The sequence below is a fragment of the Mytilus galloprovincialis genome, chromosome 5 (assembly GCF_965363235.1).
Source record: "Mytilus galloprovincialis chromosome 5, xbMytGall1.hap1.1, whole genome shotgun sequence".
Taxonomy (NCBI): domain Eukaryota; kingdom Metazoa; phylum Mollusca; class Bivalvia; order Mytilida; family Mytilidae; genus Mytilus; species Mytilus galloprovincialis.
Window position 1 is genome coordinate 23,524,119 of NC_134842.1, and position 144,179 is coordinate 23,668,297.

The following is a 144,179-nucleotide window of genomic DNA, read 5'->3' on the forward strand; positions in this document are numbered from 1 at the left end:
CACATTTGTTTCTTTACAACATACAGGTTATGTTGCCATTACACGTTTGTTTCTTTACAACATACAGGTTAAGTTGCCATTACACATTTGTTTCTTTACAACATACAGGTTATGTTGCCATTATACATTTGTTTCTTTACAACATACAGGTTATGTTGCCATTGCACGTTTGTTTCTTTACAACATACAGGTTATGTTGCCATTATACATTTGTTTCTTTACAACATACAGGTTATGTTGCCATTGCAGGTTTGTTTCTTTACAACATACAGGTTATGTTGCCATTGCACATTTGTTTCTTTACAACATACAGGTTATGTTGCCATTACACGTTTGTTTCTTTACAACATACAGGTTAAGTTGCCATTACACATTTGTTTCTTTACAACATACAGGTTATGTTGCCATTATACATTTGTTTCTTTACAACATACAGGTTATGTTGCCATTGCACATTTGTTTCTTTACAACATACAGGTTATGTTGCCATTGCACGTTTGTTTCTTTACAACATACAGGTTATGTTGCCATTATACATTTGTTTCTTAACAACATACAGGTTATGTTGTCATTGCACATTTGTTTCTTTACAACATACAGGTTATGTTGCCATTATACATTTGTTTCTTTACAACATACAGATTATCCATTATACATCTGTTTCTTTACAACATACAGGTTATGTTGCCATTATACATTTGTTTCTTTACAACATACAGGTTATGTTGCCATTGCAGGTTTGTTTCTTTACAACATACAGGTTATGTTGCCATTGCACATTTGTTTCTTTACAACATACAGGTTATGTTGCCATTACACGTTTGTTTCTTTACAACATACAGGTTAAGTTGCCATTACACATTTGTTTCTTTACAACATACAGGTTATGTTGCCATTACACGTTTGTTTCTTTACAACATACAGGTTATGTTGCCATTATACATTTGTTTCTTTACAACATACAGGTTATGTTTCCATTACACGTTTGTTTCTTTACAACATACAGGTTATGTTGCCATTGCATGTTTGTTTCTTTACAACATACAAGTTATGTTGCCATTACACGTTTGTTTCTTTACAAGATACAGGTTATGTTGACATTGCACAATTTGTTTCTTTACAACATACAGGTTATGTTGCCATTGCACGTTTGTTTCTTTACAACATACAGATTATGTTGCCATTGCACGTTTGTTTCTTAACAACCTACAGGTGCATATTTTACATAATCAAAACTGTATGAAATTTATAGGTTTTTACAAGGCCTTTCAAAAAAATCTTGTTTCAGGGTACGGTCTCCTGCTCCAAAAAGAGCTACAGTGGCTGCAAATAAGTTTTCATTTTTCACTGCCTAAAAAACAGGATGTTTATAGTGTTGTCTCCCCTCAAATCATGTATATTTAATATATTTTTTTTAAAATTATTTCAATCGTTCAACCTGTTTTAATTGAAAGCTAATTATTTTTTACAATCAAATACAAAAAACATGATACTTTTTCACCAATAAAGTAAATAAACAGGGGTTTCCCTCCATGATTATTTTTAGTCGGGGAATAAGTTTTTTTGATATAAAACTATTTATAGCACCCTTATGTTGCCATTTCACATTTGTTTCTTTACAACATACAGGTTATGTTGCCAATGAACGTTTGTTTTTTTTACAACATACAGGTTACGTTGCCATTGCACGTGTGTTTCTTTACAACATACAGGTTATGTTGCCATTACACGTTTGTTTCTTTACAACATACAGGTTATGTTGCCATTATACATTTGTTTCTTTACAACATACAGGTTATGTTGCCATTGCAGGTTTGTTTCTTTACAACATACAAGTTATGTTGCCATTACACATTTGTTTCTTTACAACATACAGGTTATGTTGCCATTATACATTTGTTTCTTTACAACATACAGGTTATGTTGCCATTGCACGTTTGTTTCTTTACAACATACAGGTTATGTTGCCATTATACATTTGTTTCTTTACAACATACAGGTTATGTTGCCATTGCAGGTTTGTTTCTTTACAACATACAGGTTATGTTGCCATTGCACATTTGTTTCTTTACAACATACAGGTTATGTTGCCATTACACGTTTGTTTCTTTACAACATACAGGTTAAGTTGCCATTACACATTTGTTTCTTTACAACATACAGGTTATGTTGCCATTATACATTTGTTTCTTTACAACATACAGGTTATGTTGCCATTGCACATTTGTTTCTTTACAACATACAGGTTATGTTGCCATTGCACGTTTGTTTCTTTACAACATACAGGTTATGTTGCCATTATACATTTGTTTCTTAACAACATACAGGTTATGTTGTCATTGCACATTTGTTTCTTTACAACATACAGGTTATGTTGCCATTATACATTTGTTTCTTTACAACATACAGATTATCCATTATACATCTGTTTCTTTACAACATACAGGTTATGTTGCCATTATACATTTGTTTCTTTACAACATACAGGTTATGTTGCCATTGCAGGTTTGTTTCTTTACAACATACAGGTTATGTTGCCATTGCACATTTGTTTCTTTACAACATACAGGTTATGTTGCCATTACACGTTTGTTTCTTTACAACATACAGGTTAAGTTGCCATTACACATTTGTTTCTTTACAACATACAGGTTATGTTGCCATTACACGTTTGTTTCTTTACAACATACAGGTTATGTTGCCATTATACATTTGTTTCTTTACAACATACAGGTTATGTTTCCATTACACGTTTGTTTCTTTACAACATACAGGTTATGTTGCCATTGCATGTTTGTTTCTTTACAACATACAAGTTATGTTGCCATTACACGTTTGTTTCTTTACAAGATACAGGTTATGTTGACATTGCACAATTTGTTTCTTTACAACATACAGGTTATGTTGCCATTGCACGTTTGTTTCTTTACAACATACAGATTATGTTGCCATTGCACGTTTGTTTCTTAACAACCTACAGGTGCATATTTTACATAATCAAAACTGTATGAAATTTATAGGTTTTTACAAGGCCTTTCAAAAAAATCTTGTTTCAGGGTACGGTCTCCTGCTCCAAAAAGAGCTACAGTGGCTGCAAATAAGTTTTCATTTTTCACTGCCTAAAAAACAGGATGTTTATAGTGTTGTCTCCCCTCAAATCATGTATATTTAATATATTTTTTTTAAAATTATTTCAATCGTTCAACCTGTTTTAATTGAAAGCTAATTATTTTTTACAATCAAATACAAAAAACATGATACTTTTTCACCAATAAAGTAAATAAACAGGGGTTTCCCTCCATGATTATTTTTAGTCGGGGAATAAGTTTTTTTGATATAAAACTATTTATAGCACCCTTATGTTGCCATTTCACATTTGTTTCTTTACAACATACAGGTTATGTTGCCAATGAACGTTTGTTTTTTTTACAACATACAGGTTACGTTGCCATTGCACGTGTGTTTCTTTACAACATACAGGTTATGTTGCCATTACACGTTTGTTTCTTTACAACATACAGGTTATGTTGCCATTATACATTTGTTTCTTTACAACATACAGGTTATGTTGCCATTGCAGGTTTGTTTCTTTACAACATACAGGTTATGTTGCCATTGCACATTTGTTTCTTTACAACATACAGGTTATGTTGCCATTACACGTTTGTTTCTTTACAACATACAGGTTAAGTTGCCATTACACATTTGTTTCTTTACAACATACAGGTTATGTTGCCATTATACATTTGTTTCTTTACAACATACAGGTTATGTTGCCATTGCACATTTGTTTCTTTACAACATACAGGTTATGTTGCCATTGCACGTTTGTTTCTTTACAACATACAGGTTATGTTGCCATTATACATTTGTTTCTTTACAACATACAGGTTATGTTGTCATTGCACATTTGTTTCTTTACAACATACAGGTTATGTTGCCATTATACATTTGTTTCTTTACAACATACAGGTTATCCATTATACATCTGTTTCTTTACAACATACAGGTTATGTTGCCATTATACATTTGTTTCTTTACAACATACAGGTTATGTTGCCATTGCAGGTTTGTTTCTTTACAACATACAGGTTATGTTGCCATTGCACATTTGTTTCTTTACAACATACAGGTTATGTTGCCATTACACGTTTGTTTCTTTACAACATACAGGTTAAGTTGCCATTACACATTTGTTTCTTTACAACATACAGGTTATGTTGCCATTACACGTTTGTTTCTTTACAACATACAGGTTATGTTGCCATTATACATTTGTTTCTTTACAACATACAGGTTATGTTTCCATTGCAGGTTTGTTTCTTTACAACATACAGGTTATGTTGCCATTGCACATTTGTTTCTTTACAACATACAGGTTATGTTGCCATTACACGTTTGTTTCTTTACAACATACAGGTTAAGTTGCCATTACACATTTGTTTCTTTACAACATACAGGTTATGTTGCCATTACACGTTTGTTTCTTTACAACATACAGGTTATGTTGCCATTATACATTTGTTTCTTTACAACATACAGGTTATGTTTCCATTACACGTTTGTTTCTTTACAACATACAGGTTATGTTGCCATTGCATGTTTGTTTCTTTACAACATACAAGTTATGTTGCCATTACACGTTTGTTTCTTTACAAGATACAGGTTATGTTGACATTGCACAATTTGTTTCTTTACAACATACAGGTTATGTTGCCATTGCACGTTTGTTTCTTTACAACATACAGATTATGTTGCCATTGCACGTTTGTTTCTTAACAACCTACAGGTGCATGTTTTACATAATCAAAACTGTATGAAATTTATAGGTTTTTACAAGGCCTTTCAAAAAAATCTTGTTTAAGGGTACGGTCTCCTGCTCCAAAAAGAGCTACAGTGGCTGCAAATAAGTTTTCATTTTTCACTGCCTAAAAAACAGGATGTTTATAGTGTTGTCTCCCCTCAAATCATGTATATTTAATATATTTTTTTTAAAATTATTTCAATCGTTCAACCTGTTTTAATTGAAAGCTAATTATTTTTTACAATCAAATACAAAAAACATGATACTTTTTCACCAATAAAGTAAATAAACAGGGGTTTCCCTCCATGATTATTTTTAGTCGGGGAATAAGTTTTTTTGATATGAAACTATTTATAGCACCCTTATGTTGCCATTTCACATTTGTTTCTTTACAACATACAGGTTATGTTGCCAATGAACGTTTGTTTTTTTTACAACATACAGGTTACGTTGCCATTGCACGTGTGTTTCTTTACAACATACAGGTTATGTTGCCATTACACGTTTGTTTCTTTACAACATACAGGTTATGTTGCCATTGCTGGTTTGTTTCTTTACAACATACAGGTTATGTTGCCATTGCACGTTTGTTTCTTTACAACATACAGGTTATGTTGCCATTGCACGTTTGTTTCTTTACAACCTACAGGTTATGTTGCCATTATACATTTGTTTCTTTACAACATACAGGTTATGTTGCCATTGCACATTTGTTTCTTTACAAGATACAGGTTATGTTGCCATTGCATGTTTGTTTCTTTACAACATACAGGTTATGTTGCCATTATACATTTGTTTCTTTACAACATACAGGTTATGTTGCCATTGCACGTTTGTTTCTTTACAACCTACAGGTTATGTTGCCATTGCTCATTTGTTTCTTTACAACCTACAGATTATGTTTCCATTGCACATTTGTATCTTTACCTCCTACAAGTAATGTTACCATTGAACGTTTGTATCTTTTTTGCATACAAGTGACGTTGATAAAATACGTTTGTTTCTTTGCTACCTACAGTTAATGTTGTCATTTGGCGTTCAAAAGGTTTCAGATGGTGGCATCTGGATAGCAGTAAGTGCTTCGATACTGACATCACTGATACTCTTGCTGGTAAGTGTTACCGCCCAATTTTGTCACCTAACTAGTGCTTTAATACTGATATCAGCGTTGTTGGATGTTAGTACTCAAAAGGGACACGAACAGCAGTTAGTGCTTCGACATTGATATTTGGATATAAACTGGATGTAACTTTCCAAATGTCCTCATAACCATAGTTATAAAGGTTATAATATATCTCCCAACCCGTAGTCTGTGCTTCATCGGCGACATGGTATATTTTACAGAGTATTATTAGTTGAAAAACTTGTGTTATTTGTATTAAACTATAACCTTATATATCTTTATGATATATTACAAGTCATAAGGTTGCGTGGTCATTCATTTCAATACTCTCAATTTTGGGGGGATTAAAGTGGTTTGAAACCATGAATACTTGAGGGGTTATAAGACCAACAATAAATACCGTAATTTTTTCCGACAGTCCTCTTTGACCTCTTTTGTAAACAAAGTATTTTCAAATTTCAATAAAACATGAGGTACACGTAGTTGACGCCAAATTCAAATTTAAAACCATTAAAGACATCAGACTATTCATTAAAATTGATAAAATTATTGTTTGCCAAATCCAGTATAGCCAATATAACATTTTCGGATAATTTTACCTTCAAACTATAATAGTAGAAATTTCAGACAAAATAATATTGTGCTGCACACTAGATTTCTTTTTTTTTTTATTTTGCGTTTTTGGGTGGCAGTGGTATTGACGTGTTTCAGGCATTTTATATATTCCCGTAAATAAAACATTGTAATGAAGTATACGATATAATTATGTACACATTTGTATCTTAGGAGCATATTTCAAAATTTATTAAAAATAATATTTAAATGTTCCCGATTTGAACACTGTAGAAGGGTCTAAATATACCATTATGGTAGTAAAAAACCTGGCTGAAAACTTTCATGTTTTCAGTTGTTGTTTTTGGGAAGGGGATTTTTCTTAAAATTAACATTATAAAGGAGCATAATCTTTCCCGCAAATTTGTATATCAGTTACTCTTAAATGATGAAGGCATGTATTACGACATTACAAAACAAATTCGCCACCAATTATAACCTATATCCCATCAGGTGGAAATGATAATTATGTGTAAATGATTTTTTTTTTACATGAGTACGCATTTCCCGAATAGCGCGCAACTCTCAGCTAATTATTATTATTATTTGCTCAAGAATGATGCATAAATGTAGAAGGATAGATTTTGATCTACATTGTAAACACATTTTTATGCTATAGGGCTTTCCAAAAATGTCGGAAAGTTGTTATATAGTGGGTTTTTTTTTTGGGGGGGGTAGAATTTCAACTTACTGAATCATCAAAAAGAAGTCTTCGATTTCCCACAAATTTGTATTTGTTAAATAAATAGGTGCATGATACGATTCCCTGCAAATATGTATATCTGCTTATAAATGTATGATGACCAGTAAAAAAAGCATGCACCAAAAACCTTCCGGTCCAGGACTTATATAGCACCTGTTGTCTCCTTTTTATGAACTTATAAACTTTAAAGACACACGTAGTGCTAGAATAGTATACGAATAACAATAATGGGCAACATGGACAAAGTCCTCAATGACAGCAAGAAGATCAATATACACATGAATGAAGACTTGTGAATTCAACATCTTAATTTTTTTAATTTGAATTGTATTGATGGCTTTCTGACCACAAAATCATTTTACCCAGTATAGTTTTTTTTTAGGGGGGGGGGGGGGGTCAGTAAATATTTATTTACACGAACGTCAGGCGTAGTCTTTGCTATTCAAAATAAAGATATAAGGGCAAATAATTTTTAATTTGAACCTTTTTTATTTTTTTTATATTTTTTTCAGTATTAAAGATATAGATTGACATTCTTTTAATTGGAATTCATGATACAGATTTTCCCATTTAAAACGAAACATCTTCACTCTATAGTAAATAAACACTATTCTGTAATGCTTTACTTTGTGATAAACTAACAGATGCAACGGAAAGTCATTTTATCATGTAATATATTTAATACATATCTGTTTTATACAAAACCTTGAAATATTTTAATTGCATGTGAAATGGGAGATAATAAATTTACCCGCGTTAATTATGACCTTCACCTTATAAACTTCCGCTGTTCGGATACCACCAAATGCGCAAACGCATTGAAGAAATCCAGACTTATACGCATGCGTATTATTAATGGCCGACATATTGCGCCAAGAAGACGGCTACAGGCTAGCGAATTTGAAATGAAGACGAATTTCTGCTAAGGGTTTAAGTTTGCAATCAAAAACTGAGAAGCAACCACCAACTGTGGAATTAAGCTTCATAATGAATGTATTTTTATGAAAAAACATCACTCCTTTATATGTTAATCTTCAATTTTTCGCATGGCAACCGAAGTTAACTTTTTCCCGTTTCTTTGGGACATAATGGAAATAATTGGTTTTTGATGACATTAAGATAAATTTACAGATAATTGTTTTAGTATTCATTCATTATTGTAAAATGGCAGCTGTTGAATACGATCTGGACACATCTGGTGGACTGATGGAGGTTTGTTACTGCTAGAAATATCATCAAAAATATTACAAAATTAGTATTAAAGCTGGAAATTCATCATGGCTGCCAGATGCAAACATGGCCGACACTAATTTAATAATTCCATATTAGTTTTTACCTTCAAAGTAAACTAAACAATAAGTGACATTGTTTTTTTTTAATATATATATATATATATATACACAGATCTGCTGTCTTTACTTGAACATGTTAAATATGCAAAGGCTGTATACACAAATATTGTAGTTTTGTACACATGTAAATTATATGATGTATGCAAGCACCTAGCAAATATCTTCCTCTCATGTGTTTTCGTTCTATTAAGAATGCATTATGGCGTCAAATTATCTTTGAAAAAGCATGCATAGTACAAATTCATATGACTCAAGAAAAAAAATGATCTGACCATGCATATAGCCTCTTCATGACATGTGTAAATTCTGTTTTGTTTCATTTTGCTATATAAAGGCAAGTATTGTGCATTTTAAAACTGAGTTTAATTGGTTTACAATTTGTCACATTGGAGCCTATATAATAAATTGTAGGGGTGCACAACTCATTTTCAACAAAAATGTGCCCTATTTTAGTATTTATACCAAGCTGGTCACATTTCTTTTAAATATGGGGATCAGTTTTTGTTTTAAATTGTGTGTGCATGTTCCTGTCTTCAAATCCCATCAGATGTTTTCATGCGCAACAACATTTTATACATTATTTACAGTGACAACTCACTGGCACTCCATACTTGTGTGCACTGCTTTTCAGTTACTAAGTTAGATATGGTCATGGATGCCTTAATACTGGACATAAAAAAAAGTTGTGGAAAAGGAACTAGACCATTGTTAAGATTCTTGCTTAGATTTTAAGATCACACTTATCATGCTTATTCGAAATTGTTAAGATATTATCTCAAGTTTGCAATGTATTTTTTCTATTTTTATTAGTTTTCAGAAAAAGTAACATATCTTTTGATATTTTGCAACCAATATCTGAAGTATAGGTTATATTTATCTATATTTTTAATGAACAAACATTTTCACCAACACAATTCTAAATGTCTAAAAGAAAGGGGTGTAACTCTTAACTATCCAATTATAAATAAGAAATATTATTAAAAAAAAATCGATTTTTTTTAGAAACTTGGGGAAATCATTGACTTTGCAAAATGGTCATATATTATTGAAAAAAATGTATGCAGTAGTTTGTCTAACTTCCACTAGTACTTGTTTCTTGAAAGCTAATACAATGAACATAAAAACGTTCTGATTTTTCGGCAAAACAATATTTTTTGTTCTTTTAAGAATTGAATGCCTCTTTATGTAAATTTATTGGGGTGTTAAAATGTTGACCAAAGTAGACAAAAGGAACATTTGTCATTTTTACAACCCTGTAAAGTTATTAATAAGCAGCATTCAATACTTATATACATGTGTAATTACATTATCTCTAGGATCATGCACATATCTATCAAATTTTTCTTTTATTTATCTGTTCACTTTGTTGTGGAAACTTGTGTCATCATAAATGTTTCATTTTGAAATGAAGGTTAATTTAAATTTTAATTTAAAATAATGCAAGATTATCAAATTCAAAAAATAAAATTGCATATACATTTCATTATATATTTTATTTTTTGAATATGATAATTGCCTTTAATTAATGTTGTTTCCCTTTACTTGTCAAAGAGTGTTTATTTTTTGTAAATTTACTTTAATCAGCCATTGAAATTGTATGCTATAAAGGATCAGAGCTGAAGCTAACATTAAAAATATCTTTGTTTCCCCTCCCCGACTGATGTTATCAAGGTATCGGTAGGTAGGTAGGCAAATTATTTTATTTTATTTCTTGAAATAATTTTTCTATATTGAATTTTTACAAAATTCAACAGGTAATTGGATAAGTCAAGAAAAGTGGAGTATTCCCTGTTTTCTGGTGTTAAAAACAGTATACAGGGACCTCCTTTTTTCCTATTCATTTTATGGTATGAAAAGCACACATTCTTCATGTGATAACAATGTTTAATGAAAGCAAGTGTTTAATTAGTTAAAAATCAAGCTTATTTCAAGTCTAATTTGATGCATAACTCACAACAAAACAATTCTTGTGTTCATCAATTCATACCTTGATCATCAATTATGAGATGACAAAAAGATATGTTAACCCTTTCAACGCTATACACGGCATATGGCGCGATGACATATGCTGTCCGCCTCTGCTATTATATGCCGTGATGACAATGGATTTTTCATCAGGACTCTCAACCCTTTCGTTTTTTCTTCGTATGAATCGAGGATATACAAGGTCTCATTTGCGTTTGAAATCCCCGCAATTTTTATAGTAAAATCATGCAGTAGAAGGAAAATAAAAACAAATATTTTGACAAATGCAAATGGCGGAAATTGGACATGAAGATGTAAATATTTCAGCATTTCTATGGAGAAACTGACAACGAGGATTAGTTTAAAGGTTTCTTGTTATCTCAATGTGTTTGTTACATTTAACCCGTGTGGGAAATATAATTTGATCGATCATTACGAGACGTAAAAAGGGGGAAAACGGAGGTTGACTTAAAATTTTGAGGACGGAGCCACTTATTTGTGCCACGATTACATAATTCATTGTGTATGGTGCAATACACTATGGAATGGAGCAACTGGTGTCCTTTTTATTATATGGCAGATAAAACAAATAAATAAATGAAGACTAAAAGTAGTTTTTATTCAAAATTCAACACAAATGTAATAAATTACACCTTTTACCTGTTAATTACCTGAAAATGCAGGTAACCTGATAAATACATTTCTGAAGTAATTGCATAACATTACAGTTCATGTTCTTCTGAGCATTTTTCATACAATAACTTTTTCTGTATCTCTTATAATAAAAAAGATACAACAGTCTGAAAAGGAATATACTGTTCTAATGAATGAACACAAAAAATGCAGCAGCAGCAGCCATTTTTTAATTTTTTGTGTAGCGTTGTAAGGGTTATTCAATGAATAAAATTTTTCAATAGAAATGAACTTAATTCAGTTATGTTCAGTTACACCTGGATCATGCAGCTTGGTCAATTAATTTCTAAACAAAAGATTTGTATGTTTTTTTGGAGTACTAGAAAAAACAAGGCTTCACTTATTCATCATAATGTTTTGTTGTTCCTAAAATACTTTAAGTATTTACAAATTCAACTGCTGCAGTTATGACATAAAACGTGCCCTTTTATAAATTTCATGCCATAAATTGAAAAATAAAAACACATTCAAACTGGTCTTGTTTACACCAGAAATCAGGGAGGTTCCCTGAAAGCAGGGAATTCACGTATCCAACATTTTCTGACTTGTGCCCAACCAAGTCGAAGTCAAAGTAGATTGATTTCAAAGCATGATTCAGACCATTTTTACTCAAAGATTTTATCCTTTAAACAGGAACAGAGGTAAAAGACAAAAAGACAAAGCCAATCAAGGTGCACTCAGTGGGTTGAAAGATGCTTCAGATTTTTTATTTTCAAATATCAACCTTGCACAAAACACAAATCGTGTGGCAAGGCATTATGTTTGTTTTTCTTGATTCCAAATCATATAGACACTTAAATGCAAAAATGCCTTGATTTAAAACACTTGTTGACTACAGCATCGGAAAGATATCACCAAAAACCAACATAGCAAAAAAAATTGGACAAGAATGGCCAATAAAATTTTTCGAGTTGCAGCGATTTTACCTGGTCGTTCGGGGGAGGGGAAACAAACAATATTTTATTTTTGGCCTGACCAATAATGACAGAAGAATTCACGCTTGTGTGGAGTTGCTCATGCTGACTATGTAGTGTTCTGAGCTTTAAAGTATTCAGGTCACCATCGTAGATTTTGCATACTCTTTTACTATCTTTGCAAAAGGTATGCAAGTGCAATCAATTAATGAGATACACATATATATTGTATATCTTTCTATTTTTTGGCAAAATGATTTGAAATTACACATCTAAAATGATACTTCTGGACTTTTTATCAGTCATGTCAGTGTTTTTCCCCTCATAAATTAATATTGTGTTCATAAAATATTGACCTCCTAGTACCTAAAAAAAATGCTGGATCAAAGCACTGATGATGCTTTGATTTAGAATTTAGACTGTTAAGGAATGTCTCCATTGTTCAAAACATGAAAATGTGATCACAGGAAATACCAATTTATATTGATCATAGTTATTACTGATCATAATTGTCTCCCCTGTGAGATTTATTTGACTTGTACATGTATGTGAAGCCCTGTTCACATTCTTTTCCATTGCTTAATACTTGAATCAAGTTGAACTTATCATGGTTTCAACCACATCAAAACATTCTTTCTCACAACAGCATGATTGCTTGCAGGGAAATAACAATAGAAAGTTACAACTCAGAGATCGCGAAAAGTGGTTGTCCTCGGGATTTTACCACCAAAATTTTGCATGTACATGTAGGACTGACACAATTTGAGCATTTTTCAATAGAATTAATAGTGAGGACCAGCAGATTTTCTTCAAGGACCACCAGGGGAAAAATGATTTCATGACAACTTAGTATTACACATACATTTAAATGATTTGATGTTGCCTGGAACATTATTCAGAGATTTCTAAAGAAAAAAAACTTTGTGCAGTCTTGAAATTGTATAAGGGTTCTACATGACCAGTTTTATGATGGCGCGCCCCCATGGTTAAAATATCTTCTGCCATAGTCGAATGATCCCAGCAACCGTTAAATTATCTTCCGTCATCTTCAAATGATCCCGGCCATTGTCAAAATTTGTTTTTCGTTTCTCTAGCCGCAGCTCATTTTGTTATCAATTATAATCAATTGCATAACCCTTATTGTATTATAAATCCTAGCTATATATAGGGTCCTCCTGATATAAGTTTTAAAGTCCTGAGGTATTACTTGATTTATTTCACTTGACTGGGCGGAGTTAAAATGGTTCACTCATCATGGACATCTACTGATAGGTGTTTTGGGATAAACTCATCAATGAAGTGTCCAGTTATGGTCATTGTTAATTCGTTTGGTGACACTGAAATGTTCAAATCAGTGATAATTATAATGGCAATCATCTTTATCAAACACATCTTCAAATAGACTGTCCTTATGTTAATTAAAACGTAAGCTCCGCCCGATCAGTTGAAATAGAATTGGTAATATATCTGGCTAAAGATTGCAAATCACTTGTACAGGAAGATTGACACACCTGACAGGAGAACACTTGATGAAGATAGACAGTTGATTGCATTTTTAAAAAAGTTTCAGCAAATGCTAATGAAAATTTAGTTGAAAAAATCTATTTTAAACCCAGTTACAAAGAAAAAGTTTTAACAAGAAGAACACATGCTTTTATATTGACTTACGCAATCAGCATCCCACTTTTTAAAAGAGTACAAAATAAGACGTAAAACAGAATATAATTTCATGCCAAATAACATGTGTAATATTGAATACAAGTTTAGAAAATACATGAAGTTAACTTGATAATCTGTAGAAATTTTGTATTGTAATTCTGAATTCATTTCATAGTTTACAATCAAATTAATATATGAGCTGCGTCGGATAGAAATCGACCTTATGCAAACGAAAATCAATACCTCTGAAAATAATTTCTACGAAAAGTCTGTAATTGTTCCAAAAGTAGGTTTGCTTAAGAAAACGGCCCTTTTAAACGGACCAAAAATGCAGCTTTTATATCTTGGTTATTCCAATATCAATCAGAGTCTTAGATATGTACAGTATATGTGTACATGCACTTGCATAAGGTTGATTTCTATCCGACGCAGCTCATATATCTGGTTTACATTCAGAATTGAAAGATGCATGTTGCATAGTCTATTACTATGAAATTTGCAATTTAAAGTCATTAAAACTATTTTAAGTTGTAAACGTGTGCCCTCCAGATCTATATTCATTGTTTACAAACTGGTTTGAAACTTCTTGTTGATGCTGCAAATCGTCGATACTGGTTATTTTATAATGAAATAAATACAGTGAAACTTCTCTAAACCGGTCCCTCTTAATACCGGTTCTCCCTTCATACCGACCAAATCAACAAGTCCTGGCCGACGTGTATGTAAATAAACGGTCAGGTAACCTTATAAAACCGGCCACCCCTTTAAACCGGATACCGGCCGATATTTGTGTAATCAAAATCAATAAAATATCACCTCATAAAACCGGCCTTGTCATTTGTAATCATTAGTCCATATAAAATAATGTTATATAAACAAACAAGTTAATCCGGTCAATTAGGACACCTGCATGGCCACTGAGTAGTGTTTACCTGTCAATGTCGAATCAATACCCGAATAAATTATCGGTTGAGAGATTATGATCTTCACCCACGCTAATCAATGATGATAATTAATTTTTTATTAAATGTTTTAGCTTGGCTACTTTATTTGATCATTTGAAAAAAAAAATTTAGGCAAATTACAGAAATTAATCACTTTGATCTTTCAAAATAAATCGTAAATAGATAGTGCTCATACTTAATTGGAAAATGTAATGTTTTATAAGTATAAAATTAAATCTTAGTGCCTATAAAATAAATCATTTATATGTATTTATGAGCATGTCTACGTAGCGCTGTAATGTTTGAGTACTGCTTCTATATTATTATCACCGTATGGTACCGATGATGAATGTGTGATTAATGATTTGAATAACATAATATATCGATATTAAAACTGTTTTGTTATATAGTTGCATTTTATTTGTTATTCCTGCAAAATAAAAAATAATAAAGATACAAATGATGTTTTAATATTTATTTCATAATAAATTAAGAATACGAAGCTAAATTTACACAACAAAACAAACTTTATGATTGATACATGGTCAAAAATACAAATGCACAAATATTGAAGGGAAGTAACTCTTGTTAATTTGAAATTCAACAAACCGGCCACCCCTGAAAACCGGCCGAATCCCGTGGTCCGACGGGCGGCCGGTTTTGAGAAGTTTCACTGTATAAGCAATATATATATCAATCTGTTTACCATTCCTTACATAGAATTTGAGGAATGAAAACACTGTTAAAAGTCAGAATAACCCTCCCTTAGACTCAATGAAAAAAAAAACCTACGACTACGTACAATTTCTACCTACCCTATTTTTCAAAAAGATGCAATAGGAAACAGATTATTTATTTTTTTTGCCTTACACATTCATTGTACCTTGTGAAATTTTGATCTTAGTGAGTGTTTATAAACATGTACTATAGTGTCACTGAACTTGACCCATGCATTTTTTTTAGGAGATTCAGAAGCTAGTATCTCCTCCAGTAAGTGAAGAAACTTTACGACGCCAAAGACGTGAGGAAAGAGAGTATCGTAGACCAGGACGTGCAGTCAACCATGACTCTTGTGACAGCTGTAAAGAAGGAGGTGATCTTCTCTGTTGTGACAAATGTCCAGCATCTTTCCATCTTCAATGTCAGTAAGTACAAATGAAATATAGAAACAGGAAAAATTGTATGGAACTGGACAGAAATGTTGATTTCAGTGAGTGTTTATATACATGTTACGATGTACAATAGTGTCACTGAACTTGACCCATTGATTTTTTAGCTCACCTGGCCCAAAGGGCCAAGTGAGCTTTTCTCAGCACTTGGCGTCCGGCGTCCGTCGTCTGTCGTCCGTCGTCTGTCGTCCGTCGTCGTCTGGCGTCGTTAACTTTTACAAAAATCTTCTCCTCTGAAACTACTGGGCCAAATTTAACCAAACTTGGCCACAATCATCATTGGGGTATCTAGTTTAAAAAATGTGTCTGGTGACCCGGTCAACCAACCAAGATGGCCGCCATGGCTAAAAATAGAACATAGGGGTAAAATGCAGTTTTTGGCTTATAACTCAAAAACCAAAGCATTTAGAGCAAATCTGACATGGGGTAAAATTGTTCATCAGGTCAAGATCTATCTGCCCTGAAATTTTCAGATGAATCGGACAACCCGTTGTTGGGTTGCTGCCCCTGAATTGGTAATTTTAAGGAAATTTTACTGTTTTTGGTTATTATCTTGAATATTATTATAGATAGAGATAAACTGTAAACAGCAATAATGTTCAGCAAAGTAAGATTTACAAATAAGTCAACCTGACCCAAATGGTCAGTTGACCCCTTTAGGAGTTATTGCCCTTTATAGTCAATTTTTAACCATTTTTCGTAAATCTTAGTTATCTTTTAGAAAAATCTTCTCCTCTGAAACTACTGGGCCAAATTAAACCAAACTTGGCCACAATCATCATTGGGGTATCTAGTTTAAAAAATGTGTCCGGTGACCCGGCCAACTAACCAAGATGGCCACCACGGCTAAAAATAGAACATAGGGGTAAAATGCAGTTTTTGGCTTATAACTCAAAAACTAAAGCATTTAGAGCAAATCTGACTGGGTATAAATTGTTTATAGGGTCAAGATCTATCTGCCCTGAAATTTTCAGATGAATCGGACAACCCGATGTTGGGTTGCTGCCCCTGAATTGGTAATTTTAAGGAAATTTTACTGTTTTTGGTTATTATCTTGAATATTATTATAGATAGAGATAAACTGTAAACAGCAATAATGTTCAGCAAAGTAAGATTTACAAATAAGTCAACCTGACCCAAATGGTCAGTTGACCCCTTTAGGAGTTATTGCCCTTTATAGTCAATTTTTAACCATTTTTCGTAAATCTTAGTTATCTTTTAGAAAAATCTTCTCCTCTGAAACTACTGGGCCAAATTAAACCAAACTTGGCCACAATCATCATTGGGGTATCTAGTTTAAAAAATTGTGTCCGGTGACCCGGCCAACTAACCAAGATGGCCACCACGGCTAAAAATAGAACATAGGGGTAAAATGCAGTTTTTGGCTTATAACTCAAAAACTAAAGCATTAAGAGCAAATCTGACAGGAAGTGAAATTGTTGATCAGGTCACAATCTATCTGCCCTGGAATTTTCAGATGAATCGGATAATCGGTTGTTAGGTTGCTGCCCCTGAATTGGTAATTTTGAGGAAATTTTGCTGTTTTTTTGTTATTATCTTGAATATTATTATAGATAGAGATAAACTGTAAACAGCAATAATGTACAGCAAAGTAAGAACTAAAAATAAGTCAGCATGACCAAAATAGTCAATTGACCCCCTAAGGAGTTATTGCCCTTCATAGTCAATTTTTAACAATTTTCTTAAAATTTGATGATTTTCAATTACATTTTCCACAGAAAGTACTGTTATAGATAGAGGTAATTGTAAGCAGCAAGAATGTTTAGTAAAGTAAGATCTACAAACACATCACCATTACTAAAACACAATTTTGTCACGAATCCATCTGTGTCCATTGTTTAATATTCACATAGACCAAGGTGAGCGACACAGGCTCTTTAGAGCCTCTAGTTTTAGATTATTTTCTTGTTTGATTTTGTTACTGTTTTAGACCTCTTTTAATTACAAAAGAAATTGTCACAAAATTTTCCACCTTTACAGTGTATATAGCATGCACCTCTTATAAATATAACCAGTTATTATAACTTGAAAAATAGAAATGGAATATTGTATTTGGTTGCATTGGGCATCATGATCACTGCTGTCCATGTTGAAAAGAATTTTAAAAACAAGCAAAAGATACTTATTTATTTTCTTGAGTAAATGAACACCTAAGGGTATATAAGTGTTTGTAATAACTACGTACATATACATATTCAGTTCTATTTGAAATTAAGTTGTTTGTGAAAATTAAGATGTAAAAATAAACCCAACTACACATTTTGAGGATTTAAGGGTGCTTCTCAGTTTCAAAATAATTAACTTTTCAAAACACTAGTTTGTATTGAATGGGGATTAATAAAGGAATCGAAAGAGCAAAAAAATATATAGGTCAATGTGCTTGTTTTCGAGATATTAGCCATTGAAATTTTGGCATCAAAATATTCTCTCTTGACTTTTAATAGCTTTATCATTGACATGTTTAAGTTCTCAAAAACTATGAAAAACTATTTAAAATTGTATAAGACTTTTAAAGATGGCTTATCATTATACATATAAAAGATTTATAAAAAGAAAAATGGGGATCAATTGGCTAATATTTTAAAGGCATTCAAATGGATAAAACCAGAGGATTCTAAAAATCTGACAAATCCCAAAACATGACAAGCGAACTTCCTTAAAGGAAAATCAGCACTTCAGTTGAAAACTACTTTCATTGGAGGAGATTTGTTAGTATATAACAATTCACAGTAGTAATTAGCTCTAAAATGACATGAAGAAGGCTTATTCATTTTTGTTTTGTCTTTATCTCAGCTGCTTATTTTAAGTTTAGCCCATTCACGTTCAGATTCTTGTTTGATATGCAATGATTATGAATTTTGAATAGGTTAAGAAAACTGTTAAAGTTTCATACATGTACACTATTAGCACACATATAAAGAGAATTGGCAACCTTCCAAACTGGAAATTTTAATATTGAATTATATAATAATATAGATTGACAGAGACTTGTATGTAGACTGTATCAGACTTGCAAACTAATTAATATATTTTTTTAAACATTATCTAATGTACAAGTTCAAGGACAAACATTACCAAGCGTAGCAATTTTAAAAATCCTCATACAATACAGACCAGGCAAACATTAATCATAATTTTGTCTTGAGAACTGGTACTATATACATTGTAATCATGAAGATATACATTTAGATTTAAGTTCAGAAATAAGTTCAAAGGTTATGAATAATGAAAGTTTAATCATCACTTCTTTGTTAATTTGCATGTTATCTATTGGTTGGATAATTTAATGTGAACATTGTGAAAAGAATTGATTGATAGAGACATAAAAAATGTAGAAATATATATCATTATATTTTTTGATTTAACACAACAGCTTGAAGGCCAGGAAAGTAATGGATCTTAATTTATTATAACCTTACACCACATCTTCCTATATCTATGAAAATTTGAGTCCCAGGGAACATTAGGTACACATGAAACCTTTATTACTATTTGAAAAACTTAAGGGGTGTTGGGGTTGGAGGTTTAGTAAACACTCCATTCTCTCCACTAGAAACTCAAAAGAAGGTATCTGGGTAACGCTTTGCCTAGATGATACTTTTTTTTTAACATTATTCAAAATTTTCTCAGTGATTGTATACATGATAACACTTTATTCCTGTATTTTGTCTTATTTGAATTGTTGATATCTATTGACATAATTAGATCCTTTTCAATTTGTATTAAATTTTAGATTTTACATTTCTGAATTTTCTAGTTTTCTGAAAGTATTACTCAAAATGCTTTCAACAGTTTTCCTGAAACTTTTCATTTCAAATGTTTTAGACTGGTTTAAGCATAATTGTTCCAAAATGACAAGTAAATCTTTTGTATTGGGACTAGTAATTAATGTAGGTACCATTAGCAGAAACAGGTATTTTTTTTCAAGGTCTTATGTTTCTCAAGTATTGAATGGGTATTTAATGGTGGTTTTCTACATGTGCTAGTCCTCAAATAGAATCAATGTTTTCAGACATTTAGTTAACATCTGTGAATTATGCATCATTAGTAATAATTGGCTATTAATTCACTACTATATTCATGAATTTTGATTGGTTACATGTACATGTATGACAAAGATAGTTCCTGGGTGATCTGTTGTCAATCGAGTATACTATTAATCATTTTGATTTTGATGAATTAATCGAAGGACGAAATAAAGTAGCAGTTTGTTTAATATGATAGAGTGTGGAAATTGTGTAAGGATGCAGGTAAAATCCAATTTTTCAGATGATCGTCTCTCCTTTCCAAAATAACAAGCATTTTAAAAGATTGTTTTAAATTGATGCATATCTTTGTTTTTGACATTTAATCAAATGAAAAAAATAAGGGAAAATAATCTCTCTAGAATTTTCTTTCATTTAGCATTGGGACTTTTTTTTCATTCACACCAAAAACTATGGAAAAAAAAACAAGGATTTTATGAAAAACTATTTTAGACAATATGTTGTCATGGTTATAATTATGAAAAGAAAAGTAGGGTTACCATGGAATTTTTTTCGGTCACTAAATTGATAAAACTAGAGGATTCCAAATATCTGACATGGAAAAGCAGTTTTTCAAATAACCTTAAATTATATAATATATTTACATACAAATGTTAGATATATTTGTACTACTTAGTTAAATGATGAATTGTCCCAGGCATAAATATACCGGTTTAAATTAATCAATTGATACAGACATGACATGTAATATATTGAAAGTAATCCCACAGTATGTTGATAAAAGAACTAAAAATGGTGGGAAGTAATTTTCTCTAGATTTTTCATACATTTAACTATTGACACTAATAATGGCACCATTTTGTTTCCAATATTGGCAAAAACAACGAAAAAGTAACAAGGATTTTATAAGATTTATGTAGTGCTATTAAAGATGTTTTCCTGATAAATTAAGTACATATAGTTTAAAAAGCCATTTTATCTAAATGTAGTTAATTTATCAGGCACACATTTTTAATGGCACTACATGGATAAAACCAGAGGAATCCGAAAATCTGGCAAAAATTCAAAAACGAGGAGCAAACATCCTTAACAAAAAATTTCACTGTTGTTATTATGGTGTTATTATGTTTATTATATAAAAACTGACATGCTCTGGTCATCATCAATGAAACTACCTTTCATTTCTTCATACAATTTGTACTTTATTTGCTTCCCTCAAATCATGCTCATGTTGTTATAATTCCGTAGTATTGTAATACAATTTGTATTATGGAGAGCCTAAATAGAGTAAATAGAATATGTTTAAACTAAACAACTGGGGTGTTGATTACTTTGATCAAACACTTACGTTTAGACATTGATTTGTAAATCTATATAAAAAAAGCCAATTAAACATCATTAACATAGTTAGCAAAAATCTTGAATTTATTGATTTTTTCCAGCCTAGTGGGAAAAACTTAAAAAGCCATGATTTTACTGGGTAATATAAAAAATGACCAAAGTCATGCATGTATATATATATTTTATGAAAACTGAATCATCTATTACAAATGAAATACATGTATTTTCACTGATTATGGATTAAAAGATAGAGAGGTTAACATCGCATAATTTCCAATGAGCACAGATGGAAATTCTCAGGGCCTAGAAACCAATGACTACAATCTACTTAGGCTAATTTGAGCATTTGAAACAAATCTTTAAGTAAGGATTTTTAAGGAATTTAATATTAGACTTGTATAATAATCATTTTCAAATTGTTTCTAAGTTTAAGATTTTAAAATTATACATGTACAACAAACTCCATTTTCAAAATAGCCGTCAAAATGCATATTGCTACATGTAGCATTAGATATAAACACAGTTTTAAAATATTATCTTCTATTGTAAAATTGTATAATTTTTAGTCCACCACCATTTACAGCATAACTAGAGTGCTCAGAACAAAATGTTATATCTAGAAAGAATACATATATATAATATCTTGTACTGATATCAGATATGACAAATTATTCATTAGGTTTCATTTTCAAATCTCCTTTGAACTACCCCATGGCTAGAAGCAGGGTGCTTGCCTCTTGAATCATGAAGAAGAACATTATTACTTATTTGTCAATATCAACCTGTATGTATCTTTTTTAGTGTGATTTTCTTTTAATGCTGATGTACATATTTAATGTATATTGATCATAGTCCTTATTTTATTTTAGTAATCCTCCTTTAGAAGAAGACGATGTACCCCCTGGGGAATGGATATGTTATAGATGTCGGGTGGCTCCTAAACAACAAGATGTAAGTCAATAGAAAAAATGTGTAGTTTATATTTACCCCCTGGGGAATGGATATGTTAAAGATGTCGGGTGGCTTCTAAGCAACAAGATGCAAGTCAATATATTATACAGTGATATAAATATGTGTATTGTTAAATAATAGTTTAAAGTGGAAATGTTGAAAATTATTACACATCACATGTTCATCATGAACTTGAAGTGTATTCTTTAATATATATGCACATATATGCTTGATAAGGGCCCTGAGTTTACAGTCCACTAAACATGAAAATATAATAGTATAAATTATTGGTGGCAAGTTATTGTTTACATGGTTTATGGTCACATCAAATTGAAACTCAATAAATGTGATTATTATACATAGTAAATTGTCTAATATATATTTGTCACATGAAGTGCTGGACCAAGATTTCATGGTTCACAGAATCTGGAACATGACATGGTGTCCTATGGACATATATTCTATTGGAATGATAAATAGATAATTTCTATACTACAACATTAAATCATCTGACTTCTGAAGTTCAGGAAATTGTTTGAAGGGGTTATGATCAATAGCAGTAATTTTTATTTTGAATATAATTTTATGATTCTTTGTTCAGAAGGATGACGACACCTCTTCAGTTAATAGTGGAAGTAGTACTCAGAGTAACAAGCCAAAGAAATCTCGCTTGTCAAAAAATACAGCTCTGGAACTTATGGAAGACATGGAAGTTGAAATAGCAACAGACAAAAACCCATTATTCACTCTAGCTAGAGCTGCAAAGCTCATGAATCCAACACAATTTGAGCTCCCTAAAGATACTGCTCCAACTATGAATATGCCAGGTTGGTAACTCTCTTATTTTGTTAAGAATTGCTACAGTCAATGAAAAGGGAAAACATCTACATGTGTGGACCTATACTAGCTAGAAATCAATTAATTGAGTGCAACTCTGGCCATGGATTTCTTGGTTAGGCCACTTTTTAGCTCACCTGGCCTAAAAGGCCAAGTGAGCTTTTCTCATCACTTGGCGTCCGTCGTCGTCGTCCGTCGTCGTCGTTAACTTTTACAAAAATCTTCTACTCTGAAACTACTGGGTCAAATCAAACCAAACTTGGCCACAATCATTATTGGGGTATCTAGTTTAAAAAATGTGTCCGGTGACCCGGCCAACCAACCAAGACGGCTGCCATGGCTAAAAATAGAACATAGGTGTAAAATGCAGTTTTTGGCTGATAACTCAAAAACTAAAGCATTTAGAGCAAATCTGACATGGGGTAAAATTGTTTATCAGGTCAAGATCTCTGCCCTGAAATTTTTAGATGAATCGGACAACCCGTTGTTGGGTTGCTGCCCCTAAATTGACAATTTTAAGGAAATTTTACTGTTTTTGGTTATTATCTTGAATATTATTATAGATAGAGATAAACTGTAAACAGCAATAATGTTCAGCAAAGTAAGATTTACAAAAAGGTCAACATGACCGAAATAGGCAGTTGACCCCTTTATGAGTTATTGTCCTTTATAGTCAATTTTTAACCATTTTTCGTAAATCTTAGTTATCTTTTACAAAAATCTTCTTCTCTGAAACTACTGGGCCAAATTAATCCAAACTTGGCCAAAATCATCATTGGGGTATCTAGTTTAAAACATTTGTGGCGTGACCCTGCCAACCAACCAAAATGGCCGCCATGGCTAAAAATAGAACATAGGGGTAAAATGTAGATTTTGGCTTATATCTCTGAAACCAAAGTATTTAGAGCAAATCTGACAGGGATAAATTGTTAATCATGTCAAGATCTATCTGCCCTGAAATTTTCAGACAAAACAGACACCCTGTTGTTGGGTTGCTGCCCCAGAATTAGTAATTTTAAGAAATTTTGCAGTTTTTGGTTATTATCTTGAATATTATAATAGATAGAGATAAACTGTAAACAGCAATAATGTTCAGCAAAGTAAGATCTACAAATAAGTCAAACATGACCAAAATTGTCAAGTTGCCCATTAAGGAGTTATTGCCCTTTATAGTCATTTTTTAACAGTTTTCGTAAATTTTTGTAAATTTTGGTAAATTTGTAGAATATATTTTCCACTGTAATTACTGGGCCAAGTTCATTATAGATAGAGATAACTGTAGCAAGAAAAATGTCCAGTAAAGTAAGATCTACAAACACATCATGATCACCAAAACACAATTTTGTCATGAATTTATCTGTGTCCATTGTTTAATATGCACATAGACCAAGGTGAGCGACACAGGCTCTTGAGAGCCATTAGTTTTCATTTGTTTGTTTACGGATCCACCGAGCCTGTTTTTCTCAATTTTAAAATAAAAATAAAAACGATTTTGAAGATTTTTTTTTAATTCCACCGACCCTTTTCTGTTTGAAGAAGTACAAATAAAAATAAAAATATAATAAAACAAGATCTGCTTTTCTTCCCTGACCCTCGGAGTGGATTTAAAATTCTGTGCTGTTCCGAAAATACTGTGCGGTTCCCTGTTCAGTCAACGTTTTATCATGATCTAATGCGGTGAAAAGGAACCAGTTAAAAAGGTGGTTCCCTCTTTAGTCAATGTTTCACCATGATCTAATGTGGTGAAAAGGAACCAGTTGAAAATGGAGGACCAAATACGATTTTACTATACTTGCATTTACACATTAATTGTTGGCCATTTTTGGTGTAAATTTAGCGGTTGAACAAAATTAACATCGCAGTCGAGAATAATAAAAATGAAAATAATTTTCAAGATCATTTTTATACGACCGCAAAATTTGAAAAATTTTTCGTCGTATATTGCTATCACGTCGGCGTCGTCGTCGTCGTCCGAATACTTTTAGTTTTCGCACTCTAACTTTAGTAAAAGTGAATGGAAATCTATGAAATTTTAACACAAGGTTTATGACCACAAAAGGAAGGTTGGTATTGATTTTGGGAGTTTTGGTCCCAACATTTTAGGAATAAGGGGCCAAAAAGGGCCCAAATAAGCATTTTCTTGGTTTTCGCACTATAACTTTAGTTTAAGTTAATAGAAATCTATGAAATTTTGACACAAGGTTTATGACCACAAAAGAACGGTTGGGATTGATTTTGGGAGTTTTGGTTTCAACAGTTTAGGAATTAGGGGCCAAAAAAAGGGCCCAAACAAGCATTATTCTTGGTTTTCGCACAATAACTTTAGTTTAAGTAAATAGAAATCAATGAAATTTAAACACAATGTTAATGACTACAAAAGGAAGGTTGGTATTGATTTTGGGAGTTTAGGTCCCAACAGTTTAGGAATTAGGGGCCAAAAAGGGGCCCAAATAAGCATTTTTCTTGGTTTTCGCACCATAACGTTAGTATAAGTAAATAGAAATCTATGAAATTTAAACACAAGGTTTATGACCATAAAAGGAAGGTTGGTATTGATTTTGGGAGTTTTGGTCCCAACAGAATAAGGGGCCCAAAGGGTCCAAAATTAAACTTTGTTTGATTTCAACAAAATTGAATAATTGGGGTTCTTTGATATGCCGAATCTAACTGTCATGACTGTGTATGTAGATTCTTAACTTTTTGTCCCGTTTTCAAATTGGTCTACATTAAGGTCCAAAGGGTCCAAAATTAAACTTAGTTTGATTTTGACAAAAAATTAATCAGTTAGGTTCTTTGATATGCTGAATCTAAAAATGTACTTAGATTCTTGATTATTGGCCCAGTTTTCAAGTTGGTCCAAATTGGGGTCCAAAATTAAACTTTGTTTGACTTCATCAAAAATTGAATAAATGGGGTTCTTTGATATACCAAATCTAACTGTGTATGTAGATTCTTCATTTTTGGTCTTGTTTTCAAATTGGTCTACACTAAAGTACAAAGGGTCCAAAATTAAACTTAGTCTGATTTTAACAAAAATTGAAATCTTGGGGTTCTTTGATATGCTGAATCCAAAAATGTACTTAGATTTTTTATTATGGGCCCAGTTTTCAAGTTGGTCCAAATCAGGATCTAAAATTATTATAATAAGTATTGTGCAATAGCAAGTCTTTTCAATTGCACAGTATTGTGCAATGGCAAGAAATATCTAATTGCACAATATTGTGAAATAGCAAATTTTTTTTTAATTAGAGTTATCTTTCTTTGTCCAGAATAGTAAGCAAGAAATATCTAATTGCAAAATATTGTGCAATAGCAAGATTTTTTTTTTAATTGGAGTTATCTTTCTTTGTCCAGAATCAACTTAAATCTTTGTTATATACAATATACAATGTATATTCACTTTTTACTACCAACTGATAAATTAAAATAATCTTTACCATTCAGTGATAACAAGCAGTTTTTTTTACATCTTAATATTTTATGATGTATTTAAATGAGTAGTTATTGTTGCAAACTCCATTAGAAATTTTAATTGAGATTAGTTTTGGAATAAGGGAAAGGGGGATGTGATTAAAAAAATTGGGTTCAATTTTTCTCATTTGAAATTTCATAAATAAAAAAGAAAATTTCTTCAAACATTTTTTTGAGAGGATTAATATTCAACAGCATAGTGAATTGCTCTAAGAGAAAACAAAAATTTTAAGTTCATTAGAACACATTCATTCTTTGTCAAAAACCTATGCTGTGTCAACTATTTAATCACAATCCAAATTTAGAGCTGAATCCAGCTTGAATGTTGTGTCCATACTTGCCCCAACCGTTCAGGGTTCAACCTCTGCGGTCGTATAAAGCTACGCCCTGCGGAGCATCTGGTTGGAATTTTGTCGGCAAAGTTATTGGACCTCGGACCACTGCTAATTTGAACCCCTGTTTTAGACAGTTATTGAGGTTGACAACAGGTCAATTTTTGTTGAAGTGTTGATCAGAGAGTCGAAAGGAGCTGTTTTGGTTCAATTAAACATATGAGGTACCTGTCCAAGTAATTATGACATCTGGCAAGGCTTCCTGGGGTCCCAGAAAGAAGAAAAAATAGCCTTGCCAGATGTAACTAAAGGGAAGGATATTTTAACTTGCTGCCAGGGATGGGTGTCTGATTAATTGACCTTATTATCTAAATGCTTAAATATCTTCCCAACAAACCCAATAAGATTTATCGGAACAGAGATGGGATATGGTGAACAAGATCCCAACACAAAATCAGAACATGTATTGCTGTCATAGAATGTCTGACAATTAATATCTTTTTGAGATTTATGAAAAGGGACAATCACAGGACACTTTGAGATATAAGTTTATACTTAGCAGTGTAAAATAGCATAAAAAGGATATATTTTCAATAGGCTTTTATCGTGTGTATGCAGACTTTCACAAAATCATACATTGTATATCAATGCTGATACAGTTTTTCCTTGGTCCTCAAAAAATTAGTACCAACTCCATGTTTCCAGTGCAAATCCTCAAAATTGAATTCCATGTGTGTAGGATGAATACTTAATAATTATGCTACTATTTTTATACGACCGCAAAATTTGAAAAATTTTTCGTCGTATATTGCTATCACGTTGGCGTCGTCGTCGTCCGAATACTTTTAGTTTTCGCACTCTAACTTTAGTAAAAGTGAATAGAAATCAATGAAATTTTAACACAAGGTTTATGACCACAAAAGGAAGGTTGGGATTGATTTTGGGAGTTTTGGTCCCAACATTTTAGGAATTAGGGGCCAAAAAGGGCCCAAATATGCATTTTCTTGGTTTTCGCACTATAACTTTAGTTTAAGTGAATAGAAATCTATGAAATTTTGACACAAGGTTTATGACCACAAAAGGAAGGTTGGGATTGATTTTGGGAGTTTTGGTTCCAACAGTTTAGGAATTAAGGGCCAAAAAAGGGCCCAAATAAGCATTATTTTTGGTTTTCGCACAATAACTTTAGTATAAGTAAATAGAAATCAATGAAATTTTAACACAAGGTTTATGACCACAAAAGGAAGGTTGGGATTGATTTTTGGAGTTGAGGTCACAACAGTTTATGAATTAGGGGCCAAAAAGGGGCCCAAATAAGCATTATTTTTGGTTTTTGCACCATAACTTTAGTATAAGTAAATAGAAATCTATGAAATTTAAATACAAGGTTTATGACCATAAAAGGAAGGTTGGGTTTGATTTTGGGAGTTTTGATCCTAACAGTTTAGGAATAAGGGGCCCAAAGGGTCCAAAATTGAACTTTGTGTGATTTCATCAAAAATTGAATAATTGGGGTTCTTTGATATGCCGAATCTAACTATGTATGTAGATTCTTAATTTTTGGTCCCGTTTTCAAATTGGTCTACATTAAGGTCCAAAGGGTCCAAAATTAAACTTAGTTTGATTTTAACAAAAATTGAATCCTTGGGGTTCTTTGATATGCTGAATTTAAAAATGTACTTAGATTTTTAATTATTGGCCTAGTTTTCAAGTTGGTCCAAATGGGGGTCCAAAATTAAACTTTGTTTGATTTCATCAAAAATTGAATAAATGGGTTCTTTGATATGCCAAATCTAACTGTGTATGTAGATTCTTAATTTTTGGTCCAGTTTTCAAATTGGTCTACATTAAGGTCCAAAGGGTCCAAAATTAAACTAAGTTTGATTTTAACAAAAATTAAATTCTTGGGCTTATTTGATATGCTTTATCTTAATATGTACTTTGATTTTTGATTATGGGCCCAGTTTTCAAGTTGGTCCAAATCAGGATTCCATATCAAGTATTGTGCAATAGCAAGAAATTTTCAATTGCACAGTATTGCACAATAGCAAGAAATATCTAATTGCACAATATTGTGCAATAGCAATTAATTTTCAATTGGAGTTATCTTTCTTTGTATAGAATAGTAGTTGATAATATATGTTGGAAATTTGCCAGACATGACTATGATGTCATTTTCTATTTTTATTTGCCAATAACTTTATGTAAATAACTTCATTGGAAATTTGCCAATATAAAATGTTGCTGATGAAGCTTTTTTTCCTTATCTTATCTAAAATGTTTTTAGATAATGTATGTTGGACATTTGCCAGACATGACTATGATGTCATTTTCTATTTTTATTTGCCAATAACTTTATGTAAATAACTTCATTGGAAATTTGCCAATATAAAATGTTGCTGATGAAGTTTTTTTTTATTGTTTTATACAATAAACAATGTATATTCACTTTTACTACCAACCAATCTTTACCATTCAGTGATAACAAGCACTTTATTTTACATTTTAATATTTTATGATGTATTTAAAAGAGTAGTTATTGTTGCAAACTCCATTAGAAATTTGAATTGATATCAGTTTTGGAGAAAGGGAAACGGGGATGTGAAAAAAAAAGGGGGGGGGGGTTTAAATTTTTCTCATTTCAGATTTCATAAATAAAAAGAAAATTTCTTCAAACATTTTTTTGAGAGGATTAATATTCAACAGCATAGTGAATTGCTCAAAGGCAAACATTTTTTTTTAAGTTCATTAGACCACATTCATTCTGTGTCAGAAACCTATGCTGTGTCAACTATTTAATTTTAGATTTAAAAAGTTTGAAGAAGAAATCTTTAATTGATTTGTAAAATCTTGACATTTGTTTTGTGTAAAAAAAACCCATGTAATGTCAAAAATTTGATCACAATCCAAATTCAGAGCTGTATCACGCTTGAATGTTTTGTCCATACTTGCCCCAACTGTTCAGGGTTCGACCTCTGCGGTCGTATAAAGCTGCGCCCTGCGGAGCACCTGGTTTCATGTGTAATTAATATTTCTTTATAAATTTATTTCATAGGTTCTAGTAAGAGAAAATGGTGGGGACGAGACAGGAATACACAGAAGAAATTAGCACATGAGTTGGACAATGGGATAGTTCCATTACCAGCTAAAACATGCTTCATGTGTGATAGGTGAGACACTGGCACATAAAAAATAGAAAATGGGATGCATGGTTTCAATGAAAACCAGCATGTATTAATTGAGAAATGGGCAGTTTTAAAATTTAAGTTGTTAGTGAATACATCATAGTTTTTAGAGTCAGATTTGAAAATATTCAGTGTTCTCCCCAGGCTGTTTTAGCACAGCACTTTTCAGCGCTATTGCAATTCCCCGCTATCCTATTGCACTGACCGCAGCGCTATCCAACGCAACCGCGTCGCTATATTTTTTTCCGTATTTTTCAATTTTTTTCAAATTTCCCGCTTATTTTTCACTTCGGATCACGTGATCGACTGGTTACGATTTTTGAATGAATTATTTCCGTTGTATTAAAGTAACTTCACGGGACCAGTCTAATAAATTTTACAAAAATGGTGTTTTTGGAAGATCAAAATAAACAAAGATTTCAACATTGACATCGATTTTTTTAATTTAAAGAAAATATAGAGGCATATATGAATGAAATGTGATGAAATGAATTGACCGCATTTCCCGACGTCACTCACAAACTTGTTTTACGAACTTTGAACAAACGGTGATTTTAAAAACGATCAAACACAGGGGTTTGTTACAAATTATTTGCCAGGTTTACTATCCATACGAACCCCGAAAATGATCAAGTCTTTTAAATATTAATTATCCCCTATTCGAACTTATAATTTAGTCAGAAATTCTTCCATTTGATAACAATTTGAGAGGATATGATTAGCAAAACAAACCTAAGCTGATACGACTTGAGAAATTTTACTTTCTCGATGTCCAGCTTGGATTAGGCCATTTAAATATTATAAAACGTTTAGGTCATAAAAATCAGAAATCTTTATGCTAAAAAATGTCAATTCCTGTCAAACGTCGTAAGGTAAACAGTACACTGCTACAGTTTGTTACAAAACCAAACAGAAGCTGACAATGACTTTATTGTTGGTCCTACATGTTCTGCAACATTACCTGATGGTGCTAAGAAATCTTGGCACAGGCAGTCTGGTGTAGATCCATCATAGAAAAAGACTCTTCCTTCAGTTTTATACATAGATAGTATGAAGATTTAATATATGAATTTACAATGGAGAAAAAAAGACTCTTCAGACTTCTATATCCAGACAATAACATTAACAAACAAAGCATCATTAAGGGATACACTGTAACTTCCATGAGCATGACAAGGACATCATAACAAGAGGAAACATCAACAGCATGATATAATAAAAACACATAACAAATCAATTACAAACAAACCGCGCGCCGCGATAAAGTTACTGAGAATTGTCGAAAATTACGCGCTTACCACAGCGCTATCCAAAAATCCTAGGGAGAACACTGATATTTATTTTCATTTTTATAAGACCGCAAAAATTGCAAATTTGTTGGTTGTATATTGTATCACGTTGGCGTTGTTGTCGTAGTCGTCCGAAGACATTTGGTTTTTCGCACTCTAACTTTAGTAAAAGTAAAAAGAAATCTATGAAATTGAAACACAAGGTTTATGACCATGAAAGGAAGGTTGTGATTGATTTTGGTTGTTTTTGTCCTAACAGTTTAGGAATTAGGGGCCAAAAAGGGTCCACTTAAGCATTTTTCTTGGTTTTTGCTCAATAACTTTAGTATAAGTAAACAGAAATCTATGAAATTTTAACATAAGGTTTATGAGCACAAAAGGCAGGTTGGGATTGATTTTGGGAGTTTTGGTCCCAACGAATTAGGGCCCAAAAGGTTCCAAAATTAAACTTTGTTTGATTTCATCAAAAAATGAATTATTGGGGTTCTTTGATATGCCAAATCTAACCATGTGTTGAATTTGATGTATGCCTTTTTGTGCTACTTTGTTACATTTGTTGTTTATGTAGTGATATTAAGATGATAACACAACATTGACTGTTGTACCCCTATTTTTGACATTTTTACTCTTTGAGTATGTTTGTTTTGTTCATGCATCGTTGACAATGTAATGGAATTTGATGCGACTGTCATACAAGTGAGAGGTTTAGCTAGCTATAAAACCAGGTTCAATCCACCATTTTCTACATTAGAAAATGCCTGTACCAAGTCAGGAATATGACAGTTGTTATCCATTCGTTTGATGTGCTTGGACTTTTGATTTTGCCTTTTGATTTTTGATTTTCCTTTTTGAATTTTCCTCGGAGTTCAGTATTTTTGTGTTTTTACTTTTTTTTTTTTTTCAGATTCTTAATTTTTGGTCCTGTTTTCAAGTTGGTCCAAATCGGGGTCCAAAATTATTATATTAAGTATAGCAAGAAATTTTCAATTGCACAGTATTCCGCAATAGCAAGAAATCTTCAATTGCACAGTATTGTGCAATAGCAAGAAATCTTCAATTGCACAGTATTGTGCAATAGCAAGAAATCTTCAATTACACAGTATTGTGCAATAGCAAGAAATATGTAATTGCACAATATTGTGCAATAGCAAGAAATTTTCAATTGCACAGTTTTGAGCAATAGCAAGAAATGTGCAATTGCACAGTGTTGTCCCGTTTTCAAATTGGTCTACATTTAGGGCCAAAGGGTCAAAAATTAAACTTTGTTTGATTTTAACAAAAATTGAATATATGGGGTTCTTCAATATGCTTAATCTAACCATGTATTTAGATTTTTAATATATGGGCCCATTTATCAAATTGGTAACATTGAGGTCTAAAGGGTCTAAAATTGAACATTATTTGATTTCATCAAAAATTGAATTCTTGGGGTTCTGTGATATGCTGAATGTAACCATGTATTTAGATTTTGGATATTGGACCATAATAGGTAAATGTCCAATTTAAAAATTTTAAGTTTAAGTTCTTAGACCACATTCATTCTGTGTCAGAAACCTATGTTGTGTCAACTATTTAATCACAATCCAAATTCAGAGCTGTATCAAGCTTAAATGTTGTGTCCATACTTGCCCCAACTGTTCAGGGTTCGACCTCTGCGGTCATATAAAGCTGCGTCCTGCGGAGCATCTGGTTAACTGGTATAAAATGCATTATTTTTTTAAAAAATTTTGTATAAGTAATAATATTAGTATTTTGTCTTATCTTTTTCAATCAACATTACACTTCTACACTAACAGGAGCTTTTTCAGGCAGGACAGAAGTGAAGAAATCATTTGCCTTTTGCAACAGCAGAGGCAGATTGGGGGTGGGGGGGGGGGGTGCCCTTTTTGGGATAAAAATTTGTTTGCTTATATAGGGAATCACTGAAGGGTGACTAGAGCTGTCCCCTTCTAAGGCAGTCAGTGGGCCCCAACTTATGAAAATTTCTGGATCCGCCACTGAACAGTGTAATTGGTAAAGCCATTTCACATTTTCAATTGTAATGCCTGCCTACTAAAGTAGGTGTCACATTATCTTATAATTTAATTATTTCAGGAGCTGCAGAGTTGGTCCGCTGGTCCAATGTGACTATTGCCCTTTACTCTACCATATGGATTGCCTGGACCCACCAATGGTTTCCCTGCCAACAGTCAGATGGATTTGTCCAAATCATCCAGAAAATTTTGTTGTAAGTTATTGAATCATTAAAAAACATTATTTGCTTATAACTGTCAGAGAGTAAACAAAAGTCATATGTAATAAAAACAATGTAATTTATATCTAAGAAACATGTATGAAGCATTTATTCTTGTAAGACCCAGTCAATTAGATTTTTATGAATTTGATTTATAATTGTATGGAATGCACCTCAAAAGCACTAAAATTGCTTTCTTTTATTGGGAAATATTCTTTTTGCTCTTTCCAGGATCAGAATCTACTACAGACTGTTAGTTATTCAGAGAGGATCAAACTTTGGAACAGATTTAGTGGTCATATAAACCAGGATGGAATAAAACTGGACTTTTTGAAGAAGGCTCACAGAAAAAATCCTCCATTCAGAATCAAAATGAAACATCCACTACGTAAAACAACTGCGGTAAATTAGATAAGATATTTTGCAATGAAGTGAAGTTAAGAAAATAATAACAGTGCGAGAGTAAAAATGGCTGGACCTGAAAATAATTTGGCAAATAGTGCTGACAGGGTCATTCCTGAATTTACGTGAGCCAATAGTAAATTTTCATTTGTGATATAAATTACTATGGGTTAAGCTCCTTTGAATCTAAAAGAGGGGAATTAATGAAAACCTATTTATTATTTATAATAGTAAGAAACAATAAGAAACAATAAATTATAAATGGAAATGGGGAATGTGTCAAAGCGACAACAACCAGACCATAGAGCTGAAAAGGTTCCATACTTTGCACTGACACATTGGTTTGTTTGAAAAATAGTTTTACAATAACAATACTTGAGCTAGAAACAGAAGAATTAGATTTCTTACATTTGTAGGTATGAATAAAAAAACTGAAGATGTCAGTGTGACAGCAACTGAGCAACACAAAAATCCAAAAGGCTTTAGAAAGCAACATTCAAGTCTTGAACAGTATTTCTCTGTACAGTATGTCAAGCACTCTTATCCCAAGTATAGAAAAATTGTGAATAAATTAAACAGAAACTATAGAACCTATCACAAAGATGTTACCAAAACAGAATTCACCAAATAACAAAATGCATTTAGAACATAAGACAACAACTCTTTGGAAAACTTTAGAAAGCCACAACTCACAAATATCAGTATATACATTGATGCAGTGATTTACATTATAATAATCTATTTACAGATTCCTCATGCAATAAAAGATCATTATCTCAATCCACCAGCATTATTACCCAGAGTTACGGAACCTTTATGTACCAACCATGGGGAGACAACCCAGCCTGGTCAAGAAAGGTTGTCAGAAATTACTCCAGAAGAGGAAGAAGATGTAAGCTATTGGAAATTAGTTTTATATTGACAGGGGTTAATATAACCATTTCAAACATAAGGATAGAAACAACAAAAAAGGGTGTGTCAATAATACTGTGGATTCATTATTATTCGTTGGATACCAATTTTCGTGGATTTCGTGTGTAAAGGTGAACCACGAATTTAAATGTTCAACGAATTCCAAATTTCCCATAGGCTTGTTTGCAGACTTTGGCAGAACCACGAATTTAAATGTCCACGAAAGTGTATGTTTTGTTCAATCCACGAAAATTGGTACCCACGAAAATAAATAAATCCACAATAATCAATTCATTTTATTGTGTGTTTATCTGGGAATTTGAATGTTATTTGTAAAAAAAAAAAAGTGTCAATTATAACCTATCAATTTTTATGTACTTTTAAAAATTATACATACCACTTGTTATTGATATTGATATTTTGGATACAAGACGTCTTTCTCATCATGTAATAAGCTAATTCAATATCACATGACATTCACACTCTACGATACATAGTGTTTATTCAGAATTGGAATTATTAAAAAAAAAAAGGAAAGTTGATTGAGTAGATGAGTAGTAAATACAGATGCATAGATGCCAACCATTACGATTTTTCCGTAGTTTTTCCGATTTTGCGATAAAAACTACGCTATTACGGTCAAAGTCAAATAGTTACGGATTCCCAATCATCGCCGTTCAATTTTGTAAAACGCGAATTTTTATCATTACTTTTCTGTCCTGGTCCGGTACTTAGAAAACGCCAATGTAATGCCTCCGGTTTCTCGGGAGTATTAGCCTATTGTTGGGAACTAACTGACTTCCATAGAGGCATACCTGCATTTTAAAGTAGCTTTTCCCCTTTCTCTACCTCTCCTTGACAAAACGAAAATGTACGAGTGGAGAACATCTACAAAATTAATGAATGGAATACATACTAAAGACAACATGTTGAACGACAAATTTTAGTGCACATCATTTAGCAACCACTTGTCAGTAATTTTTATTGGTAAATGCAAGTTTATGAATGATTACTGAAAACTTTTCAAAAATACGGAAAATTTGATAGTTTGTTACGAATTGTGTCAAAAGGGGGTTGGCATCTATGCAGATGGAAGTGTTTTATGGGATATGAAATAAGGGACACGTTTAAATCACAATTGAATGCATACATATATTTGTAGCAAATATTAACAGAAAAAGAAAGGTTCTTTGTAATTTCAAAATTAATTTGGTTGCTAGAAAAAACAAAAATACTAAAATTTACAAGTTTTAGTTAACTGAGAACTTGAATGTTTATTTGTTTTATCATTTGAATATTTTATTTTTCTCTAAAGTGGTTGTCATCTGTTGTATGCCTGCAAACGAGTATAGCTCGTCATCTTGCACAAAGTCGGTCACAGAAAAATTCAGATGGCTCAAAACCACCATCATCGTCAGCATCTTCAACATCTAAACCAGAGAAACCCACTGCTGCAATACAACCTGTTGTACATAGAGACAGTATGGATTCATCGTCAAATGACAGTTTAGTCTCCGATGTGATATGTGGGAGTGATGGTAAATCATCAGTGTTAGAAAACGAACGGACATCATTTAATGGATCATTAAGCTCACCTGATTGTTTCTCAAATGGACCTTTAGATATTAGTAAAGGTGGTGCCGTGTCATTGTTGCATCCACCTGGAGCCTCTTTTTCCAACTCAGGAGCTAGTGCTATTAATTCTGAAACTGACACATCTCAGAAATTAGAAAACGTTGGAGCCAAATCACGGAGCAATAGTGTGGACAGCCCTCAACCAAATATAGTGCGTTTAAATTGGAATTCTGACAAGTCATCAGCAGTGACGATGCCCTCGGGCAAAAATATTGTAATTAGTGCTATAAACAAAAGCAACAACACAGTAGTGACTAAAGTCCTTGGTCCCAATCAAGCGGGCAAGGCAGCAGGCAATAACTTGGCAGGTAAAAATATTAGTGGCAGCAATCCTACGTCAATTCTTTCTCCTAGAGGAGGGGCAGCAACAGTCAAAGTAAGCAATGTTCAGGGGAAAGTGACGCCTTCGTCTACAGCTAAAGTCATCACAGTGTCCGCTCCTCCTTCAGGTTTGTAAGATTATAAGGGATCACTGTGGAGAACATCATCAACTTTTTCTCCGTCACCTTTTACTTTCTCATCATTAACATAAGTGTTCACTTATTATTATGAAATGGCAAATATAAAACTTGAAGGCCTGCAGCTGATGCAAAATTATATTGTAAAGAATAATTTTTGAACACCAAAATCTAATTAGTTCGATTTCAACTGATTTGATTTTAATTGCTTCACTTGAGTATAATTTTTGTACCCTTTGCTTTTTTTTCTGGCCATAGACTTTTGCCTTTGAAGACAGAATTAGACATATAACTTGATAATGGCCAATGGGTGTGATAAGCTAAAACTGGGGAGACAATTCTCTGTGTTAACAGGTCATATAGCATGTATAGCAAGCAGGGTCTTGATAAATTATTATGTCAGATTGAATAATTATACTTGAAAATTATAAAATCAGAAGTTTTACGCTACTGAATTAAATCATGCATATCTTTCATGGCTTTTTTTTTTTAAAACAATTATTGGGTTGAATTCAAAGTGCACTGAACTTCCTGAAATTTAATAATTATAAAATTTAAATTTTTGGTGTTTATAGTGTTTTTATTGTTCTATAGGTGCTGAAAAGATGTGTGTTTAGTGTTGAAACCAATGATTAAACCTAAAAAAAAAAATCAAGTTATTATTAAATGAATCATTGGAAGAAGATATCTGGATCCAGTGTTATTCTAAATGCTGTTAATGTGTTTGTATGAAAAAAAGGAGTTGTGTATCGTTCAACTGGACAGCTATCAGAAAATAAAAAAAATAAGACATTTAAAGGTTAACAAATAACCTACATCAAAACAGTCTTCATCCTGAATGGCAGCCCAGGCTTGTAAAATAGCTCTCTGGCCTGTAAAAATCATATCTACAGGCCAACAGTATCTAACTAAAAAATTTCAAAAATTGAGGTCTGGGCCTGTAGATTAAACAGTTCATCATGAAGACTGTCAAAAGACTTTTTTTGTAAATTTCTGAATTGCACGTGTTAAGTTTTTACCCCTTGCAGAGTTGAAATAAAGACAGTGAAAAACAAAGACAGTTTATGGTAGTTATTGTTGGTAAAAATACTTAATAATTCAGTCTACCAGGCGCATTAACGAAAAAAATGTAGTCTTTCAGAATGGGGTAAAACAAGATAAGAATACTTTGCTTTGTTTAAAAACAGTTTTCTGAATGTTGATTTCTCTTTGCAGTAAAACCATCAGGAAGTATAACGATCTCAACGCCAAAAGTGTCCACAGCTAATCCACAAAACTCCACCAATGCAATAGTATCTCTCAATAACACGCTGCAGCAATGTCTTGATGGGTCAGGAGGTATGTATACTGTCACATTACACCATTATTGCACCACCAATCACAAACTCCACAAAAAAGATGTAAAGATTTAAAGTCCAACCGTTTATAACATATACAACTTGAATGTTTTAGCTGCATAGTAATTACTGTGGATTTTTTAATATTTGTTGGATACCAATTTTCATGGATTTAGTGGTTACAGGTGAACCACAAAATTAAAATCTTCAACGAATGGCAAATTTTCTATAGGCTTGTATGCTGACTTCAGCAAAACCACAAAATTAAGTATCTACGACCATGCAAGTTTTCCCTTATCCACGAAACTTGGTACCAACGAAAACTAATGAATCTTCAGTAATAGAAAACACACTGCATGCCTCAAAAGAAGTTTATATCTACAGAACTTAGCTAGTGCTTTTAAATATAAATATTACTGTTGCAATGTCTTGATGTCATAGTAAGTGTGTAAACTGCCTAAAACTCTTTTTAAAAATCTAGACAACACCCTCATGTTGTTGATGGTAAGCAAGGTATATACACTGTTACACTCTGAGAAAAATATGTCATAATAACATTGTGTAAAAGTGTAATCCTTAAGATTTGGATATTAAAAGAATAATGATGTTGAAAAATTAAAATATGAATGACAAAAATACATTTTTGCAAGGAATACTTTCTCTATGAAATTCAAACATCTTGCAGAAAATGATACATAAAATTAAAACAATCAGAAAACTTGATAATAAAGTATGGTATATAATTAGTGGGATTATTCTTATTTAAAAGTATTATTTTACAGAGATAATTCTTATTTAAAAGTATTATTTTACAGAGATAATTCTTATTTAAAAGTATTATTTTACAGAGATAATTCTTATTTAAAAGTATTATTTTACAGAGATAATTCTTATTTAAAAGTATTATTTTACAGAGATTATTCTTATTTAAAAGTATTATTTTACAGAGATAATTCTTATTTAAAAGTATTATTTTACAGAGATAATTCTTATTTAAAAGTATTATTTTACAGAGATAATTCTTATTTAAAAGTATTATTTTACAGAGATAATTCTTATTTAAAAGTATTATTTTACAGAGATTATTCTTATTTAAAAGTATTATTTTACAGAGATAATTCTTATTTAAAAGTATTATTTTACAGAGATAATTCTTATTTAAAAGTATTATTTTACAGAGATAATTCTTATTTAAAAGTATTATTTTACAGAGATAGAACTAAGCAAACTTGATGAAAAGTTAATACAGATATTGGCATGGCAACGATTGCAACAGCTCCTTCCTAACAAACAGTCAGTTACCACAACAGTCACAAAGAAAGGAGTTCTTAATGGATTGTTTTCACAGTCAGGTAAGTTGATTTTCTCAAAATTTTAAAGTAAGGTTTCAGGAATGGATTTGTTTAATTGTCAGGTTGATTTGTCACAATATAAAAGTTTCTTCATACTAGAAGGTCCAAGTTGAACAAATCTCACAGTATTGAAGGTCATAGAAAATTTATTTCAACAAGAACAGATATTATGGAAAAGTTTTTAACATTGTTTCAATTGAAACTTCTGTTGGGCTGACAGATATACATGACATGTTTATTGTTACAATAGGGAAAAAGAAAGGTTTTTTGAATGAATTGTTTTCATTAAAGAAACTGTAAAGTATCAATAGTTACAAATATGGGGTTTGAATGACTTGTCTCCTTTGACCATCAACCCTTTAACATTTTAGGGTCAAGAATTCTTGAAATATATTTTATATAGCATTTTGTGTTGTTTGTAAATTTGTTATAAAAAAAAACAAAAATGAAGTGAAAAGTTAGAGATTGCTAAAATTCTGTTGTGCATGTGAAATTAACCAGATGCATTAGCCAAAATCTGGGTCTTACTGTAAGTTTTCCTGAAAAGCAAAATAATGAAATAACAACAAAAAACAAAAATAGAATGGTAAGAGTACATGTACAGGTGCCAAAAAAACCGAAAAAAACAGTTGTCTATGTAAAGTCAACTTTTATGCTTTATATTCTTTTAAGAAAATGTGCTAGAACTATATCATTCTTATTATTTGCATTTTTAACCAATGTTTATTGTTTTTATTGTAGATAATCCCGATGTACAAGCTAGAGCTGTTTTATGTCCTCTTACAAGTAAAGGTCAGCCAATACCAATGTCTTACAGAACCCTAAATATTGGCACTGGTAAGTCAGATTTATGTCCCCTTTCAAGTTAAAGTCAAGCCAATACCTATTCATTCAGAAAATTAAACATAAACCCCTCTACAATAACTTTTTAGCTCACCTGGCCCGAAGGGCCAAGTGAGCTATTCCCATCACTTTGCGTCCGTCGTCGTCCGTCGTCGTTAACTTTTACAAAAATCTTCTCCTCTGAAACTACTGGGCCAAATTTAACCAAACTTGACCAAAATCATCATTGGGGTATCTAGTTTAAAAAATGTGTGGCGTGACCCGGCCAACCAACCAAGATGGCCGCCATGGCTAAAAATAGAACATAGGGGTAAAATGCAGTTTTTGGGTTATAACTCAAAAATGCAGTTTTTGGGTTATAACTCAAAAACCAAAGCATTTAGAGCAAATCTGAGATGGGGTAAAATTGGTTATCAGGTCAAGATCTATCTGCCCTGAAATTTTCAGATGAATCGGACAACCCGTTGTTGGGTTGCTGCCCCTGAATTGATAATTTTAAGGAAATTTTGCTGTTTTTGGTTATTATCTTGAATATTATTATAGATAGAGTTTAACTGTTAACAGCAATAATGTTCAGCAAAGTAAGATTTACAAATAAGTCAACGGGACCGAAATGGTCAGTTGACCCCTTTAGGAGTTATTGCCCTTTTTAGTCCATTTTTAACCATTTTTCGTAAATCTTAGTTATCTTTTACAAAAATCTTCTCCTCTGAAACTACTGGGACAAATTAATCCAAACTTGGCCACAATCATCATTGGGGTATCTAGTTTAAAAAATGTGTGGCGTGACCCATCCAACCAACTAAGATGGCCACCATGGCTAAAAATAGAACATAGGGGTAAAATGCAGTTTTTGGCTTATAACTAAAACACCAGAGCATTTAGAGCAAATCTGACATGGAGTAAAATTGTTCATCAGGTCAAGATCTATCTGCCCTGAAATTTTCAGATGAATCGAACAACCCGTTGTTGGGTTGCTGCCCCTGAATTGATAATTTTAAGGAAATTTTGCTGTTTTTGGTTATTATCTTGAATATTATTATAGATAGAGATAAACTGTAAACAGCAATAATGTTCAGCAAAGTAAGATCTACAAATAAGTCAACATGACCAAAATGGTCAGTTGACCACTTTAGGAGTTATTGCCCTTTATAGTCAATTTTTAACAATTTTTCTTAAATCTTAGTAATCTTTTAGAAAAATCTTCTTCTCTGAAACTACTGGGCCAAATTTAACCAAACTTGGCCATAATCATTATTGGCCTATCTAGTTAAAAAAATGTGTCCGGTGACCCGGCCAACCAACCAAGATGGCCGCCATGGCTAAAAATAGAACATAGGGGTAAAATGCAGTTTTTGGCTTATAACTCAAAAACCAAAGCATTTAGAGCAAATCTTAGTAATCTTTTAGAAAAATCTTCTCCTCTGAAACTACTGGGCCAAATTTAACCAAACTTAGCCATAATTGGGGTATCTAGTTAAAAAAATGTGTCCGGTAACTCGGCCAACAAACCAAGATGGCCGCCATGGCTAAAAATAGAACATGGGGGTAAAATGCAGTTTTTGGCTTATAACTCAAAAAACAAAGCATTTGGCAGGAAGTAAAATTGTTGATCAGGTCACGATCTATCTGCCCTGGAATTTTCAGATGAATTGGATAATCGGTTGTTAGGTTGCTGCCCCTGAATTGGTAATTTTGAGGAAATTTTGCTGTTTTTTTTGTTATCTTGAATATTATTATAGATAGAGATAAACTGTAAACAGCAATACTGTACAGCAAAGTAAGAACTAAAAATAAGTCACTATGACCAAAATAGTCAATTGACCCCCTAAGGAGTTATTGCCCTTCATAGTCAATTTTTAACAATTTTCTTAAAATTTGAAGATTTTCAATAAGATTTTCCACAGAAAGTACTGTTATAGATAGAGATAATTGTCAGCAGCAAGAATGTTTAGTAAAGTAAGATCTACAAACACATCACCATCACCAAAACACAATTTTTTCATGAATCCATCTGTGTCCATTGTTTAATATTCACATTGACCAAGGTGAGCGACACAGGCTCTTTAGAGCCTCTAGTTTTACTTTTCCCATGTGACAAGAATGTATGAAAACATCATATTTCAATTGTTACTTTCCCAAAAAGAATAGTGATAAAAATTTGAAAAAGTGAACCAATTTTCATTTCTTTGTCTGTGAGAGTTGCATATTCAGGGCTATAACAAGTTTTCTCAGTTTGACATGTCTAATTTAGTCCATTCCAGTCTTTATTTCTTTGGTCAGGTCGGACTAGCCATCAGAAAAAAAAACTGTTAAAAACGTCTTAATTTTGATGCTTTTCTTTAGCAGTATGCAAGCTTGAATGAATTGATACATGTCGTTTTAGGTCTGCATTCAGGTTTGAGAGGGTAACTCTTCTATTAAGTATTTTTCTATTTAGTTTGGTAAGCCTGCATCAATGAAGCCACTCCATACAAGCATGTTTATAAATTATATTTCATCAAGAAATAGAATTGGACATTAAAAGTGAAAGAATACACATATATGTGTTATGCATCAATAAAGAAAACAAGATAAGGAAGATATCAAAGGGAAGATCAAAGATAAATTTACATCAAAATAACCAAAAAAAGTAGAAAAAGACAAGCAGTGCACAAAACACTACATATAAAACTAAAGACTTAGCAACAGGAACTCTACAATTCTATAGCCAAACAACCAACAAAAAATTGTCTTATTGTTTGTTTAATTGCAATGTTGTAAATTTGATCTGTTTATAGGTGCTGATATGGATGTTTGTTTATCACAGTACGGACATTGTAATTTCATATCACCAAAACATGCAATGGTTTTCTACGATGAAGTGAGTATTCACTGAGTAAAAGGTTTTCTTTGCAATACTTTTAGAGCTAACCAAAGTCTTGCACTACATGCATTAGGAAAATTCACTCTAATTGACTGCAAATTATTATTTTTCTCAATTTCAACTTAAGGTGGTACCTTACACTACAGGGAGATAACTCTGTAATGTCAGCTAAACGTTTTAAATACATTGTGTTGTAAAGAAAATATTAAGCTTCTCAATGATCAAAATTGGTGTTTGTCAAACTGCTATATAACCAGTGAAATTTTTCTGATAAAATGGTTGGTTAAAATTTTTTGAAATTTTTATATTTTTGTTATAGGGTCAAAGTAAATACTTTGTCAAATTTTTATGAAAATTAATTTTAGTGAGTGTGTTAGGTACCACCTTAAAGATATATCAGGTACATATACTGTATTTTAGCAGAAAATACTTTTGTTACATTCAAATCTTTAGGAAAGGCCCACATGCAGGTTACCTTAACTTGACACCTTATGTTAGAAATATGTAATTTGTTACGGTTACGATATTATACAAATGCAAGAACTTCAACATGAGTTCTACATCAATAAAAATGCTTTATACACAGTAGTAGATGTGCAATTAAAAAATATATCACACATGAAGAAAATAATTTGATCATTTTCATGACAACATTTGGAGACATTACAAAATATTGTGAGAATCTTATGTTAAGTCAGAATATCATTTATATATGAAAATTTTAATTGTAGACAACAAGACATTATGAACTTTTAAACTACAGTGAACATGGAACAACTGTTGACAATGTTTTATATTCATGTGACTTTTCTGACAAACCTGCCACCACGCCACAACCTACGAAAGTGGTGGCAGCTGTCAGAAAAATAATTGGAAAAAATAAACAAAAAGTGAAAGAAGAACCCAAAGAAGAGATAAAGGAGAAAGACAGAATAACAATGAGCCAAAGAGCAAATGATGTAAGTTTTTCCAAACGCCCTTCTCAAGTCTTTAATATTCATAACTTGACATATTGCTTTATATATTGACCAATTAATGACCGTTACACGTTTTTTTTCTGATTTCGCAAAAGTTTTCGCATGTTTTTTTTACTATGCCTGGTGTGAAGCCAATTTTTTAAGTGTATTAACTGACGCAAATCATACAACAATAAAAAAAAAATTGATAAAAAAGGAACAATGCTAAATTCAAACATAATATCTGCATGATATGCTAGTGCTTGGCATATTTTACAAGCTAGAAAACAAATTCAGATAACAAGAGGTATACAAATTATAAATATTTCAATGCATTCACTACTTGTTATGCTGAACTTTTTCAATAAATTTATATTTGAAAAAAAAGGTGTACTAATATGAGGCAGGCATTACCTGTGAATGGGGACGAAGCTTATGATTTTTGTCGAGCCTTCGACTTTAGTCGAAAAAGCGAGACTAAGCGATCCTACATTCCATCGTCGTCGGCGTCGTCGTCGTCGGCGGCGTCCACAAATATTCACTCTGTGGTTAAAGTTTTTGAAATTTTAATAACTTTCTTAAACTATACTGAATTTCTACCAAACTTGGACAGAAGCTTGTTTATGATCATAAGAAAGTATCCAGAAGTAAATTTTGTAAAAATAAATTTCCACTTTTCCGTATTTTACTTATAAATGGACTTAGTTTTTTTCCAAGAAACAAAACATTCACTCTGTGGTTTAAGTTTTTAAAATTTTTATAATGTTCTTAAACTATCCTGGATTTCTACCAAACTTAGACAAAAGCTTGTTTCTGATCATAAGATATTATTCAGAAGTAAATTTTGTAAAAAAAAAAAATTCACTTTTTCCGTATTTTACTTATAAATGGACTTAGTTTTTCTTCCAGTTAACATTACATACAGTCTGCAGTTAAAGTTTATAAAACATTTATTAGATTCATAAACTATCCTGGATTTTTTACCAAACTTGGAAGCTTCTTTCAATCAAAAGACAGTATAGAGAGGAAAATTTTTATTGATGTTTTTCTTCATTTTTGTTGAGTCTGCGATTAACAGCAAAAGTAGGCGAGACACTGGGTTCCGTGGAACCCTTACAAATTTTTTTTTTAAATCAACAATGTTAAAAAGAGAAACGGAAATACCGTAACGTTTCTGATTTTGGTTCTGTTGTTAGGGATTTTAGTGTTGATGTTATTTAAGTTATGAAGTCATATTCAATGTAAACAATGAAACGCTGTCATCAGGTAACGTTTTTTTAATAAACATTTTTTTTAAAACGAATTAGTATTAGTTCCTTTCTTAGACTGATAAATATACATTTTATTCAAAGTCATTTGTAAACAAGACCGGAAACGGAAGTAGATTTTTGCGCAGATCCGGAAATTCAAAAACGCGACAAAAAAAAAATTGAACGATTTTGAGTTTATTAGTACAATGAAAAATTCGGGAAATTTTCCCGATTTTTAAAAAAAAATTTTTTTTATTGAATTTTCTACTGTAATAGGGGACTTCGTCCCCATATAAAAGCAGTATACACAATCACATACCTTAAATTTAATGTAATATTGAAAAATTTAATTAAAGCATGTTGAATTGTGAAAAGTAGTCCCTGCATTAATTATTTTTCTGAGATTTAACTTGTATTGTTTATCTCCTTTTTGTTAAATATTTGTTTCGCTCTTTCAGATTAAGAAACCTTGCAACTGTAAAGGAAGTAGTTCTAGTTTAATAGGAGGGAGTGGTGCAGGATGGGAAGGCACAGCTCTATTGCATCATGGGAGTTATATAAAAGTTGGATGTTTACAGTTTGTATTTAGCATAGTAGACCATGCTACTTCTGCTACATGTTCGGAAAGACGAAAAGAACCTATGTCATTACTTAAATCAACTTTAAAAGCATCATCACCATAAATATTGTAATAATTTTAAATAGAATATAGTCAATTTATTACTTCTCCTGGCTTATGATTAAGATTGATTGTAAGTATGCTGAATTTTTCATGACTTACAATTGATTTTAGTTGTAATATTTTTATGTAACACAGGTTTTGACAGCAAAGTTGAAGTGATAGATATAAACCTTATCTGTTGTTTCACTGTTATTCTTTGGTAATCAGTAACTCTTTGAAACTAGTATGACAAAATTCAACAACTCTTGCACATATGCTTTTAATACATGACATGAAGTTGTACATCTACTATGTTAATGATAGGCTTTGTGGATATCTTTTGAATTATTCGGAGATAGCTAGTGACAAGATTTCCTTGGAAGATTATCACATTTTTTTTTTTACATTTTTCAATTCTTGATTAGAACTTTGAAGAATTCTCCTTATTTTTGAACTTAGGGCTATTCCATAAAAAAATGTATGGAGGGGTTGGAAGGCAGTTTTTGTCAGCACCCGCCACCCAGACAATTGTAATTGAGAATTGTAGTGCAGTATAGTGTGAAAAGTTGCTCTGATACCAATAACCCATGTATTATTAATACAATGTGCCTTCCAACCCCCCCATACATTTTTTTCTGGAATAGCCCTTATGTGAATTGAGGTAAACAAAAATGTGATGTATGTTTCTATTTTTTTAAATCGTTCAAAGTTTATTTAGAATCAGATATCCAAAAATGGTTTTAAAACATTCACTTTGAATATGATCATAAATGATTATTCTTCTTTTTGTCCTATCCTGCTGTAGTAATACCTATGCATTTTGAACCTCAATCCAATGGTCAGCTCTCTTATATTTTTCCCTTTGCAAAATATTCTGAATTTGGTTAAACGAAAAATATCTTTAAAGTCCGTAGATATAACCTAAAATAAAAAAATGTATGTTATTAACATGTGCCAAAGGAGTTCTTTTTGTTAAATTTGTTAGTGTACATATAAGGTCAGTAGTTATTCTACACTTAATGAATGTTTGTTGTACGGAAATTTGTTTTTGTTTTACATTTTTGTATGAAAGCAATGAGCTCAATGTTGTACAATATCATCTTCCCTCAGAATGTCGAACTAAAGGTTAATAAATCTGTTAAAGTAGTCAATACATTCAATACAAATTAATTTTCAGTTGATTATACTTGATCTGACTGCTTGTTTATTTTTTATGCCCCACCTACGATAGTAGAGGGGCATTATGTTTTCTGGTCTGTGCGTCCGTTCGTTCGTCTGTCTGTCCCGCTTCAGGTTAAAGTTTTTGGTCGAGGTAGTTTTTGATGAAGTTGAAGTCCAATCGACTTCAAACTTGGTACACGTGTTCCATATGATATGATCTTTCTAATTTTAATGCCAAATTAGAGATTTTACCCCAATTTCACGGTCCACTGAACATAGAAAATGATAGTGCGAGTGGGGCATTCGTGTACTGAGGACACATTCTTGTTAGTTATTAAGTTGTTTACTTGTTATGGTCTAATGGTAAATGTTTAGAATTCAATTAGTACATAATATTTCCTATTTGTTCATTAACATTTCTCAATTGTGATATGTGAAAAAAAGACAGCCATGTCTTAAGAGGAAACGGAGGACACAGAATTGAAATAAAAGGAATATTGAAAAAAAGGATTAAGAGAAACACATTCTACAGTCCTTTCTTGTGCAAAAAAGTTCCACTCTAAAAGTGTTTTTTTTTTTTTTTAATACCAACATTTGATAATTTAATGTTCATGAATAAGAGATGTATTACATCTCTATGGATATAGTACATTCATAATAGGAAACACAATATTTAGAATTAAGAATATTTAGGCCCAAAAAGTTTTCTGATAATCTCATTTGTGAAAAATAAATCTTAAGAATATGAACAGCAGTATTACCTTTGAATTTATTTAACACTAATGAAGGAGTAAACATTCAACTGTTGATTTGTCACAAACTTACTTTTTTGTACATAAATACATGTTGTTCTAAAATCGTACAATTAATTGATAACCAACATAATTACTTCACACAGATCTGTGTAAACAATGAAAGTTTATCAAAATTTAGAATGTAAGAGTAAAATGTTTATAACCTACAAACAAAAGATGAATACAAAGAAGAATTTTTGATTGGTTAATTAACCTTCATAACCTATAACCATTGACTTAAGTTTAAATCTCATGTACGAAGAAGCATTTATATATATTTGAATACAATGTACTGCAGGAAAAGACCATTTTATATACTTATCATATTTCATAACTGGGCATTGAGCATTACATACATTATAGTGTGTCATTTTACATTGTTAGTGTAAATAAATACCTATATCATTATTGAAGAAATTTTTATTTTGTATGATACATGTAAATTGTTGTATAAACCATTTTACACTAAATTAATCATATAGAAAACAATTAGATGTTTTAAATTATGTCAATCATAAATGGTATTATTGCTTATTATGGCACCCATCTTGCTTTTAATGTTTCTAGATATTTATGTATACCTGGCCTTCAAATGTTTAGGTTTGAGCATGGTTGATGAAGGAAAATCCAAAAAAGCACTTCTGACGCACAAAATATATAGTGTTATTTTAGCCTTCTCTAACTGAATTTTCGAAAATCTAACGATTTTCTTATTACAGGCATAGATTACCTTAGCCGTATTTGGCACAACTTTTTGGAATTTTGGATCCTGTAACTTTCTCCACACTCTTAAATTGGCAATCAGTACTGCTGATGCAGTCAGTACATGTACTACAAGGAACATAATCTGCTGTTAATGATTGCAAAGCCCAATGTACTGCAATGGCAATTTGAAACATAGACAAAAATCTGCTGTGCACCAATAGCATATAATTACCAATAGATGTTGATTGGATTTGTTCTCTGCTTAAAATTTGTTTAATAATTTTAGTGATTGTTGGTTGTCTAAGGAAGGTTTCCATTGAGAACTTAGCATGTCTAGTCTTTAAGTATTTATCCTCAATGCGTCCTTGGACTCAATAAATGCAACATTGGACTTATAATTTCAGAAAATGGGGAGTCTATGACTTGTGGACTCATCTAAAGGGGAACTGATGTATACATTTTATTCTTTGATAATCTTTCAGGATATGAACTTTCCAGTATAGATAAAAAAAAAAATCCCTATTTGAAATTATTGAAGTCTTTTTTTCAAACCAATACCAAAATATCTTATCTTATTGGAAAATATGATTTTTCTTTGAGTTTCAGACTTATGGTTTGATTGCAAATAATTTTGCATTCAACCATTTAAGTAGCTGCTTGCCAATATTGATTTTAAAAGAATCTTTGTATGTAGTGATTTTTTGCCAGAACTTACATTATACAAATTCTTTTCTTTTCCTAACCAACTGAAGTTACTAGATAACTGTGTAGTTCAAGTACTGTAGATTCATTAATATTCATGGGTACCAATTTTCTTAGATTAGGAAAGAAGTATTTTCATGGATATTTGATTTCTTGTTTTTTACAAAAGTCTGCATACAGGAAACATTAAAAAAAATGTTTTTCTTTGAAGATTGACATCTAGCCATGAAATCCACAAGAATTGGTATGGCACAAATGAAAATGAATCCACAGCATTGTTCTGTTTACAAGCAGCTTATGATTGTTATATTATTTCCTAAGATTGTGTGTTGGAGAGATTCACTACAAGGCTAAGTTTTAAACCATAGTTATGGAGTACATATTCTGTGAATTAGTCATGTACATACTGTGGATTCATTTATTTTTTTAAGTACCAATTTTCCTGTATTGAGAAAAAACCTATTTTGTTGATATTTGATATGGTGGCTTTGCCTATGTCTACAATCATGCCTATAGAAAATGTTAACTTTTATAGTTAAAAATTTGAATTCATAGTTCACCTTTACTCCTGGAAATCTTTTGAAAATTGGGATCCTATGAATAATAGTGAATCCACAGTACTGTATGTAACAGCTTTTATGTGGCAGCTTTTAACAGCATGATGGGTAGCCATTTGATCAATGTTTTGTTATTGTTTTTGTGTATAGCATTAAAAGGTTGCCATTGTAAAATAAACATGAAATTTTTATCATACATTATGAGATCATTTTAGTCTTTGTAACATGGTTACAAATTAAAATCAGATACCAGTACAGAGCTTGTTTTTATTATTTCATTTACCAGGTGGGATTATCTACTTGGGGAATGTGGTGTTCATGGTGTATGATTATACACACCTCCCTACATCTGTCCACATTTATTTTTGCATGCAAAATTTTTGTAAATTGTGGACATATGACTTGAGATATGGTACAGATGGATTGTTAAATTAGATTAACTTATACATGCAACTTATATACAAAAAAAACCCACACACTTGTTACCAATATACATGACAGTTTATGAACTTGTCTATTCTTCTTACCAGCACACTTGGTACAATTAAAAACCTGATAATAAATTGTTCAAATAAGGCCTTCGAAAATAGTGGAATTAATTACTTTTGGAGTGTCAAGAACTCGTTGGAAGTACTTGATAAATTGCATGCTTATATTGGTGATTTTAAATCTGTTCAAAGTTTTGATTTTTCTACCCTGTATACCACATTGCCTCACATTCTCATTAAGAAAAAATTCACACACCTAATTAAATGGGCATTTAAAAAGTCAGAATGTGAATATATATGTTCAAACTCTTTTAGGTCATTTTTTAGTAGCAATAAACAAAAAAACTATGTCAATTGGACATGCTTTGATACTATATATGCCCTTGAATTTTTACTAGATAACATTTTTGTTCGCTTTGGGGATTCCGTATATCGTCAGATTATCGGAATTCCAATGGGGACTAACTGTGCACCACTTATTGCGGACCTGTTTTTGTATTGCTATGAGTTACAATTTATGACAAAAATAAGCAAAGACCCATCGAAACAACATCTGATAAACAAATTTAATAATACTTTTAGATATTTGGATGATATTTTGGCTCTCAATAATGACGACTTTAGTATTTTTATGCCCCACCTACGATAGTAGAGGGGCATTATGTTTTCTGGTCTGTGCGTCCGTTCGTTCGTTCGTCCGTCCGTCTGTTCGTTCGTTCGTTCGTTCGTTCGTTCGTCCGTCTGTCCCGCTTCAGGTTAAAGTTTTTGGTCAAGGTAGTTTTTGATGAAGTTGAAGTCCAATCAACTTGAAACTTAGTACACATGTTCCTTATGATATGATCTTTCTAATTTTAAAGCCAAATTAAACTTTTGACCCCAATTTCACGGTCCACTGAACATAGAAAATGAAAGTGCATGTTTCAGGTTAAAGTTTTTCAGGTTAAAGTTTTTGGTCAAGGTAGTTTTTGATGAAGTTGAAGTCCAATCAACTTGAAACTTAGTACACATGTTCCTTATGATATGATCTTTCTAATTTTAAAGCCAAATTAAACTTTTGACCCCAATTTCACGGTCCACTGAACATAGAAAATGAAAGTGCATGTTTCAGGTTAAAGTTTTTCAGGTTAAAGTTTTTGGTCAAGGTAGTTTTTGATGAAGTTGAAGTCCAATCAACTTGAAACTTAGTACACATGTTCCTTATGATATGATCTTTCTAATTTTAAAGCCAAATTAAACTTTTGACCCCAATTTCACGGTCCACTGAACATAGAAAATGAAAGTGCATGTTTCAGGTTAAAGTTTTTGGTCAAGGTAGTTTTTGATGAAGTTGAAGTCCAATCAACTTGAAACTTAGTACACATGTTCCCTATGATATTATCTTTCTAATTTTAATGCCTAATTATATTTTTTATCCAATTTCATGGTCCATTGAACATGGAAAATGATAGTGTGAGTGGGGCATCCGTGTACTTTGGACACATTCTTGTTATTAAAGAAATTTATTCTGTTGAACTTACTTTAAATAAAGCTAATACTAACAATGACCACTGCCCTTTCCTCGATCTTGATATCTATATCACTAACGGAAAGCTGAATACTAAAATTTATGATAAAAGAGATGATTTTTCATTTCCTATCGTTAATTATCCATTTTTAGATGGTGACATTCCCTTGTCACCATCTTACGGTGTTTATATATCTCAACTTGTACGATTCGCTCGTGTATGTAACAATGTTTTAGATTTTACTGAGAGAAATTTATGTATTACTGAAAAATTATTACACCAAGGTTTTCGATATCACAAACTAGTCAAAACATTTACTAAATTTCATCATCGGTATAAGGAAATCATTCGTAAATATAGTTCAACATGCAGACTTCTTATACGTTCAGGTATTTCACATCCAATTTTTTATGGAAATATTCTTTATAAAGCACAAAGGTGTCGGTATTCACCTCAAAAACTAACAAAACCTTTGAATAGACTTATTGAGAAGGGATATAGTTACGATACTGTTGTCAGGTCATTAAAGATTGCATATTTTGGCGTTAATATTGATTCACTTATAGGGTCTTTGCATCGGAACTAAACACATTTATCAAAAAACCAGTTGTTGGCATGACACGGGTTATGTTCTTCTCATATATGTTATGATGGTATGATACTAAACCCCTAACGGGAAGGATTGTGCCTGATGTTCATATGATGAAATCATAATCTTTCAGTCAGTTTAATTAAGTCTGGAGCTGGCATGTCTGTTAACTGCTAGTAGTCTGTTGTTATTTATGTATTATTGTCATTTTGTTTATTTTCTTTGGTTACATCTTCTGACATCAGACTCGGACTTCTCTTGAACTGAATTTTAATGTGCGTATTGTTATGCGTTTACTTTTCTACATTGGCTAGAGGTATAGGGGGAGGGTTGAGATCTCACAAACATGTTTAAACCCGCCACATTTTTGCGCCTGTCCCAAGTCAGGAGCCTCTGGCCTTTGTTAGTCTTGTATTATTTTAATTTTAGTTTCTTGTGTACAATTTGGAAATTAGTATGGCGTTCATTATCACTGAACTAGTATATATTTGTTTAGGAGCCAGTTGAAGGACACCTCCGGGTGCGGGAATTTCTCGCTACATTGAAGACCTGTTGGTGACCTTCTGCTGTTGTTTTTTTCTATGGTCGGGTTGTTGTCTCTTTGGCACATTCCCCATTTCCATTCTCAATTTTATTGAAATGTATTTCAAATAACAAAAATCCTTCAAAACTAGTGAATATTCCAGAACTAAGTCAAGTTGCTATGGTAGATTGGTAGAATGCATTGTCTGCATTGAGGGTCCATTTGAGAACAAATATCTCAAATATGAGTTATATTTTGATAAGTTCCTGTTGGAACTATGAAACTATTTTGTCATTACAGATGAATGAGTTTTTTCATGCACTATGCTTGTCGCTATTTTGTCACATTATGTATACAACAAACCTATTACTTATAGTTCTTCAACAGTTTCGGTACTTATGCATCAACAGATTTCAAATGTTTGGCTTTGAGCGTTCCTGATGAAGGTAAATCCAGAAAAGCGCTTTGGACGCAATAAAATTATTAAACGTGTTTTCAATTTTTTAACAAACATTGATGATAACATATGAGACTGTTTTTTTTGGTCTTGTCTTGACAGTCGAAAGGTGAGACATAGGTATGCTGTGTTTTTGTGGAGGCAGTGGTGGCCGAGTCAACAACGTCTTATATTATTATTAGGTCTACTTGAGGGTGACCCACAAGTGGTAGGTCAAAGATATTTGGTATGCAGTTGTATTAGCATTGGTACATCTCATTACCATGAAGATTATTTGGGCCCACCCCCACCCCTCAGACAAAGTTTTGCTTAGTTTACATATAGTAGTTTTTGATTAGTTCAGTTTATGGGGAACCATTAGAGGTAGGTCAATGATATTTGGTATGCAGATGTGTAAACATTGGCAAATCTCACTTTTATGGAGATTATTTGGCCATGCCCCTTCAGTCATAGTCTATTGACCTTAAAAACTTTTGGAAATTTAACATGATGAAGTTTATTATTCAGTCAGTTTTAAAGGAAATAACATTTACATCCACGATTTTTGGTACGCAGTTATATAAGCACTGTCTCATCTCACTTATTTCTCACAAAGACTTTTTGGTCCTGTACCTTTTTACCTCACCTGGCCCAAAGGGCCAAGTGAGCTTTTCTCATCAGTTGGCGTACGTTGTCGTTAACTTTTACAAAAATCTTCGCTGAAACTACTGGGCCAAATTTACACAAACTTGGCCACTATCATTGTTGGGGTATCTAGATTTAGAAATGTGTCCGGTGACCTGGCCAAACAACCAATATGGCCGCCATGGCTAAAATTAGAACATAGGGGTAAAATGTAGATTTTGGCTTATATCTCTGAAACCAAAGCATTTAGAGCAAATCTGACAAGGGGTAAAATTGTTTATTAGATTATAATGTATCTGCCCTGAAATTTTCAGATGAATCCGACAATCCGTTGTCAAAAACCTTCTCCGAAACTACTTAGATGAATTTAACCAAAGTTGTACACAATCATCATGAGGGTATCTAGTATTGTGTCCGATGACCCTGCCTGCGAACCAAGATGGCCGACATGACTGAAAATAGTACAGAGAAATATGCAGTTTTTGGCTCATATCTCTGAAACCAAAGCATTTCGAGCAAATCTGCCAGGGTCAAAATAGTTCATTAGTTCAAGATTTATCTGCCTGGAAATTTTCTGACCATTCAGGCAACTTGTTGTTGGGTTGCTGCCCCTGAATTGGAAATTTTTAGCAAATTTCGCAGCTTTTGGTTATTATCTTGAATATTATTATAGATAGAGATAAACTGTAAACAGCATTAATGTAATGCAAAGTAAGACCTACAAATAAGTCACCTTGACCAAAATGGTAAATTGACCCTTTAAGGAGTTATTGCCCTTTATAGTCAATTTTTAACAATTTTCATAAATTTTGAAAATTTTTACAAAATATTTTCCACTGAAAATACTGGGCAAAGTTCATTATAGATAGAGATAATTGTAAGCATCAAGAATGTTTAGTAAAGTAAGATCTACGAACAGATCACCATCACCAAATACAGAAAGATCTAGATTCACTTGACAACTGGGCAAATGACTGGGGTATGTGTTTTAATGCCAGTAAATGCTATGTCATGTCAATTCACCGTAGCAGGTTCCCGCTAACATACAGTTATACACTAAGTAACCACATATTAGAGCAGGCCAAGGAAAATCCATACTTAGGTGTAATTATTAGCGATAATTTGAAATGGTCATCACACATAAACAAATTCTGCAACAAAGCCAATTCTACACTTGGATTCATCAGACGGAACACTGCAACAAACATTTTAAGGAAACTGCCTACATCTCGCTAGTTCGATCAGACTTAGATTACTCAGGCACTGTATGGGACCCATACCTACAAAAAGACATAAATCGCATAGAGAACATACAAAGAAGAGCAGCTAGATTTGTTTTCAAAGACTATAGACGTACTAGTAGTGTCACCTCCATGATGAAAGACCTTGGTTGGAAACCTCTTGTGGAACGAAGACGAGAACAACAACTGGTACTACTGTATAAAATAGTGAACGACCTGGTAACCATCCGCACTGAACATCATATAGAATTTAATACTAGACCATCCAGAACTTCTAACGTCAAACAAATAAAACTTTTATCATCAAATACTGACATTTATAAACATTCTTTTTTTCCACAAACTATCATTGATTGGAACTTACTACCAAATGCTGCCGTGAACTGTAAAACTGTGGAAAGTTTTAAGGCAGTTATATCGCGCGACTAGACATCAGTGGCGCACACACATTTCCTGGATAAGTTTTACTCAGTATTTTGAGTTCATTTCCAGTACTATACAGATACAGATACACCAAAACACAATTTTTCATGAATCCCTGTGCGTTCTTTGTTTAAATGCACATAGATCAAGGTGAGCGACACAGGCTCTTTAGAGCCTCTAGTTTTTTTCACTGACATATATTTTCCATAATATGAATGTTTAGTTTTACTACTCTAATTTCAACTTTTACACTTTACTAGCAAAATAACATAAAAGCGAGACCCATTATATATGTTCTTTTTTATTATTATTTTTTGTTTACATACTTTATATGTTTAATTTCAAAGTTTGTTAATGGCAACAGACTTAACATTCCATTATGTTCATTTTATAAAGTTTTCCCGACTTAGGATTTGACTCGCATGCATCACATCCTATGTATAGTACTGGAAAGGGCCTGTTCATAATGATAGCTAGTGAGGCGGGTCTTTTTATTCCAATGTCCCTGATATTGTAGACGGTCAGAAGTTGACAATTGCTATCCAGTATGTGTAGTGTATGGTTGCCATTGTCAGCAACAAGAACATTGTCCATTGGTGTAGTTACTGCGGAAATTGGATTAAAACTGCTGGTATAATAATTGTAGACCGGATGTCCTGTGTAGATATTAATGACATCGTCTTTACCTAACATAATAACTCCTTTATTAAAGTACTCTACGATAAAAATATTTCCATTAGACGTACTGGTTATGGAATGTACAAGTTGTCCCTTAAATATAGGTTTTTTGTTTTTATCATTTTCATACCGTGTTAGATAACTACCATATGTATCCATAACAACAACAAATCTGACTCCACCCATTATAACTCTACCATCTTTTGAAACATGAACGCTCCAGATGTCTCTCGACATATCCTCACAGTATATAGACTCTGACACTTTATTTGATCCAGCCTTGACCTGCATCAAGCTAGGTGTCCCTGTAGCCATTAGAATATCATTGGTAGGTGTAACAGCTATACCTAATATCACCATGTTAAAACAAGATATGACCTTCACTTGGTCCCTTAAAAGTTGAACATTCTGTAGTGATGTAAAAGTATAATATAAATCTCTCTTGGCTCCATCACCAATCCATAATGAACCATCGAAGGATAATGCTAGAAAAAAGATGTTTATCATTTCGGTTTGGTATTCTTTAACATTTATTAGTTTATCATTAGTTGGAGAACTACTTACTCCAGCTGTTTGGAGACCAGAGATTGACACCAATTCCTGGTCTTGTTGGTCCATTTCCTTGCTCTTTTGGTCCACTGTCATATCTTGACGGCCCACGTCCTTTATGTCAATGATTTCATGTTCCTTTTCAGACTTAAATTTAGAATGTATTTTATCTTTACATTTACTACATATCAATAAGTCACAGTCGAGACACTTCCATTTTATTTTCGGATCCCCTTCACACAACTGGCACTGTATGGGACATTGCTCTTGTGGTTGGGACATTGCCATAGGTAAAGAAAAATGTGCAACTTTCTTTCCTCAACTGCAACTTTCTTTCCTCAACTGGCGATCAGTATTAATAACCTACAACATGAATGAGATTAGATAATGTTATAAATATAATACAGTATTAAATGAGATTCTCCTGATATCACATTTCAACCCGTCTACAATCTATATTTACATAGAATTGTTATCATTTATCAGCAAAAAGCTTATAGTCCAGTCAATCTAGCATAGATTTAACCCTAACCCGAAAGTAATTGCAACAAAAGATTTTTAAGTTTTAATCTTTAGCATTATACCCCAAAAATACACAGAAAAAAGTCCCATAAATCTTACTTCAGGAAGACTAAAAAAACAACAATTAAAATTCCTATGAAAATTTGCATTGAAAAGGAAGATAACTCTTGCAAAAAAAGGCAAAAATATCAATAAAAATTGATACAAAATTATAACTAAACGGCATCTATTCATCAGAATATATTGATTTTTGATTTTTTAGCGGTTTTAAGAGTATAACAAACAACTCATATCTTTTATCAAGCTATAATCTAGATTTCGTAATTCATTAGTTGACCATTTATTGAATTTTTCAACATGTCAAGGTAAAGAATTTTAAATTAAATAAAAAAATAATAATTAAGCATGTATTTTTCTTTTTGTGGTTTAATATTTCTTAAGGTAAGTAAGTTGCTGAAAAAATATAATCTACATATAACAACAATACCAAATTTTCACATTATTTTTTCAAAATGGTCACAAAGCTTCAAATTTGCAATTTCTTTAAAAGAAAAATGCATGAAAAAAATCAATTTACCCATAACACTTCGGTTTTGTACATTTCATGAGCAGAAGATATATAATTTAGTCAAATTCAAACTTCTAACCCCATCAAAGTATCATACTTTTCATAAATTTCAAGAAAAACAACAAAAAATTGACCAAAAAAAGACTCATTTTTGCAAAGTTATCTCCCGTTCCAATGTTAATTTCCTTAGGAAATTAAAAATGCTGATTTTGAGTTTTCCGCAAGTTTGATTTTATGGGACTTTTTTCTTAGTATATAAAGGGCATAATGCTATAGATTAGAACTAAAACATTTTCTATTGCAATTAGTTTGAGGTTAAATCTTAGTTTGACTAGACTATTTCTTGTGTCAATTAAATCAGAAAAGACATTAAAAAACGCAGAGATAATTAATCAGTTTGATTATTGAAAAATAGACACAAATAAAAAGATTTCATTCCAAATTTGTATCTATAGAACATCTCTTAAAAAAATTGTTACTACGACACCATTACTGTTTTGTCAAACTAATTGCTCTTTTTAAAATAATAAAAAATATAAAGCAAACATTTATTATTCTCTTCATGGGTGACTCCACTCAGATGTGAAAAATACATCATGTATGTGTTCTATACTATTGTTTGTCTGTTTGTATTTTATTTTTGGCCATGGCGTTTTCAGTTTGTTTTCAATCTATGAGTTTGACTTTCACTCTGGTATCTTTCGGCCCTCTTCTGAATTTACCTTCAACAAAGAATAGCAACAGTAGTATACCGCTGTTCAAAAGTCATGAATCGATGGAGTGAAAACAAATTCGGGTTTCAAACTAAAGATGTCAGACCACCAATTACTCCCTCTAATTTAGAACGTATGTAAAAGTAGCACTACTCTGACACAAAATAGTGCTTTTGCTGTCCTTGTTTACTTTGACTAACCAACAAATTTGTAGAAATGAAACTTTTGATGAAAGAAAAATATATTTAGACCATTTGAGCCAAAATTTACCTGTCTATGAGTTTGCATTAATAATTGAGGATAAATGCGCTCTATAGTTCAAATTGTACTAATCTTAAATTTCCAGAAAACCAGGGGCTTTTATTGGAGTACCTATTTTTGAAGGTCAGTTTATTTCTTAGAAGGCTTAAAAGGTATGTAAAAAATTGGCATGAAGAAAGCTGATACTTGTACAATTCAGGATATACCTGGTTTCTATGAAGTTAAATATTTAGAAAGCAGTGAAAATTGCAAAATTTGGTTGAAAAAATAGGGAAATTTAATTGGTGGTCTGACACCTAAAACCGAGGAAAACAACGAAACAACAGAAACTTTGAAGTGAGACAAAAAGAAAACGACAATGCAACACACACAGAACCGAACTATAAGATAACAACTGATAAAAATTTACGAAAACCAGATAAACATTTTTTTTCAGGGAAAGTTCGTCAAGGTGTTATATGTATGGTGTTTTTTAAATTTCCTGTAACAAAACTTTTGAATTTTTTGATTTACTTATCCCAGGAATAGATTACCTTAGCCGTATTTTGCCCACCTTTTATGGAATTTTGGGCCCTCAGTGCTCTTCAACTTTGTACTAGTATGGCGTTACAACTATTTTGAGCAGAGCGTCACTGATGGGTCTTATGGAGACGAAACGCGCGTCTGGCGTATTAAATAATAATCCTGGTACCGTTGATTACCGTTGATTACTATTGTTATAACATTAACGGTATAAATTTTCCTGCACCAGATGTGCATTTCGACAATACATGTCTCTTCAGTGATGCTCGTGGCCAAAATATTTTAAATCCAAAGTTTATATAAAAGATGAAGAGCTATAATCCAAAAAGTATAGCCAAATTCGTGAAAGGAACCAGAGCTTTGCATAAGGGAGATACATTCCTTAATTCAACATTACAATACAAAAATTTTCAACATTTTGTAACAGAAAATTTTAATAACACAAAAAAAATCCGTATTTTCATGCCAGTACCGAAGTACTGGCCACTGGGCTGGTGATACCAGCAGAGGCATCGACCCAGTGGTAGCAATAACATTAACTGTACAAATTTCCTGCACCAGATGCGCATTTTATGCCAAATTTAATGCCAAACAACAACGTCGCTGCTGCAAGCGAAATGTTAGGTCAACGAACTGAAGATAATATACAAATCTTTATAACCTTGTATCTGCCATTAATTAAGACTGTAATTTGATATTCAGGTGCAAATAGATCCAAAGGCACAAAAAGATCAAAAAGAGAATCTAATTCTATAAAAAGTCGCCAAACCGGAACGAAACGTGAAATCCACCTGTAAGTAGTATTAAAAGTTTAGTGATAAGTAAATTTGGCAGATAAAAAACATCTTGTTTTCTGGATTTCCCGTTTGAATGGTTTTTACACTAGTCATGTTTGGTGCCCGTTAACGCTTGCTGTTCGGTATGAGCCTAGGCTCGAGCTGTGTTGAAGACCGTACTTTGACCTATAATGTTTTACTTTAACACTTGGATTGCAAGTTTTCTCATTGACACTTATACCCCATCTTCTTATATCTGTCCGAACAAAAATACATCTATGTAATACAATGGGTCTCCAATAAGATACTCTCTTAGTCGCGAGGTCACGTTAAAACATACCGGATCACCAGGTCACTTATACTCAAAAACTTCATTTAGATAAAAAGGGTTGAGAAAGGTTGTAAAGTTCACACATCCTCGTATATGAGATGTCGGTTCGCAATGTTTTGACCAATCAGTTTTACTCTTATTTAACGTACCGTTTATCTTATTGCAATTGATATTGCTTTATATAAAATGATATAAATAGTCACTATATGGTTTGAGAAGGTTATAACATTTTCACGAATTTAGAGTACCTTTACCGTACTAGGAAAACAAGGCGATTAACAGATGCTTTTCTAAATGTTACTTCATACGAGCGAACGGACTGAAACCTTTGTTTGAACGAAGACTACAACTAATAGATCCTATCAACACGCCCTTATGCAGTCGCTTAGTTCTGATTTATTTATTTCTGCTTTTGCTATATAGTAGTTATTATAAAGTGTATTTTTTTGAAGTAATATAAAGAAAACCCATGTAAATTAATCAGGTTAAACCATATAATTTACATTCATGACACAATTTAACCTCGTGGAATATATATTTGTTTTCTCCATTTGAGTATAAATACATTTAGTTTCAACAAAACTTTACGTGGCATCAATAGGATCTACTTTGACAGACGAAATGAAGAAACTCATTATTCTGTTGGTCTTTCTAGGTAAGTTTTTCCTTTATTCTTAAATTTGCTATAACAACCCTTTTTCCCCGTCATCATCATTTTTTTTTATAAGAACATAAAGGAGTTTAAAAAAATGAAAACAATACGCTAAATAGCTAAATAATTATTATTTCATGTGTCCGAAGCGCATTCTTGATTTACTTTAACAAGGAATGCTCAAAGCCGATATTGTATAAGAACCGAAACATTTAAAGAGCTATATGACATATAAAATACATATTAAACTAGCCAAATCCATATAATGTTAACATTGTTGAATTTTTCAAATCTTTCATAAAAAGTTATATATTATTCTATATTATTGTAAAAACAACTTCCGATTTCCGTATTTAATCTTATGTTTAGTTCAATTGATTATGTCTGTTTTTTTTTATTAAGAACGGTGTATGATTTTAAAATAGGGACATCTGATGTCCATAAAGTATAATTTGTTTTTGAGCTTTTTTGTCAAAATTGAACAAAATGAAAAAAGACAACTCATCCTATTTATTTTTTTAGTCTAAATCGTAGATACAATGCCCCTTTAATAAGACGTCTTTGTCGCGTGCCCAAAGTAGTTCACTGCCCAACAAGGGACATCACCTGATGAAATTATGATTAAGAGTACAATTCATTATTACAGAGCATGAATTTCGTGAGTTGTTTGTTCGAGTTCATCAATGCAGTTACGATATTTGCCAAGGTTCATAACTTGACATTGCTGATTACTTTATTCGGCATATGATTAACTCATTGCTGTATACACCAAATCTGTATTTTCTTGAAAACATTTCTTGAAAAAAACTAAATTATTGATATATGGTAAACACTGTTCGTTCTTTTGAGTTTTTTCGGAATGATAATTTGCCTGATCTTAAACTGTGATATTAAACTCATCATTTTCTTATGATTTTCAGTCACATTTGTCGAACACAGTTCAGCCCAAGAATGCACAGATATTAATGGCTTTCGTAGACAACGACAACTTCAGTGGGATAAATGTTTAAATACATTAGGTCTTTGCACATCGCTGACTGTACGACTCTTGTTAACACGTGTTCAGGAACTTGCATTCCTACTGCATTCAGAGCTCCTTCAAGCTGCATTAATCAACAGGCTATAATCCAGGTTATTCGACGTGAGGATTATAAATGGAAGAAATGCATAACAAAATGTACTTCCGGGTCATGCCGTGGTTCTTGTAAATCTACAACCACCTGTGGAACTTTGCTTAGGTGTGTTTCAAGAAACTCTTCACTGAAGATGTAAAATTGATGACAAACGAGACGATTTTAATTTTGAAATTATAAATTTCCCCCACCTTAGTAGCAATATACCAACTTCACCTGCATATGGGATATATATTTCCCAACTTATTCGATATGCAAGAGCTTGCAGCTCCTACTCAGACTTTGTAAAACGTCATCAGTGTCTGAGTAGAAAGTTGATGAAACAGGGGTATATCAAAGAACGTCTCGTTCTTTTTCTAAAAAAGTTCATCGGAAGGTACCAAGACCTTGTTGATAAATATTCCGTATCAACTTCTCAAATAATACACGATGGTCTTGATGTATAGATTCTGCGTACTGATGTTGTTTATCATCTTAACAACGTGTTTTATAGTTCTTTCATTTGTCTTTGTTCTATTATTATTATTACTTTTACTGTTGAATGGTTTCATGTGATATCCGTTTCACGTGGCTCGATACTTATACATCTCGTCAATGTGTTTGTATTGGCTTTCATTTTTTTGTGGTTTGTTTTGTATTTGCGACTTTTTGTATTTCTTTTGTTCCTATAACGTGACTCTGTACTTTAAAAGATCCCGTCAATATGATATTGTTCTATTATATGTGATTATGATATATTTCTATTATGAATTACAATATACGTTGAACCACAAACGTCAAAATCATTCAATCGCGTAGTGGAATTAACTATTTTTGGATTCTTATAAATTCTATATATAACTTTTGGACTAGTTTAAATCTCGGTCTATTGCTTAAATTTATTCTTACATACTTTTGATTTTTTAACCCTGTATGCTAACATTCCCATGAAAATTTTAAAATTGTTTGTACGCACATTGAACGACAAATTTATGTGACGTATAAAATTTTCTGACGTCAGACACTCAAATCAATAAATGTGTTCGTAGATAGTAGATGTTTTTGTGTTCTGTTAAATTGTTCCTTTTAAAATTGTTAAACGATGATGACTGATGTACCCATATTTTGACTATTTTATTTATTGTGTCTGTTTATTTAACGCATAAATGTAAAAATATCGGAAATTGATGAGACTGTCAATAAAGTGAGAGGGTTAGCGCTATAGAACCAGGTTTAATCCACCATTTTTTACATTTGAAAATGCCTGTACCAAGTCAGGAATATGACAGTTCTTGTCCATTCGTTTTTGATGCGTTTTGTTATTTGATTTTGCCATGTGGTTATGGACTTTCCCAATTGATCTTCCTCTAAGTTCAGTATTTTTGTGATTTTACTTTTTATTAATTGATAGGAGTATTCTTTCCAAAAATTAAACAACTACATAGATAAGTATGAGATATTCACTATTTGAGTCAATCTAAATATGGCGTTCCTGATATATGAAATACACAGATGAACAACATGATTATTATTCTTACGATTTTGTTGTATTTTAACTTATTCTTGGAAATAAAAATGCAGTCCTTTTAAAATGATGACTTGTGCATTTTCTTAACAATCCAATGATCTCATTGAAATTATTAATTTGTATAAGACCAACATAACAAGTCGATCTCTTCTTTGTTTGACTTGAGGAATTTTAAAGGCCATAAATTGTCTAATAACCACTCCAAAATTTTAAATGGCTATGTGGTCAAGAGAGTAAGATGACACGTACATACTTCACAGTTTTTACAGCAAACTCTTGTCGAATTGAGTTCATGTAACATGTGTAAAACGAATGATTGTAATTCTTTTCGGAACTTTATTGATTAGCGACTGATTAGAAATGTGATCATCCGCCATATTTAAATTTTTGTTTTCATAATAAGACAAAGAACACTACGCTTGAGCTTAAGTAAATAAACAAATAGTTTTTGTTTGTTTGAACAACTGTGAACAACAAATTATTTGAGACTCTCAATTTCTTTAAGAAAATTCAATATTAAAGTTGCATTCAGTTAACTACTGTTACATAACCATTAGATACCGATATCAGATTGTTCAATTGTTAAGGGGGGAACATCCCTGCATCAGTAATTAGAAATGTGCATATCTGATGGAAATAGTTTCATTTAAACAGTCTCTAGCATATGATATGTAATGCTAGTACGACAACAGGTGCGGGTTTTTATGCCCCACCTACGATAGTAGAGGGGCATTATGTTTTCTGGTCTGTGCGTCCGTTCGTCCGTCCGTTCGTCCGTCCGTCTGTCCGTTCGTCCGTCCGTCTGTCCCGCTCCAGGTTAAAGTTTTTGGTCAAGGTAGTTTTTGATGAAGTTGAAGTCCAATCGACTTCAAACTTTGTACACATGTTCCCTATGATATGATCTTTCTAATTTTAATGCCAAATTAGAGATTTTACCCCAATTTCACGGTCCACTGAACATGGAAAATGATAGTGCGAGTGGGGCATTCGTGTACTGAGGACACATTCTTGTTCTCGCTGTGTTGAAGACCCATTGGTGGCCTTCGGCTGTTTTCTGCTCTTTGGTCGGGTGATTGTCTCTTTGACATATTCCCCATTTCCATTCTCAATTTTATTGTTTTCATGATACTGCAATCAGACACTTCATCGTTGAAATATGCATAATATGAGATGCTTGATATATCTCAATGAAACAACAAACATACCAGATTTAGATGTTTGGATTCAGGATTTTAAAAAGAATGGGTGTGGGCCGGTCGGTTGTTGCAAATTATGCAATGTTATGAGAGAAAACTGTAAAACGTTTATTCACAAACCATATATGAAGCCACACAAGGTGACGGATCCCGGACTCCTACATCGTTCTCTGCTTGCTACGTATACGCTTATTACAATAAAAGCGATATAGACGTCGTTATACAGTTTCCTAATTTCATGAAAACAGCGTATTGCATCTGTTAATTCATATCAGGTTCCTATTCGTTGTTTATATTCTCTGCTTGGTTTCTTTTTATCATGAACACCATATTTGGGCATCAAGAGTTAACTTACTGGTAATAAATGAAAGTATTAATAGTTTTCATTTTAATACAAACGTAAGTTTCTAAATATAGACATACACAAACACAATCAGCCATCAACATATCTACAACAGCTTTACCTTATTCAGAAAAACATACAATGGTCATGGTTGGACGAAATCGTCCGCAAAAGATTGATAATATACTTGATATACAGATATGCAACGTTATGTTTGACAGGGTTGAGTTTGAATGACTCAATCAAGTGTCTAGAGGCTGAGCAATAATCTTTCTGTAAGCAAGAACAATAGGTAATAAAGTTCAAGCCTCTAGACTTTTGTTCAGTTGGTATAATTGAAACGCAGTTATTCATTTTTTCTAGAACTGATTCTCTATCTCTGTTTGGAGAACCATTCTTTGCATGCCAAAGAAATTCAAGAAGAAGTCCATAAAGGAATGGTTGAAAACTAATTTTCTTCTGACTATAGTCAATACATAACTCCAAAGCCGCTGGTTTTGGTAAAATTGGCAATTCTGCAGTCATAAATGTAACATCAAACCAACATCTCTCCCAAACAAGAGTGAATAAATTACACCCACTAATCTCATATCCCTCTGTCTTGAAGTGTTCGAATTCTTCTATTGTTTTATACGGATCTTGGATAATCAAGTCTTGCTCAATAATTCTATTATATATTGCAATTTCTTGAATTTTGGCGATACGTGAGAGGTTTTGAAACCGCTCGAATGTGCGGTTAAGAATTTGTTTAACGTACTGACTATAGTTTTGCATGAAAAGATGATTGTCTTGGTTGATTGTCACAGTTCGTATAATTTTGAGGCATTCATCCTTTACACCATCATCTAAACAACACGTAGCAATACGGAGGCTGGTGTGTGTAAGGTCAGTAACACTCGATATCATACCTCTTAAATATTCGTTTTTTGTGTCTGAACTTTCAATTCTTCCAGATGACTCCTTTCTTTTTTTCATTAAGATATATTGCTGAACTACTATGCAATTTTGCAATAGTTTCATGTACGGTTGTGCATAACTTATTGAAGTCAGTTTATCAAGCACTTTCGTACATCGCAGATAAACATTAGGAATGTTGTATCCATCGTAAAGATTCAAGAATGAGTGAACACTAGTTCCATGAAACTGTTGTGCCATTGCTATTCTTATTCTCAGCCATTCTTCAATGAACTTTTCTTTACTAATAATTTTCAGTGTTGAAAGTGGAGTATTTTCATACATTTGGTAAGTTGATAAAAGTAAATGGATGCCACCTATTGGGTCTTCAAGAAAATATTCTATACTTTGTTTTGTTTTGGTTTGTATTTCCCGAGTGAATTCGTTCGAATTGAACTGATTCCGATTTGTAATGAAATAATTTGGGAGGAACCCTTTCTCGACAAAGGTTTTTAATTTCGAAATACAAAAGCAAATACAACGCACTAAGTTTGATGATTTCCAAAATTCCTCTGATTTTTCTTCCATGCACCAAAACATTAAAGTTTTCATAGTATAAGAGGTTATGTTTTTACCAGCTAGTTTCGAAATCCTACTGCTTTTCAACAGTTTTAGAAACATAATGCAATGGGTTTGCGTTTCATTGAAAGACTCGATAAGTAGCAGTTCTGCTTTATTAAAGGACACTCTCCATTGAATTTCACTCTCATTTGATTCTTTACTTCCAACTCCAGCAAGAAAATAACCCGAGTTGATTATTTCGTTTTGCAACTCTTTCGTTGGCCATTTTGAAATCCTTTCTCGCACCTGCCACTCAGACGCCTCATCGGGCCATTTTTCGCCTTTCAGACAGAAAACAAGATCAGTGTCATCTATACCATAACTACTGTCCTTTTCAAAGTTTGCAATATTAATTGGTGTCATTCCACCTTCTTGTTCAAAGTATGAAGCTAAGTTTCGAGGATGAAGATCGGCACTGACTGCCGGACCATGGATGCTAAAAGTTGTCTGAAGCCGTTTTTTGGTTTCAACTATTTTTTCTTTCATGGTATTTTTCAAGAAAACTTTGTTGTCTTGGAAGTCGCAATGTTTTTCTAAATCTTTGCTTATTTGTGAAACAGCTAATTTTGAATAACCAGGATTTGTACTATCAGGCACTCGAAGAACATGACTTAGTTTCGGATACATGGCTTCAACATATCCTTTTTCGTGTATATCCTCATATATCTTAAATTTATAACCAATTATGATGATATCTGTATCACTTGAAGACAAATGTTTGAATTTCGGATCATATATCATTCCTAGACCTTCAGCAGCGCTTCCAGCAATGATAACCGTAGGTTCATTTTCTAGATTTTTAATAACGTTTATAACATTGTAGGAATACATTCTCTCTTTCCGGTGCAAGTTTATTAAAGGCAGTGATATGCCACATGCCTTCATTACCATCGATAGACGTAAACTTTCTGCGGTCAAATCCATGATTGTAAGACAACGTTCCTTTTATAAAAACTGTGCTTTTGAAAGCCCCTTCATATAAACAGTATATTCCTTTTTTTAAACAATGAGAATAAGTCTATTAGTTTCGTGTATATAGTTGATAATTCGTTTAAACAACACCCACACATAACTGAAAGTTTCTAAAGAGCTACACATTGATATTTTCTCGATTATAGCTAACATACTATTCGATCAAAGTTCCGAATTATAAATCAATATGAAAGTGGTGACATTTTATTTACATAAGGTATTTTATTAATGCAATAACATTTTTGAATCTACAAAGTGTACACAGACCTCACTGATAACGAATGTTATATAATTGTGTGCATTGGGTTTAAACAAGGTAACTTATCATACTAGTATTCAATTTACCTATAGGTATAACACTGTTTTGAATATAACATTAAATTGCTAAACTGCCGAATCACTGGTAGTTGAGTTGATATAAAAAGCATTTAAATTATAACCAAATATATATTCATCAAGTCTTTCTTCCAATCAGAGAAATCTGACTTCATAATAGTTATCAAAGGTACCAGGATTATCATTTAGTACGCCAGACGCGCGTTTCGACGCGCGTTTCGTCTACATAAGACCCATCAGTGACGCTCATAACAAAATATTTATTAAGCCAAACAAGTAAAAGGTTGAAGAGCATTGAGGATCCAAAATTCCAAAAAGTTGTGCCAAATACGGCTAAGGTAATCTATGCCTGGGATAAGAAAATCCTTAGTTTTTGAAAAATTCAAAGTTTTGTTAACAGGAAATTTGTAAAAATGACCACATTATTGATATTCATGTCAACACCGAAGTGTTGACTACTGGGCTGGTGATAAGAGAGGTCCAAAATATTTCGAAATACTTTTTTATCCAAGGAATAGGTTGCCTCAGCTGAATTAGGAAAATTTTGGTCCTCGATCGGTTCTCTGCAACTTCGTACTTTATTCGTTCTTTTTACTTCCAGATTTCCGCGCCACTGACAAGTATTTTGTCTTTTGTCTCTTTGTCTTTTGTATAGCGTACACCTTCTTAATCCTGGTATCTAAAATTAGTTTCTAAAAAAATGAAAACAACACGTTGATAATTTCTTGCATTCGAAGCGCTTTTCTGGATTTACCTTCATTAGGAACGCTCAAAGCCAAATATTTGAAATCCGAAAATGTATAAGTACCGAAACCGTTTAAGAGCTATATTTCATAAATACCTAACATAAATAGTCAAATTCATCTAAAGCCAACTTGCCTGAGGGAGTTGAAACATTAGTTTCTTAATAATTTCAAAATCTATAAACAGACAATTTTAAAAACAGGTATGTTAAATCATGTCAGTACCGAAGTACTGACTACTGAGCTGATGATGTTTCTAAATGTACAATGGATCTCTTTTGATAGTATGCTTGGTCTATATGCCATCTTGTGCTTCTTTGTTACACATTTGTTTGTTTTTATAGTGATTATAGCACAATGTTAACTGCTGTACCACTATTTTTGACATTTGTACCTATTTTGTCTGTTTGCATATATATATCAGTATATAATAAAATATAATAAAATATGATTCGACTGTCATATAAGTTAGAGGTTTAAAACCAAATTTAATGCGCAATTTTCATATAAGAAAATGCCTGTACCAAGTCAGGAATATAACAGTTGTTATCCATTCGTTTGATGTGTTTGAGCTTTTGATTTTGCCATTTGATTAGGGACTTTCCTTTTTGAATTTTCCTCGGAGTTCAGATTTTTCGTGTTTGTGATTTTACTTTTTCTTAGCATAATGCGGCAGCACATTCAGTTCCATGTTCACCATATATATTGAAGAAATGAATACATGAGTAAGTAAAGAGTTAATAAAACTACGGAAACCATGAAGTCACTTACTAAAGAAAACCGGTTTATTGGGATTATCAAACTTGGATAAATCCGATGATAAAGAATAACTACCGGTTGTTTTCTTTATCATCTGGATTATGTAAGTTGTTATCAGACAGTTCCAATGAAGTAGGTTGAAAACAGGCTTGCGTTTGCCTTCAATATGTCCATAATAGAGGTTTGCTGCTCACCAGGAAGATATCAATCAAAGAGTCACAAGTGGTAAAATTGAAATCATCCCTTCATACATTTAACGGATGCAATCACAAGTTGGTTGACCGTTATGAAATATCTGTTTCACAGATGATACGACCATGTTTTGTCGTATCCGCAATCCCGTCCTAATTTTCACAGAATGTGACCAACCGACTCAGGCTTATTACCTGCTTTGTATCTGCATAAGCAACACAACTGTGTCACAAATAGAGCAGGATCTTGTAACCTTTCCGGGGGTCATGAGATCACCATAGGTTTTAGTGGGGTTCGTGTTGCTCAGTCTTGAATTGTCTATGTTTTATTTGGTGTGCAGTTTTTTTTTGTGTATGTTCTTTTTTGGAATGGTGAAAATTTGGTATATTTCGTTTTTCATTTTCGGTTCATTAAACCATGCAATGTATTGAATCTGTCTCTGAATATAGCCAACATGTAATGTAACAGGAATGCATGTAAACAGCAGATCTTCCTTGTTTTGGTTAAATTTATCCACAAATTTTATAGACATTTAAAAGAACTTGTCATAACCTTTTACCGTATGCATCAGTCTATTATCGGAATAGGGAGCAAGGTTTCTAAAGGGACCAACATAGTTTGTTCTATAAATTTGTGTCATTACTCTTACACCAGTGTTAATATGTCGGAATTTGAATATTTGAGATATGTCTGATTCTCGCGTCACAAACGATATGTTTTTCATATTTGTTCCATCTTAAGACACTAGAATGGTCGTCTGATCTATTTAGTCAATTCAGCCTTTTTGACTGCGTATACAATAGTACGGGCGATACACGCATGTATGGCGAATCTATTTCTGCCGACGTACACCGACACTCACCATTTGAATATCTTATACAGTCTCACACAGCCAATGCAATACAATGTCATGGAAGAAATTATTCGAGATGTACTTTTCGTTAAATAAAATTCGGGATTACAGGAGATCAGTTGATTCATTGAAACAGGCGAATCTGATCTGTAGTCAGCCAAAGCAGGAATGAGTAGAACATATGAATAAAACTCAGAAACTCATACAGGATCCCGCATTCAAACAACACCTACAACAACTGCCAATAGGTTGCAATGTCTTTAACAAACGTTTCGAGCAATCATTCGATTTTCGGATTTCATTGAGATATGAGCGATTAAAAAAAATATGGGTGTCATTAACAAAACAAATTAAAAAAGCTGCTTTTTGTGTTGTTAATCATTAAAAAATTATAAGTGTTTTTTTTTTATAAAAAATATTATTTAGAAAAAGCATCCAATACACATTCCTTTGTCATCGTAGCACTTTGAGTAAAACATCCAATTCGCTTGGTGTGTTTGGGGAAAGTTTGCAGAAACAGGCGATGTGGCTCCTAATATCTCACATCTGAAAAAAATGTATAATGCTTGGAACATAGTAGCTTCTATGTTGATCAACAAGTAAATGTATAGATGAAATTAAAGCTGCATATTCGAAAGTCAATCGTTAAAACTAAAAATGAAAAAGAGGAATATGTTTTAAAGAGACAACACTCAGACCAAAGATCAGAAAACAGTCAAAGCTCATGACCAATGGGTCTTCAACACAGCGAAGGAAGGCGGGCTTCAGCTGACCCGTAAACGAAAATATAAACTAGTTCAGTGAGAATAATTGTTTTCTTTCCAACCAGGAAACATTAAGCATTAAGCATTTAAAATTTAGTCGAACGAATTAAGATTTAAATTCAATGCAATTATTACCTGTTTGTGGACGTCGTGGTACTATCATAATTAAATCCCAAACAGATGTCGATACGACCACATGCTACTGCACAATTAGCTTTGGACCAGGAATTGGAGTATAAGACATCAATGTTTGCACGAACGTCTTGAAGACCACAGCCTGAATAGAATCCACTGAATCGATTGTCAACTACAAATATAAGATACTATTTAAAGTATATGGCAACTAAATTTAAACTGTTCAAAAATGAGCATTTTCTTAGGTTAATATTTAGGAACATTTTGTATGTATAGAAAACAGATACAAAAGAAAGCAAATGTGTGGTTTTTAAGACAACAAGTAGGACGGAAATATGTCATGGGAACATATGCCAGCATAAATCTCCAATTTTCCATGAATTTATCGTCATCTTTCCCGTTCTGTAATTTTCATTGATATGCATGTTTTACGGGTGTTAATCACTACTTGCATTCTTTTTGAAAAAAAATTATGGTATTAAAATTTAATTGTCTTAATTGCAATATCAATAAATTTACCAGTAGTTTATTTTCATTATGTATATAATTGTTTGAAAAATTTCAGTACTTGAGACAGTCAGAATGCAACATTATCAAAATATTTATGGAAATCAAAATGTTTAGAAAAATGTAATAAAAATAAAATTTGGTGCTCAATCACATCAATGTCTAATTAGAACTAACTCTTTTCTGCTATTGAATTTGTATGAATTAATACCAAAATTATAGAAGTGTTTCATCAAGAAACACAAAATGCATCCAATGCATATTCTTGTATCACAAGAACTCTGTCTCACAATGAAACGTTTAGAAAAATAAATTCCTCATGTTAACGGTTTACAACATAAATCCCACAATGTGACATCTTAACTCTTTATCATTGTTCATGCCCAACTTGGTTGTACTAAACTTGTTATACAGTCATGTTTTATAGATAATATGATTAATCACATTGAACAATGGTTCATCAAAGTGAAGACTAGACTAGTTTGATAATTTTTCAATCATGCTACAAATCTTCTTATTTTTATTTGTCTATCAAATACTATTTTCATATACAAAATTTGAAATCAAAAGTAATCATATGAATGCTATCGTAAAATAATCTAAAAGTAATCATAATAACATCAGTTTTTCACACTGTAATCGATTACATTACGATTGCTTGTAATCATAAATTGCATTATTACTGATTATATGAGATTACATTGCAAAATGTAATCGATTGCAGCTGGTTACGATTACTGATTACGATTACCCCATGCCTGCATATGATTCACAATGGTATTTTTTTTTAGTTCTTGAATCTAAAACATGCCATTGACTATCATTGGTATGCAATTGTATCATTTTCTATATCATATTTTAACTGTTTTTTCAATTACGCCCTTTTTTGTTTCACTCATAAACATTCCAGACGGCATTCAACAATTGCATTTATTTTCCTATTACATTCTAAAGAATTTTAATATACCGCGCCATTTATTCATTTGTATTCAACATGTACCGTCCACACGCTATAGCATTTATATGATATCTGTTCAGGAAAAAAACCAAAATCTCACGGGTCACATATATGGTCCATTCTGCTGAATGTCCCCAACCAGAAAATTAATGATTTAACTAAAATGTATTTTAAAATTAGCATTTTCTTAGGTTGACATTTATGGACATTTTGTATGTATAGAAAACAGATACAAAAGATAGCAAATGTGTTTTTTTCTTTCTTAAACAAATAGTAAGATGAAAAATAAGATGGAGATGTGTCAGGGGAACATATGACAGCAGCTGATTATGTAATTTTATCATTTTCTAAGGCATATTTCATCTGTTCTTTCAATATTTTCTTTTTCTGTTTCAAATTTCGCCCTTTTCTTTGAAGTTCACTGTTTCACACATTTCAGCATTTAACAATCGTATTAATTTTTCCATCACATTAAAAAAAATGCATGATACATTTAATCATTTGTATTCCACACGTATAATCCACATGCCATGTGTATATATAATATCTATACTAGAAAATAAACAAAATCTTACGGTTCACATAAATGGTCCATTCCGCTGTATCTCCCCAACCAGAGAAAATAAAGATTTTGTTAACCCTTAAGGGATTTGTATCAGTCCCATCTACAATAACATCACTATTAAGAATAGCTCCTCCTCCAAGTTTTAAATGTCCAGTTTCCCAACTGAGCCAATATGATTTGTAACTGCTACAACTCTGTCGCTGGTCATCTAACAACTCTACAACTCCAATCCAATGTTGACTATTAGATGTCAAAGAGTCGTCATTCCGACGTCTTATGATTGCGTATGAATTATCATAGCCACTTATGATAACTTCATACATAGGTTGTGTTTGGTCATTAGAACCTGATAAAATCAGGAATGTATTTTCACATGCTTTCACGTCGAACCTGATTGATTTTACGTCTTTAGCCTTCACTCCGAACGGTTCTAGATCTATAATATAATCCAGTATATTTGCGGTATGGAACGCATCCTCGTTTCCAATGTCTGGCGTACTAATAGGAATCATGACTTCTACAGCTAAAACAATTAATTACAAATTACAACCTTAACAATAATTAAAGCAAAGCGAAACGAATATGACTTAGACAATATCAAAAAAGTTATGAAAAAAAATAATGAAATAAAACCAAAAAATATCATATGTCCCTCTAATATAAGAAAGTTAAAATTCATAAAAGGCAAACATAAGTATGAATTTTAAAATTTTCTCAGTGAGACATTAACAAATTCCAAAACAAAATGAAAAAATAAACAAAATTATTATGAAAAATTGGTAACAGAAGCTAATCGATGTTCAAATTTCGTATATCCATTTAGAATGAACAAATATAAAGAAAGATAAACTTGAGGGAATCGTAGAAATGCAAAATGGAGTTGTTGTGGCGACAGAAAAAAAGCATCTCTAGCCATGCATCTATAACCCGCAATGCGAATTCCCTCTCAGTTGAAATAGGAAATTGCACGACTAATTTTACTTCATAAGCAGATAGGATTAGCAATTGAATAGACAAATACACACATTATCAATTTTGATATTGAACGAGGCAGTTTTGTCGGCTAAAAAAAAGACGCGTAATAAGACTAACGTCATACACAAATATGACCATTATCTCAAACATGCGTGTTCTTTTTTTTCCAGCATTGTTGCGTTTCGTCAATCTTAGAGTTTCTAACTGAGAAAACGATAAGTATCACGAAGTTACGTAGATCTGAACTTTTCACATTATGTCTTACTTTTACAAATTGTGACTTGGATTGAGAGTTGTCTTATTGGAACTCATACCTCATCTTCCTATATATATTAATTGTTTTTGACTTACCAGAAGCCTTTAAGATTGAGTACACAAGGAATATAAATCTCCAATTCTTTTCTGTATTTGTCATCATCTTTTCTGTACTGATTTCTTTTTAATCTATGAAAGTTTCACATTTTGATGAATCTGCAACAAAAACCTACAATAGATTAGATATTTAACCTAAATTATGTCATCAACTATTTGCTAGCATATCTGTTTTATATCTAATATCAGGTAAAACCAAAAAGTATCCAATCATAATTGAATTGTTCACATTAATCAATTTCACAATTAAAACAATGTATGTTTTACCCATTGAAAGTTTATACTAAATAAATAATTAAAGTGATACGAACGCATACCCTTTTCTGTTTACAAAATTTAGTAATACCTTTTTTGATTGTTTAAAAACATTGAGAATCAATCAAAGTTTTAATTACAATTGATAAATAAAGAGCAAACAGATTGAATAAATATGAACCATTTAGTCTATGTTTGATGCTTACATTTATTACGATTTTTCTGACATGATTATATGCTCTTTCAAGTTTAAATATTGAAATTTGTCCAGGCTTTTTTGGCATTTTTGTTTTAATCCATCATACGTACTGTTCCTTGCATTTTATGATAATAGACATACTGCTTTTATGGTTTCAAATTTAATCACATTACACTCAATGATATATAATATATTGCAGCAACATTATCGAACTTTATATCTATTATAATTTTGTCAGTTTCCGTATGCAATACTTGTTTTTCGTTTTATTTTGGAACCAGGCCGTTAAATTTCTGTTTAGAATTGTATTCAATTTTGTTTTTACGGGATTTATTTTTGGCTGGACATAACACTGGAGGCTCAGAAGCGCATCCTTATGTGGACCTTCAACATGAACGCTTAAACACTACTACTAGAAAGCTTTACATATACATAAACACCACGAAACGGTTAGAGCTATATGTAAAAAAATCTTAAAAGGGGCACTAGAAGTAAAAATCGCTATTAACAACCGGTTAGGTTCAGCTTTGTCAAAATACTCTAAGAAACATTGCTCATTAAAAAGTTTTAAAAAAACTTGCAGTTACTGATTGCTTGTGTTCAAAGCTACTAACACCTTATAAAACATATCATGCATCTAAGAATAAATTATCAATTAGTACACATCCAACATCGAATGGATTCAGTCAGAGAAAAACATGACCTTGTGCAATGCCAAGCTACAGGTATCGACAGATTGTAGATCCATGAATGGGTATATGTATATAACAATAATATTCAATTTGCTTTTAATTTACTGATAACAAAATCAATATAAGTACCAATAAAAACAATATTCAATGATCTACTTACAGTGTTAAATTGGTAAGTTAGATTATGATAAATTTATTAAAGGGTCTATAAGTTTACCAGGATCGTTTCTAAATTTCCAGGCACGATAAACAACATTTCCGTAGAAATGAGGATGTGCAAATCAAAATCTTTATATCTATTGAAGAATTTAGTTAAGTTTTTAAGTAATTTGTGGTAACGAAATCCCTGGCTTAATAATTTACCAGTAATACATAGATTACGTTTGTTAGAATTAAAAACGTCTACACAGACACGTGCATAGCGAACTAGTTGTGAAATATAAACACCGTAAGATGTTTAGACACTTTACTGAACCGTTGAAGATATTACATTCTAAACTCTTCCTTTGTTTAATTTTAATGTAAGTACTATATTTTTAAATCAAAAATTGTTTTGGTGACATATTTTGTGAAACAATTCAATGTTTCATCACTGAAAGTTTTTTTTTCTTTTTTTGTTTTAATTTTAGAATTAATGTCTTCACGCTTTTCAATTTTTAGCAACGTGATTAAGTTTCCACTGCTGCAAAATGTTATTCACGTTTATTGTAGAGTAATGTGGAAATGATCACACTAACATGAGATTTATTTAATGTTCTACATCAATTATATTTCAAATTATAAAACTGAATGGATTAAAAAATATCTGCTTACATTTCCGGAGGACCTGAGATCACTCCTAGTTCGTAATGCTCAGGTTTTAGATTTCTATGTTTTGTTTTGTGTGCTTTTGTCGTTTGGTCCCTTTTATTTTTAGCCATTGTGTTGTAAGAGAACTTTCAACTTATGAGTTTTAATATCCCTTTAGTATCTCTCGCCTCTCTTTAAAATCTACAAATAGTATTAATTCAGAGTCATAAGTTAGCGACAAAAAGAGATGTATCATAATTACGAATTGTTTTGTTACAAGCGAGTAGTTGTTGTGATTTTTCCATGCTAGCTGGTTATAACTGTTTTCGAGTACGAAAAGGACCTATTTAAGATCGAAAAAAAAAGTCACTGAAAATGTATTTTTACATATCACAGGATTCAGCTTTCAAGTTTGCACACATTTTTCGATTTTTTTTTGGATTCGATCGTCACTGATGAGTCTGTTGTAGACGAAACGCGCGTCTGGTGTAAATACAACATTGAATCCTGGTATCTATGATGAGTTTATCTACCAGACACATTTAAAAGAATCTTATTCTTTTTTACCACACCGTAGTTCAAACATATCTTTGTTATGGTTATGACTATCAAAAAATAGTTGCTTCCCTTACACCTTTCGTTTGATGTATTTAAGCTTTTGATTTTCGAATTTGCAGACTTCCCGTTTAGAATGTTCATAAACAAATGGCCGTTTTGTTACTTCCGACTATTTCAGGAGAAACAATTGGTTTGGAGTGACTTTCAGTTGTCTTTCATTAAGAACATTTTGTGTGAGGGTCCCAATATTTGAAAGCTATACTTTCGTACAAACAACCGAAAATCAAATAAATGCGACCAAATTACAGAATTAAACATTTGTTTATGCTATAAATGGACGACTGAAATAGGATTTTTTTTAATAAAGCAGGTGAAAAGGCATGAATATGCACCATAGAATAGTTAAGGCTCAAGTATTTCTCCATCTTTAGTTTTGTAGTTTTGGCGGTGCTGCACATAAAGTACTTTTAACACCAATTTAATGACTTGTTTTAGATTTTTCAAATTTACCAAAAACAAATAATTTTTTTTTTAATATTTCTAAAAATCTTGAAAATTCCATTGGTCTCTTTAACTTATGATACATGTATACTAGAAAAGCGATATGAAGATATATCCGAGTATATGGTATGATTTTGTATTAGTGTTGACGGCCATACGACGACCTATGAATGCTTTTGTCCACTAAATTCTAAATCTGTTTCATTGGCAATCACACCACATCGTCTTTATTTTTGTAATATTCAAGCTGAAAAAAAAAACTGACATAAGAAAAAAAATAGATGTAGATGGATTGCCAATTAGGCAGCTAACCATCACAGTTCAAATGAAGCTTAAGCAATAATAGAAAATTGTAAGGGTTTCAGAAATAATTAAAATCCATACCGTATAGGCGGATATACAAGACCCCGACATAAAAAATATAACAACTCACTTTAAAATGATATAGGCCTAATACATAACTAAGCATTTTACAATAACACATATGACAGAAATGAACAAACGACAACCACTGATTTACAGACTACTGACTTGGAACATACAAATACAGAATGTACCAGGTTGAACTTGTTATGAGCGCTCAACCCTACCTAACTTGCAACGATATACACTATAAAATCAGTTGAAAAGGGTCAAATCATCAGATCGATACAAAGAAGAAAAAAATCTAGCCAAACAGTGATCAGAAGTGGCAGGGTATTTGTATATCTAAAATAGCAAAAAAAGACAAGGAACAGATCTGAGAATACTCACAGCTATGACAGCCAGTTCAAGGCCAATAAAAATAATTTAGTGTACAGTTAGAATAAACATGACCTTGTGCAATGCCAAAATGTGGATATCGACAATAGAAAGTACGTGAACGTGAATAACAATTATATGAGGTATTGTTTTGATTTACTGTTAACAAAATCAACATTTATACCAATAAAAACAATATTCCAAGATATATTTACATTGTTTAATTAGAAGTTTAATAAGTTTACTCCATTGGTCAACATTGTAACAAAATTGCATAAAGACACTATAGCCAAAGTACAAAAAAAAAAATCAAGAATACAAAAAAATCCATTGAACAATAAGAACAATATTGTGATATATAAATACCGGGCCACGACAAAAGCATTTTACCAAAAATTAACAAAACATTAAAGTGTCCTATAAAATTAATTCTAATATGACGTCCTTATATCGCTTTGTAAATAAAGCCATGTTCTAATGAGCACAAACTATGTTTGACAAATGCGCACGAACTTACTGTTTATATCACGTTATATCCATCGTTATCCATTAAAATATATACATTGAAGCCGCTAACATAAACTTTTATTAAATATTTTTATCAATCAGCATATATTTACCCTGCTCGAAGTTTTTAAACGTATCAAATATGAAATGTAATATACATACTTCACGGGAAGAAAACGGGAATAGCCAACAAATTTTACGATGTTTTCGTACGCTTTAACCTATAGAAATGCTGTATTTGTCCTATTAGAATCGAAATAATTCCTTCATGTTATGCTCTATGCTCATTTTAACGTGGTTAGGCATTATATTTGACCACATTTTACACCTCGCTAACGCTCTGTGTAAAATATCGACAAATATAATGCCTACCTATGTTAAAATGAGCATAGAGCATGACATGAAAGAAATGTTTCTTAAATAAAGGTGACAAACAACGTCTGTACATATAATATATACCTGAAGAATATTATGTATTATTATTTGTCAAATTGACAGAAAATATGTATCAACAACGTCTTGGTATCTTCCAATAAATCTTTTTAAATAGAACGAGAGAATCTTTGACATAACCCTTTCTGTTCAGACATTGGTGATGTTTTATACATTATACGTTTTATAAAGTCTGAGTATAGAAGTTGCAAGGTTTTGGATATAGATAATAATATAGATATCATATGCATGTTTATTAGTGCTAAGGTGATGGGATTTGTTATTTCAAGCGATATTCCGGAGCCAAACACCAAGATAAATAAGATTTTGTACAACGAGATAGACCGGAATATCTTATGGCTACACGGTTAGACTGTGTTCAAGTATTTTTCATTTGTAGTATACACCAGTCTAAGTGGTGGTTGTTGCATTTATTTGATAAAATTCAAGATACATATTAACCATTTATTTATAGAAATATATCATAAAAACAGAAATAATTTAAACAAATCTGAACAAATCAATATATACATTATAATTATTAAAAATATTCATGAACATATTGAAACTCAACATTTGTACCGTTGTTGAATCTATTTCCAATCCCAAAATGAAAAATAATCGTTCTATAATAAGACATCTAATAATAAGGCACTGACACATCGGAAATTAAAATCAAATTGCTTATCAAATTGGACAAATGCTTTCAATTGTACAAATCAAATGTATGCCGTTTTCCACAACAGTTTTTGTTTGTAAACTTTAATTAGGTTTGGTTATTATACCTGTTGGTCGAAAATGTACGCTTGTTTATTGTAGTTATATCAGCAGTATCATGCAGCGATTATAAATTCCAGACGTTCTGCTCTGAATGAATGGCTAACATTCTATTAAAGTTGAATTCCTACTTTAGTAAAGGGTGAGAAAAGCCATTTTTGTAATAAAAAAATCACGTACGAATTTGTCTAAATATTTCTATCGTCTGAAATATCCTGTATCCACCATGTTAAGACAATCAGCATACCGACTGTACATTTTTTGTAGATAATCATAACTTTGAACATCGCCATGTTTCAGTTTATCAAGAAATACAGATAAAAGTGTACCTAAAACACAAAACAGAACAACTTTAGAAAACATTAGGTTAAGATTAATGATTGCCAGAGGATGTTTGTAGTTTTCTTTCGGAAGAAATGTCTTATCGTGTGCAACATGCCCTCATTTCTTAGTTGAATTTTTATATTCCTTACTAAGCTCGGTGCCAGTGTACTTTGGTATATATAACTGATTAATGACTTCACTAGTCTGTATAAAATACTTTCCATTTTAGGTCAAGTAAACCACAATTTTCCAATTCCTTGTATTAGTAAATTCAGATATGATTTAACGAGATATTTTTTTTGTATATTGATTAATAAATTAGAATGACCTCTTTTAACTGCTACATGTCTATAATGAAGCTGTTTCGACCTTTATCTTTTTTAATAATTCTTGAAATATTTTGCCTTTTCAATAGTTAGTTTAAGCTAAAGTTTTCCATGATAACTATGTATTAAATCATTTGATATTCATTTTTTCTAACCTCTTATTTGAGCAATGATAATTTTCAGTAATATAGATAAATTAAAATTTACAAAACACGTATCATTACCTTCATTTCTTGATTGTTTAATGATAAAAGAGACTGGATTCTTTCCACATGGATGTGCCACGACCATTTGAGACAGACACATGCTAATAACTAACACCATCATTATATGACTTGACATGTTGAATCTACAAAACAAAATCATAAAGATAAATATAAAAACCGACTACAGCAATTCAGCGTCATGTTGCGTGGAAACAGATCAAATAATTTATTAAACAAATCTATCAAATAATTTGAATGAATTTCATGTAAAGGCATATGCGTTCATAATTGAAATCATTTATTTATGATTATAATACTATTTTTCTGTTCAGTTAATCACATGTTTGTCAAAATAATACTCACTGCGACGTGAAATGTACGGCAATACGAGTTCTTTGAACGATTAACGTAATGTAATATTTGATTTCTTTTTCAATATAAAATGAAATAACTTTGTCAACATGGTTTTATATGTGATGTTCTGACATATAAATACTCGCTATACCAATTTCCTGTACAAACGTTGATCATGACCTTTTGAAAGGTGTTTTCCTTGACATTTGGTTCCATCATGGCGATCATTAGCAAAAGTCGACAAACTGAAGCATTTTCCCCCACACTAAGGATCTATTCACCGAGTTCCATTTGAAATACTGATATCAGTTCTATAAATTTGTTTTTCAAAAGAATGAATAAAATTGAGAATGAAAAAATTGAATATGTCAAAGAGACAACAACTCGAATAAATAGTATACAACAGCCAAAGTCCACCAATAAGTTTACAATTAGCGAGAAAATTACGCACCCGGACGTGGTCCTCAGCTGGCCCCAATATAAGAATATGTACTATTTCAGTATAAATGGACGTCCTACTTAACACCTAAAAAATATAATATATAAACTATTATACCCATTATATGTCCTTATTTCTGATACATGAAGACGGTTTCGAGATGTTAAATAAAGTTTCATTCTCTATGTAGGTACATAGAGAATGAAACTATATTTAACATATTTTCATTCTCAATTTTATTTATTCTTTGGATAAACACATTTATAGAACTGATATCAGTATTTCAAATGGAACTCGGTGAATAGATCCTTAGTGTGAGGGAAAATGCTTCAGTTTGTCGACTTTTGCTAATGATCGCCATGATGGAACCAAATGTCAAGGAAACACCTTTCGAAAGGCCATGATCAACTTTTGTACAGGAAATTGGTATAGTGAATATTCCTACGTCAGAACATCACTAATAAAACCATGTCGACAAAGTTATTTCATTTTATATTGAAAAAGAAATCAAATATTACATTACGTTAATCGTTCAAGGAACTTGTATTGCCGTACTTTTCACGTCGCAGTGAGTATTATTTTGACAAACATGTGATTAACTGAACAGAAAAATAGTATTATAATCATAAAAGTGCAATAATTTCAATTTTTGAACGCATATGCCTTTACATGAAATTCAATCGAATTATTTAATAGATTTGTTTAATAAATTATTTGATCTGTTTCCACGCTACATGACGCTGAATTGCTGTAGTCGCTTTTTATATTTATCTTTATGATTTTGTCTTGTAGATTCAACATGTCAAATCATATAATGATGGTGTTAGTTATTAGCATGTGTCTGTCTCAAATGGTCGTGGCACATCCATGTGGAAAGAATCCTATCTCTTTTATCATTAAACAATCAAGAAATGAAGGTAATGATACGTGTTTTGTAAATTTTAATTGATCTATATTACTGAAAATTATCATTGCTCAAATAAGAGTTTAGAAACAATGAATATCAAATGATTTAATACATAGTTATCATGTAAAACTTTAGCTGAAACTAACTATTGAAAAGGCAATATATTGCAAGAATTATTAAAAAAAGATAAATGTCGAAACAGCTTCATTATAGACATGTAGCAGTTAAAAGAGGTCATTCTAATTCATAAATCAATATTCAAAAAAAAAAATATCTCGTTAAATTATAGCTGAATTTACTAATACAAGGAATTGGAAAATTGTGGTTTGCATGACCTAAAATGGAAAGTATTTTATACAGACTAGTGAAGTCATTAATCAGTTATATATGCCAAAGTACACTGGCACCGAGCTTAGTAAGGAATATAAAAATTCAACTGAGAAATTAAGGCATGTTGCACACGATAAGACATTTCTTCCGAAAGAAAACTACAAACATCCTCTGGCAATCATTAATCTTAACCTAATGTTATCTAAAGTTGTTCTGTTTTGTATTTTAGGTACACTTTCATCTGTATTTCTTGATAAACTGAAACATGGCGATGTTCAAAGTTATGATTATCTACAAAAAATGTACAGTCGGTATGCTGATTGTCTTAACATGGTGGATACAGGATATTTCAGACGCTAGAAATATTTAGACATACTCGTACGTGATTTTGTTATTACAAAAATGGCTTTTCTAATAGATATATTATTGTCTATATCCAAAACCTTGCAACTTCTATACTCAGACTTTATAAAACATATAATGTATAAAACATACCAATGTCTGAACCGAAAGGGTTATGTCAAAGATTCTCTCGTTCTATTTAAAAAGATTTATCGGAAGATACCAAGACGATGTTGATACGTATTCCCTGTCAATTTTGCAAATAATAATACATAATGTTCCTCAGGTATAGATTATATGTACTGACGTTGTTTGTCACCTTTATTTAAGAAATAATCCATTCATGTCATGCTCATTTTAACATAGGTTGGCATTATATTTGTCGATATTTTACACTGAGCGTTAGCGAAGGTGTAAAATATGGTCAAATAAAATGCCTAACCATGTTAAAATGAGCATAGAACATAACATGAAAGAATTATTTCGATTCTAATAGGACAAATACAGCATTTTTATAGGTTGAAGCGTACGAAAACTCCGTAATTTTTTTTGGCTATTCCCGTTTTCTCCCCGAGAAGTATGTACATTACATTTCATGTTTAAAAACTACGAGCAGGGTAAATATATGTTGTTTGATAAAAATATATAATAAAAGTTTATGTTAGCGGCTTCAATGCATATATTTTAATGGGTAACGATGGATATAACGTGATATAAACAGTAAGTTGGTGCACATGTGTCAAACATATTTTGTGCTCATTAGAACACGGCTTTATTTACAAAGCGATATAAGGACGTCATATTAGAATTCATGTTATAGTACACTTTAATGTTATGTCAATTTCTCGTAAAACGCTTTTGTCGTGGCCCGGTATTTATATATCACGATATTGTGTTATTGTTCTATGGATTTGTTTGTATTCGTGGCTTTTTGTTATTTGTCTATAGTGTCTTTATGCAATTTTGTTACAATGTTGACCAATGGGGATAAAGTTATTTAACCTCTAAGGTTACCAATTAAACAATGTAACTATATCTTGGAATATTGTTGTTATTGGTATAAATGTTGATTTTGTTAACAGTAAATCAAAACAATACCTCATATAATTGTTATTCGCGTTCACGTACTTCTATCTGTCGATATCCACATTTTGGTCATGTTTATTCTAACTGTAAATGACGTTTTTACACTAAATTATTATTTTTATTGGGTTTAAACTGGCTGTCATAACTGTGAGTATTCTCAGATCTGTTCCTTGTCTTTTTTTTGCTATTCTAGATGTACAAATACCCTGCAACGTCTGATCTGCGTTTGGCTAGATGTTTTTCTTCTTTGTATCGATCTGATGATTTGACCCTTTTCAACTGATTTTATAGTGTATATTGTTGCCGTGACACCACTGTTCAAAGTTCGGAGGGGTTGAGCGTTCATTACAAGTTCCACCTGTTACATTCTGTATTTGCATGTTCCAAGTCAGTAGTCTACAGTTCAAAGAATGGCGTTTGTTCATTTTTGTCATACATGTTATTGTAAAATGATTTGTTCTGAATAAGCCTTTATTATTCTTAAGTGAATTGTTATATTTTTTTACGTCGGGGTCTTGTATACCCGCCTATACAGTATGGATTTTTGTTATTTCAGTTGTCTATTTTTGCTTACGCTTCATTTGAACTTTGGCGGATAGTTACCTCACTGGCAATCCTACCACATCTCCTTATTTTCTTATGTCACTTTTTTCAGCTTGAGTATTAGAAAAATAAAGACGATGTGGTATGATTGGCAATGAAACGGAGTTCCAATTAAGTAGACAAAAACATTTATAGGTCGTCGTATGGCCGTCAAAACTGATAACAAATCATACCATATAGTTGGATATGTCTTCTTATCGCTTTTATAGCATACATATGTACCATAAATTAAAGAGATCAATGGAATTTTCAAGATTTTTGAAATATTAAAAAAAATATTTGTTATTTGTATTGGTAAATTTGAAAAAATCTTAAACAAGCCATTAAACTGGTGTTAAAAGGACTTTATGTGCAGCACCACCAAAACTAAATAACTGACAAATACTTGAGTCTTATCAATTATATGGTGCAAATTCATGCCTTTGAAACTACTTTTTATTATTTTTTATTATTTCAGTTGTCCATTTATGGCATAAACATATGTTTGATTCTGTAATTTGGTCGCATTTATTTGATTTTCGGTTGTTTTACGAAATTATAGCTTTCAAATATCGGGACCCTCACACAAAATGTTCTTAATAAAAGATACCTGAAAGTTACTTCACACCAAGTGTTACTCCTGAAATAGTCGAAAGTAACAAAATTACCAATTTCCTATAAACTTTCTAAATGGGAAGTCTAGAAGTTCGAAAATCAAAAGCTTAAACACATCAAACTGATGGTGTAAGGGAGGCAACTATTGATAGTCATCATCATACTAATGATATGTTAGAAATACGGTGTGGTAAAAAAGATTAAGATACTTGTTTATGTGTCTGGTAAATAAACTCATCATAGATACCAGGATTCAATGTTGTATTAACGCAAGACGCGCGTTTCGTCCACAAAAGACTCATCAGTGACTATCGAATAATAAAAAAAAATGTGTGCAAACTTGAACGCTGAATCCTGCGAAAGTAAAAATACATTTTTAGTGACTTCATTTTTCAATCTTGAATAGGTCTTTGCCTGTACTCGAAAACAGTTATAACCAGCTAGCATGGAAAAGTCATAACAACTCCTCGTTTATAACAAAACAATTCCTAGTTATGACACATCTCTTTTTGTCGCTTACTTATGACTCTGACTGAATACTATTAGTAGATCTGAAAGAGAGGCGAAAGATACTAAAGTTATAATAAAACTCATAAATTGAACGTTCTTGTACAACACAATGGCTAAAAATGAAAGGGACAAACCGACAAAAGTACACAACACACAATATAGAAAACTTCAACCTAAGCATTACGAACTAAGAGTGATCTCATGTGCTCCGGAAAAGTTAGCAGATACTTTTTTTTTTATCCATGTGTTAAATTGAAACCTTCTCATTAATTCACTTATCAGTATGATTTACATAATGTCTTCTAAACTGTTGAAATAATAAAGTAAATTGTTAATTATTATTACATTTTTTATTACCAGTACTAAGATAAAAAAATACTATTTTTTATTGAAATTTTGACAATGAATTTAATAGACCTTAAAATAGTACAAGAGGGACGAAAGATACCAGAGGGACAGTCAAACTCATAAATAAAAAATAAACTAACAACGCCATGGCTTAAAACGAAAAAGACAAACAGACAAACAATAGTACACATGACACAACATACAAAACTAATGAATAAGCAAAACGAACCCCATCAAACACTAGGGTGATCTCAGGTGCTCCGGAAGGGTTAAAAGATCATGTGCCACATGTGGCACCCGTCTTGTTGCTCATATTTTAGCTAATGTATACTCATCAATGAAAAAATTAAATCAAATCTTTAAAATTCTCTTTCCGTACCTGTCTTTTCCGTTAGTTTGATAACGGCAATACTTGGATTCTGTCCACATGGATATGCTGAAATCATCTGATACACACATAAACACACTAGTACCCTCGTTATTATATGACAAATCATGTTTATTATCTACAACACACACTTGAACAAATAGATATACAACTACTACAGCAACACAGAGAAATTGTACATAAACCAAAATGAATCATAGATAAAAAAATTAACAATTAAATCTTAGACGCATGGTAATAAATGTTTCACTCTAACAATAAAACATATATGAAAAAAGAACTTTGCATTGTCCCTTGAGTTGTCACTGTTTTGTACTGATGACATGCCTGTTCTAAGTTAGGAACATGACAGTTGTTATCCATTCGTTTAATGTGTTTGAGCTTTTGATTTCGCCATTTGATTAGGGGATTTCCCGTTTTGGATTGGAGTCTAGTATGTTTGTGATTTGATTTTTGAGTTCTTTCATAAACTACAGACCTACAGACATTATTATTAGGCCTATATGCATCCAATAAGTATTAAAAAAAAATTAATTGAAGTTCAAAATACACAATGACATTGATAAAGGCCGGTTATACTAAAGACGTGCACGACTAAATAATTTCTCGTTCTGGTATTGAGCTTCAAGCTTTTGATTTTGCCATTTGAATTTGGACTTTAGGTTTTGAATTTTTCTCGGAGTTCAATACTTCTTTTGCATTTCAAAGGAGAAAAACACAAAGTACTTCATTGGTTTGTAAATGTGTTTTATTGTATTCATACATGATAACTGTATCAGTATATTATTGGTGCATTTATTGAAGATTACTATTATTATTTTTCTTAATTCTGTATTCGTGGTTTAGTTTGTTCCGTCTCTCCTCTTTTCATATCAGTTACAAACATTTTCTTAGATCATCTCAAAGTAAAAAATACATTTCAAAATTCATAATATTAGAATAAACCAAAAAAAATGTCATTTTACGAAGATATGTATATATATATATAATATTAAGCGAACTATAGAAATTTTGTTATACTAATAATACTAACCACAAATGGCAACGTACCACGACAAAACTGTCCTCAGCAAATAATGAAATGTAATATATATTTGAGAGAATTTTAAGTTATAGAGAGACATAAATTTGTGATCATCAGTTAAACAACAATTTGCTGACGTAAGGCTAACCATTTCGCTCTCTGATTTTTGCATGTAATAATGAGTATGACCTTTAAAAAGGTTTTTATTGATGTCTTATTGTCTACTATTTCGCATCGTCTTATCTATACATTGACAGTTTATCAAGTAAAAGTTATTTATTAGTCGCAAGTTTTTGACATGTTTACCTTCCTGTATGTTTTGCAAACTTGCTCAAAATAACTCAAAATCATCCTGTAGTATTTGTTTGTAAAAAGTTGAAGAGCAGAAATACCGAACTAAAAGCAAAATTTTAAACGGAAGTCACTTTTCACAAGGCAAAATTTAAAGCTCAAACACTTTACACTAATGGAAACCACTGTCATCTTACTGAATCGGTATAGGCATTTCCCTATGTATAAAATGGTTGATTAAACCTGGTTTGATACCTTAACACATCTTTCACTTGTATTCCAGTCGCATAGCATTCCTTTATATTGACAACTATGAAAGAGCAAAACAAACAGACTTAAAAATGTCACAAAATGACAATGTCAAAATGTCCCACCACCGTTGGAAAGTCAATAATACGACATCTGTATTGCATGCTGTATGTTAATATAATCTAGCTATATTATATTTATCTCAATTTTTAAAAGATAGTACGTCCTGCACAATGTACATGTCTCAGTTAGTGCTTGAGTATCGAAATTTATCTGATCGGGTTCCCTGTTAGACTCATGAGGTAACAATAGCAAAGTAGATCAAACGATTGATTCTGGCATGAGATTGACAACAATTTTATCTGCTGTGAAAGAGGGTCTTCAGAAATATTGTTTTACTCGCCTTGTTGTATCAACCATATGTGAATGTTAAAGAACTCTTAAAAACTCTTGGGTTATTAATAATCTCGATCTTTAAATGGAAATTGATTTTCATCCAACTTAAGGGGGTAGACCTGGTATATGGGAGACAACTCTTGCACATGTATTGAAAGTCATTAGTGTGTTTTAACATAGCAGTGAATTAAACAGTGAACAAGCATTTATGTTGTTTACATTTGGCTGTGAGAATGTTGCAGACAGATCCAGTAAGCTGTACATGTTTGACACCACCAAAACAATAAACTAAAGAACATCTTCTATTAATGATATGAATGAAAAGGTAGAAAATTACCATTCATACATGAATCGTCTAAAAACACCAATGAAATGAGTCTGAGGAGTTCAGGAGCAATTCTACTGACTAAAGGACCTTGTATCATCATTTAGAAAAAAGTCTTAGAAATTTTGGGATATTTGATTTGAACATACGAATTAAATAATGAAGTAATATGACGTTATTGCTTAGTCATTGATACAGAGTTTGTACTTACTATTTGTGTATGTTTTTCCCGAATATAAATGCACTATTCTAGAAGATATGATCTGAACATCAATCCTAGTACAAGCATATGCTAATAGATAATCTTCATTACCACAAAGATAGTACTTAGATAGACATACTGTCTAAAACGATGAATTCTGATAGCGTCTGCTATTGATGACAGGGGTATTTTGTAGTCTAGGAAGAGAAACCAATAAATAGTTGTAATAAAAAGTTATGTCAACTCGTCCCAAGAATACTCGTCCCATACGGAATATTACTATTTTTTCTTATAAATTAATTAGAATTATTATTGGGACAGTAATCCTTTGACTATTACACATTAAAAGAATGCAAAGACAGTCTGTTAGAGTTTTTGAAAGGGAAAAATGAAATTTTCCCAAACTTCCACTTTGTTCGAGTGCCTTGTTAGCCAACTTGTTGAAAAGTTTTGAAAATTTCAAACGGTCAAATTTGATGAAATTTTGTGATTTTTAAGATTAATAACCAAAAACTGTTTAGACAATTCTTTGCAGGAATTAAACGACAAAATTTGTTTCTGGATAATTTAGAAAAAAACAGTTTTATCTGAGCTGGCCAGAATTTTCGCCGTATCAATTATCAAAAACCTGTTTTTTTTACATTCAGGCTATTGTTTATTATCATGATGTTTCAGATTTACTTTAAAATATGTTTCTTCTATGTAATTTAACAATCAGGGTGTTTCTAATGACAACATGTGCAGAAACACTCAATGTGTTTTACCTACTAGTGTTTTCGACCGTTTTTTTAGGGTACCTCAACACTGGTCATATTCAATACCCTACACATAAAATGAAACGGTGAATCTCCTTAAGACTTTGGCAGATGATGCATGGACCCCTTCCTTTTCAATGATGCAAATATAAGAAAAAATAAACCAGATGAAAAGGTTGGTGTTACCAAGGCCTACCTCCTTAAGTGAAACAATAATATTTCATGGTATATCTTATAAGCGTATAATTGATACTGTCTGTTGACATTCAGAATGTCATGTTTATCTAATGATACTTTATGTGCAAATACGTATTACATTATGTGAAAACACCGACTACACAACGTGACGTGCTAATCATTTTGACATTATGTGCTAACACTTCTTACGATATGTTCCAACACATCTTAAATTATGTGCAAACAATAACAAAATGAACATTTATTAACCTTGTCTGAAGGAAATATAAAGTTATTTTCACCCATGAAAATCATAATTTGCAAGGGTATCGAAGTAAAACTTATCAAGGGTGTAACAATAATCATATTTCAAAATGAATGTTTCATTTCACTGCCTTTATTTTTTATATCTCCTTGAACATACAATAAATTCACCATAACAACTAGTATTGAAATTTATATTCGCGCCAGACGCGCGATTCGTCTACAAAAGACTCATCAGTGACGCTAGATTCAAAATATGTTAAAAAAGCCAAATAAAGTACGAAGTTGTAGATCATTTAAAACCAAATATTCCAGAAAGTTTTGCAGCTGAGATAATCTATTCCTGAGATAGAAAAGCCTTAGTATTTCAAAAATTTAAAGATTCGTTAACTTATGATTAGAAACATCGACCAAGTGGTTGTACATAAACTCATCATAGATACGGGGATTGAAATTTTTATATTTGCGCCAGTTGCGTGCTTTGTCAAAAAAGATTCATCAGTGACGCTCGAATAAAAAAATGTTAAAAAGTCAAAATAAAGTACAACGTTGATGAGCGTTGATATTACTGTATATACTTTTTTATATCCGCTTTTAAAACTAAACACGATATTAACATTTTCGTAGTACACAAAAAAAGTTCATTGTTTATCATATGACAAATTAAAGTTTTGTTCTCTATTTTGTCTTACATCTGAAATAGTTTTGAACACGTGATGACTTTAAAATTGCTATCTTTAAAAACACGGGATAAAACGTTATGTAACGTTATGCGTAACGTCGCACGATGAGGTCGCATCATTTCAGAGGGCAATATGATACTCAGAGTAAAATATGAGGTTTCGTTCACTTTGAATCGTTCAAATCCAATCAAACGTTGATATATTTCGCTATTAATTGTTATATACAACGAAATAATAACACAGGTTGCTCAAAATTTTGTAGATCACCAAATGACAACATTCAATTGTTTATTATTCATTATGGAAATAACAATGAACTTAATTCACCATGGCTCAAAACGATTTGAGATCGGGCGATGTTTAGAAGCAACGTCCGAAAAGATTCAACATCTTCAACGAATACTGTTGTCCAAAAAATTATGCTATATGATATGGGTATTTTATGATTTTCACATTTTTTATTCAACATTGACAGAAATTTAAGCGTCAAAGCAAAATAGCTATTCAAGACGTGATCACGTTTTGGACTAAAAATACACGTCATCGAGGTGATAATACAAGTATACATGGACGTTTTTGATTTTAACGAACGCAACCTCTTTATTACTGGTAAATTATTTTTTAACCAGGGATATCGTTACAATAAATTTCTTCAAACCTTTACTAAATTTTTCCATAGATATAAAGATTTGGTTTTGAAGTTTGGTTGTACCTGTAGAAAACTTATTTCAAACGGGATAGCACATCCTCATTTTTACGGAAATGTTGTTAACCGTGCCCGGAAATTTAGAAATGATCCATGTAAACTTGTCGCTCCTTTAAATAAACTTATTCTAAAAGGTTACATATTCAACACTGTAATAAGATCATTGAATATTGTTTTTATTGGTATAAATATTGATTTTGTTATCAGTAAATTAAAAGCTAACTAAATATTACTAGTATGTTATGTGCATATACATGTTCATGGATCTACAATCTGTCGATACCTGTAACTTGGCATTGCACAAGGTCATGTTTTTCTCTGGCTGTTGATGACGTCTTTACACTAAATTCATTGGATGTTGGATGTGTACGGATTGATAGTTGAGTCTTAGTTGCATGATTTATTAGTTGTTAGTTGCTTTGAACTGCGAGTTCTCTCAGATCTGTTCATTGTGTCTTTCTGTGTCGGGATGTATAAGTACCAGGCACGTCCACTGTCCATCTGATGAGTTAAGCCTTTTTCAACTGATTTTCATATTTCGTTCTTATGTTGTTCTGTTATACCACTGTACCAGGTTAGGGGAAGGGTTGGGATCCCGCTAACATGTTTAACCCCGCCACATTATTTATGTATGTGCCTGTCACAAGTCAGGAGCCTGTAATTCAGTGGTTGTCGTTTGTTTATGTGTTACATATTTGTTTTCGTTCATTTTTTTTTACATGAATAAGGCCGTTAGTTTTCTCGTTTGAATTGTTTTACATTGTCTTATCGGGGCCTTTATAGCTGACTGTGCGGTATGGGCTTTTCTCATTGTTGAAGGCCGTACGGTGACCTATAGTTGTTAATGTCTGTGTCATTTTAGTCTTTTGTGAATAGTTGTCTCATTGGCAATCATACCACATCTTCATTTTTATATGAACAGTTTTATATCGTCTGATATATTTGAATGACGACTGTGACATTTCACAAGAATCACGAAAAGGAGTCAATGACTTTATATTGAAAAATTACTGACACATTGACATATTACCTAGGAAAAATTGCAACCCATTGATGTATTTGACATAACAAAGGTGCTTATTTCATAAATGAAGAATATTTGCCGAGAAATCGTATGAACATTGATGCACAATTTGACTGTGTTACTTTGTAGTATAAAAATAAAAATTATCCAAAACAAAGCAAAAACTAAAAAACTACAAAAAAAACCAAAATGATAGCTTCTAATGAAATATAAATAGTTAGATAACATATATTTCTTGATTGCATGATTGTTTTGATCCAACGATTAACAGAAAAGAACAGAAAAGTGGAAATAAGGATAAACAAGAACACAAAAAAAAAAAACTCCGAAAAGGAGCCGAAAACAGCATACTTATATATTTTATATTTAGATACACGAAAATGTATTTAATATATTAAATAAACGCATAATTCTAACTTAAATTGTACATTTTATAAGGATATGTGAAAGAACGCAGAGGTGGTTGATCATACATATTAGAGGTATTTACAGAATGTACAGCAGTAACACCATAATGTAACGTTTATTGTTCATAACAAAGAAAAGCAATGGCATATCAAATGATTTCATAGAATTTTGACAAAACAAATAAGTAATTAAAGTGATGCAGTGTCCGGAGATAAAGACACATAAGACCAAGCGACAAAACACATTTAATATCTTCATTACGAAACAGTTACGGCGTTCCATAATTTCAACATTGTACCACAATACTGTCATCTCTTTCTTATTTAGATATATATATCTGTCGTATTAGAGATGTTTCTACAATTCTTTCGTAATTCGCTATTAAATAGGACTCTTTAAATCTTATTTGCGAAAGTGTCTGTCCGAATTGATGATTTCACACCTAAAACATCCTTTTGCGCAACTGCATTAACTTTGTGTGATTGTATCTTCTAGTTTCGGAATTGCACAAATGTTTACTCGTACTTTGTAGTTCATCTGTACCGTACAAAATATGTCTGTAAATGTGTTACTAGAATACTGAACACAAACATAATTTTTGTTACGAAATAATTCAGTAAATTGCAAAATTATTCTCATACTCGTAAAACCAAATGAGTGCTTAATAGTTTTAGCGTCTAAAATAACCTGTATCCACCATGTTTAGACAATTAGCATAACGCCTGAAACATTTCTGTAGAAAACCAAAGCGTAGGAAATGGTTTCGTTTCAATTTTCCAAGAAATGCAGATAAAGTTGTACCTAAAATATAGCACAAAACATAATTAGGAAATACTTCGTTACAAACAAAAATGTTTAATAAGATAATAATAATTGAGATTAGAATATGAGCCATTTTGATTTGTATTTATTAGAATAAGTTATCGGTAATAAAGAAAAGCAAATCTTCAAAATTCGATATAATCACCTTTTTTCGCTGAAAATTTTATGACCATCACGACTGGATTCTGTCCACATGGATGTGCTGGAACCATATGATAGACACATACGCAAATAAGTAAAATCTTCATTATATTACAAATCATGTTGAGGCTGCAAGACAATATTAGATAAATTAATATAACAACATATAGAAATAAAAAGAATGAAACAGATGAAGTTCTCAATCGATTTCATTACATTGTAAATAATTTTATTTAAATAATTTTTAAAAACCAGAACGGAGTATGGAGTCTTTGCAAAGCCCTATGAGATACTTCCAATACAACAAAAAATAAAACTTCAGTTGATGAAATAAAATGTTATTGACGCCAAACCATTGGAACCTACATTTATCGTTAAAGTAAAACATTTCTTTCACAATAATACTCACTTCAACTTACACTCAAGTTTCCGGATAAATTTCAAGTAATCTTTGAGAGGAGTATCAGTTACAGAATAAAATTTATTTATGATTGTGTGTTTTATAATAGTGTGATGACGTTATATTGAACACTCCTTACCTGATTGCCTAATTGATCGATTATCGCCTTTAAAAAAACTGTACTTGACATTTCATTTCTACTTTTCATAAGCCAAAGGACATTCTCTAGCAGTTTTTTAACATTGTTTTCTACGCGCACATAGGTTCCGGTTGTTTGATATTGGTGCTTAGCACATACTTAAAATTTTTCGTCCAATCAAATTGCTTGAATTTGCCTTCTAACTTTCATAGTACATACTTTTTCCGTGTACTAAGTTACTACGCATGAATGATCACAAGGGAAAGATTTCGTTGTATCGTAATCAAGATATTGAAATAAAAAATGCTACTGGCTATTTTGAAGAAAATGCTGTGTTCCAAGTTAAACTAGATAGTTTGTTATTAGTTTTCAAATTAACTTTTAAACATACCACTATTTAATCTTTGGATCTAAAAATGTTTTTGACCATTAAAAGTTTCTTTCATTTAAATATCAAAGAGTATTAAATATAGTTCTTTATAACTTAATTGGATTAGAGTACAATGCCACCTAAAATTGTAATCATTTATCTTCTATGTAATTACTTTGTACCCAAAAATAGAGTGAACCATGAAATCTTGTGTTCGGAAATTAAAGCAATTTGATCTATTTAGTCATGAATTGATGATTCTTGGTTTTTTAATGTCCAGTGACAGCTCAAGCATGTACACTATCCACTGAAGTACCTATCTACCTATGGGTACATACCAGGGCAGATTCATCCATTTTTTAAAAAGGGGGTTTAACCTAAAATAAAGGGGGAAGGGTCCGACTGTATGTTCTTATTCAAAGCATTGATCATCCCAAAAAATAAGCGTTTTCCACCCCCCTCTTTTTGGATCTGCCACTGCAAACTATCTATATGCTTTAAAATTTATCATATATAGTTAAAGACAGCTTTATATCTATAAACAGACTTACACCAGCAACTACAATCCTTTAATTCTGGAGTTAATATCTTACAATGATAATATTGAGTAGATTAGCAAATGAGCTACATCTTGTCATGTATATATCATGCAAAAATATATCAATAGACTGATTATAGGTTAGACAATACTTGGTCATGTTTTATGAAGGCTTAAGCCCAATTTGCAATATTCAAAATGTTTTTTTTTATCTTTCCTCTTTTATCTTTAATCAGTAGGCTCTTTTATCAGGGAAAATGCCTCAGGGGATTGTACACTTCGTTAGTGCAGTTATTAAGAGTTCACTTTCATAATTAATTGACGATGAAAAGTCAATCATGTATAGCATTTCATAGTGCATGGAAAACCATGTACTATGAAAATTAGAGGGCAAAAAAACTGACTTTTCATTGGACGAGAAGGGGTGAGTATGTTCTAATAACAGGATCACTCAAGTTGTAAATATGTGCTAAATTGGATAGTATATAGAAAGGTATATACTATGAAAATAAGTGATTGGGGCAAGCACCCCACTCTAATTTTCATAGTATATACCTTTCTATACAATAACCGACACCAACATCATGACCTTTCACTCAACTTTGAGAATGTTACCCTTTTTCATTAGGCCTTTCAGGTATTTCGACCTCCACTCATGAATCTGATGTAAATGACACGCGCATATTGCGTATCAAAGCTTTTTCATCAAAACATACTTATCTATCTATTGGTACTCCTGTTAATGTTGAAGTATATATCACAGAAGAGTAGGATACGTATTACAATGTACTGATCCTCAATAAAACAATAAAAGAACATGTGCACGTCTCCGTACTAATGGGATACCAGTAGCAGTGGTTGTTGAAGTGAATATTCCATTGCGTAGATGGAACAACAAGCTCTAAATTTAAATCACAAAAATACTGAACTCCGAGGAAAATTCAAAACGGAAAGTCCCTAATCAAATGGCAAAATCAAATGATAAAACACATAAAACGAATGGACAGCAACTGTCATATTCCTGACTTGGTATGTCATTTTCTATGTTTAGAATGGATGGTGATGTGATATTTACCAATAAAGGCAACAGTAGTATACCTCTGTTCGAAATTCATAAAATCGATTGAGAAAATCCGGTTTACAAACTAAAACCGAGGGAAACGCATCAAATATTAGAGGAGAACTACGACACAACAGAAACACAACATTAAAATATAACACACACAGAAACGAACTATAAAATAACAATGGCAAGTATCCTAACTTAGTACAGGACATTTTAAGAAAAAAAATGGTGGGTTGAACCTGATTTTGTGGCATGCCAAACCTCCCACTTTTATTGCAATGTTAAATATAACATTTAAATTACAACATTACATGACAGGAATTCAATACACATAAATGGGAGAACATATAGGACAGAGAAACACACGAATAATAGCTAACAAAAGGTACCAGGTTTAAAATTTAAAACGTGCGTTTTGTCCACACAAAACTAACTAGTGATGCTCAGATGAAAAAAGTTTGAAAGCTAAAACAATTACAAGGATGATGAGCACTGAAGACCAAAAGTTCCAAAAAGTTGTGACCAATACGGCTAATGTTTTCTGCCTGGGATAAGAATATCCTTATTATTAAAAATAAATCATACTTTTTCAAACAGTAAATTTTATAAAATAACTATAGAAGAGACAAGCTGTTCTTTTCTTGGATAACTGCGTATTGATGAGCGACTCTACTTTGGGATTCTGACGATTGAAAACTTCCAATGGCATTTTAACGTGTAGCAGAGAACAATATTGGTTTAGGTACGACTATTGTCTGTTAAAATCCAATTATATACAAAATAGTTATAAGAGGTATTCAACAACAACTTTTCCGCAAAAATACATTTACATATTTTTTTGGTCACTGCAATCTTAATTTTTCACGTCTTAAAAATACACATATCTAATTACAAAATTTCTTAAACGATTTTTCCAGAAGGTTGCACATATCCTGCTCCACACATGGCATACCGGTACATCATGTTGCTAAAACCCGGTATATTACCGTAAAAAAAATCTTGAATGCGAACGTTACATTTTCAAAGGTTTTCATGACAGGAAATGTTAAAAAAAAAACCGGTACTATTTTTACTACACCAGATTTGAATTTCGAAAATAATCCTTCAGTATCGTGAAAATAACATTTTTCCACATCCAGAAAAAAGCAGTTCATGAAAGAACTCGGCCTCATTTGAATAAAGAATCAAGTCAACAAGAAGAAGCGTACAGTTGAATTCCGTGTGAATGCCGATTGTTTAAAAAAAGTCCTCAAAATGTAATATCAATCAAGAAATCAAGCATCTGCAGAACCCTTTTCGGGACGTCATGATCGGGTGATTTTAAGCTTGGGATTGATCCTTTCGGGATCCGGGAATTCTTATTTCGAATTTCGGGATGTCAAGATTTAAATTTTTTAAAATTCAGGATGTCGAGATTTAAATTTCTTTAAATTCAGGACCTCGGGATTTCATGTTTTTAAGCCCGGGATTTCGGGATCAGGAGCCCTCGGACCCCCCCTCTTTCGTGAAGCACCTGGCAGTTACAGCAATATACCGCTGTTTGTAAAGAAAATAAATGTAATTAAGGTATCCGATACAGTAAAATCCCCTCCACTTTCATAAATGTGACCTACAGAATTAGCCTATTTACCGGAATTTTCTTTCATAAGGTCTCCACAGTTAGAAAATAAAATAAAAAATGAGCCACAAAATGTTTTATCATCTCTTATTCCTGGATTTCTAATACATTAACCTAACTGTTTGAATTGTACATTGCATATGTATGTAATCAGTATCTTCCATAGATTTGATTTTCAAAAGTCAAAAGGGTGAATAATAATTTCTTTTATGTGTATCCATGGCAACATTCTGCATTTATTTACCATAAAATATTACAGAAAAGGGGTGAACATGTCACATATCCCCAAACATTTTGATCAAACTAGAATTTCAATGCCTTTGAGTGATACTTTTTTAGAAACTGTTTACATTGTTCGTCCTAATGATCAAATAAAAAATTGGTGTCTTTCGCCTCATTTTTTTGTAAAATCTAATCACAAAGTTCGAGCGACAAAAGTAGGAAAAAATCATTAGGTACTACTCCACAGTTAGAAAATATCTTTAAAAAGAGCCACCGAATGTTTTATCCTATCCTATTCCTGGAATTCTAATACACAAACCTAACTGTATGTGTTGTACATGTGCATATGCTTGAATTCAATATCTTCTATAGATTTGATTTTCAAAAGTTAAAACGGTGAAAAATAATTCCTTTTATATGAATCCATGGCATTCTTCATTTATTTACCATAAAATATTGCAAAAAGGGGTGAAAATGTCACATATCCCCCCCCCATTTGAATAAAACTAGAATTTCAATGCCTTTGAGTGATACCTTTTTTTTCACAAAGTTCATGCGATAAAAAGTTGGAAAAAAACATTACAATAATTTCCGGACCAATGTATGATACGGACATGCAAATACGGACTGTCATACAGAAAACAGCCTACATTACATACATTACATAATCTTGAAGTTCATATAAACACAGTACAAAGGCTATTTTGATACTCAGCTATCGAAAAATGAATTTTATTGCACACTAAAAAACGCACAGGGGCCTAAATGCGAAACTACACACCTAACTGTGGAGTGCTATCTTACAACATGACGGGTGCCACATGTGGAGCAGGATCTGCTTACCCTTCTCGAGCACCTGAGATCACCCCTAGTTTTTGTAGGGGTTCGTGTTGTTTATTCCTTAGTTTTCTATGTTGTGTCATGTGAACTATTGTTTGTCTATTTGTCCTTTTCATTTTTAGCCATGGCGTTGTCAGTTTATTTTCGATTTATGAGTTTGGCTGTCCCTCTGGTATCGTTCGTCCATCTTCTAAAGACGATCTATTTTTTATATTTGGTTAAAATTCTAAAGGAACAAGAAACAGACATATGATTATCAAGGATATTTACTCTTTTAAGAGTCACGATATTTCAAGCCTTTTGATTAAAACTTTCAAAGAGAAGTGTTTAGAATGTTTATTTTGATCTAGGTTATCCTAAAAAGAAAATGAATATAACGTCCGACTTAATATGTTTTCTAAATTAATGTTCAGTCAAACCACCACTTTTAAAATGCTTTTCAAAATACAGAACAATTCATAGTGCTCGGATTTTAACGAAACTTGATATTCATTTTGAAATGGTTTTTGATACCACAAGAACATGTATTACTTTATTGCCAACGTTTAACTATGACAATTTGACATATTTTTATGATCTTCATAATATTATAGTAACATATTCTCACTAAAACAGCAGAATGTGCTATGTATCCCAAACAGATAGATTAATATCAATGGTATAAAATACGTTCGCAAATACATTTATTTTTATATTAATGTTCCTCGGAGAATAAATTCTCGAAAATATTCATGTTTACATAACACTATGTTATTTTATTTTTTTTTTATTCAAAACGCCAATTACTTCCTAGTCAGATTTTTTACAATAACAAGTAGGAAGAATAACATTATTTGACAATCCTGCTTTCATACTTAATTTTTATCACTACAAAAATGTATCAGTTTTGTACTAGAACTAGAACGTTTTTTGTTTGAAGTTGGAACCAAACATGTTTTTACTGAGAACGTGCCAAACTATGGATAATTGGAACCGGTCAGATGTCCAAGGGAGGCAGTTTGTTGTCTGTTGACATTTAAGTGCAAATGTTCCCATTTTTTTTCATAAAACTCACTAACTGAGAAAATTCCGTTTTACCTCATACATGTCATAAATGATATTAATCAAACGCGTTAACTATTTGAAATTCTATACAAACTTTGGTGTCGATGTTAAAGGACATTAACTTTAAAATTTCATTTCGATATCGTCACATCTGAAGCAAATTGTAGGACATTTCTGATTTACGTTTTTGCATTAAAATATTACTCAGAATATGTGTTCAATTAAAGAAAAAGTTTTTATCCATATTTTGCCTTTGTTTTACTTGGCAAGCAAAGGAGAAAGACTAACTGTTTTTTTGCTAAGACCAATTTTTAATAATAAAGTAAGTCCCGGTTCCCACGGAAACACTGTACTTTTTGCGTTTACTAATCAATTTTCCTCCAGTTTTCGAAATCTATTAAAGACAATTGATCTTTGGTATCAAGAGTCAAAGACATTAACTATCGGAATTGACCCCTGTAGACTGTACTATATTTCATAAATAAAGGCAACAGTAGTATACCGCTGTTCGATTGTCATTTATCGATTGAAAGAAAACAGATCCGGGTTACAAACTAAACCCGAGGGAAACACATCAACTATAAGAGGAAAATAACGAAACAACAGAAACACTGAAGTGCAACAAAAATCAAACGACAATGCAACACACACAGAAACGAACTATAAGATAAGCCAAGACATTTCCCTGACTTTGTTCAAAAGAGGGACGAAAGATACCAGAGGGACATTCAAACTCATAAATCGAAAATAAACTGAAAACGCCATGGCTAAAAAGGAAAAGGACAAACAGACCAACAATAGTACAAGAACACAACATCGAAAACTAAAGAATGAACAACACGAACCCCACTAAAAACTAGGGATGATCTCCGGTGCTCCGGAAGGGTAATCAGATCCTGCTCAACATGTGGCACTCGTCGTGTTGCTGCAAGGCAGGTATTAAAGTGGTCTCCTAAAATACGGTAAACAAAATTGTTACAGCATTTTATTTTGACAACAACAATTCGACAATGAGAAGAAACAAGAAAATGGTTGAAAATGTTTAAGACATCAATCCACATGTGTTTACCTAAAATCTAACGTTTCTCCGTAAGAGAAATAATCCACACCAAAAGTTCAAATGTTTTCTTCTTTTCATTGTATTCGATGAGAAGCAACGAGAATAAGGGTAATCAATTCAAAACTCAAAAAACGTATATAGAGCTTGACGTATCTCTTTCTTAAGATAATTACAAAGCAACCAAATGTTTTGTGATTACGGTCGACATGTGTAATCAATGCAAACTCCCCAACAGTTCCAGCTCCGCATACCTATCTACACTGATGGAATAAATGAAAATAGTTCCGGAACGGAAACGATCACTGTACGGAGTTCGCATTCAATGGGTACAATTGTCAACTCAAAGAAGTATTCTCGATTGAAAGAAATAGCAGATAGCTCTATTACAAATGATGTATAGGACAGCCCAGGAACGATTAAAGAATCTCAAGTCGAAAAAAGTAAAAACAAAAATAGCCTACCGATATTCAAATCTTATTAATGGTTTTCCAAGAAACGAATCAATCTAATGAAGAAAAGTAAGACATCGCATATACTAAGAAAGAAGCGAAGCCCAGCTGTGTTGACAGGATGAGTCGTCATTTTCAGCATAAATTTACAGGAACACCCCTATGCTCTGTAGAGTAGGAACAAGCAAAAGCATAACGCATTAATTGAGATATCTAAACACCAACCGATGAAGCAGACAACATAATCATTCGATAGAGCCATGTATGATTGGCAACAAAATTTGACAAAAATGCCAACAATAGTCTTTATAACACTGCATTGAAAAGTGAAGTTTCTATAAATGACTCTTAACAGATACTTCATGGATTCATATGAATTGTATGAAATATGATTGAATATGCAAACTGTTTTCAATATTCATCGATGTAGTTGCATGTTCCAGTGCGTTATAGATATTTGCAAATGAGGACTATGCTCGAATAGCATCATGTTAAGTCAAAATGTCGATGGTTTGATGTTCGAATCGTTTCAATATTGAATGAGAAGGGATAACACCATATGAAAATCCTCTTTTATTCCTTTTTGTTTTCATTATCACTATTTTTTTTGGATCGGTTTCTTTTCAACTTAATATTAAAAACGTTTTTTTTTTTTTTTGGGGGGGGGGGGGGGACGCGCGCCTAACAATCAACCATTCCATCAGTCAGGTTTTCAATGACGATACTTCCTGTCCATAATTAACTTATTGTCTGCTGACATTTTTGTGTCAATTTGTCCATATTTGTTTCATAACACGCCTGAGTTGTTATGATACTTTCAATATTATAGCTGTGTGATAATTAAAAGTTTTAGCTAGTTCAAAATATTACCACTCATGCTATATAGTGGTAATGTGAAAGGACAAAACTTTCCCACAAAAGCATTTTTCATATCGTCATAGCATTAATAAACTAGTCATTTGATAAAAACAAATCGACCCTAAAAATACTTTTCAGGCGATAAATAAAGGCAACAGTAGTATACCGATGTTCAACACTCATAAATCGATAGAAAAAAAAAACCAAATCCGGGTTACAAACCAAAACCGAGGGAAACGCATTAGATATAAGAGAACGACAACCCAACATTAAAATGTAACACACACAGAAACGAACTAAGCATTAGACAAAATCCTATGAGAATAACAAATATAACATCAACACTAAATATCTGAATTAGGGATAGAAAATTACCGTGACACGTCTAATAATAATGTGAATTCACACTCAAATATAAGAGGAAACAAACGACACAAACGAAACACAACGTTAAACTGTAACACACATAGAAACGAACTATAATATAACAATGACCATATTTTGACTTGCTACAGGACATTTTTTAAAGACAAAAATGGTGGGTTGAACCTGGTTTTGTGGCATGCCAAACCTCCCTCTTTTATGGCCATGTAAAATATAACATTAAAATGACAACACAACATTACAGGACTACAATACAAATAAATAGGAGAACACAATTGACAAAGAAACACACAAATAATAGCTAACAAAAGGCACCAGGTTTAAAATCTAATACGCCAGAAGTGTGTTTTGTTCACACAAGGCCCATGCCACCAGGGACGCCCAGATACAAAATTTTGAAAGCCAAAAACAAGTACAAAGTTGAACAGCATCGAGGACCAAAAGTTCAAAATGTGTGCCAAAAACGACCAGGGTTTTCTGTTAGATATACTCAATACAAAATTATGTTTGTCTTTTTTTAATATTCCCTTTTCATGATTTGTCGAACTTCTGTTTTTCCTATGATTAATTTTGATTATGTTTTTCTAATTACTAACGGGGAAACCTTGCTGTATTTTGTTATTTTTGTTAATTTTAATGTCCCGTCACTTTTTGAAATGTTTCAGAGACAAAAGAACGCGAATTATTGTAGTGATGATTGGTAACAAATTATCGAAGACAGAAACTGTTATGAAAAAAGTAAAATCATAAAATTACTGAACTCAGGGGAAAATCAAATCAGAAAGTCCCTAATCACATGGTAATATTAAATGACAAAGCACATCAAAAACGAATGGTCAATAACTGTCATATTCCTGACTTGGTACAGGCACTTTCAAATGTAAAAAATGTTGGATTAAACGGTTTTATAACGCTTAACCTCTCACTTTATACGACAGTGTCAACAAATGTCGTTATATTTACAAAGATGTGTGAACTAAACAAACATCTATACTATTAAACGAGAAGACCTCATTTTTGGTGTCGCTTCTCTTCTTTCCACAATAAATTAATCAACACGCCTCTGTGTCCTATAGGTACAGTGCATAGTCGCATTTGTCATCCATTCATATGATTATTCAGATTGAGTTATTTTAGGAGAAAAACGAGAAAAAAGGCATCCGGGTATTGTCCCGTCATTGTACAAATTTTAAGTCAGATAAGACTTCCGGTTTGCGTTTTTCTGTATAATTTGAACATGCATATACTACGAATAAAGTGTATTTTCAGAATTTTATCTGCTATCATTTTCAAGTTTACTATCCACGGCAGTCACAGAGTTTATTAAATAGAGAGGGTCTGTATACTATATCAATGATCACCATGGATCGATTAGTAAACTTAGAATTGAAAGTAAATACGCTTTATTTATATAGTAATGAATCGGTTCATAATATACAGATAAGCGCTAAAATTATTCATGTGAACTTTTGATACTTTTTCTGAAATTCTCCAGTCATTAAATCTTTTACAAAATTCATTGATTACAAAAAAAAGGAGATGTGGTATGATTGCCATGTTGAGACAACTCTCCACAAGAGACCAAAATGACACAGAAATTAACAATTATAGGTTACCGTACGGCCTTCAACAAAGAGCAAAGCCCATACCGCATACTCAGCTTCAAAAGGCCCCGAAATGACAATGTAAAACAATGCAAACGAGAAAACTAGCGGCCTTATTTATGTACAAAAAATGAACGAAAAACAAATATGTAACACATAAACAAACGACAACCACTGAATTACAGGCTCCTTACTTAAATAAATGTTCATAACATACTAAATGTATGTTCATATTGAAATTGATAGAAAACCAAAAATTGGGAACTTTGGAAATAAAGGTGGAGGGTAAAAAAAAAATATTTTCCTGTCCCCAATAACCTATGACTTATGATACTTTTGCTGAAATTCTCCAGTCATTCTGTATTTAACAAAATTCTTCCAACAACACTTTACATACTGATACTTTAAACTACGCTCTGAATGCCCGCGATTTCGCGGGTGTGTTCTAGTAATAAATAAAATAGTAAAAAAATGAATCGACCATGGTTGACTGCACTAACTTTTATCTCACAAAAGCGGTAAACCCCTTGTTAAAAATTAATCAGAGAAACCGTAGATGAAAAACGATGATAGAGGTTTGTTTGCCAATCACGGTACTGGATTACATTTGACCAAATCAATACGACCTCAGATCAGTTTGAAGCTGCTAGCACGTCTATTGTCAAAACTTTAAAACCGTACGTCGTAGAGACAAAAGGTTTGTGACTTTTTAACACAATACTATGAGAATTTGTGAAATTAATGTATATATCGAGCAATTTTTATCGATACAACATAAAGGATAGATAATCGAAATAGCTCTTTCAAGCTAGATTTTTTCCAACATTGTCCACGCGCATGTAAAAGGTACTTTTATACTAAAAGAAGGAAGAAAACTGCAAAGCTAATTTAGATTTAGAATATAGTAAGATAGTTATTTATATACTTAAAGATTCCAAAAAAGGCAGCCAAAACCAACTAGTTTCTCTATGTAGAAAGTCATGTTTTCTTTGACCCTTAATGACGTCTTTGCATTACTTTGAGACACAATAGACCACTTTCGAGTTTGACATTGAACTCGTCAGTTATGCGCGTGTTTGTGATGCCATTTACCAGATAGAGGGGATCGCCTGTATCCTTGCACTATTAAAGTTCACCAAGAGTCTTAGTGATCGTCATGTGCAGAATAAACTAGAAAAAGTGTTTGTTCTGTAGGTACTTATTCACAATTCCCTAATAACACTTGTGCTGATTGTCAATTATGAGAATCCAATTTGCCGAACAATACGTGCATTATAGCATCATCGTTTTGCAATCATTTGCTCAACATGGGAACTGAGGGGACGATGCCCCATAACAGACGAATCATACAAAACCCAAACCAAAGCAGAAATATGACAGTTGTTTTCCATTCGTTTGATGTGTTTTAATATTTGATATAGCCATTTGATTATTTACGTTTTGAATTTTCCTCTGAATTCAGTATTTTTTGTGATTGTACTTTTTGCTACTTAGCTTACATTTCTGTAAAATAAAAATGAATGGTGGTGTCGGAATAAATAAGCCTAACTATTTAATGCTATTAAGTTTCATGAATTAGATTTCGAGTATTATAATGCAAGAACAAAAACACTTGACTTGGATAAAGGCGATAATTTTTGTCGTCACTAAATTACCAGCTGTTTGTTGGCATTTGGTGCAAACTTTAAACCTTATAGTAGTTCAAGAATTAATTAAAAAAAACTATTTACACAAATACTTTTTCTTGATAAATTACAGATGAAGAAAAGTTAATGATATTTTTCCACAAAAGATCCTTAACATTTTTTCAACTTGGCAAATTTTACTCAGAGTATGATTTAAATACATTTGTTTTTCGGTATTTTAATCCCCGTTTATCAATTTGTCTGTTTTGTACGAACTTTTCTTTCAAGAGGATATATTTTTTTTTACCAATGAAAAATGTCAATGAAACAGCTTACTGCATTTCTAACACTTAATTTATGTTTCCCTTTTTTCGAAACCTGTTTACGACAAAGGTATGTGATGTATATAAATAAACCCATCATAGATACCAGGATTGGAATTTTATATTTCCGCCAGACGAGGTTTTCGTCTACAAAAGACTCATCATTGACGATCAATAAAAAAAAGTACGAAGTTGAAGAGCACTCAGGACCAAAAAACCATAAACGTTTCGCCAAATACAGCTATGGTAGAAAAGCGTTAGAAAAAAATTAAAGTTTTGGTAACAGCTAATTTATAGTTATGAAAGAGGGACGAAAGATACCAAAGGGAAAGTCAAACTCATAAATCCAAAACAAACTGACAACGCCATGGCTAAAAATGAAAAAGACAAACAAACAACAGCACACATGACACAACATAGAAAACTAAAGAATAAACAACACGAAACAACATGAACATACATGATAACTCAAGTCATAAGTGCTGACTACTGGGCTGGTGATACCCTCGGGGAATTAAAACTCCATCAGCTTTGAATTCGACCCAGCAGTTGTAAATAAACTCGTCATAGATAACAGGATTAAAATATTATATTTACGTCAGCCGCGCGTTTCGTCTACAATCACGGTATCAAGTATCCGATTCTGTCCTTCAGATATCACTATCTTTCCTCAAGGGGTCAATTTCCTAAAGGCAGTGCATAATCATATATAGGATGAAACACAGAAACTATATAACGTAGAGGAGAACCGAAGGATGGGAAATGTTAATTTTGTTCGAGGCTTTACTTAAAGACAGGTTGAACAAAAAAATCACCAAATCCTTATCAGTGGAAAGTAAAATCACAAAAATACTGAACTCAAAGCAAAATCAATTCGGAAAGTCCATAATCACATGACAAAATCAAATAACAAAACGCAACAAAAACAAATGGACAAGAACAGTCATATTCCTGACTTGGTACAGGCATTTTCAAATGTAGAAAATGGTGGATTGAACCTGGTTTTATAGCTAGCCAAACCTCTCACTTGTATGAGAGTCGTATCACATTCCATTATATTGTCACCGATGCTTGAACAAAACAAACAGACACAATAGTTAAAAATGTCAAAAATAGGGGTACAGCAGTCAACATTGTGTTATCATATTAATCACTATAAAAACAACAAATGTAACGAAGAAGCACACATCAAATTAACATCCTCATTTTGATTATATTATACGATTTTATTTGTCTATGTAAGGACGGAGGGTTTTGAGTACTAGTGTAAAATTGCGCGTTTGAAATTCACACAGGTAGACATGAAATAATTTTGTCGTTCAAAGTATGACGGGATGCATAAATACAGTCACGCAAAATAGATATAACAAAAACTGACTAAACAGTATAAAGTTATAATAAATAAAATAATAGTGTGGTTCAAAGTATGACGGGATACATAAGTACAGAGTCACGTCAAATGTATATCACAAAAAAGTGGGTTAACAGTAAAAGTACTATTAATAAATAAAATAATTTTGTCATACAAAGTATGACAAGATACATAGGTATAGAGTCACATCATAAAATAATTTTGTCGTTCAAAGTATGATGGGATACATAAGCACAGAGTTAAGTCAAAAAGGATATCTAAAAAAAAAACAGACTTAACAGTAAAAGTAATATTAATAAAGACAAATAAAAGAATAATATAACACGTTATTAAGATGATAAACAACGTCAGTACGTAAAATCTATACTTCAAGACCATCGTGTATTATTTGTTGATATTATAAGTTGATACGGAATATTTATCAACAAGTTCTGGGTACCTTCCGATGAACTTTTTTTAGAAAAAGGACGAGACGTTCTTTGACATACCCCTGGTTCATAAACTTTCTGCTCAGACATTGGTGACGTTTTACAAAGTCTGAGTAGGAGCTGGAAGCTCTTGAATACCGAATAAAATGGGAAATGTATATTCCATATGCAGGTGAAGTTGGTATATTACTACTAAGGTGGGGGAAATTGATAATTTCAAAATCAAAATCGTCTCGTTTGTCATAGATTCTGGTACTAAGATGACTGTGTATGTCAAATTCGAGGTATAAGTCTAAAAATGAGGCGGAGGAAGCCGTGTCTGTTGTCTCTTTAATTTCTAGTTCTGGTGGATATATTAATGGAACCCAATCAGAAAAGTTCGGATTGTTAATGGAAAGAACATCATCAATATATCTGAAAGTGAAATTAAAAAACCTGGCTTCTTTGATCTTCTTGTTTTGACAAGTGTCTGAAGGAACTCCGATTCATATGAAAATAAGAAGAGGTCAGCAAGGAGATGCGCGCAGTTCGTTGCCATATGAATGCCGACAATTTGTTGAAAAAGTCTACCTCCAAACTCAACAAATATGTTGTCGATAAGAAACTCCAGCATACTGACCACTTGTTCTTTTGTGTAGCATGTTTTACCTTTTTGTTTGTCACTATTAACGAAATATGCCTTATGAAATCCCAAAGTAATAAATTTATAGCGTATGCTACCATTTTTATGTTGAAAGGCATTGTGGATTATTTCTTTTAGGCGATTTTTCAATTTCACATGGGGAATGGTGGTAAACAGGGTTGAAAAATCAAAAGTTTTGATTGAACTAACTTCAGAAAAAGACCGAGATTTAAAATAGTCTAGAAGTTCTTTAGAATTTTAAAGAATCCACATATGGTTAATACCACTACGCGAGTAAACAGTTTCACAGTATTTCTGAAGACCCTCTTTCACTGCGGATAGAATTTTAGTCAATCTAATGGACAATTCTTTAGTTGAACATGAAGATGAGCCAGCAATATACTGTTGTTCGTATGAAGTTTATGAAGTTTTGGTACCCAATACAAACAAGGTAAGTCCTCCGATTTGGTGTTCAATGTAATGTTTATTGTTTATGGAAGATATTAGCCAGCAAAATAGAGAGCAGAGTGCAAATCCTTATATAAGCACGAATATTAGCACAAAGCAGCTTACATACTTTTGAATAACTGCTCACAATAAAGAAAATAAAATTATTCCAAGATGGCTACGACTATTTATGGTTAACTGTATTATTTCAAATATGTCGTCACTTGGCGTTGAGGTATTGACTTATTCGGATGTGTCTATTTTTTGTGTTGCATTTTGTCGGGTTATGTAATGTATTTCGGTTGTTTCTTGTAATTAGTTAATACTTCAGTTTTATCATGTATATCTTTTGTATAGTCATTTTATAAAATTTACTGTTTGCAAAAGTACAAATTACTCTAAATAATAGGGATGTTCTGGTACCAAACAGAAAAACTTTGAACTTGTTTCGGCTTTCAAACTTTTGTATCTGGGCGTCACTAGTAAGTCTTGTGTGGACAAAATGCACTTCTGGCGTACTATAATTTTAGACTTGTTGCCTTTTGTTAGCTATTATTCGTGTGTTACTTTGTCAATTGTGTTCTATATTTTTATATTGTAGTCCTGTGTGTGTTACATTTTAACGTTGTGTTTCCGTTTTGTCGTTTGTTTCCTCTTATTTTCAGTGTGAATTCACATTACTATAAGACGTGTCACGGTACTTATCTATCCCAAATTCATGTAGTTGGTTTTGATGTTATATTTGTAATTCTCATAGGATTTTGTCTAATGCTTAGTCCGTTTCTGTGTGTGTTTTTTTTCCCATGGATTTATGAGTTTTGATCAGCGGTATACTACTGTTGCCTTTATTTAAAAATGACTGATGTTTCATGTTCAAACATACTGAATTATATCTGAAAAACTGTTGCCTTTGATCTTCTTTTAGTAAAAAAATATAAGTTTTGTAGTTACCATGTGACTTATACACTAGAAACGAATTTTGAATGATATGACTGTTGTTTTTTTTAAAACATTTTCCAAGGTAATGCTACGCATACGTTTAACATTTGCAGCAAGTACATAATCAACGACCTCAGTTGTATTCCTTACTCAATGATAGAACATCATCAATATATCGGAAAGTAAAATTAAAGAATTTCGCAAGGTGTTTTTTTCTTTTTTGTCTTTTAGAAGGTTCTGAATGAATTCTGCTTCATACGAGTACAAAAACAAATCGGCCAGTAGGGGTGCACAATTAGTACCCATTGGAATACCGACTGTCTGTTGAAATATAAATCCTCCAAACTCAACAAATATATTGTCGATCAAAAAGTCCAGCATTTTGATAATATCATCTTCAGTATATTTTCTTGAAGATTCAGTGTGATTCTTGACAAAATATGAATTAGTGTAACCCAAAACCAAAAATTTGTATCTACGATTCCCATTTTTATAGAAAAAGCTCTGTTTTATGAGATGGTGAAGGCGATCTTTCAACTGAGCATGGGGAATAGTAGTGTATAGCGTAGAAAAATCAAAAGTCTTTATGTTGCTGCAAAATTGCAAAGATTGTGATCGAAGATTAAGCAGTAGATCTTTCGAATTTTTGAGAATCCACATCTGGTTAACACCACTGGTAGAATATATCTCATCACAATACTTTTGAAGCCCATCTTTAACTGTAGAAAGAATAGTAGTCAGCACTTTAGAAAGATGTTTAGTCGAACATTTTGAAGAACCAGCTATGTATCGTTCTTTATATGGAGTTTTATGTAATTTAGGTATCCAGTATAAGGAAGGTAAATTTTCTTCGTTTTCTTTCATGTAGATACCAAAAGAAAGAACGACAGATTTATGATTTTGTAAAATTTCGTCCTTGTTAAATGATGTTAAAGAATATGTAGGGTTACCAGTAGTTTTATTTATTCCCAGCTCTGTTGTGAGACATTGTAAATAATGTTTTTTACATATGAAGACAATACCAAGTTTCAAGAAATGAATATCTTACCTATATCACTTGCCGTTAGAGTCAATACAATCCTTTTTTTTTTGCTTTTTGTATGTTTGTGTGCAGGTTTATTTATGAAGATGACCTCTTTTCTGTTATTCTATGATTGATTTTGATTTAATTTTTTTTAAGTTATTTTCTATGTTCCTGAACTATTTCAAATGTTTCCGAGACCGTAATACGTCAATTAATGTAATGAAAGTTTGTTACAAATTATCGAATACAATCAACAGTAGTATACCAGTGTTCAAAAGTCATGAATCGATTGAGAGAAAACATTTTAGTAAAAGAATGGAGGCTTGAATCTGGTTTGATAGCAATAAAACCTCCCGTTTTATGACAATGTCAAATAATATCGTAAAAATGACAACACTACATGACAGAAATACAGCATAAACACACGCAAGAACATAAATACAGAGAACCACAAAAAAAATTATATGATAGTCGACACAACATGCAAACAGCAGAACAATAACGAACTTATTGCATCAGGGACAAATACCAGAGGATATCAAACCAGTGACGCGCTAACGTAACTAACATGTAATCTCCTAACTGTATACATTATTTTTTACAATACTTATCCAAAGAATTGCCATGACAATGATGTTATAAAAAAGACAAAGACTACACAAGATAATATATAACAGATTATCAAACCGAAAACATAATATATATATAAAAAAAAGTATGAATGTTAGATTTACCAAAATGCCGAGACACGTCGTAAGACATAACACATAATTTCACCGAAACCATAACAGAAACATCAAAGATAAATACAAGAATAATGGTTGTACAAAATACCGCGACAAGTATAGCAATGCAAATTCACACTCGGTGTAACAGCCATACTCGGGAAAAGGCCACGTTTGGTACCTAGCAGACAGTTGTCTCATTGGCAATCATACCACATCTTAGCGTACAGTGCTGTAAAAGGAATAAAAATTAATGGTGGTGTCTGAGTAGATCAGTCTTAAATTTTATGTTTAATTTTTTCGTGTATTAGTGTCCACGTAATATCAATCAAGAAAAAAATCACTTGCCTTGGATGAAAATGATACTTTTTGTCGTCACTAAATTACCAGCTGTCTGTTGACATTTATGTGTAATATTGTAATCTCATAGTCTTAGAGTGATAAAAAGGATAAATTAACAAGAATGTGTCCGCAGTACACGGATGCCCCACTCGCACTATCATTTTCTATGTTTAGTGGACCGTGAAATTGGAATAAATTCTCTAATTTGGCATTAAAATTAGAATGATCTTATCAAAGGGAACATGTATACTAAGTTTCAAGTTGATTGGACTTCAACTTCATCAAAAACTACCTTGACCAAAAACTTTAACCTGAAATTTGCACTATCATTTTCTATGTTCAGTGAACCGTAAAATTGGGGTCAAAACTATAATTTGGCATTTAAATTAGAAAGATCATATCAAAGGGCACATGTATACTAAGTTTCAAGTTGATTGGACTTCAACTTCATCAAAAACTACCTTGACCAAACACTTTAACCTGAACGGACGAACGAACAGACGAACAGACGGACGGACGGACGGATGGACGAACGGACGCACAGACCAGAAAATATAATGCCCCTCTACTATCGTAGGTGGGGCATAAAAAGAAATTGTACTGTCTAACCTCACGTCTGAATTTTGGTCTCTTTTGAATCAAGCCTGTTGTGAAGGAGTCAAGTGGTTCAGATTTAATTAAATTATGATCAAAGGGCGGAACGAAAACGTTCCCGTGTCAGATGATGAAAACTTAAAGCTGTGGACACACCTTATCGGATAGTACGAACTGACGCCAAACTTAAGAAAAAAAGTTTTCTGTTGACAAAAATGTTTTCTGTTAAAAGTCTGTAGAATTACTAACAAAATAAAATGGACGCATAACGAATGCTTAACGAACACACACAGGATAAGCAACGTAAGAAAAACAGAAACGTACCGAACAAACGAAAGTCGTATATACATTCAACGAACGAGTACCCCATTAAATGGACAGCTAACGGAAGCGTACCGGAAAAATGGATGAACAAAATATGCGGAAACATTGAAGGCGACAATAATAAAACATAGAAATCGCATAAATATTCAAAAAGTTTCTGTGTAACTGGTTTTGATTTGTTTTCCAAAATGCTGTCAATAGGTAGGGTCTGGCCTAAATATAACTTGTTTGATAGTGAAGACATGGTCGTACTCTATATCAATAACGAATAATGAGCGTTCATGTCACTCGAAAAATCTGGAATACAAATAATTGGCATTTCTGATTCGAAATTTTCAATTGGCATTTTACCCTTTCAAAACTGTTCATCATCCGTTTTATCCGTTATACGTCCGGTAGAATTCTGTCTCACATCGTTTCAACATCTGTTTTATCCGTACGCGTTATACGTCCAGTACTAACGGATGAATAATGGACATGTAACGATACAAAACGAAAACGGAACGGACGTCCACCGGATGCACAACGGACATTTCATCCGTTGATCGTCCGTTCAAATTTTTGAACATGCTCAAAATATTCCACCGGATAAAACGGACAATGACGGATAAATCGGACGCTACACGGACATTAAACGGAAATAAACGTATTTCTAACGGATAAGACAGACGTCTAACGGACATGAACTGACTGCAAAAAAAATATCCGTTAGTCGTACGTTCGCGCTCTCCGTTAAGATGTGACCGGGGCCTAAAAATCAAAAAGTTACACTGTATCTCAATTCAAAACAAATCTGCATAGTAGGAAAACTCTGCAACATTGCTAAAATTATGATAAAATGTTTACTATACACATGGATGGCAGAAGTTAGTTAGTTGGCGCTCTATATTCTTTGAATAAACGACCCTTTCTGGATTTTACACTATTGGTGAGAAATAATTACCAAAATATTTCCACACAGATTCTGAGCGGTTATGGTTAAGGTCAATAACTTTTTTTTTTTATCAAAAGCAATATTTAGGTCATTATATGACATTTGGCGACTGAATATTTTCTCAGGTTATGATTTAAATACATGTTTTTATATTTCCATACTTCTTTATTCATTCATTCGCTTTGTACGTACTGTTCTATAACTAAAGAGGAACTTTTTAGTCTGTTTTTGTGATTAGAATAATTTTCCTTTTACATATACAATCGCATTAAAAACTGAACTGTAATTTTCATGATTATTTTATATTTCCCTCCCCTTTTCGTAACATTATTTAGACAAAGGGACATGATTTATAAAAATGATCATCGGTATTAAGTGTCGAAGACAGAAACCTTTCCAATTCTATCCAGGCAGAGTGCATTTTCTTTCCTTGAGAAATAACCTTCTCCAAGCAGTATATATATTCATGTACAGGATTAAAAACAGAAACCATATAACGTAGAGGAGAACCAGAGGGTGATAAATGTTCATTTGTTCAATGCTTTACTTCCAGACATGTTGAACAAAACAATTCAACAAATTCTTATTAGGTGAAGATAGCAGCAAGAAAAATCGACAGACGTGCGCAAATCCTTATATGAGCCCGAAAATTAGCGCGAAACATTCTTACATACTTAAAAAATAATTCAAGATGGCCAAGGTCATTTTAGATGATGACTGTTTCCTGTTTTCGCTGACTTGTTTTTAGTAAACATTTTAGTAGGTTTTGTTTTTATCGTCCTTTCATGTTAGAAAATGATTCAAAATTCACACCTTCAAACTATATGCGTGGTTTTTTTTTGGATTAGAATATGATATTATAATTTGCTTTTTAACATTTTACGATGTTATGATACAAATTCGTTGATCTTTTTTGCGCATGCACAAAATATTATTTGTATATGAATAGCAATTTGCACGCACTATCAGGGCACGCTGGTGTAAATCGCTACCGAAAATAAAAATGTTAATTGTGTCTTTTTGTGTCGGGATGTATAAGTACCGGGCCACGTCCACTTGTATGTTTGTCCATCTGATGAGTTAAGCCTTGTTCAACTGATTTTTATAGTTCGTTCTTATGTTGTACTGTTATACCACTGTCCCAGGTTAGGGGGAGGGTTGGGATCCCGCTTACATGTTTAACCCCGCCACATTATTTATGTATGTGCCTGTTCCAAGTCAGGAGCCTGTAATTCAGTGGTTGTCGTTTGTTTATGTGTTACATATTTGTTTTTCGTTCATATTTTTTACATAAATAAGGCAGTTAGTTTTCTCGTTTGAATTGTTTTACATTGTCTTATCGGGGCCTTTTATAGCTGACTATGCGGTATGGGCTTTGCTCATTGTTGAAGGCCGTACGGTGACCTATAGTTGTTAATGTCTGTGTCATTTTGGTCTTCTGTGGATAGTTGTCTCATCTGCTTTTTTATATGGCATGGGGTCTTTGTCAGCTTTTGTTTTTAAGTCTCCCAAAGATTTCATGGTTGTCTCCTTAGCCAATAAAGTCGTACATGAAGCCAAATGATGGGATTATGGGCGATAAATGAGTCAAAGAGGATTGGGGCATAATCCTTCAAATGGTGTACAGATTGCATGGGAGTTATATTAACATAGATGAATGATTGGGCTCGGTGTAGTTACCAAATAAACAAACCTAGTCGAATACCATACAAGCACAGTGCAGTTGTAGGTGATTAGTTTTATTTTTTCACAATGCCGGAAATAATAAATCGGTCATCAGTCTCAACAGATGGTTTGAAATCTAATAGGTCGAAGTCTGCTTTTTTTTGTGTGTCAGGTAGACATGATAGAAAAATTAAAAAGTAAAGTCACAAAAATACTGAACTCAGAGGAATCAACTGTCGGTTTGAAACATCCCCAAGTTTCACAAAAGTAATAGCTTAACTTTATCACTAGTCGTTAGAGGAGATAACACAACGGTTATGAAATTGAAAGCACTTTACCATTGAATGAGTAGAAAATGCAATCAAAGTTGCCGACTGAAATTAAACACAACCAAACTGAACCATGCTGACCAACAATACGAGTCAACTAAAGCAACAAGAAATGAACCTCGTGGTTCACCTAGTTTCTTTCGCCATTCACTTCACTTGATCATTAAAATACAATATTAAAATAACACATTGTCAAGGTTTGTTTGTGGACAAAGAGGCTTACCTTCCGCCACTACAATGTAAGTACAAACATATACATGAAGCTGGATGATATATTGAAAAGTTGTGCTGCACTCTCCAACCGTTATTGGTCAAATAATGTTCTAAGGACGTGATAGTGCAAAACTCGAAATACCATCTTGTTTTTTTTGTAGCTCTGCATAATAAGAAAAAAAGAGCCGTTAAGAAAAAGACAGAAGAACAGACAGCTGTTGATATCGATTCAATAAATTAGCAGAAGAAATTGCCTTGACAAAATAAGTAAAATTATATTCGAGACATCAAAAGTAAATATGTATGAAAAAAGAGGTCAGCTGTAAAGTGAAGGTTTGCTTCCAATAAACAGGCCATGACTCAGAGAAATGTTACTTGCAAAGATACTAAATCTTCAAGCACACATTAAAGGTGGGGAGACACTGTTTGGTTTTGAAAAAGATGTTAGGTAGGCAATGATATTAGAATGTTATTACTATGAAACCATAGAGATCAGATAATCGCAGCAATTTTGTATGATGGTGGGTTGACACGTGTCCTCACTGAAACCGAAATTGCAACAACTGGAACGGCAGACTCTTTTCTTGTACGTTTATGCCTGCATGGGTTTTGTTTGAATTGTTAATGTCGGTTTATGAAAGCTTAAAAGAAGAAAATATAACTGATGACTCTGTGACTAGTGTACGGAAAGAGAATCTTCTCGACCACAATTTAATGTTCGAGATATTGCTTCAATTCACGAACATCACAAACAGGTTGCAATAGACTTTGCGAATGGCAATTTCACGGTACATACGTACAGAAAGTTGTTTTCAGGCACATACGCAGAATAATGCAATCATGAAGGGCGATAATTGTGCATCATCGTTGCAAAATATTTGAAAATGATGTCTAATTAAAATGTTCGCATAGTACCTCTTTGTATAGTATGCTGATCGAACTGTTTTCAATATCAAGTAAGAAGGATAACATAATTTTATCATCATATTTTTATTCTTAATTGTTTTCATTATCACTATTTTATCAGATGAACGTTTTTCTTTTGAACTACATATCATTATCGTCAGAAATTGTGTCAAACATTGAATAGCTTTGTTCACTTGTGCGGTTTGTAAGTCAAGTTTTAATGTCTATTGATTACCAACTGCTTGTTGACATATAAGTGTAAATGCTCCCATATTTGTATCATACAAACTTTAATTAATAAGAAATGTTCAACCTTAAACATGTTATGTTAAACTAACTAAAAGTGCTAACTTGTTATATATAAGTGTTGTCAAACAGTATACTGTGAAAGTACTTTAATTCGTGGGTATCAATTTTCTTGGTTTTATCAATATTTACATGTTCGTGGGTTTTTAAATTCGTGGATGTTCGTTTTCTTCAAAAAAATAATTGAAAAATTATAGAAACGAAGGTTACAATAGTCTGCATTGAAGGAAATTGCAAAGTAAACATTGGCCGTGTAAATCGTTACATACAGTTAAAACAAAAGATTATCAGCAATAAAAAATTACTTAAGATTGTTCAAATTAAAAATGCACATTTATTGTTAGATGATAAAAGTAAAGGTATTTTGGGATCATTTGAGCGATTTTACAGATATCCAATTTTAGGACATTTTACAAGTATGCTGTTCTTCAATCATAGGTTAAATGTAGGAATTTTATACACTTAATTCTTGAATTTCCGATGTATATTTTTTTCATCTTTCTTGTGTGTCATAACCTTATTATATGTTTTTTCTTCTTTCCATCTAGTATAACATTGTTATTTTTTTTAACCTTTTACTCCTTGAGTATTACAATATGAAATGTTTTTATTAGAAAACGCATTAATATAAGCTAACAGCTTGTTTCTGGATCCTATTAATTATTTCACTTGTATTATTATGTAAATGCCTATTTGTGTACATTACTTTACCTGAATTTAATTAATAAAATATGTTTACACAAATGTAGGTTTTTTTGACTGTTTTTTGCAGCTGGTTAGATAGATAACCGAAATTCTGAAGTTTCTCGGATGAAACATTTATGGTGAAATAAATATGAAGTCTCAAAAGTTGAAACTTTTTGGTTTTTTTTTGCCAAAAATATGCATTTTTAGACATGCGAAATTGACATGTTTTGGCATGCAACCCTTTATTACATTATTTCTTTTGCATAAAAGTACATAAAACCGGCATCATTTCAGGCATTTCTTTTATTTCAAGTGAGTCTCAATTCCAAAATATTAAAAAAAATTGTTTTTGGTTTTTCACTGAAAATCGCCATTTTTTTAACTGAAAAATTAATAAATTTTTGTTTTTTTTCAATTTTTTTTTGGTATTTTAATCTTTCAAATGATATTATTTCCAGTATGTTGCGAATACAAAATGAATATACAATTGCAAAAGTGAGTAAAATTATGTGTTTGTGGCAACCAATTTAATGCAAAATTTGAAAATAATAATTGAAAATGAATATTTTCCCGGAACAAACCATATTTGTTTATTAATGTTCTACAAGTATTAAGATACATATGACACGTTGACTCAGCTGTACTAGGTGCCTCAAATTCAGAAAGAACAAATCAGGTTACAAGGGTATCAATAGTAGCAGGGATCACGATGAAAGTTAATATAATTGTCTTTCAATAAGCCAATAAAAACTTATTAAAGAAAACAGAAATACCAGTGAAAAACTATAGATAAGGACAACGCCACATTTTTCTGCTCTGTCATATGCATGAGTATAGTTACACATGTTTTAGATTTGACAAACAGTGATTTTGTCATACAACTCGAAATTGTTATGCTGTCTGTGAAACACAAATGATGTCCTGCCTTACAAACAAAGAATGTTAAAGTCCAACCCCAGGCAATGCACACCTCAATTATGTGTTTGAACATCCTTCAAAATGTTCAAGCTGTATCTTAAACACTGTAGGATGAGATAGCCGGAAAATCCACGATCTCTTTATACAGCTTGTACTAAAAAAGTACAGCTACTGGTCTTATTTAGAATGTTTAAAAGAAAACAAAATCCTGTGATCTTGCACACCTTCATGATGTGTATGATCATCCTACAAAATATTAAAGTTATATTTCCAAAACTGTAGGAAGAGGAAATCTATGTATATAAATATGGACGGACGGACAGACGGACAGGGGTAAATTGATATACCCAGAGATATTTTGTCACAGGGGCATAAAAAGGCAACAATATATTATTGAGTTTGTTACAATAGATAAAGAAGTTATGGCTTAATAAGCAGTCGATACTACTATCTATGAATGTTGATAACACCAATGATATAATTCTGACATGCTCATTAAGCCTCTTGTAAGCTTTCAGATTTGGAATAATACCACATCTTCTTATTTTATCGGTTACAGAAATAAAAGTTTTGAATCGACGCATTTAAGCATTTAAAATATATTCTTCTTAAACAATACTTTCAACTCTCAACAGTTTTCGTTTGATCAAAAAACATATCTTTCTTGCTTCTCTATAAGAAATTGTATACTTCTTTCATTGGATACTATGTTCATTGTTAGCATTACAAGCTAATATCAGATTGTTTCCATGGTTAAGAAGTTAAACAATCCGTAGATCTAATGTCATTTTTTTATACTGATCATTATGCCTATTCAGTTTTGCCTAATTTTAGTCGAGATCTATATATGATTGTGAAACTTAATTTCACTATTTTCATAAAATTGTCCTTAACTGTGTCACCTCTTATGATTTCATTCCAAGATAATGAGAAGTTTTCATAGTAAGTTGAAATTCGAAAACCTAAAAATTGTTGCATCCAAATGTAGTGTGTTGGAATTTTGACTGAGTGTGTAACAATATTTATCAAATTTACATTTTGAGAGAAAGTTATAATTCAAAATAATTCTTCAAAATCAGAAATCTCAATTCATCTACCCACAAGAAATACTTTAGTACTGAGTGGATAGTTTGACCGATCTTCTTTACTCTTGTAAACATAAAAGAATGCAAGTCTCGAACAATTTGACGGACAGGTTGAAGATACTTCACATCCGAAAATTTATCCATCCAAATGTTTTTATCAAGAAGAACAAATACCTGTTTTGTCAAACTAGCAATTTTCCTTTTTCTTGAGAAACATTTTTAGTGTGTATATCATTTGCTTCTGTTTCGAGCCGTTTTGTTTATATGTCGCGCATTATTTCATATTGTAGTTTACAGTCAAAAGCAATTTCAGTTTTCTGCTTTTTTGTTGGGTTGATGTCTGTTTTACACATCCCCTATTTCTAGAATTTGTTTTGTATTACTATTATTTTTTTTTTTTATAGTTTTTGGCTTTGAACTAGCTGTCAGTAACTGAGAGTCCTCTCAGATCTGTATTTTCTATTTTTCGTTGTTATTATAAGGGATGTAAAAATATCTTGTCACGCCCAGTATGTGTTTTTGAAAGATTTGTTCTAATTTGTTTCTAAAAACTCATAGATACCAGGATTTAAATTTTAACATTATCCTCCTTGCAGACGTTGTGTCAAATATTGAATAACTATTACCACAATTCTATCAATATCCAACTGATAATTGACATATAAGTGTAAATGTTATCACATTTGTACCATAAACAGTTTTAATTGGTAAGAAACGTTCAACCTGATAGGTTATAAATAATTAAAAGTGCTAACATGTTAGAAATAAGTGTTGTCAACAGTTAAAAGTTTAACTGTCGAAAGGACTGAATATGGAATACCCAATACGCTAATAGGTTACCGGCCTTTTTTCAATTTTCATAGAATATATATTGATACAAATGGTATTGGTATTGAAATCTTTAATTGATATAAGATTGATATACTTATACATTTTAGTATTACACGGTGTAATATTTTCTCTGACTGTTAATTACGTCTTTATGCTGAATTCATTGGATGTTGAATGGTAAGTGATTGACATCGGACTCGGACTTCTTTTAAACTGAGTTTTACTGTGCGTAATGCTGTGTATTTGTCTTTTTCTACATTTGCTATATGTATTGGAACACGGTTGAGATATAAAAAAACCAGGTTTAACGCCTATACATTATGCGTCTGTCCCAAGTCAGGACCCACTTGCCTTTGTTAGTCTTTTGAGATTAAAAAAAAATAGTTCATTTATGTTTCGGAGGTTTGTATGATGCTCATTATCACTGAACAAATACACATTTGTGGTTAGGGACCATCTGAAGCACGCCTCCTGGTGCAGGATTTTCTCGCTGTGTTGAAAGCCCATTGGTGGCATTCTGCTGTTTTTTGCTTATTTGTCGGGTTGTTGTCTCTGTGACACGTTCCCCATTTCTAGATTTATTTTGTAGTATTAGTAGATTTTATAGTCTTTTGGCTTTGAACTAGCTGTCAGTAACTACGAATCCTCTCTGATCTGTATTTTCTGGTTTTTTGTTGTTGTTTAAAGAATGCAGAAGTATCTTGTCACGCCCGTTATGTGTTCTTGAAAGATTTGTTCTAATTTGTTTCTATAAACTCATAGATACCAGGTTTGAAATTTTATCATTATCCTCTTTGCAGATATTGTGTCAAACATTGAATAACTATGTCAACTTGTGCGGTTTGTTAGATAAGAAATGTTCAACCTGATAGGTTATAAATAATTAAAAGTGTTAACATGTTAGAAATAAGTGTTGTCAACGGTTAAAAGATTAACTGTCGAAAGGACCGAATATCGAATACCCAACAAGCTAATCGGTTAACCGGCCTTTTTTCAATTTTCATAGAATATATATTGATACAAATGGTATTGGTATTGAAATCTTTAATTGATATAAGATTGATATACTTATATATTTTAGTATTACACGGTGTCATATTAATGTTAATTACGTCTTTATGCTGAATTCATTGAAGGTTGAATGGTAGGTGATTGACATCGGACTCGGACTTCTTTTAAACTGAGTTTTTCTGTGCGCAATGCTGTGTATTTTTTTTTCTACATTTGCTATATGCATTGGAACACGGTTGAGATATCAATAACAGGGTTGACGCCTTAACATTATGCGTCTGTCCAAAGTCAGGATCCTCTTGCCTTTGTTAGTCTTTTGAGATTTAAAAAAAGAAATAGTTCATTTATGTTTCGGAGGTTTGTATGATGCTCATTATCACCGAACAAATACACATTTGTGGTTAGGGACCATCTGAAGCACGCCTCCGGGTGCAGGATTTTCTCACTGTGTTGAAGAATCATTGGTGGCATTCTGCTGTTTTGTGCTTATTTGTCGGGTTGTTGTCTCTGTGACACATTCCCCATTTCTAGATTTATTTTGTAGTATTAGTAGATTTTATAGTTTTTTGGCTTTGATCTAGCTGTCAGTAACTGCGAGTTTTTGTTGTTGTTATAACAAATGCAGACGTATCTTGTCACGCCCGGTATGTGTTTTTGTAAGATATGTTGTTTCTGATTTGTATGCATCAACTCATCATAGATACCGGGATCACTATCGTCTTTGCAGAAATTGGGTCAAACTTTGAATATTATTTCCACGTGTGCGGTTTGCAAATGGAGTTTTAATGTCATTTGATAGTCAACTGATAGTTGACATATAAGTTTTAATGTTCCCATATTTGTACCATTAAAACTTTAATTGATAAGAAACGTTCAACCTGATATGGGCGTCAAGTTGGTTACCTATTCCCTATTCCCTATTCGTTACCTATTCCCTATTCGTTGCCTATTCGTTACCTATTCCCTATTCCCTATTCGTTACCTATTCGTTACCTATTCCCTATTCCCTATTCGTTACCTATTCGTTACCTATTCCCTATTCCCTATTCGTTGCCTATTCGTTACCTATTCCCTATTCCCTATTCGTTGCCTATTCGTTACCTATTCCCTATTCGTTGCCTATTCGTTACCTATTCCCTATTCCCTATTCGTTACCTATTCGTTACCTATTCCCTATTCCCTATTCGTTACCTATTCGTTACTTATTTGATTTTTAATATTCTTCCCCCTTTTTAATTATGGCATGGAATAGTTTAATATGGCTGCCGTTACCATGGAAACGGCACAATTGTGAAAAAAATGAGTTTTTGGTTTTTGGTGAACTGTTTGGATATGCTTCAACTCAGAATCATCATATTTTAAAACAATGTAGGTGCCCACTATATACAGGTGTTGGATGATTTTGGCGATCATTGGAACTACTATGTTGCCATGGAAACTACACCAAAATTTTCAAAATTCTAAAAATGCTCAAAACTTCATGAAACTTCACAGTAATGATTAGCAACATTGGAGTTGGAATTTCCAAAATAGGTCTTGTTACCATGGAAACAATGCAAAAAGGTCAAAAATTTCAAAAATAAGAATTTTCCGCAAACTGGATGAAACTTTACAGGAATGGTAACTGGCATAGGCAGAGTTGGATTTTGAAGTTAGAATTTTCAAAATGGCCGCCGTAACCATGGAAACAGCAAAAATATCAAAAATTAAAAATGTTCAAACTTAATGAAACTTTGCAAAAATGTTACTAGACATCTGTAGATGCTCTCTTTGACTTTGGAATTGTCAAAATGGCTGCCGCTCACCTGGTAATAGGGGGAAGGGGTGCCTTCCGTTATTGCTAGCAATTACAAATCTAGTTGTTAATAGTCTTACATATGGTAATAGTTCTGAATTGGTTGAGGTAAAATGATCTTTTTATGACCTATTTATACGTGTTTGTGCTCAACCGATCCTTTTACTTCATGTCCGATACGCATTTGTTCCTTACTTGTTTTTTATACGTTCTACCTTTTAACTGCTTTATGTCCGTATGTTTGAAGATGGATCTTGATTCAACGGGATGAAATCACCGTGTTAGCGCTTGCGTAAAAACGAAGATGTGGTATGATTGCCAATGAGACAACACTCCACATTAGACCAAAATGACACAGAAATTATCAACTATAGTTCACTGTACGGCCTTCAACAATGAGCATAGCCCAAACCGTGTAGTCACCTATAAAAGGCCCAGACATGACAACCTCATACAATTCAAACAACAAAACTGACGGCCGTATTTCATATACAAAAAAATAAACGGAAATATGTAACACAAAAACAAACGATAACTACTTAATTTCAGGCTCTTGTCTAGGGACAGGCACATACTTACATAATGTGGTAGAGTTAAACATGTAAGCAGGGTGTACATCGTTTCGGAGCATGCTATTACCTTGTTTAATTCGTTCCATCACTCGCTTATAATTCGCTTATAATACGTGTATCTTACGTTGCACCTTTTAAAACATGATTTTCAATTGTTTTGTTGTCTCTGGTGGAAGATTTGGGCTCTTAGAGGTGATATAACTCTATAAGTGCATTTGTATCCGTTCCAGCGGTCGGATAATACCCTGTTAAATATTCGTTACTAATTCGCTTTTAAAAAGTTTGTTGTACGTTGCACCTTTTAGAAAAGGATTTCCAATTGTGTTCATATCTCTGGTGGTAATAATGTGTTCTTATAGATGAAATACCCCTATAAGCGCATATGTACTCGTTCCAGCGATCGGTTAATACCCTGTTACCTATTCGTTACCTATTCGTTACCTATTCACTTGTAGTACGTTTGTTGTACGTTGCACCTTTTAGAAAAGGATTTTCAATTAAATTCATATCTCTGGTGGTAACAATGTGTTCTTAGAGATGAAATGACCCCATTAGAGCGCATGTACCCGTTCCAGCGCTCGGTAAATAACCTGTTACCTATTCGTTACTTATTCGCTTTTAATGCGCGGGGTATACGGTGCACCTTGAAATAAATCGTTTTTTAATTGTGTTCAGGTCTCTGGTGGTAAGAATGTGTTCTTAGAGATGAAATTACCCTATTAGCGCGCATGTACCCGTTCCAGCGCTCGGTTAATACCCTGTTACCTATTCGTTACCTATTCGCTTATAATACATTTTTTTATACGTTGCACCTGTTAGAAAAGGATTTTCAATTATGTCCAGGTCTCAGGTGGTAACAATGTGTTCTTAGAGATGAAATTACCCTATTAGCGCTCATGTACCCGTTCCAGTGCTCGGTAAATAATCTTGCTACCTATTCGTTACCTATTCGCTTTTAATGCGCGGGGTATACGCTGCAACTTGAAATAAATCGTGTTTTAATTGTGTTCATGTCTGGTGGTAACAATGTGTTCTTAGAGATGAAATGACCCCATTAGAGCGCATGTACCCGTTCCAGCGCTCGGTAAATAACCTGTTACCTATTCGTTACTTATTCGCTTTTAATGCGCGGGGTATACGGTGCACCTTGAAATAAATCGTTTTTTAATTGTGTTCAGGTCTCTGGTGGTAAGAATGTGTTCTTAGAGATGAAATGACCCTATTAGCGCGCATGTACCCGTTCCAGCGCTCGGTTAATACCCTGTTACCTATTCGTTACCTATTCGTTACCTATTCGTTACCTATTCGCTTATAATACATTTTTTTATACGTTGCACCTGTTAGAAAAGGATTTTCAATTATGTCAAGGTCTCAGGTGGTAACAATGTGTTCTTAGAGATGAAATTACCCTATTAGCGCTCATGTACCCGTTCCAGTGCTCGGTAAATAATCTTGTTACCTATTCGTTACCTATTCGCTTTTAATGCGCGGGGTATACGCTGCAACTTGAAATAAATCGTGTTTTAATTGTGTTCATGTCTGGTGGTAACAATGTGTTCTTAGAGATGAAATGACCCCATTAGAGCGCATGTACCCGTTCCAGCGCTCGGTAAATAACCTGTTACCTATTCGTTACTTATTCGCTTTTAATGCGCGGGGTATACGGTGCACCTTGAAATAAATCGTTTTTTAATTGTGTTCAGGTCTCTGGTGGTAAGAATGTGTTCTTAGAGATGAAATTACCCTATTAGCGCGCATGTACCCGTTCCAGCGCTCGATAAATACCCTGTTACCTATTCGTTACCTTTTCACTTATAATACGTTTGTTGTACGTTGCACCTTTTAGAAAAGGATATTTAATTCAGTTCATATCTCTGGTGGTAATAATGTGTTCTTTTAGATGAAATACCCCTATTAGCGCGTATGTACTCGTTCCAGCGCTCAGTTAATACCCTGCTACTTATTCGTTCCTTATTTGCTTTTAATGCACGAGGTATACGTTGCACCTTGAAATAAATCGTTTTTTTAATTGTGTTCATGTCTCTGGTGGTAACAATGTGTTCTTAGAGATGAAATGACCCTATTAAAGCGCATGAACCCGTTCCAGCGCTCGCTTAATACCCTGTTACCTATTCGTTACCTATTCACTTATAATACGTTTGTTGTATGTTGCACCTTTTAGAAAAGGATTTTTAATTGTCTCCATGTCTTTTGTGGTAACAATGTCTTCTTAGAGATGAAATTACCCTATTAGCGCGCATGTACCCGTTCCAGCGCTCGGTAAATACCCTGTTACCTATTCGTTACCTATTCGTTACCTATTCACTTATAATACGTTTGTTGTACGTTGCACCTTTCAGAAAAGGATTTTCAATGGTGTCCGTGTCTCTGGTGGTAACAATGTGTTCTTAGAGATGAAATTACCCTATTAGCGCGCATGTACCCGTTCCAGCGCTCGATAAATACCCTGTTACCTATTCGTTACCTATTCATTTATAATACGTTTGTTGTACGTTGCACCTTTTAGAAAAGGATTTTTAATTCAGTTCATATCTCTGGTGGTAATAATGTGTTCTTTTAGATGAAATACCCCTATTAGCGCGTATGTACTCGTTCCAGCGCTCAGTTAATACCCTGCTACTTATTCGTTCCTTATTTGCTTTTAATGCACGAGGTATACGTTGCACCTTGAAATAAATCGTTTTTTTAATTGTGTTCATGTCTCTGGTGGTAACAATGTGTTCTTAGAGATGAAATGACCCTATTAGAGCGCATGAACCCGTTCCAGCGCTCGCTTAATACCCTGTTACCTATTCGTTACCTATTCACTTATAATACGTTTGTTGTATGTTGCACCTTTTAGAAAAGGATTTTTAATTGTCTCCATGTCTTTTGTGGTAACAATGTGTTCTTAGAGACGAAATTACCCTATTAGCGCGCATGTACCCGTTCCAGTGCTCGGTAAATACCCTGTTACCTATTCGTTACCTATTCGTTACCTATTCACTTATAATACGTTTGTTGTACGTTGCACCTTTTAGAAAAGGATTTTTAATTGTCTCCATGTCTCTTGTGGTAACAATGTGTTCTTAGAGATGAAATGACCCTATTAGCGTGCATGTACCCGTTCCAGCGCTCGATAAATACCCTGTTACCTATTCGTTACCTATTCACTTATATTACGTTTGTTGTACGTTGCATCTTTTAGAAAAGGATTTTTAATTCAGTACATATCTCTGGTGGTAATAATGTGTTCTTTTAGATGAAATACCCCTATTAGCGCGTATGTACTTGTTCCAGCGCTCAGTTAATACCCTGCTTCTTATTCGTTCCTTATTTGCTTTTGATGCACGAGGTATACGTTGCACCTTGAGATAAATCGTTTTTTAATTGTGTTCATGTCTCTGGTGGTAACAATGTGTTCTTAGAGATGAAATGACCCTATTAGAGCGCATGAACCCGTTCCAGCGCTCGTTTAATACCCTGTTACCTATTCGTTACCTATTCGTTACCTATTCACTTATAATACGTTTGTTGTATGTTGCACCTTTTAGAAAAGGATTTTCAATTGTGTCCGTGTCTCTGGTGGTAACAATGTGTTCTTAGGGATGAAATGACCCTATTAGCGCGCATGTACCCGTTCCAGCGCTCGATAAATACCCTGTTACCTATTCGTTTCCTATTCTTTACCTATTCACTTATAAGACGTTTGTTAATGAGTAAAATTTCACTGTTGTCATGTTTTTTTTATGTGTTTGACTGATACCCTGTTTCCTTTTGGTTTTATTTACTGATTTGTCATTTGTCAGAGTCAAAATGATTGGACATAATGAAGTTTAAATAAAGAAAGATGATCTGGTTTTGTAAGCAATTAATAAAATTACTTTAGGTTTGTTTAAGCTTTTGATTTTGTCATTTGATTATAGGGACATACCTTTTCAAATTTTCCTAGGAGTTCAGTTTTTATTGATTTTACCTCCTTGTATAAACTACTTATATTGCTTTAAAGTAGCTGTTCTTTTATGAGTTTTAGATACTGTAGAAACGAAGATAGAACAGGTTGCCTATCACTGTCTCTCGGCTTTAAAATAAGTGGCATATGTTATAACATATATGATGTATCAAACAAAAAACAGAGATGTGTAATGTTCCTGGTGCATTATCCATTTCAGAAATCAGTGTAGGAATATATCTAAACAACTAACAACTGTACATGCATTTATTTACATAACAGCATATGAATATAAGCAATCATATTAAATATATTTATAATGGTTTACTTAGGGCTACTGTCCTTATCTTGCTATTTATCAAATTCAATACAGCTTTAGTAAAATTTCTAAGAGTGTAGATTTAAAACTGAGCACAACATTTACATCAAAGAAAACACAGTATCCTTTCATAAATAATTAATAGCATCTGTTATATAAAATTAAAGTATTTACATGTTTCTGCTTTTGCACATATTTTCCTTGGAGAACCCTGACAAATATGGTTGAAAATCACATATGATGAATGAAAAAGATAAAAATTTGCTATTCTTAATGAACATTTATTATTGTCATAGAAAATTGTAGATTAAAGCAATGTCCCTATTTTTTGGTGGCAGCTATGTGACAAGTACAGCTTTCTCTTAAATGTTAAATTTACTATTGTAATAAATTCAAACTCTGAATGTTTACACTGCCATTACACATAAAACATTTAAACAAAATCATCCAAAATGTACAAACAAAAATAAGTCTGAATACTACACTACACATAAAAAGTATATACACAATGGGCATATATCATTTACAATGTATCTGGTTCTTCTACATGTATGAAACGGAGCAAAAAAGAAGCCCACTTAACACCATAGAAGGTACCAAAACATGTTTTCAATAATAAATTTGATTGTATGTAGGTACTTGGTCATCAATAAAACTTTCATTAAGTACATATAACTAAAAAATATGTTATCTATTTAACCACATTTAACCATGAAATAGTCTAAACCAAACTTGATCTCTATAAAGTTGCAAGTTGAAAAAGAGGCACCAGATAGCCTAAAAAAACCTTCAGTGCGTAGATTAAAAGAAATATATGGTACATAAAAAAGAAAGTACAGCAATCAAGTATTTATCAACAGAGGAAATGTTTACTGAAAAAGCAAAATGTACTGAAACGTCGTGATGCGACGTCATCAAAACGTCATCTTTTTAAAATTAGCAAATACAATATGTTTCAAGTATCCATTTCTTAACAAAAGAAGAGTAAGCTTGGACAAATATCCAATTGTTCATTAAAAGCGAATAGGTAACGAATAGGTAACAAGATTATTTACCGAGCACTGGAACGGGTACATGAGCGCTAATAGGGTAATTTTATCTCTAAGAACACATTGTTACCACCTGAGACCTGCACATAATTGAAAATCCTTTTCTAACAGGTGCAACGTATAAAAAAATGTATTATAAGCGAATAGGTAACGAATAGGTAACAGGGTATTAACCGAGCGCTGGAACGGGTACATGCGCGCTAATAGGGTAATTTCATCTCTAAGAACACATTCTTACCCCCAGAGACCTGAACACAATTAAAAAACGATTTATTTCAAGGTGCACCGTATACCCCGCGCATTAAAAGCGAATAAGTAACGAATAGGTAACAGGTTATTTACCGAGCGCTGGAACGGGTACATGCGCTCTAATGGGGTCATTTCATCTCTAAGAACACATTGTTACCACCAGACATAAAAACAATTAAAACACGATTTATTTCAAGTTGCAGCGTATACCCCGCGCATTAAAAGCGAATAGGTAACGAATAGGTAACAAGATTATTTACCGAGCACTGGAACGGGTACATGAGCGCTAATAGGGTAATTTCATCTCTAAGAACACATTGTGATAACCTGAGACCTGGACATAATTGAAAATCCTTTTCTAACAGGTGCAACGTATAAAAAAATGTATTATAAGCGAATAGGTAACGAATAGGTAACGAATAGGTAACAGGGTATTAACCGAGCGCTGGAACGGGTACATGCGCGCTAATAGGGTAATTTCATCTCTAAGAACACATTCTTACCACCAGAGACCTGAACACAATTAAAAAACGATTTATTTCAAGGTGCACCGTATACCCCGCGCATTAAAAGCGAATAAGTAACGAATAGGTAACAGGTTATTTACCGAGCGCTGGAACGGGTACATGCGCTCTAATGGGGTCATTTCATCTCTAAGAACACATTGTTACCACCAGACATGAACACAATTAAAACACGATTTATTTCAAGTTGCAGCGTATACCCCGCGCATTAAAAGCGAATAGGTAACGAATAGGTAACAAGATTATTTACCGAGCACTGGAACGGGTACATGAGCGCTAATAGGGTAATTTCATCTCTAAGAACACATTGTTATAACCTGAGACCTGGACATAATTGAAAATCATTTTCTAACAGGTGCAACGTATAAAAAAATGTATTATAAGCGAATATGTAACGAATAGGTAACGAATAGGTAACAGGGTATTAACCGAGCGCTGGAACGGGTACATGCGCTCTAATAGGGTCATTTCATCTCTAAGAACACATTCTTACCACCAGAGACCTGAACACAATTAAAAAACGATTTATTTCAAGGTGCACCGTATACCCCGCGCATTAAAAGCGAATAAGTAACGAATAGGTAACAGGTTATTTACCGAGCGCTGGAACGGGTACATGCGCTCTAATGGGGTCATTTCATCTCTAAGAACACATTGTTACCACCAGAGATATGAATTTAATTGAAAATCCTTTTCTAAAAGGTGCAACGTACAACAAACGTACTACAAGTGAATAGGTAACGAATAGGTAACGAATAGGTAACAGGGTATTAACCGATCGCTGGAACGAGTACATATGCGCTTATAGGGGTATTTCATCTATAAGAACACATTATTACCACCAGAGATATGAACACAATTGGAAATCCTTTTCTAAAAGGTGCAACGTACAACAAACTTTTTAAAAGCGAATTAGTAACGAATATTTAACAGGGTATTATCCGACCGCTGGAACGGATACAAATGCACTTATAGAGTTATATCACCTCTAAGAGCCCAAATCTTCCACCAGAGACAACAAAACAATTGAAAATCATGTTTTAAAAGGTGCAACGTAAGATACACGTATTATAAGCGAATTATAAGCGAGTGATGGAACGAATTAAACAAGGTAATAGCATGCTCCGAAACGATGTACACCCTGCTTACATGTTTAACTCTACCACATTATGTAAGTATGTGCCTGTCCCTAGACAAGAGCCTGAAATTAAGTAGTTATCGTTTGTTTTTGTGTTACATATTTCCGTTTATTTTTTTGTATATGAAATACGGCCGTCAGTTTTGTTGTTTGAATTGTATGAGGTTGTCATGTCTGGGCCTTTTATAGGTGACTACACGGTTTGGGCTATGCTCATTGTTGAAGGCCGTACAGTGAACTATAGTTGATAATTTCTGTGTCATTTTGGTCTAATGTGGCGTGTTGTCTCATTGGCAATCATACTACATCTTCGTTTTTACGCAAGCGCTAACACGGTGATTTCATCCCGTCGAATCAAGATCCATCTTCAAACATACGGACATAAAGCAGTTAAAAGGTAGAACGTATAAAAAACAAGTAAGGAACAAATGCGTATCGGACATGAAGTAAAAGGATCGGTTGAGCACAAACACATATAAATAGGTCATAAAAAGATCATTTTACCTCAACCAATTCAGAACTATTACCATATGTAAGACTATTAACAACTAGATTTGTAATTGCTAGCAATAACGGAAGGCACCCCTTCCCCCTATTACCAGGTGAGCGGCAGCCATTTTGACAATTCCAAAGTCAAAGAGAGCATCTACAGATGTCTAGTAACATTTTTGCAAAGTTTCATTAAGTTTGAACATTTTTAATTTTTGATATTTTTGCTGTTTCCATGGTTACGGCGGCCATTTTGAAAATTCTAACTTCAAAATCCAACTCTGCCTATGCCAGTTACCATTCCTGTAAAGTTTCATCCAGTTTGCGGAAAATTCTTATTTTTGAAATTTTTGACCTTTTTGCATTGTTTCCATGGTAACAAGACCTATTTTGGAAATTCCAACTCCAATGTTGCTCATCATTACTGTGAAGTTTCATGAAGTTTTGAGCATTTTTAGAATTTTGAAAATTTTGGTGTAGTTTCCATGGCAACATAGTAGTTCCAATGATCGCCAAAATCATCCAACACCTGTATATAGTGGGCACCTACATTGTTTTAAAATATGATGATTCTGAGTTGAAGCATATCCAAACAGTTCACCAAAAACCAAAAACTCATTTTTTTCACAATTGTGCCGTTTCCATGGTAACGGCAGCCATATTAAACTATTCCATGCCATAATGCCATAATTAAAAAGGGGGAAGGATATTAAAAATCAAATAAGTAACGAATAGGTAACGAATAGGGAATAGGGAATAGGTAACGAATAGGTAACGAATAGGGAATAGGGAATAGGTAACGAATAGGCAACGAATAGGGAATAGGGAATAGGTAACGAATAGGCAACGAATAGGGAATAGGGAATAGGTAACGAATAGGCAACGAATAGGGAATAGGGAATAGGTAACGAATAGGTAACGAATAGGTAACGAATAGGGAATAGGGAATAGGTAACGAATAGGCAACGAATAGGGAATAGGGAATAGGTAACGAATAGGGAATAGGGAATAGGTAACCAACTTGACGCCCATCAACCTGATAGGTCATAAATAATTAAAAGTGCTAACATACTATACAGTAGTGTTGTCAACGTAATCGGTTAATCGGTTAACCGTCGAAAGTACTGAATATCGAATAACCAAAACGCTAACTGGTTAGTCGGCCCCTTTTCAATTTTCATAGAATATAAATAAATGTTATATGTATTAAAATCATTGATTATCTTGAAAGTGATATACCTGTGTAATTTTGTATTACACGGCGTCATATTTTTTTCTGACCGTAAGATTATGCTTAATCCAATGGATGTTGGATGGTAACTGATTGACATTTCAGTCTATGATACATGATTTTTGTATTAGTTTTTATAGTCCGGGCTTTGAACAAGTTGTCAATAACTGCAAGTACTCTCAAATCTGTAGTTTGTGTTTTTGTTGTTGTTATATGGGATGTATAAATATCTTGTCACGCTCGAGATGTGCTTTTGTTAGATGTAATTTCTGATTTGTATCTATAAACTCCTTGTAGAGACCAGGATTGAAATTTTGTATTTGCGCTAGAAGCGCGTTTCGTCTACAGAAGACTCTTCAGTGTCACTTGAATAAAAAATGTCAAAAAAGCCAAATAAAGTACAAAGTTGAAAAAACTCATTAATGATTTGCCAAATACAGCTTAGGTAATCTATTCCTGAGGTAGAAAAACCTAAGTATTCCAAATACTAAAAGATTTGTAAACAGTTAAATTTAAATTGATAGTTTTGACCATATCAATGTTAATTCATGTCAAAACAGAAGTGCTGACTACTGGGCTGGTGGTATCCTTGTGGAATAAAATCTCCACCAGAAGTTTCATCGACCCAGTGGTTGTAAATAAACTCATAATTTCTATCGGATGAGTTGAGAACTTTTCAAAGGATTTTATAGCTGTTTTTAAGTTGCGCTATATAACCACTGTCCCATGTAAGGAGATAGTTGAGCGCTTAAAATATGTTTAACCCCGTCACTTTCTGTAAGTAACTGTTCAATGTCAAAAGTCCGTAGTTCAGTGGTTGTTGCTGGTTCATCTCTGTCATATTTGTTTTTCGTGAATTGATTTATTAAAACTTAGGTCTTTGCTTTTAACAATTTAACTCTTTCATATTTTCAAGTCGGAATCTTTTATAGCCGACTATACGGTATGAGTTATTCTCATAGTTAAAGGTTGTACGGTTGCCTATCATTGGTTATTCCTTTATCTGTTTGTTTTGTTTGCGCATCGTTGTCACTATAATGGAATTTGATGAGAATATCATGAATTACAAGTTAGAGGTTTAGCTAGCTATAATAGCTATATAATCAGGTTCAATTCACCATTTTTCTACATAAGAAAATGTCTGTACCAAGTCAGAAATATGGCAGTTGTTATCAATTCGTTTGATGTGTTGAGCTTTTGCTTTTGCCATTTGATAAGGGACTTTTTGAATTTGTTCTGGTTAAAAGCAACCGCATGGAAACCTTATGCGTAAGGGACATAGAAACACCGGGCGTCCTTTCAATACTACCGCACTGGGCACTTATTGATTGGCTTCCCTTTAGACTCGTCATTTATTGGACCTCATTTTGTCTAGTTCTTCTACTTCTAATTTTAAAAACCGTTTCGAGACGCACGTACCCATAAATTTGCGTTCGATTAGATCATCTCAGTAAACCTACCGTTAGACGATATATTTGATTGAAACCTTGTTTCGTTGAACATTAACAGTAAATGACATGACAAAAACGAAAAAGACACACAACAGTATATATAGATGATTATATAATAAACAAATCACTATACCAAGTCAGGAATATAACAGTTGGCTTTAATTGATACGTTTGATATGCATAAGCTTCTGATTTTACCATTTCAAAAGGGACTTTCTGTTTTAAGTTTGTCTTGTAGTTCGGTATTTTTGTTCATTTTCTTCTTATCAGCCATCTCTCAAAGTCGATTTATAGATATTGAAATAGGTTTCACTGTATATGTTGTTCCCCTTATAAAATTAAATGCATTGGTATAGGCATAGTCGCCAAACGGACGTTGCTAAAACGGAACTTACTAAGAATACTGCATGATAGAGCACATTAGTTTTTTAACAATTTTATTATAACTTTACGGTTTGAAATAGAAATGTACATATAACATTTTGATCATGTCACTACTTCAGCACTGGACACTAATTGATTGGATCTTTCAGTAAACTTACGGACAGACAATATTGGTGAAACTGTATATTATTAACGATGAAAACGTGTTCCAGGAATGAGGCATTGGCATAAACGAATGAAAATTCATCCAAAGGAGTGGCGTAGGATCCTAAAGGAACATTCAAACTCGAAACGTCGAAAATAAACCTACAATGAAATGACTATTCACAAGAGACAAAAGACCGTCGATGATTAAACAACTGTAGGTCACGGGCTTCTTCAACAATCATGATAACAAACAAAACTGCAAAGTTAGGCCTTGCGAGACACAATATGAAATAATTCAAATGAGAAATTAACGGCCTGATTTTAGTTGATGAATAAATGAATAAATGAAAATCAAAACGGTAGACACCAACTCTTAAAGTACTGATTGGTCTCTCATTTGAATTTTACTGTATTTTGTCTCACCGGGTCTAACTATGCGGTTTGTTTTCTATCATTGTTGCACAAGGTGAACTATAGTTGTTTAATATATCGACGACTTTTGTCTATGGCGAATAGTCATGTGATTGTCAATGATATAACATCTACTTATTCTTCATTCTACCATTCTTTACATAAGAAAATGCCTGTACCAAGTCAGGAACATGACAGTTGTTATCAATTCGTTTGAGCTTTTGATTTTGCCATTTGATTGGGGACTTTTTGTTTTGAATTTTCCTCGGAGTTAAGTATTTTTGTGATTTTACTTCTAACTACTATCACTATATTGTAGGTTTGCACAATTGATCATTAGAAATAATAAAGATGCCTAACACAATTTGAACGCAGTAAATAAAGGAAACAAAACATATTTGTCACACAAGTAGAAGATGGATAACTCTAAAGCACTTTTCTGCTTTCTGGTACAACTATGTTCAAATCTATGTTTCTGTAAACAATAAGTCCAAATTATGTTTCTCCATTTATTTTTTAAATTAGACAACCTTTCGTCAACCATCTTTCGGGTGCTTGCATTCAATTTTGATTACAAGAATAGTCTGTTTAAAAAAACAACCCATTAAATAATTCAAGACAATAAATAAATAAATAAATATACACAACATTGCTGTTTTAACAGTTAAGCACTACTTTTAGGTATTATGCCGATGACCCTAGAATATTCCTCCCAGTCTGCGTGCAGATATTGTAAGTCGTTTGTATCTTTTCAACGCCTTTTTCTTCTTTTCAACAACATTGGTAAAATGTCTTTGGAAATTATTTCTTGTGTTTCCTTTAATGTTTGTTCTCTATTGTCATCATTTGATCTTCAAACAGAAAGATATCATACATTTAATTATGGACCATAAAAGACTTTCATGGATAAATTTTCTTAAAAAAACGTTCATCTGTTGGGAATGGATAGCCAGTTGTTGTTTGTTAATGGTTATTGTAATGTGGATGTTTTATATAGGAGTAATGGCTACAATCCCTTTCCCTTTCCACGAACGTGACTTACCGAATAAGACTATTTACCGGATTTGTAATAACATGAGCAACACGACGGGTGCCACATGTGGAGCAGGATCTGATAAACCTTCCGGAGCACTTGAGATCACCCCCAGGTTTTTGTGGGGTTTGTATTGCTTAGTCTTTAGTTTTTCTATGTTGTGTCTTGCGTACTTCTATTTGAATGTTTGTTTTTGTCGTTTTTAGCCATGGCGTTGTCCGTTTATTTTCGATCTATGTGTTTGACTGTCCCTCTGGTATCTTTCGCCCCTATTTTTCCAGTTCCTAATTATAATCAAATACAGAATTGGTGCGGCCACAACATTTGAGTTCGCCATGATAAATCACAACTACAGAAAACAATATCAATTCAAGAATATTCAATAGCATAATATTTTGACTTTCCTTATTTATTTCTAATGAAAAACCTCATATTTATGTAAAAAAAAAAAAAAAAAAAATCATTCCGATTTTAATAAACTTTCTGTTTTACTTACTTGTAAACATCGTCAACTGATCTACTGTTATCTATATAGCCAGCGGCATCGTCGTTGTTATCTAGGCTAGTAAATGGGTTGATACTTATCAACGCATGTCTATCGGAACGCTTGAAATAACCCGTATCTACCATGCCAACACATTCGGCATACCTCTGGAAGTTGCTTTGTAAATGTCTGTACACGCGATAATCCATTTGTTTTAATTTATCAAGAACAAAACGCAGACCTTGACCTAAAAAAAATAATAGTAGAAAAATGTATATAACGAATTAAAATATTATATACTTTAAGAGATCGTATTGAACAGCAGAAATTGTTTTTATCTAAATCAATGTAGTTGACTTTGACCTATAATGGTAAATTGTGGCTTGGTCTATGGAGAGTTGTCTCATTGGCGCTCATACCACATCTTCTTATACCTATATATGTCGTTTTTTCCCCCTCATCATATGCATGCATATTCTTCTTATATAGCATGCTATTGTATGTGTCAAAGCTACATAAATTCTAGTTGTTATCTTATTTAATAAAAAGCATTCGAAGTGTCGTAAAAACGTATTTGCCTCGATTCCAATGCAAGGCGTATCCATCAGAATTGCTAGGTATTATAAATTTCGCTGCAGTCATTACACTCTTTTCAGTCGACCGTACAAAGGTGTACAGCCAGGCAATGTCGTTAAAAACTTCCATCGTCGTATTCTTTTCAGTTCAATAAAGCTATGGTAAGTCTTGCATGTTTTATGCGCCAAGCATAAGGATTAGATTCGATATCAAAAAAATGCTCACGTGGCTTCACCGATTCTATAATTGTATTTATGAGTACGATAAAGATGGGCGCCCGTTTGTTTTCTGTTTGGGATGTATGCATTCGCAGTCATGTCAAAAACCTGATCGGACGTTTAATCAAATGTTTTGTGATGAAAGAGAACGTCTCTGTATTGCACTGCTTGCAGAATTTATTTAAGGGTTAATGGTATCCTCAAAATTCTTGACCATGATGCAGTCCAAATTTAAACCCAAGAACCTGCATGGTCGTACTTTTTTCAAAAAGTCTATCTATTCGCTATATTGGTTAACATATGCATGAAGTCTTTTAGACTGGACGTTAAGCAAATAACAATTTACAATAAATATAATATAATATTTTTCTCTAAATTAACTTTTGTAAAACTAAAACTGAGGTTCAAACTATTTAAAGCAAAATTGACCTTGTACGGTTTTAGTGTGTTCACGTGAGTTTTGCTTTTAAAACGTTTATACAAACTATTTTTTCCCTACATTTTTCGTTTTTTTTTTATATAAATTTGTATATATATGCATATTCATTAAGTAAAATGTAGTATATTAGAGGGTAACATAAAGGTGAACAATTGCTTAAAATATACATTGGAAAAAACTACCTGTCTGTGAGGATAAACTAATTATTGATCGGAGAGGATTTTCGCCACAAGGATGAGCAGGAACCATCTGATAGAGACACATATAAATAAAGAATATCTTCACCAAATCTTTCTTTTTTACCATTCTTCTGTAAGTCAAAACTCCTGGAATGAAAGAGGAAGAAGTTTTCATTAACATGTTTAGAGTCTGAATATCCCTTTGGTAGTTTCTATGTCTATTTTATACCAATATTAAGCTTCCACAACCTCAATTGTTATATAAATTGTATCTTGTGCTTTCCATAGAAATATGAACGAAACAGTAATCGATTCCATTCAATCAAAAAGCTTTGATCGACTGAGAATACGACAAAACTGGACTATGCATGAAGGAACAGCAGTAACCAAATCGTTATTAATTTGGCTTACATTCTTCACCAACCCTAACATATCGTTTTATCTCGGAGCTTAAGGATAGAGTTGGTAGCTGATATGAACGTACATGCATGCTGATCATAACAACATAAAATATATAAAAACAAAACCCCAATTTTGGGCATAAAAAGGCTACGTGTCGAAGACCGTAATTTGAACTATAATGATTTTTTTGTATACATTGTGACTTGGATGAAGAGTTGTCTCGTTGGCCGTTGACACTCAAACCACATCTTCTCATATTTATAACATCATGATAAACATTTTGTGATTTTGAAAATCTACTTGTTTTCTGGGTATACTTATTTATTGAAGTCATAGTAAAGGAGCGAATCAAAGAAATAAAATTATGTTTCATAGAAAATATATGATATCGTATAATTGTAGTTTACGTTGTTGGGTGGGTGTGTTTGATGATTTATCAATTAAGTCTTAGAAAAGCTTTCGAAGATGAAAAAAGACACGTGTGTAAGTGCAAAATTGAAATTATCTCTACATCAATACTTCCGGATTGATAACGCTTCATTTCCGATTTAGTTTCAATTGATATCATTTTCAATTACTTTGTATTTACACATCCTGACTAACCTTATTGCTTGTTGATAATGGGTCTTTAAGAAATAAAAGGTGAAAAAATAAAACAAACAAAGGTGTTTTCATTCCGTCTGTTGCTTTAGTATCCTTGATTTTAATAACTTCGTGTACAAAAAAGACAGAAGATATCAGGAGGAGACAAATAGCAAATCACACGTAGACTAGAATAGAAACAGACAATACCATGTTCAATAAGAAAAACGGAGTCAAAAGATACAAGAGGGTCAATCAAACTCATAAGTCGAAAATAAACGTACAACACCAAGGCTAAGAAACAAAAAGACAATCAGAAACAATAGTACACAAAGCATGACTTAGAAAACTGAAGACTAAGCAACACAAACCCCATCAAAAACTGGGGTGATCTTAGATGCTCCGGATGGGTAAGCAGATCCTACTCTACATGAGGCACCCGTCGTGTTGCGAATGATGGTACAAACCCGGTAATAAGTCTTATTCGATAACGAAGTCAGACGGAGAAAAACAGACATAGCAGATTTTTACAGAGACAAGTAGACAACTTAGAAACTTGGAACTTATCTTATGGGTTCCGTAAGGGTAAGAGATTCTGTTCAACATGAGGCCCCCGTCGTGTTGATCATATGGTACAAACCCGGTGCTAAGTCTAATTCGGTAGGTCACAATAGGAAAAGAAGTCAGACGGAAAAAAAGACATTAAACAGATGTGTACACAGAATATTTAAAACTAATCAACTTAAATCTAATTAAGATTCTGGATTACTTATGTGTTAAAACTCAAAATTGAAACTTAAACGGCACAATAAAATGATTATTATATATACACAAATTGATAATATTCCTCACCATATAAATAAATGACTCATGACAGAACGTTTAAAACCGAGTTTTCGAGTAAACATATTCCCGTGTATGAGATGTTTGTCCACTATATTTAACACTTTCGGTTTGTTTACTTGTTTAACAAGATGTCCTGTTATTTTCATTATTGTATATGTTCTGGTGTTGTAAAATTAGAAATATAAATACTAAAATCATGTATAGCAACATCAGAGTATGCCTACAACTTACTTTAAATGAACATTAGGTTTTCTCCTCAAAGCTACAACAATGATAATAAACGTTTTCTTTCTGTCGTTTAGGCTTTCGCTTTGTTTCTATTATGTGTGTGTGTTAAAAAAACAAAACAAATCTGCTGTTGCCAGACTATGTTTTTTTTAAAAGGTGTGCCATACATGTATTTTTGTTATAGAAATAAATTAAAATCATTGTCCATACAGTACAGTGGCATTGTACTATTTAGTCTGAGTTAAAGTCGGCTAATGAATTGATTCATGATTGCATGAGTTATGTGTTGAAAACACTCCAAATCTGCCTGCTTCAGTGTTTCTAGCTACATTTAGCATAGTCGCACAAACCCTAGGTAACGTCTTCATCTTGAAATGAGGTGTAGTTTGATGTTTCTCATATGTAAGACCTCCATTTGACTTTAAAATGAAGAAGAGCATCACGTTTTAAAATTATGTTCTTTTCATTAGGCTTTCGTCAAGTCCCTGGCGATATTTTATGTCATAAATCAAAACACAACATCCGTTAATTTCCATTACCCAATAAGGGTATGCATTGCATAATTAATCATCGCGATTTTCTCACCAGAAAGAACTAAACACAAAACTAACATAGGTGACATATATAATGTCGAATATAGGCGTTTTCTCTCTGATGTTCTCCGATATCCAGTACGTTCTTTTCTTTATATTTATTCAGCGATAACTACAAACAGAGAGTAATTTGTCGTCCAAAACATGAAGTAGTGCCCCTCGAGATATCGAAATTAATAAGTGAAAATTTCCCAGTGGCATACGTTTCAAAAGGTTAACTCGCTCTAATATCTACCAGGAAAATTAATAAATCGGAATAAGTCTTACAGTATAAATTTGTGTGATTACATGTTCTAATTTCCTTTACTTTCAATGTGTTGTACACTGAGATCAATTAAAAGATAGTAAATGAACACTACAAAATGGCATCGACATTGTCAATGGCGCGTCAGAGGTGTACGCTCATTTATAGCAAGAGATAATTAAAACAGCTTTTCCCCTCCTGTGAGATTTGAGCAATATTTTAATTTACATATATTAAGGGAATCATTTGCTAATAGGTCTTCTTACAAAATTAATGAAGTAATATAGGAAATATGCATTATTATAGTTTATCAATGAATAAATGTTTAAACCGTGTTACTTGCCAAACAGGTTTTTTTTTACAAATTATTGACAGTGCCATTGTCCAAATAGTATTCCATAATATACTGCACGAGATTAATTGTTTTAGATATTCTGATATCTCGAAGATATTTAAGACTATGTTAACATTTTTCGATAATTGCACGGATTTGTTTTTATTTTATTATGTAATGGATTGTTGAAGCTTCAATTACTTAATGTTTCAAAAATTGAAAATCATGGCCATGGCCATATCATTAGTGGGGGTGATTGAAATGATAGAATCTTAATCATTTTTTGTTGATTTACTAGACATGCAATCAATCTCTATGGCACTGAAAATGATAAAAAAAACTTTGGTACTTTTTTAGTCTTAATACTTCTATTGTTTTGCTATTGTCCTGCTCTATATAGGTCAATTGTATTGTGGAAGAGAAAACGTCACATCTTCTCGAATTCTATGCATTATTTTAGTCTATTCCTTTTTTAAATAATAAAAAATGGCACAAAACACCATTACATGACATTTGTTTAGCTGTTGTCTTAAGAATAATTTTCATAAATAGTAAATATCGATATCTTTTTAGAAAATGTTAGTTAATGCTAATATCCCTATGATGCTTCTGACATTTGTGCTATAGGTACGTCGTAATGTTTTTTATCTGACTAAGATAGACAGCCATTTTAAAATGATAGTTTTTTTTATGTGTAATCAAATATTTATTAACTTGACATTTAAGGCCGAAGATAATGTTCATATTTAGTTTCTTTTTTATATTACAAAAAGTTGTATTTTTAGATGTATTTTTAGACTGATATTTTAGTATAATTGTATTTATTATTGTATATAGAAGAGCCCCTACTGTTCGATCAAAATAAAGAATGCTAAACAGATAGTTCTATGTTTATCAAGAGATATGTTTTTTTAACTATTACAAATACTATTTATATATAGATATATACCATATATATCTCAGCATTAAAC

General features: G+C 32.5%; 1 protein-coding gene and 2 long non-coding RNA genes across 4 annotated transcripts; 2 read left to right on the plus strand and 1 right to left on the minus strand.

The window, feature by feature from the left end:
• Window positions 1-8,089: 8,089 nt before the first annotated feature.
• LOC143075440 (PHD finger protein 12-like) lies at window positions 8,090-50,430 on the plus strand. 2 transcript variants are annotated; one of them, XM_076250852.1, is made up of 15 exons: window positions 8,090-8,454; window positions 15,733-15,914; window positions 22,156-22,237; window positions 22,839-23,064; window positions 29,933-30,047; window positions 33,446-33,578; window positions 33,816-33,986; window positions 34,735-34,878; window positions 36,214-36,841; window positions 38,207-38,329; window positions 39,540-39,680; window positions 40,422-40,517; window positions 43,304-43,386; window positions 44,121-44,348; window positions 46,054-50,430. In XM_076250852.1, the coding sequence occupies exons 1-15, from the start codon at window positions 8,407-8,409 to the stop codon at window positions 46,276-46,278; spliced, it is 2,625 nt and encodes an 874-aa protein (XP_076106967.1). In that variant the 5' UTR covers window positions 8,090-8,406; the 3' UTR covers window positions 46,279-50,430. The 2 variants fall into 2 exon arrangements, with proteins under 2 accessions (XP_076106967.1, XP_076106966.1); XM_076250851.1 differs by having other exon boundaries at window positions 8,091-8,454; window positions 36,214-36,982.
• A 21,193-nt stretch (window positions 50,431-71,623) lies between these two features.
• Window positions 71,624-75,504, minus strand: LOC143074400 (uncharacterized). Its single transcript, XR_012977835.1, has 4 exons — window positions 75,402-75,504; window positions 74,086-74,598; window positions 72,046-72,217; window positions 71,624-71,692 (listed from the first exon to the last, which is right to left on the minus strand). It is a non-coding gene; the product is annotated as an uncharacterized LOC143074400 (long non-coding RNA).
• A 7,524-nt stretch (window positions 75,505-83,028) lies between these two features.
• On the plus strand, window positions 83,029-84,775 carry LOC143074401 (uncharacterized). The gene is made up of 3 exons (XR_012977836.1): window positions 83,029-83,090; window positions 83,315-83,439; window positions 83,989-84,775. It is a non-coding gene; the product is annotated as an uncharacterized LOC143074401 (long non-coding RNA).
• Window positions 84,776-144,179: the final 59,404 nt, after the last annotated feature.

Bases quoted from the DNA above. Each gene is read 5' to 3' on its own strand.
- LOC143075440 (XM_076250851.1), top strand. From the start codon at position 8,407: ATGGCAGCTGTTGAATACGATCTGGACACATCTGGTGGACTGATGGAG. The intron at 36,983-38,206 runs GTTTGTAAGATT...TTCTCTTTGCAG, and splicing joins AGTGTCCGCTCCTCCTTCAG to TAAAACCATCAGGAAGTATA. The intron at 40,518-43,303 runs GTAAGTCAGATT...ATCTGTTTATAG, and splicing joins AACCCTAAATATTGGCACTG to GTGCTGATATGGATGTTTGT.